Source organism: Anopheles nili, chromosome 3 (assembly GCF_943737925.1).
Source record: "Anopheles nili chromosome 3, idAnoNiliSN_F5_01, whole genome shotgun sequence".
Lineage (NCBI taxonomy): Eukaryota > Metazoa > Arthropoda > Insecta > Diptera > Culicidae > Anopheles > Anopheles nili.
In genome coordinates, this window is record NC_071292.1 from 55,727,672 (window position 1) to 55,860,474 (window position 132,803).

The 132,803-nt window shown below is 47.7% G+C and overlaps 10 protein-coding genes and 3 non-coding genes across 13 annotated transcripts; 8 read left to right on the plus strand and 5 right to left on the minus strand.

The window, feature by feature from the left end:
- Positions 1–6,786: 6,786 nt before the first annotated feature.
- Positions 6,787–6,859, minus strand: Trnak-cuu (transfer RNA lysine (anticodon CUU)). The gene has a single exon. It is a non-coding gene; the product is annotated as a tRNA-Lys (tRNA).
- A 33,287-nt stretch (positions 6,860–40,146) lies between these two features.
- Positions 40,147–40,219, plus strand: Trnaa-agc (transfer RNA alanine (anticodon AGC)). The gene has a single exon. It is a non-coding gene; the product is annotated as a tRNA-Ala (tRNA).
- A 14,382-nt stretch (positions 40,220–54,601) lies between these two features.
- Positions 54,602–56,446, plus strand: LOC128726472 (protein downstream neighbor of son homolog). Its single transcript, XM_053820286.1, has 2 exons — positions 54,602–54,819; positions 54,898–56,446. The coding sequence occupies exons 1-2, from the start codon at positions 54,602–54,604 to the stop codon at positions 56,444–56,446; spliced, it is 1,767 nt and encodes a 588-aa protein (XP_053676261.1).
- An 83-nt stretch (positions 56,447–56,529) lies between these two features.
- LOC128725576 (DNA-directed RNA polymerases I, II, and III subunit RPABC2) lies at positions 56,530–57,067 on the minus strand. The gene is made up of 2 exons (XM_053819330.1): positions 56,969–57,067; positions 56,530–56,904 (listed from the first exon to the last, which is right to left on the minus strand). The coding sequence occupies exons 1-2, from the start codon at positions 56,995–56,997 to the stop codon at positions 56,538–56,540; spliced, it is 396 nt and encodes a 131-aa protein (XP_053675305.1). The 5' UTR covers positions 56,998–57,067; the 3' UTR covers positions 56,530–56,537.
- A 172-nt stretch (positions 57,068–57,239) lies between these two features.
- LOC128726272 (ribosome biogenesis protein BMS1 homolog) lies at positions 57,240–60,914 on the plus strand. Its single transcript, XM_053820068.1, has 3 exons — positions 57,240–57,297; positions 57,363–60,625; positions 60,696–60,914. The coding sequence occupies exons 1-3, from the start codon at positions 57,240–57,242 to the stop codon at positions 60,912–60,914; spliced, it is 3,540 nt and encodes a 1,179-aa protein (XP_053676043.1).
- Positions 60,915–61,305: 391 nt separating this feature from the next.
- On the plus strand, positions 61,306–64,019 carry LOC128726631 (uncharacterized). Its single transcript, XM_053820448.1, has 6 exons — positions 61,306–61,328; positions 62,003–62,204; positions 62,274–62,530; positions 62,611–62,830; positions 62,918–63,049; positions 63,123–64,019. Exons 1-6 carry the CDS (start codon positions 61,306–61,308, stop codon positions 64,017–64,019), a joined length of 1,731 nt encoding a protein of 576 aa, XP_053676423.1.
- A 643-nt stretch (positions 64,020–64,662) lies between these two features.
- Positions 64,663–84,038, plus strand: LOC128722918 (probable serine/threonine-protein kinase tsuA). The gene is made up of 10 exons (XM_053816610.1): positions 64,663–65,506; positions 66,818–66,883; positions 80,251–80,359; positions 80,427–80,714; positions 81,142–81,225; positions 82,014–82,127; positions 82,410–82,499; positions 83,358–83,677; positions 83,747–83,840; positions 83,919–84,038. Exons 1-10 carry the CDS (start codon positions 65,427–65,429, stop codon positions 84,027–84,029), a joined length of 1,356 nt encoding a protein of 451 aa, XP_053672585.1. The 5' UTR covers positions 64,663–65,426; the 3' UTR covers positions 84,030–84,038.
- A 2,648-nt stretch (positions 84,039–86,686) lies between these two features.
- On the minus strand, positions 86,687–92,377 carry LOC128724647 (uncharacterized). Its single transcript, XM_053818370.1, has 4 exons — positions 92,372–92,377; positions 90,363–90,610; positions 89,192–89,322; positions 86,687–88,674 (listed from the first exon to the last, which is right to left on the minus strand). Exons 1-4 carry the CDS (start codon positions 92,375–92,377, stop codon positions 88,418–88,420), a joined length of 642 nt encoding a protein of 213 aa, XP_053674345.1. The 3' UTR covers positions 86,687–88,417.
- A 2,902-nt stretch (positions 92,378–95,279) lies between these two features.
- On the plus strand, positions 95,280–108,307 carry LOC128723386 (glutamate decarboxylase). Its single transcript, XM_053817119.1, has 6 exons — positions 95,280–95,343; positions 99,973–100,212; positions 103,318–103,886; positions 104,010–104,077; positions 106,794–106,872; positions 107,789–108,307. Exons 1-6 carry the CDS (start codon positions 95,280–95,282, stop codon positions 108,305–108,307), a joined length of 1,539 nt encoding a protein of 512 aa, XP_053673094.1.
- On the plus strand, positions 99,643–99,715 carry Trnaa-agc (transfer RNA alanine (anticodon AGC)). Its single transcript has one exon. It is a non-coding gene; the product is annotated as a tRNA-Ala (tRNA).
- Positions 108,308–111,487: 3,180 nt separating the features above from the next.
- On the minus strand, positions 111,488–113,209 carry LOC128723018 (fumarylacetoacetase). Its single transcript, XM_053816720.1, has 4 exons — positions 113,046–113,209; positions 112,887–112,970; positions 112,077–112,812; positions 111,488–111,929 (listed from the first exon to the last, which is right to left on the minus strand). Exons 1-4 carry the CDS (start codon positions 113,124–113,126, stop codon positions 111,583–111,585), a joined length of 1,248 nt encoding a protein of 415 aa, XP_053672695.1. The 5' UTR covers positions 113,127–113,209; the 3' UTR covers positions 111,488–111,582.
- A 475-nt stretch (positions 113,210–113,684) lies between these two features.
- LOC128724648 (probable methyltransferase TARBP1) lies at positions 113,685–118,228 on the minus strand. Its single transcript, XM_053818371.1, has 7 exons — positions 117,951–118,228; positions 116,788–117,368; positions 115,540–116,151; positions 114,392–115,419; positions 114,171–114,322; positions 113,926–114,096; positions 113,685–113,859 (listed from the first exon to the last, which is right to left on the minus strand). Exons 1-7 carry the CDS (start codon positions 118,226–118,228, stop codon positions 113,700–113,702), a joined length of 2,982 nt encoding a protein of 993 aa, XP_053674346.1. The 3' UTR covers positions 113,685–113,699.
- Positions 118,229–118,568: 340 nt separating this feature from the next.
- Positions 118,569–121,557, plus strand: LOC128725314 (N-alpha-acetyltransferase 35, NatC auxiliary subunit). The gene is made up of 10 exons (XM_053819048.1): positions 118,569–118,666; positions 118,727–118,872; positions 118,962–119,185; positions 119,254–119,488; positions 119,556–119,594; positions 119,658–119,778; positions 119,840–120,021; positions 120,094–120,288; positions 120,363–121,142; positions 121,242–121,557. Exons 1-10 carry the CDS (start codon positions 118,609–118,611, stop codon positions 121,383–121,385), a joined length of 2,124 nt encoding a protein of 707 aa, XP_053675023.1. The 5' UTR covers positions 118,569–118,608; the 3' UTR covers positions 121,386–121,557.
- The last annotated feature ends 11,246 nt before the right edge of the window (positions 121,558–132,803 follow it).

The following is a 132,803-nucleotide window of genomic DNA, read 5'->3' on the forward strand; positions in this document are numbered from 1 at the left end:
CTTCAACCCTACCCCACGATGCACTTGCACTTGCAAATCGTTCGGGCGAGGGGTGTCCGGTCCGAGACAATAGTGGGAATCGGTTAATTGCAATTTTATTATTCTGCACATTCCATCAGGTGGTCCGCGGCGAAGGGTCATTTTTAACATGGGCTCAAAAGTGTTCGTTTGAGTCATTGTTCAGGTGGTGTAATGCGCCGTTTTTTTTCTTGCTCTTCTCTGGGGCATTTGTTCAGAAACCCATCGCTTATATCATGAAGGCACCCTTCAAGATGTTTGCACGTTTTCTTCCGCCCAGGGTATGACCTTCTGGGTCTCCAGCAACTGCGGTCATTTGGATGCAGAAAATAGTGCGCTTCTACGACGCTAGGATATGACGCTGCTCGAGAAACGCTGCCAAGTTGCAAGTTTTCCGAGTAGAAAACTTATCAATTTCCCACTCCAAACGGGTGCCAAAAACAACAGCTTACCAGATGAACAGAAGGAGAGGTCTATAGACACGCCACGGGAAAGCTCATCCGGGTTGGCTCCTGAACGAGATAAACAGCAGTGTCCTCGGCAAAAAGTTTCGCCACATATTTTGCGGACAAAACTGCGCATGTGGTGTTTCTGGTGGCAACGCCACGAACGCAAAGGACAGCCCGATGGTTCGCGTGAGCTTTTCCGCGATAGTGGCATGAAATTAACACAACACAATGCGTTTCGCTTCCCTTGCAGCAAAATAACTCAAAGCGATGAACGACCGACCAAAGGCACCCAAGGTTGTCGCTGAAATGGCCAATAAAACGCACAAAAATGCCTCCGTTCGCAGGTGCATTATCTCTTAAAATGTGATCTATCATACCGTGCCCGCGAGGAGCCGAATCGACCATTGCTAACCCAACGAAAACCCAACCACGGGGAGTACTAATGCCGGCTGACTTTAACGGTGCATGATCAGCGTGATTTTATGGCATGCATTTAAAGAAATGACACTTACGAGCGGCATGAGCCTCGCCGGACGGTAGGCGTACATCTTCGCGGCTTTGAACAGCTGACCACGGAGCGGCTTAATTAAATCACCGCCTACACAATGGTGCGTTAAAAGCGCTGCACTTGTGGCATTTCCGCCGTACGGCGAATAAAGACGGTTTGTTTTGCGAGCAAACGCCCGAACGAACGCCCAGCGCCAGCTAACGAAGCTCAATGAGCCGTGCCGTGGTTCCAGCGTGGCGCGTCTTTTCCAAAGGCACATTTTCCGACCCCCGAAACATGTGCCAGCTTGTGTTTTTTGTTCATTTTACGAGCCAAAAGCGCGACGGAGCCACTCGAAAGGAAGGAAAGGAGAAAACGCATCTTTGCCATCCACGACGAATCTGCGGCCAGTGAAAAACTGCATCACCACCCTCTAGGGAGGCAAACAACGAAGGGGTGAAAATAACGACCAACTCCCACACACACACACACACACACACACACACACACACACACACACACACACAAGTGCAAGGGAAGAAAGACGTGTAATAAAAAATATATAAAACTATTTAAAATTTTTACTTGAGCGCTCAAGCGCGGAAACAAAATGGCTCTATAGAAAAATCGTGCTGCACGGGCGTCCCGGGTGATGATCGTTCGCCACCCTCTCAGCCAGAGTTGGTGAAGCAGGTAGGTGGGTGGGAAAAGGGGGGGGGGCGGGAGTGGGTGGGTGGTGCAGGAGAAAATAACAAAACAAATGCACGCAACATAGTTTACAACATTGCGGTGTCGTGCGGCGTTTTGTGTCCATCGGTGGTGCCATTGTTTCGCGTGTACGTGTGTACGTTCACGCTCGCGAAGTGTTGTTCTGGTGGCCATCCACCCTCCCCCCCACCCATCTCCACTCCGTGGGCTCATCCACCCCCCCTCCGGAGAGGTCGATTTTCATTGCCTTTTGTCGACGCCCGCTCGCTTCCGGCCCGCTTCCCAGCTCAAAAACACCCCACCGAGGGTTTCGTTGTGTGGGTGGGTGGAAAAGCTGCATCGCAAAGGGGGTGTCAAGGGGTGAGAGGTGGAAAAAGACACCACGAAACCGAGCGGCCATAATATTTTCCTTTATTTGCGCTGCACATTACTGTTATTGTTTTCATTACCCGGCTCGAGAGATGGGCAGCCTCGGATGGCTTCGAGGCTGCAGAAGAGGCTATGCACCAGCTGGGGGTGGTGCATTTCCTGCACACGACGAATTAATTTCCCGCGGCCACAGTCCCGTCACCTGGGGAAGGCTCATGGCTTGAGAGATGCACCTGCAACTACGCTAAATTCGCGGCCCTTCGGTGGTGCGTATCGAGATGCACCGGAGCCTGCCGTGCGAGTGCATCGAGTGGTGCATCGAGTGGTGCAGCAGGGTGTGATTGGTGGCCTTCGCGATGCCCTGATTGCGCCAATAAAAGCGTGCGGTGCAGTGGGCCAGGACGGTCGCATTTAAGCCACGATCGCGATCGTTCACCGAAACAAAATGTTGAGACCCTGCTGCGTTGAGGCTTCATTTCGAGGTGCGCCAAATGAAGGCTGTAAAGGTCCGATGGATCCATAAACAGCTGGGTAAAATGTTGAACTCTCGGCTCAAGTGACAATGGGGTGTTTATTGATGATGCATAACGACATTATCAAGTTTATCGAATAAGGAATATCGTCTATCGAAACAAGAGTTAAAAATAATGCACAAATTCGATTAGGTTTCCTCATTACATGCTGCTAATGTACTTCATTTCAAATCACCTGTTCCATTATCAGGAAGTAGGTTATCTCGTAAAATTCTCCCCAATCGAGTAAACGGAACTACCAAAAGTTCCATATCTTACAACGATGAGAGCGCACTATAAGATCCGACCAATTAAGGCGCCGTGTCCTCGACCTACCGGTTAATGAACGTTACGAACAGGTGAACTGAGCCACACACGACCCGAAAACCCTCCCTCCAAGAAGCAGCTTAAAGCAAACATTTCCCCCCGTGCATTCCAGTGACGACCAGAAAATACCCCGTTCTGCCTGCGGTAAAAAGGGCCCGCAAGCAAGGACCTCAACGAAACAGCGGGAATTAAACACAACACGACAGACCGACCAGCGGTGTCATTAGCCTCGCGTACGGAAGGACCATCGAAACGCACGGCGCGGATGATAAGCGAAAGGATCCCTTCTTTTTTTGTCTCCTTCCGCTGTGCGATGACCTCGCTGACCGAAACCGGATCGGAAGCGGAGGACACACACGTGCGCGCAAGGATAACGAAAAGGTCCTTTTTTTGCAGCCGTCCCGGCGAGGTCCCAGCGCAGTCGACCGAACCGAGCGGCAGGTGCAAAATTCTTCCACTTCCCTACGGTTTCGGCCCGTCCCGGTGCGTAATATATTTTTTAATTAATAATGATACGGTTTGCCGTCGCCGCCGTTCTGGCTTTTCAGCCAAGGTGCCAATTGCCGGCACCGAACGATGAGTGGCGAGTGAGAGTGACTTTAATAAATGGCTTTGTCCGGGGGTTCGTCTTTCCGCGTTGGTCCCCGTGATCGAGAGATTACGATCGCCGCAGCTAAATGGCCCCCAGCGTCCGAGAGCGAGAGAGGGTTTGTTGCGTTTTTTTTTTTCGTTGTTGTTTCCGAATGTGTACGGCTTCACCGGTCAGGGCAGATTGATATGGCTCCCTCGATGGCTCATTGGGCTCCCTGCGTGGTGCCCCCTTTCGGAACGGGTCGGCGAACCGGAACGAACGCAAGGACGGCCACGGAAATGCGCCCGACGGCGCAGATCGGCGCAATTGCTGATCGATATCACACTGGAAAAGTAGCGTGGCGCGATCGTGATCTCTCGTCCTCGAAACAAACGAACCTTGAACGGTCGTTAGGGTTGCCGTTGTGGGTCCCGCGAGGGCACCACTGGCAAAACAAATGGCGCACGGAACGACTGGAAAACAGTGCGCTTAATCTAAGTGAGAGCTCGAAATGGGCTGACGGGGAACGGATAATGAGCGGTCTCGTGGTTGTGTTTTAGGTTTGGAGTGCTTTCTTTAAAAACTCTTCAAATCCCACCGGGACATTTTGAAGGGAGCCATTCCGGGGCTTAACTTACATTAACGTTGAACCTTCGAGCCATTCCTTTTGCACGGCAGCGATGGCCCGTTAAACAAACGGTCCCCTTTTTAAAGACTGCGTTTCTGCAAATTGTAGCTCCGCAATGTTGTCACGTTCCACCCGTTCCAAACGAACGCAGGGCAGAATGTCCGTTGACAACCTGCGAACCTTCGACAGTGGCGTCATCATCGGAACCAACGCACCGGTCCTTGTCAACAACCCGTTAGGGGCGCAAAACTTTCCCAAAGTTGGATTAGACGAATCTTTTCATCCTTCGCCCGCGCCCGGTCGCCCTTTTGAAACTGGTAACTGGAATGCAAATGTATCCCTTCGCCTCGGCAAACAACATTCCACGGTGGTAAAGTGGGTTTCTTTTTTTGCTTTAAGATCCTTAAGAGGAAGCAAAAGTAGGATCCTTGGGTGGCAAAAAAAATATACCTCTTCAATACACAACTTCCAGACGCCTTTCGGTGTCACTTCACACCGTTCGTTTCCGTTGTTGCGTGCGATTTTTTTCCTCTTTCCAATGCAAGGCAAGACTTTTTACTTAGCCGCTTTTGGTGGCAGTTGACGAAAAAAGAACAGCCACACCTCCGACCCAGCTGAGAAGCCGTCAGTCAACGATCATTCCGTCCCGATTTCTGATGCTGAAGTTGATAAAGCGTTCCTGAGCAAACACTCAGCTCGGGAAGGACCAACCCTCGGCAACGATTCGGGTTTTGTCAGGGTGCGGGATTTAATTCTTCTTGAATGGGTTTGCTTGAGGTGCATTTTTTGGTGAATTTTTAGCCTTTCATTGCTTACGCTTACAGCGCTTCAAGCGGGCCTTTTTTTCTGTTGGTTTGAGCAAACGCATTATTTTTGGCATGGGTGCCTTTCAATGCAGAGTGGAAATTGTGTTTGTTTTTCAAAACAAGATCAACCCGTTGTCAAATTTTGACGGTACCTTCAAACTACATCTTTACGCCATAAACAAAACGGTCAATTTACTGCACAAACATTCTGAAACTCAAGAAATCAGCATGGATTTGGAGCGAGAGTTATAAACATATAACGGACATGACCTTTCGTCCAACTATATTTACACTATCAAGTAGGCTTGGACGGTTGTTTCTATGGAAACGCTTCGCCGCTGGAATCGAGTGCTGCATTTTCCATCTCCCTTCGCGGTGCGGTGATAACATTTCCTCCTTTTACCACTGCGGCCACATTACTTTCCGCTGCGCCCATAAAGCTACTATTTTTATTTCCCCTCCAAAATGTATCCGCAATGTTCTGGTTTTATGTTTATGTCTTAATTTGTCTCGAAACCCAGCCTACCGAGATGCATCGCAAACGCGAGCAGGTCTTCGGTGGGTCCGCAGCACCGGACCCAGCCGGCACCAGCGGGCCCGGCAGACAATTGCTCATTTCATATTTCCATTTTTACTGTAAATTAAAAAAAGAGGTTAAACGACGCTTTTACGGCCGTGTGTGAAATGCTTCTCACGCCGGGTGGTTACGGCGCAAGGGCCAACGTGGCAGGGAAAAATCGTAAAGCCCGCCAGGCACTTTTTCGGGCGCCCAAACAAGCCACTCACTCCCCCTGTCGAACCCGTGCCCGTATAGGGCAAATAAAAATCAAATTAGAAGGATAATATTCCGCTCGTAAAGCAAACTCGGAAAGCCACGCTCAGGGCTGCCGCTTAACGGCGCTCGGGGGAACTGGCGCAGCTAAAATCCGAAGCAACGACAACAAAAAAAACCACACCCGTACTTTGGCGTAATCTCCCAAAAAATACTTCGATACGGCCGTGGCCACGGGTTGGGCGCTGCATACGATTGACGCACTTGCGCCATCGACGTGCTGCCGATTGCCAACAAACCCGAGCGGGAAGTGGGACCGTCGCGAGAGATTAATAAAAATTTTATATTTTACGATCAAACTCGATCGTAAAAGTGCGCCAATCTGTCGGCGCGCCGGGCACGCAGCGGAAAGCCCAAATCTGTAACCGCAGCCGTAAACCGGGCGGTCGGCATAAATTGTATCCCATGGCAGAAGGAATAAGCACAAATTAATTAATACCACGCGGGTCCGAGGTGCTATAAGGCACCCTGAAATGATCCTAAATGGTTTTGCTACGGGAAAATCCCCAGCCGGTGAAAAACATTTCCGCACAATCGTTCGGAACGGCCAAGGACAAACTCGCGACCGCAATCGGGGGGGGTTTGCTAATCTTCTCGAGAGCTTTTTATGTGCGCCACATTCATAAAACTACCCTTCTTCTCGCCGCTGTAACCACGCTGCTGATAGTTTCTAATTCAATAAAGATAACGGCATAAATTTTGAGCTAATTTATTGGCCAACGCCTGCTACGAATCCTTGCGATTTTGTGAGGCTGTCGAGCGGAAACTTTTCCGTATCATTTTCCGGGCAGCGATTGAACAAGCGACGACCGATTCGAAAAGAATCCGATGGGGGGGGGGATTGGGTCGATAAATAATAATAAACTAGCGAGCCAGTCTACTGGCAGGCTCATAAATCTTCTGGTGGGGGTTTTGTTGGCGAAACGAAGCGAAGTTTTCGCAGCATTCCATTCCGCAAGGATGCCAACAAACGCGTCTAGCTATGACGTAATTGATTCCTTAAAATAAAAATACCAGGACATCATGTTTTTTTGTCTTCTTACCCAAAGGTACAATAAAAGAAGAAGAACTATATCCGTCGCCCAACGTGGGGCTCGAACCCACGACCCTGAGATTAAGAGTCTCATGCTCTACCGACTGAGCTAGCCGGGCTGGTTGACGTCCTGACCCCAACGAGTGCGTTTCCACGGCAACCACACCAAGCATGCCACCTTTGACATGGCCACCTTGAGCTGCCATCGCCATCCATTTCGTTTAATTAAAGCGCACTTGTAAAGCGATCCCGAAATACCTCCGGCTTCCGTGCGGCTTGATAATAATGGAAATTTGCATCACATCCTCCACGGGCCGGCCCTCACCGGTTGATGTATGACATCTGATTTTTCATCGTGATAAAAATGAAACATTACACTCACCGCAGCCAATTACAGGTGGCCGTGGAGCATGGTGGCGCGTTTATTAAAAACCTCGTAGGAAATCTTGAAAAATATCATGATCTTTGCGGCCGGTGTGCCGGTGCGACGTTGCGTGCGTAAGAGCCATCAAGATAGAGAGCCGAGGCTCGAAGCCGCTAAGTTATATTTACCAAAGGTCTAATGCCTAGTGTAAGTGTTATTTAAATTTCTCCCGCCATCTCCGTGCGCTTGCACGCCTTCCGCACCGAGAGGAAATCTCTAGCCCACCGCTCGCTTGAAGGGGATCCCGCTCGTTATCTTAGGCGCACCGTTATCGTGGAGTGTGTTAAGCCCCCACCAAGTGGATAAAAACCCTCCAAAACGCCTACTTCGACTAAGCAGCAGCAGCAGCAGCCCTCGACCGAACCGGCGGGCTGTCAAAGCTGTCAAAGAAAAATGAGACCAACCGTCATTAACCGCAGCAGCACCGAAACACTCCAACGGCTTCGGCCGAATTAATTATCGCCATCGCGCAAGGACTTTGTGAAGATAAAACGCATCCACGCCGGCAAGCTACGGCGTTCTCGAGCATCCTTACCGGTGCAAATGATCTCGCATCGAGTAGCGGTAAGCGCCGGAACTCCGAGCTGCATACATTTTCTCGCGTGCATTCGCTCGGCCACCGATGCCACCCGGCTGGTCGGTTGCTTATCGGTCGCACGTTTCGATGATCATTAATGTAATGGTATGTACATGTAATCCGCGCGCCCGGAGCCTCCCCTTGTTGCGCCGTAACCGGTACCGGTCGACTTGTGATGGCGCAAGACGGCACGAGTTTATGCTCCGTGCATTAACAGAATCCTGTCCGCGTCGGAAGGGGCCTTCAACTCGCCACTTCAACGCATTAACCTCCGGGGGGAGGGGGGCTCGGGGTTGATGGATGAAAGGACGAGTTGGCGAACGGAGGTGGGGGGGGATTCTACCAGGAAGAAAGGACCTCACCGGAAAGGGATGTACGGATTGTGAGGATGAACGTGAAGAACCAGAAAAAAAACAAGACACACTCCGAACAGGACACTGCCGCACGATGGGAAACGAAAATCCAAAAGGATGATGTAAAAAAAAACCCGCTCACACCCACGCACAGTGAGAGAAACAGCTTCGATGCAATAAAATTTCATGAATTATTCAGCAGTGAGAGGATATTTATTTTTCTTTGTCAGGACACAAACACCAGCGAAGGTGCCGCCCGGAGTGAGTGAGTGTATGAGTGGCAGGGGGAGGGGAGCTTTCGGTCGAATGGATGGGGCTCCACATCCCGCTCAACTCATTCGCAACCGGAAAGTGGTTTTCCGGGAAGGAAAAATCGGCAAGCTTACTACCGGCCAATGGGACCTAAGGAGGGCGATGATTCGGGTCTCACGGATAAGGAACGACAAGGACACCCGAGATAGCCACCCCCGAAAGAACGATCACCGCCCCGGGTTTACTCAGGCTCCAGAAGGAGAATGATGGCCAATGACGGCGACGACGGCGATGATGATGATGATGATGATGATGTGATAATGCTGTGTTGATGTTGGCCCGGGATTCACTTAAGAAAATGGGATGGCGCCCTTCTCTCGCAGCTCCGGCCCAGCTTGTTAACGGTCAGTTGAAGTTGGTTCCGATCATAAATCATATCCATTATATCCTTCGAATCATCCGTCCCTCCCCACCCACCCACCCACTTGCCAGGAGATCCTTCGGCAAGCGAAATAGAGCGTGACGGTCGATATATCCTTGGGGGCAGATATCCTGTCAAACGATCTGCCGTTACATCATGTTAAAATCGCTCCCGCTCGGATGGATTCAGATGAGCGGAAAAATCATTATGCAAATGCATCCAACAACGAAACGACGGGACACTAGCACGGTGCAAAAACAGCACGCGGAAAAACGACGAAAGCAAGCGAAAAAAAAGTAAAGTAACGACCAGCCGTTAGTCGCTCCTTCGAGAAGTGTCCTCAATCTCCTCCCAGCCTGGCTAACGGCTCATTGGTCGCGTCCGAAACGTCCTGTTGCCACAGGAGCACACATTTTTCTTTTCCACCCGGAAGCGCTCGCATCGAGTTGACGTGCATTTGCTTTTAAATAACCACCGGCACCGGGCGACATAATTCTAATTGCATCGTCAACTCGGCGTGGCAGGTTTTATGCTTTGCGAAACCAAAAACAACAAGAAAAAAGAGACCGGAACCGGCTCCGCAGAATCGTGGACAGCAGGCGGAACGAAGGCACACAGTAATGAATTACGGGAACAACATGTTTGAATGCGCCGGCCAGGAAATTCGTGGTCGTACGCGAGGAGCAACAGTAAGGAACGTGTAAGGATGCGAGTGAGCCAGCGAGGGCGTAAAAGGAAGCAAAGAAGAAAAAAAAAGCAAACAAGGAAGAATCTGTCTTTTTAAGGGGGTGAGTGAGCTGCAAAATGGACAAACATACACCAAAAAAAACACTGTCTCAAACAACATTAAAAAATGGTGAAACCGGAAGGAAATTTTCATCATCCAAATATACTCGTTGCATAAATTTATCATAATTTAAAATGCTTTTTTTCCTGCGAGCGGTGAGATTGAAAAAATCCCTCATACCCCATAGCTGGGGTGCACACCACCGAATGTGTGTGTGTGTCTATTTCCAGTCTGGAAGGAAAACCCCGGAAGTGGTACTCCATTGCCAAAGTCAACAAGACAGAACAACACCGGCAACAAATGAATGAAAAAAATAGAGTACACTTTGTGCGCCATCGTAAACAACTTGGCAATGCTGTTTCATTTTATTTGCGGTAGGTTTATTCCGTTGGCTCAGTTCACCCTTTTAGTTTATTTCGGACGTCCACCTGGACTTCCTTTTGCAATTTCCCGCTCCTGCGCGACGTTTTTGGGTGGGACATTTTTTGGAGGATTTCTGAACCGCCATGAATAAAACACAATCATCGAGACATGCACAACGGCGGTGTTTGTTTGCTGAACCTTGTGTTATCAGGTAAGTGAATGTCGAAAATGTCTACAAAAAATAATTCAAGACGAAGCAAAATTGCATCAAATTCTGCTATAACATCCTCAAAGAGATATATTATGATAAAACATAATAATCTTTACCACACGTATAGTTTATATGGGACATTTCTGCTTTGGCTTTTCTTGAATGAATGTACTTGATACATATTTCTTTCTAGGCACACAAAGTTCAGCAACCTTGACATTGGTTCTTAAGGGACTCTGAATACAAAATAAGTAGGTTGCAAAAAAAGCCCACCCTCCAACTTTCACCTTCGCCGATAAACGCCGTCGCATCGTTAATAAAAGTCCTCGGTAACGTCCCACAGAGCATTGCCTTAGAAAATGGTATCTGCTTTAATGTACATCCTCAGCCTTGGCCGTACTGAACCGACCAAGCCACTCTCCCACTACAGTTCCCCCACGACAACACACACACACACACACACAAACCACAGTCTGTGCGCAGGAAAATTGAATATTTTAATAATTTAGGACGGAATAAAATTACAATCATTATTATTATTTCGCCCTGCACTTGAAGCCACGGTCTTGTCTGGGTTCTTTTGTCGCTTGCGAAACGCTGGACTGGGCTGGACGGGAAGGCAGGCCCAAAATCGCACACCGGAGTTGGTTTTTGGCAAGATGAGATCTGAAGCACCATGCGTCTTTGGCAAGCATATTGTTCGGCAGCAATATTAAACGATTTCATTAAACGTGGCGTTGTTCGCCTATTACTATTTTTCCTTTTCCCCAATCAAACAACCACAAAAAGGCAGCCGGTTTTTTTTGGTGGCAAGTCAAAGGGCCACCACGGCAGGATGTGAAACAACAGCAAAACATTCCTGTACGTCCTAATGGACAGCATATAATAATACTACACCACCTACCGGGCTCGAGCGAATGCCCTGCCCGCCGGTAGTGCGATTTTATCGTGGTGTGAATTTGTGAGTTGATAATACCGATCTGCCCGAGCAGGGGAACGCTTATTTCCTAATTTACATGCCTAATTAATCCACCGGTCAACCGAGAAGCGCCCCACCTGAAGTCGGCCAGCGCGGAAAAGGATTACAAGTGCCCAGAATTTCGGCTCCACGTCCGGTGAGTGATATCGCCGCGGTTCGACATAAATCAAACGAAACGAAATATTTTGTTGCCACCGATTCTAATCGAGAGTCCAAAAGACGGAGGAAAGGTGGCCCTCTTTTTTTAACGAAAGGTTCTCGCGAGACATGGCTTTCATTTGGCCACACGCAACAGCAATCACCACCGGGTGGGAGCTCGGTCTTCATTTCCTGCCGGGAAGGGATGGTAATGAAAAGCGATCAAACGCGCGTGATAAGGCCCGAGTTGCAGGTGGTGAGCTTTTCCACGCCTGAAGGCAACTGCTCCTTATACGCCACAACGGAAAACACACAACAGAAAAAAAAACACATTGAAACCGATTCGAATGCCCTCCCTTCCTCCGCTGGGACAAGAGTAATTGGCCAGAGAAACAGCTTCATTACATTCTAATGAACGGAATGCTCGAGAAAACATTTCTTTTGACCCACTCGGGCACCTGCTCCGGAGGCATTCGCTGCGAGCGTTGCGCAGTTAAACGTTAAGCCGCGAATAAAAATCGCTCAAATAATTCGCAACGCGCAAACGCGCACAGATTATGCAACCGGTGCGATAAATTTATAACAAGCGTAACAAGCAGAATTTCCTAATAATACCTTCTCACGGGCTCTCACGCGCGCAAACCAATATCGCTTTCGCGTGGCCGCCGCTCGTTAGCCGCGCTTTTTGGGCCGTCCAATTTCGAACCGTCCCACCGATCGCTGAAATATGTCGGAGCGCAAATTTGATTTATATGCCCATCGAAAAAATGGATTTTCTTGTTGTTTTGGGGTGAGAGTTGCATACTTTCTGTTGACGTATTCTCCGAGACTGCGGCCATCACAAAACTGTGGTTACCATGGTGACGGGTTTTTTTTTCGAGCGACACTTTGGCGATTACTGCCCAAGAAATGCATCACAGCACTCCTTGACATGCACGATGTCAATGGCGATGCGCTGGCGGGTCGTAAGTCACACCAATATTGCCATCCAACGGCTTGACGACGGCGTAAATTAGCGCAACATACTTGCATTCAAAACGGGCACAAAGCCAACACGCCGCACCAGTTCGTTCCGCGAAGACACGCACAAATGCAGGTCCCGTTACGGTGCAAACATAAATTCTGCCCGTCCACCTACAGGAGTTGCGGAGTGGGCTTTTCTTTTTACGCACTCCCCTTTTCAACGAAGGCTGAAAAATGGCTTATAATTCTTAATAAAATTAATTTCATAAAACAAGCAATTATGCGAATGCGCACAAGCACTATAAACGAGACTAATAACACGCAAATATTGATTTGAAGAGCTGTAATTCTTTTGATTACCACTGCGGCACATGTAAAAAGGAGGTTTGCCTGCAATAGCGTGTGTATGTGTCGCATTTGCGTCCCCAAATGCGTGTCCCCTGCAGCGATACCGTTAGCGTCTTTCACTGTCATTGTCATTTGCTTTTTTTTTGCATGCTCATGCTCCATCCACACCATCTATTCTGCGTGCCTGCGCTTGAGCCCTCGCTTTCTGTAACAGTTTAATGCTCCACTAATTGTACCGCCGGGGCCGGGCGGCAGCAATTTGCATGCGTGAAATGTTGCGCGCGTTGCAGCGAGATCACCCCGCAGCGCCCTTTCCCGGGGCCCCTTCCACCCATCGATCATCAGCCGATCATCATCGTACGCGTTCGCGCGTTGCACTTCATCAAAAGACTTCAATTTGCCGGGGCGCGTCTGCGCTCGCTATGCTGCGGTGCATTTTAAGCATTAACGAGCGCTCTCGACTGTTGCCAGCACAGCTTGTCTGGTGCAAGGGCCGCGGCGCAAGCAAGGGTGCGCAGTTAATGCTAAACATTTGCTATCATAATTATTTGCAATTATAACAGAACACCCTCCGGAAGGCTCGGCCCTGCGATCTTGATTGGCAGGATGCAGCCTACGCATGCATACGACATGGCTGCGAGCTGCTCCGAAAATCGCTTATCAGTGACGAATGGGTTTTCCTACCCAATGCGCCCACCTGAAGCCCTGTTGCTGAGAGAGAGAGAAAGAGAGAAAAAAATTCACACAACGTGCCACGAAAAAAATTAAAACACGCCAGCAGAGATCTTAGCGCTCATTAGCCGCGAGAAAAGCAAAACCTCCCCTTGGGTAATGGCGCTTGCTCAAACATCCTCAAAACACATGTTTCCAGCCGTGTTGTGACGTGCATTGCGTGCCTTACGGGCGTGCGTACGCGCGTGTGGGTGCATCGGGCCAATTTTCCGCCCAACACGGTGCTGATTATGACTATATTACCGGGCCCCGGGTGTATGTGCCGCTTTTTTTTTTTTGTGTGGTCCGTACGCGATGCGTCTAACCTTGGATTCGACGAGTGGTCCCGGGGTGTGAAATGCCGGCTTGCAGGATGCCTGCACCGGTGCGATTCCGCGGAAAACATCCGGCCCCGAGTGGGGTTTCGCAGTTTCGCTCCGGCATGCACGACGACGACCGTACAACGCCGTTTACAAATCGCGCAAGACGAACCACGGAGCACGGTTGATGGAACCGGCGAGTGAAATCGTTTCCGGAGAAAATTACCATTCCTGTTCGGTTGTAACAATTTGCACACTAAACAATCGCCGATTTGTTGAAGAGGCGCATCAGCGGGGTTACAGACACAAGGGATCAATAGGAGAAAGAGTGAAAAAAAGAGAGACGTTCACAAGCTTGTTGCAACGATCGCATTCCGAAAAGCTATTAGTAATCGCAAATTGCCTATGATGTTTCGCTTCCAACCCGTATTCTGACGCAGCTTATGTCATCCAGGACAACAGTAGCCATTGCTTTTCAAATCACCTCTACGGCGCTTCATCTAGAATGCGTTGGCTGTCATTCGTATCAAGGGGGCTCGTCTATTTGATGGGCTAAAATGACAGCCAGCGCAAATGCGTGACAGCATTTAATTGCACCCGTGCCACTTGCGCGGGTCTCATTTTTCCCATGCTTTCCCAGCTTCGAAAGCCTTCCCATAGCCTCACGCACGCACGCCATCGAGTAAAAAGTCTCCCCCTCGCGTAAATCATGCGGCCCGCGAGGCTCGAAGAGATGCCCATAAAATACGGTTTCGCGAGCTGCCAGGCGTCAGGTGGGGCTTTTTATTGGGCTTGGTGGTTAATCAATTTCAGCGGGTTTTCTGCGCTGCGAGGACACCGAGGATGGGACCGTTCAGGGCGCGCGTAAATCTCGAGTCACCTGAGGTTCGTTAAAAAAAAGCTGTGGGATGTTTCTTGAGCACAAGGGCAGAGACTTGACCAATTTGCCAAAAAGCACCCTCCCCCGTAAAGCTAGCGGAAAGGTGCGCACCGACAGGCCTGGAGCGGGGGACATAAACATCCCATTTTAATGGCCCACTAAATACACAATTCTTAGCCAGCCACTGCTCCGTCGGGCTACCGTTTCGCGAGATCGCCTAGAAGCGGAAAGCGACGTGTGCGCTTTTTGCTTCGTTGCTCCTTTTTGTTTGCCTTTTTGTTTGAGTGACGATCTACGTTCGAATTGTTGCTTTTTCGAAGTTTTCTTTTTAAGTGCGGTGGTGCGCTCACATTCGGTGCTCCTGCTTGATGGGGGGTGGGGTTGGGGGAGGCGGTTTACGGCTTCACTGTGCATAAATTGTCAAATTATGTGAAATGAATACTAATCCCGTAGCTCAGTGGTCTTGCGCGCGATCGACGGCGCGCAGGAACGTCGAAACGTCGGAGTGATTCGTAAACTGTAGCGCACTCGAGCCGTCACGTGGAAGTCCCAGCAAACGGTACCGACACGTGTGTGTATGTGTGTGCATGTCCCCGGAGACGGGACGTGTCCGCATTCTTGGCGCTTGACCGATGAGCTGAACGCCGTACCTGATCTGGCCGGTGGCATACCGAAAGGCAAAAAAAAAGGAATTTGGATAGTTTTTAGAATGGGTTTCAAAGCAAACAACCCTCCTCAACGTTGATTAGCTTGATGTCATAAATCGTGCACTTTTTGTGGTGCAATTGCACACAAACTAGGGCCTGTACAAACACTCAATGGCTTTCCGAAAAGCAAAAAAAATGGCTTTCCACCATAGCGCCATTGAGGGCATTTATTTCTCAAACTCACGAGACATTCTTCGCTCGAAAACACCGATCGAATCGGCCGTCCCCCGGGGCGTTGGGTTCTGAAATTCACACGTTCCACCGTAACGGCACAAGACCCGGTTGGTTGGTCCTTCGAGTCAACCGGACGCCCTTCAAACGTCCATCCAGGGTGCATACACTTTTTCCAGCTCGCTTCCGTTGCGGGACCGCAGAAGAAGGCTGCAAGCAAGCGAGCAAGCAAAAAAAAGCACGACCCCCATCCGGTTGGCACGTTCGTGCACGAACGGCAGCCTCGTGACGAACATGACGCCGTCCGCGGAGGCGTAACCACGAAATTGGCAATGAAAATGCAACAGCCATCGGTATGAATTGCATACCGATTTTCCGCCTGGCGTGCAGTTCGATTGCACTTTTGCATGTCGGTAAACACTTTCGGCGGACGGCGAGGGTTGTTTGGATTGGCTTTGGGTGGGATTTTTTTTTGTTGCTGTTGCTGTTTTTCATCCTAACTCCATTTTGAAACGAGGCTAGAGCACACACACACACTGGAAAAAAGCGCCACAATCCAGAACGAACGTTTACCGTTCCCATTTTCCATTAAATAAAGCACGGGTGGCGGAGAAAAAGGGCGCCAAAGCGTGAGAATAAATGGCGTTTCTTGGGAATGCACTTAAGAGAAAAAAAAACGGAGGTCGATATTGGCCCTTTCGCCTGTGTCAATAACTCGCTCGCTTATTACGCTAAATAGGAAATCCCCCACGCCCTGGATGATTATGATTATCCCTCCGATAGGGAGCTACCTTGATGAAGCCGTTGGAAGGTTACAGTACATTTCGCTTTGCAAGCGTAATTACACCTTGATTGATCGTCTTTGCACTTGGTGGGTGAAAATTTCGCTCGCTTTCCATCGGGCGCAATTAAAACGTCATTAATATCATCATCATCATCATCGTTTCCAACACGTGCGCTACATTGTTGCGCAAATAAATCAGCTCATCTCTCGGAAAGGGCCTTCTGCAACGTCGTGGCATTTCTCGTTTCGCGTTTCGGGCTGCTGAAGCATATCGCCCGGATTCGACTGCGTGCTGATAGCGCTGGCCCTCAGCTTCAAGCTTCAGCTTCAAGCTCTCTCACACACGTGGGCCACCTGGCGCGCAAATGCGTGAATATTCTAGCTCCCACTCGATCGGGTGGAGCATTAATTAAGGATTAAATGATCTGAGAAATAATTGAGATACCTTTTGGATTTGGAGAGAAAAAAAATAAGGGAAAACTCGCTCGCCCATTCGAGGCAGTTTGCGTTTTGTGGTTTGATTTCATTAGAACGCTTCCGGACCGGCGGCGTTCTGTTCCGCGTTCTGCGCGCGCGTTAGCAACACTGACCACAACCACCGTGGCTGAGAAGAACGTCCTGCGGACGGGGAGAGTGGGCTTACAATTTCTTTAATTAAATAGTCACCTTGGATAGGCAGGAGAAGCTAACCACGAGCGCTAGCGCCGTGTGCGCTTACCATTCGTTTCCGGCACGGTCCCAAAACAAAAACGGCCCTCCGCTCGCACTGGTTAATGAACCAGAATTGAAATAATGGAAACAGAAAATTTGGAAGATATTCCACTTCACATTTTCACATACTTTTCCAGGGATGGGGGGAGACCTTCGCAAACACACGGCCTCATTGGGTGCTCGCGTTTTGCTCCACCGGTGGGCTCGCGCATTCCATTAGCACATGATTATGCTTTCTTCTAATCTTCCGCCCTTTAGAACAAGCGCACCTTTCACCGGCACATTCACACTTTCCGGATGGTTCTCTGCTGGGTTTGGTGAATTCATTAGGGGCCATTTTTGGTTTTTTTTTCTTTTGGCGGGAGCTTTAGTTTAAATTCGAGCAACCAGATTCGAGCCAGAATGGGTGAATATTTATCCATTTCCGTGCTCTCTATCGTCACGGTTCGGTGCAGTTCGACATCGGTTCGATCGCCCACGGGCTTATCTGGGTGAAGCCTAAACGTAGCTTAGTACCTTCGCATGATAGCCGGATGGGAACGATGGGTTAATTTTTCATACATTTTCAGCATAACCCCTAGCAGGAAGACTTACGATAGCTGGTCTTTTGGTGTGTACCGTTTCTAAGATGTTTTCCATCAGTTTTCCTTTTTTCATTCCTCGTTGAATTGTACGATCACACCGCTCATCGATTACCGCCCCAATTGAAAGCCCCACAGTCCTATCGGTGTCCCGCATTGGCATCCGATGCGGTCACCATCTCGGCTATCTCGCTCGGACACTCGACCAACTGCGCACACTCCGCACAAAGGTTTCGAGAGAACGCCAGACACACGGCACACCCCGAGAGCTGCCGCAAAATCGATGAGCTGACCCGCCGCCGCAAACAGATAAATAATTTATGAAAATTACCATCGATGAATTGTAGATAGTGCCATATCGGTGGCGGTGTTCGGGAATGCCCAGAACAAAAACACCCACCGGTCGTGGCATAAAAAGTGTGTCAAACTTTTAATTTCCACACGCAACCGGCAGATAAACATGGCTTCTCGGGACCCAAAGCCTTTGGACGCTCCGGAACTTCCGAGGTCAGCCCCAGATAGTGGAGAGAAATATCTCGCGCCGAGAGAACTGGGTGCTTTCTTTTTTGCTGCTGCTGCTGCTTTTTCCTCTTCTTGTGCTTCGTCCTCATCCTCCAGGTCGTCCTGGAACTGGCGGAGCTTGCGAGCTTGCGAGCGGAATCGTTGGAGCTGTTCGATTGGATGCTGTTCGGGGGCTTGGGAATGCGCATATGCAATTCCTTCGACAAATCGCGCCAGTCCATCTCGAAGGCGTGGAGTACCTGTTGCGTGAAGGATGTCACCACCAAAACTACCAGCGAGAGAGAGAGAGTATGCTCGAGAGCGAAGTGCCAGTAGTTTGGTTCGGTTTTCGGTTCGAGGAGTGAATTTAACAAAAAAACCGTCAGGAAACTATGGAAAGTGTCTCTCGATGAAAGCGGGGGTTGCGTGAAAAAAAAGGTGGAGCTTTACTGTGCTGGCACTAGTTCTGTCTCTATTTTTCGCGCCTCTCGTCGGTCGGGAAAACCACGGGTCGGGTAACATCCCGAAACGACGAACCGTGGCATCTTCGGTAACTATTCCAACAATTTTTTTTTTTGGGTCAATACAAACGAAACACTAACGACGTTTTTGGTGATGGAAAAGATGAGGACACTTTCATTTTTGGACCCCTTAAAAAACGTCGTTTGCGATAACACGAACGGCTGGCCCCGGGCGGGATTATGTTCATAACTTTGCGGTTTTATTTACGATTTATTTCACCTCGGGTCACCTGGGGGAAGGTGAAAATTCACGCCCGAGACGTGCCAGCATAAGTCCGGAACCATCACGGGACATGGCTTCGCGGTTCCGCACAGCACTCGTTGGGCTCGTTGTGTTTTACGGGGCATTAATTTTTTTTACACTCTCTCTCTCTCACTGTGGCTTTTCATTTGACTTTCCGGAAAAATTTCATAATTCCACGCTTACCCACGAGTGGCCGAGGGAAAGCGCCTCAGCCCTAATCCTAATATTAATCGACGCCATCGCGGTCTCGAAAGAAGCGAAAGCCCCCCTAGGTTTGGGGCTGGAATCGGTCGTCGGCCGCAAGTGCGTGGCATAAATTATGTAATTAACAAACTATAAACTTAAAGAACGAAACACCACATCACTCTCGCGGAGGAAAAGCGAGTGGAAATAAAACTGTTGGCCGATCTCACCGCGCCAAGGTACACTTTTATGGCCCACCGTCATAATCCGCCATTGGCGGCTGCTGTTGATCGCGAGCTCGCGCTCGTAAAATGTCGTGTTTAAAAAGGGTTTAGTCACTATTTACTCACTCGCGCCGAGGCGCACACCGGTCATTACCAGCGTGGTTTAAGTGCCTTTCGGAGCGGGCGACGAGGGAAGTCTTGCTTTTCCTTATTTTTTCCACCACTGGTGGGTCATTCGTTAGGCGATTTGTTCTCGCACGAGAATCTGCCGGGAAAACCGGGCGTCCTCGAGCGTTAAGCTCGCGTATCGGCACGAAAATCTTGCGCCATTTCTTCTTGGGCCAGGCAGTTTTTTTTCTTGTTGTTGTTTCGGGCTTATAATTGCGTTTCCGTCGAGTTACGAGCGACGATCGCGCGGCTCTACACGAGGCTAATTTGTCGAAACCACCACCGTTGGTTGGGAGTTTTTCGCTTCCTTTTCGAGGACTCACGAGAGGATTAGATCGTGGTAAAACAACACCCGGATGTTGTTAGTTGCTCCATCAATCCTGCTTTCGGGCTCGTAAAAAGCACCCCTCGAGAGCTGTAAATGACGTCCCGAATAAGCCTTCCCGGGTGGGGATTAGTTTTACAATAACATACATTCGCCGGCCATTCCTTAAAGGCAACAAGGCATGACACGCTTGTGCCAAATATGTATGTATATATATATTTACAGGACAACTTTACAACGTCGCAATCGCATCTAAACATCTCAATAATCCCGCCAAGTAGAACTAATGGCCCTCATCTTTTTTTGAACCCATTGAATAATGCAGCTCGGCGCAGGCAAGCTGATGGATGTTTCGAAAAACTTCCCGAAAACAGCGTCTAGATGCTCCAAGTTGCAGGGGTGAGTTTTTTTTGTTGTTGCTTTCAAGAATTTTAAAAGCTCCAAACTGCACCAAACCTTCTTCCAAGGGGTGAGTTTGGTGCACACGTGGTGCTTCCCACGAAAAACCAGCATAGCATCCCTTTTTGTGTGATGCCACCGTTTTCGTGCTTTTGTGGCAGAAAGAGATAAGACTTGTGTGCGACCTCTGTGGACGCGGCGGTGGTTCGCCGGAGATAGTTTTGCCAGCCTCCGGAAAACTTTACATCACCGGCGCATCGTGCCACTGCTGGCTCTGACAAGCCTTGGCAGCTTTCGAACTCTTTCTCGCTCGCTCACTCTCCCAGCCACAGGGAAGCGTCTTTCAAACTCTCAGTTTTCCTCGCTTTCGTGCTTTTCTTGAGCCCACACCCCGGAGCCTCTTTTTTGTCCGCTTTTTGTTCATCTTCGCTAATCTCAGTGCCACCCGCCGCTGGACCAGACTGCCCAGGAGCAACCACGGGACGGCTACCTAGCTTGCTCTCCTTTTCACCACCGGCCGAGGGTACTCTCGCTCTCACCACCGAGCCGGACGTTGGCTGGCCAATCGAAGGTAGTGCGTTCCAGCGCACCGTATATCGCGAGTTGTAGGCGTTCCGAAAAGCACCCAGACGCGACCATCATCAATGCAGGGTTTGTGGCGCTTTTCCTAGCGAGGGTTGATAACACTTTCCATGATTTAAACACGCTCCTGAGCCTACCTCACAAGGCAACACACTTTTGGAAGGGTTTCTCTCCGAATCATCCCTTAGAAAGCAACCCCCAATGGCTGCTGGTTGACGAACCCTGCATCGCAGCGCGCCGATGCACGGAAAAAAGGCGTGGTTGGCGAAACTTCAGCTTGGACGATTTGCGCTGCACAAACAAGCAGGCGCCCGCTTCTTTACAACCCCACACACGGGGGTGGTTTGATGCGCCCTTTAGCGCAGACAAACAAGCTCGTGTTCCGGTGAGTTATACGCCTTTCCAAGGCAACATTGACATGGTTTCTCGTCAAGCACACGGGCTCGGGTTCGCTCTTTTACTCCGCCAGGGCTTTTCCCAAAGCCCAACTCCTACGCCACGTGATCCCGGTGCAATAGCGCTGGTTTCCCGTGACACGCTGCAGCAGCTGCACTCGCGATAACAAATAAGGAATGCACCGCTCCCTCGGCTGGCTTCCGGTTCTGGCTCTGCCGTTCGACGGACGTAGGGGCCGGAAAAACAAAGCACCCAACTTCCGTTCGCGTTCCACCGAGCACGCTTTTGTCCTGTTTTAATTTCATAATTTATTACAATCTTAACAGGTCGTAATTAAAATGATAATGATATCCTTGAAAGCGGACCGAAACTTTCTCGTTCGTCTTTGCTTCCGCGGAATGGGTCCCTTTTTTCTTAAGAGGCTGTTGTTGTCGAAAGAGAATGCAACGTGGGAAGTAAATAAATAGAAGAATAAAGTTTTATTGACGACTTGCTGCGCAGAAGCGGCATAAAAAACCTCATCAAATAAAATAGCTTTATCTGTCATCTGTGAAACATTAACACCAGGCCATTCAAACTGCTTTCCTGGGGTTGATCTTGAGTTGAAGTTTAGAAATCGGAAAAAATTACCAACAAACAGAGACACAGCATGTCTCGCTAATGCATGTTTAAAACCCAAACGTAATTTCTACCACTCACGTTACGTGAAGAAAAATCAAACTCCAGCATACTGCCATGAAAATTATCCCTCGTTACAGGCTCACCTGTCGGTTGATGAACTGTTTGCGGAGTTGTATCATCCGGCGTTCTCGGCACCCAGCGCAACATAACCCCGCCGTACACCGCAAAACAACTTTGACTTTCACGCAAACGGGATCCCCGCCCCCTCAGCCCAGGGAAACCCGGGCGCCACGTCCCATCCCAGGCATCCTTGCTGATCCTCAAAAAATAAACATCTTAATGAAACATCAGGTGACTGCGTCTCCGAAGATTACCATAATTAACACGAAAACCGAAAATAAAACAAACTCATTAGAATGCAAATGACTTAAGCTTTTCGAAACCGAATCGCAAAGCTATACGCGCTGAAACCGATGCCCGGGTGGGTCGGAATTTCGGTGGTTTCCTGTCCACCCCCACTACCACTCCCGGGGAACCACATTTCCCAATTACCGTCGGTTGGCGGGATGTGTGATTCCGGTGGTTCTACGGTCCTTATCATCGCCGTGACGCCACCTAATCTTTGCACCTCGAGAGTTCGAAGATCATGCGACCCACACCGAAAAAAAAACGTGCGACCCTGGCCCGACTGAAAGGCTCGCTGTAAAAAGTGAGGCCAGCAAGTGCGTCACACTTCCTGAAACCGACACCGAGAGAGAGAGAGCGGCTGCAGTTGATACCCCGTGGGGGGAAAGGTCCTCCGAGAAGGACACGGGACCATTTTATGCAGATGCCCATTTCACTCGAGAGCGAGCGCCCGGGGCCGGGTTTTATCCCCATTTTCCCACGGGCTAATTCACCGGCACCGGGATCATCCGCCCGCTGGGGTGTGGGCCTGTCATCATCATCATCATCACCATCAGCAGCAGCAGTATCCTTCCGTGGTCCCGAACCGTGCGTGTGTCGTCCATTGCCGGGAGTGGCTTTTTCCTGGCTGTCCAACCGCACGGCCACTCCGTCACAGTTCGAAAATTTTAATTAAACTTCTCCGAAATTGTGACACCAAATATAATTAAAATCATCACAACTTCCACTCGCCGGTGGAGCGCTCAAAATGAACTGAAACGGGCACGCAGCACGAGGCACTTGGAATCGGGCACGAAAAAGGACATTAATCCGTTGCAGCGAAAGCTTTCCATCCGGGGCTGTGTCACACGCTACGGTTGCTTTATTGCACTCATGGCAATCGGCTCAACTGGGAAGCTAGTGGGCAGCAACTTTATCGTTCCACCGCTGCCCAATGGGAAATTGGTTTAACCCCATAGCGGGGAGTTCCATCTGGATGAAGGAAAAAAAAATCCCACCATCCCACTTGAAATGGTATGCATATTTCTTGCCAACCAGCCCGAATACTTTCTCGCAAACTCGACAAACTCGAAGGCTTAGCTCACGCGTAACCCCTTTCGGTATTTGCTGCCCCTTTTCGAGTAGCGCAATTTCCGTTTTTAGGGGGCGACCGGGAGTTGGTTTCGGAGTCGGGTAATTAGAGTGAATCAAATTCAATTTTAAAGTTTGCATTTACATAACCTCAAACAGTTCTCGTCGTCCGTCCGGTTGGTGGTGGAAAGTGTTACAGTTCTCGTGGGAATGACAAACTTCTTCGCGCGAGCTACACGAGATGATAAAAGCTACGATCCTTTGGCAAAAGTCCCATCCCCGCCACTAAGCCTTTAGAAGATACAATTCCACCTAATCCGAACCCATTAGCAACGACGAATTACGCCAATAGATATTCTGATTGATCGAACAATAGCTCACGAAAGTTTCCGTAACTTCTTACCGAGCTTAACTTTTCGCCCGTTGGCCACGCGTTCCCAGTTCCAGATAACGAACGCCTCCCGGGTGGTTATTATTGCCCAATATATCCCTCCGCAAAATGATGATACCTTTGTTCATCGCCTTACGAAAGTTCCGCGATGGATCCGCTCGGGGGATGATCGCTTTAACGAGATTAATCAACTAATTTGTTAGGCGAAGGAGAAAGTTCTACAAAACAAGGGCAAGGCAACTCGCAACTGGAACGGTTTCTTCAAACACAAGCCATTGGAGGAGGCTTCCAAATAACGCATTTTCGTTTGTGAATATTAGAATTTCAAAAGAATTTAAATGCTATCGCTCCGAAGCTGGTGGGCTTCGAAGAAGGTAGCCGCTCGTTATTCGATTACGGAAAACTCCGGTCAGTGGAATTGTGGTGCCGGAGTACCTTTCCGGCAATATTTCGTACTTTGCCCGCAATAATTCCGTGATTTACGATATTTATTCGAACGAATTGCAACCTATTTCATGGCTGCATACTTAAGTAGCAAACCGGCCTCAACGGTGAACTTTCTCCTTAAAAGAAATCACTCCGCAACGCAACGGCAAAATCGAAGAACGTTTTTCCCAAAAGCCCGAAGAATACGTTTTCAATGTATGCCCCTCGGCAATGAAAAGCCAATCAATCACGTCCACAATCGGATGCTGCTGTCCCAATTTGTGTCCACGTTTTATGACCCCTCTCAAGTGACCCAAGCCGCAAGAATTATCACCCGATTCACTCGAGCAATTAATTAATTGACTAATTTTCAACAGCACTCGAGCAGAAATCACGGCGACAGATCTCGAGTACCCAAGCCCGAGCGCAAGTGGTAAAGTGTCATTGCAAACATGTCCCAGTTCCGTGTGGGTTCCGCTCTAATGTGGGTGAGCCGTAAATTACACCACTGAATTGCGCCACCACAACTGTCACATTCCATTAAATCACTCTCGAACCGCTCTCCGTCCAATCAAGGATAAAAGCCCTTTTCATCGCGCGGCCGAAGCGTACGGGAACCCGTGCTCCCTACCGAGCCTGTCCCGTGACGTGGACAATAGTTTTAATGGACACTTCCCTCGAGCCCGGGTGGTAGTTTCGAAACGGAAGTCACCCTTCACGGGCAGGGTGGCTTCGGGCGCATCTTCCTTGCTACGGACCCCGATGTAAAACACCGCAAATTAATAGCCTTTTTACCGAGGCTCACTTTGTCAAATTTGACGCTGATCGTGGACCGTTTGCGAGGTTTTCCACACGGGTTTTCCTTCGGCCAGTTTGATGACCGGCAGGGACCTGTTCGCAACTCGCACTGCGAGGGATGGAAGCTGCCACTCATTTACGATAGTCGTGAAACATGTGTAAAGCGAACAGAATGATGATAGGGCACTTACGCAAAGCGGTCAAGCGCGATCCCATCTCGTTCAATTTATCTGCTTTCAGCCGTAATGAAATGGATGATGCACGTTTATCGGAAAAGGGGCCTCCGAACGGTGTGGGGGAACGGTTGGGAACGATGAGGTGGCAATAAAAAAAAAGCGATGCGGAAATGTATTTTAGCCCCTAAAAATGCAACGCAATGACAACGAGCCTGCATTTCGTTTTGGTTCTTGTAAGACGCGCCTTGCAAGCGAGATTCTTTACCTTTACCTTCAAAAACTCCCCGGAACACAACCTCCGGGAAAATGACAAGGCCAAGCCCGTGCTTTAAACATCGCTTCGCGATAATTTTCGCTTAAACAAACGACCCACCACCGTGGCCGCTGAGTCCTTTGCGTGGTCGCTGTGTCCTTTATAGACACCGATAAAAGCCACTTAAAGTGCCATTACCGCGTGGCACTTTTTCGTCGGGGAAAAAACCTCCCGCAATCTAACTTTAAAACAGCATTACGGTGCTTTGATCGGTGCTCCCCGTGGACGGGAAGTGTGTGATTTTTCCCTTGGAAAACCGGACCACCGGCGGGAAAAAGGATCCTCTCGCACGGAATCAACACTCACCTAAAAACAGCTCGTTACCATTTCACTTAAAACTCCTCAAAGGGACAGCGAAGTTGGGAGGGTGGGCTAGGGGGGGGGGATAAACAGGGGCGTGGGGGGTGGACTCGACAGGGTGGTCGGAGTCGGACAGAAATTACGGCTAAGAGAAGGAAAATCTCGCACGACAAATCCCTGGGCCTGGCGCAGCGGGTTCCTGGAGCCGAAATTAGCATATTTCAAATTAGAAAAATTCATCACCAAATTCATTAAATCATCTTTCCTTTCTTTGGCCGCCTGTTTCTTTGTCTCCGGGTGGGAGGGATGAACAAGAAGAAGAAGAATAAGAAGAAACCCGGTGTGGGTGTGCCAGAACCGCAATTCGGGATAGCTCGCTTCCCACGGCTTAGGGAGCAGCGGGATTTTTTTTTGTCTCTTCTCAACTTGCACCCACCCATCCAGGCAGCAACCCGCTCGGCCACAGGATCCAGCCAGCACGGGAAAGTTGGGGCGCTTGGACGGAAAAACTTCCAACCAATCATTCGCCTCGGTGGGGATTTCGCCTAACGCCCGGACACGCGGGTTATCCCGCGGCTAGTTCATAAGTTAGTGAAGTCCTTTTGCCGGCGGCCAGCTTGCGGTGCTTTTTTTTGCGGTGCCTTCTTCTACTGGCTGGAGTTTGTCGTCTCTCCCCCCTGTGCTGCCCGTGGGATTATTTGCGCACTTTCCTTGGGACGGCCCAAAGACCGGCCGAAGAGTTACGGATCTGCGGTGCGCCTTATCCCGGTTTGCACGTTTCGAACACGAGCCCCGGGGGCCAATTTGGCCGCGATGGCGATGCTAACGTAATAAAGAAGGCTTGCCTTGCAGGCGGCTAATATATCACGACGGTGTCCTTGGCGGTGGAAGAAAACACCGCAAACACGGAAAATGGCGAATTATGTAATTGTTTTTTTTTTAGCCACGGCACGTCCTGCTCGCGCGTGTGGTCGGTGGAAAATTGCGATTTTGCCGCCGTCACGAGCAGCTGTTACGCGTTGGAGTCAGGCACATGGCACTGCCCTTTGGTGGGAGATAAGACGCGATCTTAAAGGTGAACGTGTCGTGGCGAGGAATACCATCCCAATCTGCTTAAAAAAACACACAAAAAGGAGCCATTTAAACTCATCAAATGCACACACCCACTCGTCTCAATTTGTGCTAATGCAAATAAATCCGCACCAATCCTGACCAGTGGCTCGCTAATGCATCACGTGCTGGTGTAGCGCCAATAGCGTGGCAAATTACGGTACCCCATTTGCTATTCATTCGGTGCTGCTTTCGCCTGCCACGGATTCGTATCATAACCGTGGCGAAGCGGTCGGAAATGTCTCTGGGCGCTCAAGGATGCGAAAAACAACGAATGAATGAAAAAAACTGAACCCGATTTCTCACAATCATCCGATCCGCAAAGCGGAGTAATTTATCATCTCAATCCTGCCTCGATTCGTCAGCGGTCGATCCTTTTTTCCGGTCCGTCCACTGAGAACGCCACTCCGATCTCAGATCGAATCCAACCGAAACGATTGCCGGCTAATGATCTTTTGATATCCTTGCGAAACATGTAATACATAATAAATCTATCAAATAATTCCGCCATGAGGCGCCGGAACCGCGCACGCACGCGTCTGTTTGTGTGTGTTTTTTTGCCGTTGTATTTTGTGACTTTTTTTCCACCGTTTGTTTCTCCGCCCGGGGTCATCGCGAGCCACCGAGGATGACGCCGGTATCGCCGATTGCAAATGCCCGATTGCGGCACACGCCGGCCATCATGTTCCGCACAGTCCCGTCAGTCATCATTTTTATTATTTTCCCATTAAGACGTTGCATTTGTCGGCACGTCACTCGGACGTGGTTTCGTGCGCATGGACTGGGCAGTGGGCAAAAAATAAACAGCCAAACAACGGGCTATTCCAGCCATCCCGTAACCGCGTGGAAAAGGGAAATGATTATCCTGCGTCGCTTATGATGGAATACAGCGTGGCCTCAAATATTACTCCATCATTCGCAACGGCGTCGGTGTCATTGCGGGGCGTGGATATTTCTTCTTTTTTTTTCGTTTGTTACCGAAGCCTCCCCTTGGATAACGATCGGTCTTCATCAGGGGCACGATGAGATGGCAATGAGCCGGAGAAATGATGGTCAGCAAAATAAATCGATGGGATTCCGTTGTGATCATTGACCATCAATTATGGCATAGATTATGGATCATTTTTTCGCAATAGAAATACACATTTTTTAACAGGGATGTTTCCCCCTTTTCGTGCGGACAAATAACGAGCAGAAAAATCCCTACCGCTAAATCGCTTCAAGTTATTCATTTTAAAATAAATCCAAGCACTTTTCGTCATCAGCAAGCACTACTTCTGACATCCCCTTCAACTGTTGACTTCTCGAGGGCAAGTGGTTGAATTAAAAAAAAATCTCTCTTCAGAGCCCGCCATCACGCCACAGAACGCGGCCCTTGCGGTCGGTGGCATTGCGGTGGTTCGCGATATTTCCCAACCGCCCTTTCCGCCTGCCTGACTTTCTGCCGCCTGGCTTGACGTCTCAATCTCACGCTAATTAATTAAACTCGTTTGAAAGTTCCCACGTCATCGTCATCGCCGTGTCAGTGACAGCGTTTTTCTCCGGGTTCGCTTTCCACCGGGGCATTTTCAGCAAAAGGGTAGCAGACGCTGATAGTGCACTAAGAGCGTGAAAGAGAGAGAGAAAGAGTGCTAGAACGGGAGCCCTTTTGGCAGGGCCAACTCGATCGAAATTGCTTCGCGCGGGATGGTAAATATTTTGACATTTCACCATTGTGTTCGGCGAGCTGTCAGGAGCGAACACGCGCGGCCCTTTTGAGGCCGGGGTGGTTTTTCCCGCGGAACTCCCGTTTTGCACCGAAAGGTACGAACCAGCGAACCGACTAACACGCCGGCACAAATCCGTCCATTCGGGCACGGTGAAGCGTAAAGCGTGTTCGTCGTCCTCGAGTCCTCGCGCGTAAGCATCCTCCACGTGTGACAGATAACAATGCGCGATTTTGTTCGTCGTGCGCGAGAAAAACGCACATTAGGCCCCCGGGAGGTGACACAGCGCTCCGGCGGCTCTGTACCCGGGCCCCTTTCTGCGGCTACGCATCAGTTACACCGCAATACGCAAGGGCAACACGCGGCCACCCCTATGGTGATTTTTTTATCGATACGCTCTAACAATCGAGCGGCTGTCCGCGTGCGCCCATTGTTGGGCCAATTGCCACCTCCTGGGACTCGGTGGCTAAGAAAACGAGGCCGTCGTCGACCGGGCGATTCGGTTGGTGAGCAGTTTTCACACTTTTCGCGGGCGTTTCCCGTCGGCGGCCTCAGCAAAGCCCCTTTTTGATTTTTCGAAACGGCCCCGACCGTACGGTAATGGCTGGTGGTGTGTTGGTTGTTTCAATAATTTTTATCATTCACTCCGCTGGCGCGTGCTCTATTTATTTGCAGTCGCACCAGCGGCGTTTCTTCCGGGCGCGTGTTTTATGGGCTTCTGTGAGGGGTTTTTCCGGTCCCGGGCGAATCGTCGTGACATTAATCTCACTCGTTGGTGGGCAAACAATCTCGGCGGGTGACTCCCGTGGGGTGGGAGTGATCGAGATTTTATTTATATTTTGTGCCCTCGTAATGATTGGCAAAAGAAAAACCTTCAATAAGGCCCGCGTTAATGAATGCCCCAATTAGGGCGCTGATTCGGGCCCCAGAGCACAAGGAGCTGACTTTTGTTCAAGGATCAAATGTTTGTAAGTGTTTTCTTCGTTGAAGAAAGGGCCTCCGAGTCATGGCATACTGCGACAAAAAGCGCACATCACAAGCATAACGCGCGCGCCATATTTCAAGTGCAGTGCGCGTGAACTCCCAAGCGCCCAAGACAAGGCGTTATTCCCAGCCCTAGGCGCTTGTGTTAGGCGCGGAATAGTGTTTTTCACCAACTATTCGCCAGCCTGTCTTGCGTCCTGCAACGACGAACGGTTTTTATCACCACGCGCCAAGCCAAGGGCCACCCATCAACGGCATGCTTCCGGAGACGATTTATTCTGTCTGAATCATTTTCATTTAGTCATGGTGACATCGCCAACGGTGCCAAAAATGGATGGAAGGAAAGCAAGCAAAAAAAATCCGCACCCAAATGCCCTTGGTGCCGGAACGAAAGCGAGCGTGACTTAATCTTGATACAATTCTACTTGAACCGTTGCGGAATGGCGGATTTTTTTTTGTTGTTGCTGTTGACCAGCTTGGCATCCGCCAGGCAATCATTTATCCACACCATTATGCCGCCATTGCGCCACTTTGCGATGAGACAGTACAATTTTCGCGCGTGGCTCACCTCGGGGTGATCGGGGCCGTCGGTTTCCCGGGACCGACGTCGGACCGGATGTTTATCTTCAGTTTTACGCGAATTCACCGCGGCTCATCCATCGCGGCACCACGTCGGTGTGGCCGGGCCGCGCGTTGATAAATGGTGCGCGCCGCCAAAAAGGACCTCCCCCTCCTGGAAGCACCCCCTTTTGCGAGGCACACAGAAGTCCTTGCGTGAGTCAACGAGCGCGAACGCGCGTACGAAGGGCATCGCGATTTAATCGTGTGAAAAATGTAATCTTTCACGAGCTGGATAAACATTTGCTTTGGTCGCAATAGACGGTTGTTGTTTTGCTATTTTCCAACCCCGAGGAACGTCCTGCGTCCTGATGGGTCGCATACGGGCAGTTTTCTTCCTACCAAACGCGTACGTTCGTTGGGCGTAACATGGTGGGCATGTTTTATATCGCATTCAGGTTCGGGGGCTTGGTTTTTTTTTGCTCTTCTTCACTGTCGATTCCGCTTATCTGCACCGGTCAACACCGGGACCTGCTCGTCTGTGACCCGAGTTTCGGGATTGGCAAGGGAAAGCACCATCCTTTAAACTTCCTGCCGCCACTCGGGGCCAGTAATCGAAGAAGAAAACCCCTTTTTTATTGCATCCTTTGCTACGCTTTATTGACATTAGCTTGATCGATGGAGCGAATTAGAAAGTACACACGCGGGGCTCGTCCAGCGTGCCGGATAAGTGTGGAAAATGTTCTCCTCTCGTCAGCGGGCAGAAAACTAGCCCAATCCTCGGGTTCAACCCTTCCCGGGGGTTATTTTGGGTGCCACGCGGGGTGAGGGATTTAATTTAAAATCATCCGCTACGGTTGTACGGTGCCGCAGGGGTCAAACGGGAGGGTCAAATGGAAGACGAAAAAATCGAGGGAAAAAGGGATCCGATCAACCCATCATCCAATCGATGGGAACCGTTATGGGCTACTTTTTTTTACAACTATCCGCTATAAGCGACCGCTCGAGGGATGAACTGCGAAGGCTTGCGTTCGAGCAAATTGATAATGGTTCGAATTTTCATCACATTTTTTCTTCACCGAGAAGAAAGGTGCAAACATTTAGTCAAGTTTCATCGCTATTGTGAGTATTATACTAGTATGGTGGTACAAAATGGTTCAGCGTTCTTTCGAACGGTTTCCTTTGTTGATGCTTGAAATAAAAACAGCCATTTTTTATTGTGATATGATCCTTCGCAGGACACCTCCCGTGGAGTGAACGGCCACTTTGAACACACGTGAAGCCACTACAAACACCGGTCCAAAGCACCCGGCGGGAAGGAAATACTTTCATAACGTCTTAAGTAAAAGTCATTTCCCAATCCCGGTCTCACCCCAGGCTCCGAGCGGCGGCGATCTGACTTTATACACTTCCCTCACCCCGAGGGTTATCCCGGATGGCGGATTCGTTTTTTTCGTTTCTTCTTTCTCACTTTTTTTTATTTGCTAACTTCCCCCGCTTTTCATCCAACCCCGCAGATCGTCCGATGAATCGTTGACTCGGGAAAACGCACCGGTACGTCGCATAAAGCCTGGATAAAAACCGAAGGGGTCATCGCTTACGAGTATATGAACCCATCAACCCCTGTTTATTATGTTCATTTATCTGTTTATGCTTTCCGCACAAAAAGGATGCCTTCCCGGTGTGCCCGCGTCCTGTTACAACCCCCGTCGGTTTCTCCTATTCGGGATTTTTTTTCCTTTCCTAAATACATGTTTCATTTTTCCCTCGCAACAACTCGCCATCGTCGGAACGGCGTAACAGTTTAAAAACACATTCCGGCTTTCGCGAGTGACAGGGTGCTTCTTCAGGGTGTTGTTGGGTCGGGAAAACCCCTCGCTTTTAGTTCGCTTTTCATCCACGACCAAACCACGTGCACAAAGCGCCGGGAAAACCACATCAAATTAGTCAAATTGAAATATTCCAATAAAACTTCCTGATTAACTGTTTAATTTGATTGCATCCACTATCGTGACAGGACGCAGGACGATCGAAACAGGCTACGTTTACTTCTTCCCCTACGGTTGCTACGATTGGCAATAGTGTTTGCGATGTGTTTTGGCCGTTTTTTTTTTTTTGCTATCGCATCCTTTTCCATTTGCGCTAGCGTTCATTTTCGTGACATCGTCACCGGTGGAGATTGTGAATCTGTCCGTTACAGCCGGTGCCATCGCACTGTCATGACACAGACGAGCCACCGAAGTGTGCTGCTCCATTTGGAACTGACAAGTGAGCCCGATGAACTGAAAGTCCGGCCACCGGCACACCACAATCCCACACGCCGACGACGAGCCAAATGTGCCAAAAGTTCTAATTTGTTGCGGCATGTTGTCACCGATTCGTTTCGGTTTCAGGTTTTGCGCCGCCGGCAGCCCACGAATCCGAAAGGAAAAAGGGTTCACGTCGGCGGGCTCGTCGTCGCAAGCTGCGTGTGTGTGTGTGTGTGTGTGTGTGTGAGCTGTGGGCTGTGGCTTTCCCTTCGAGTGGGACTTTGAATTCCTAATGAAAACCGAAATCGAGCGACGGACGGAATCCTGCCGAGGGGAAAACCGTGCAACCGGATCGACCGATTGCGGCAGCATCTGGGACGGCATCCGACCGGGTGGTTTCGGGTTTGGACAAATCGGAGTCACTTGTCATTCGATAATGGACTGCTAATTGGGCGACGGTGGTTCTACGGTCGGTGTGCCGGAGGGGATTTTAGGGACTAGTTTGCATGCATATTTGTGGCTTGGAGCGATCAGAAGGGACGTCTGCTAAATGGCGTTTGATTTCGTTCTCTTCGATCGAATCGAAGACTGTGACGGCAGTTAAAACACAAAGCTATTGAAACGAACAATGGAAGAAATGCTGCAAACGATCCATTGCGTTGGTTGAGGTGTATGGTTAGACAATAAATATCATGAAACTGATCTACTTGATTGGTAGAAAATAGATCAATATTTTTCAATATAACAAAAGTTATGATCAAACCAATCTACCCAATTTTGCTCCTCCCAATAAAGGACCTTCAACAGCTCTATCAGAACTTTTTAAAAAAGATTGTTGAAAAATCTTGATAAGATACTGAACTTTATCTCCAATCGGCTCATTGGCTCTCTTTAACAGTATAAGCTGGAAACCCTCGATAAAATATTGATCTTTGTCTCCGAACGATCGAAAATCAAACGGTCGGATGGTTTTTTTTTCGGCACCCAAACGAGGTGGTGATGGGAAAAGTGTATCCCCTTAAAGGCAACAGGATTCGTGCAAATGAAAGACACATTGCCCAGCGTACGCCAGCGATAAAAAGACAGAAAAAAAGCCCACTAGAAGCAACAGCATCGTGAGTTTGCCCAAAAGCGCGCCCCGCAGAAGCAGCTGGCATAGAGTGCGTGGGAGAGAAAGAAAGAGAGAAAAAAGTGCTGCCAAAATGCAGAATTTGCATAATTTCTTAACGCACGACTGGCGCAATTCTGTCACCATGATCCTGCCCCGTACGGATCCTTGCGTCACCAGGCCACCCCCGCGGGGAGGGACACCTGCTGTTTGAGCTTATTTTTAAATCGACGACAACGGACGGACAAAAAAGCAATAAATTTGTTTGAAAAACCGTCCGCGGGACCGCAACGGTTTCGGCCGGATGTTGGTCCACTCGTTGGCCGTCCGTTTGGATGGCCCGGCCATCAACGCCCCCGCACTGTGGAAAAGGACGAATTGAAAGGTCCTCCCGAAAGTTGGCTCGCCTTTTGTCTGGCAAGACAAAACCCAACCAAACCCTAACGCGGGGGCGTAGCGAAGGCCGTGCTCCAGGCGCTTGCGGCGCAATATTTAAAGAGCCGTGGAGGAGGATTTTTTTTTCGCTCTCCTGTATTTAGACTCACCCCGCGCTAGGTTTCCGTCGGTTTTCACAAAATCAATGCATTATTAGCATATTTAATTGAAATAACGAAATCCAAGACACTTTAAGGGAAAATGAAAAATCGTGCAAACAAGGAAAGCCAACCGCGGGTTCACGTTGTGGGGCGCGAAAGCGAAAGGACGAGGACGTGGCCCTGGGGCAGGGGGTGTTTTTCTACGCGGACGAAAAAAGGGTGCGCTTCCGAGCCCGCAGCGGTGACCGAAAACCTTTCAATCAAGCGTACAAATCGCTGACAAAGCGGTATCGAAACGAACGGAACAAGCGGATTTCTATTCAAATCCAGCACACCAGAACAAGGTCCAAACCAACGCGGTTGGCAAAGGTTGCCTCAGACGGAACTGAAGCAGACAAAATTCGTCCTGCGACAGGGTTTTTCGAGTGAAGATCAGTAATTTTACCAACCAGAGGAAGGTATTTCAATTTTCATATTTGTGATTTTGTTCTGCGGTTTTACAAGCATTGAAACGTTTGCTTAGTGTTCCAAGAGGAATGCAAGAAATAAAAATTCAGACTAGTTTAGTTAAACAATGATGCAAATTCATAAATTAACGAGCATTTCCGGGAGATCATTTGAGTTCTAGTTTCGCTTGATTTGAGGATTTTAGTTTCTATTTTGTGGTTTTGTAGTTTTTGGGACTTTAGGCATTGCATACATAAATAAATAACTCTCGGACAATTTCATGCAACACTTTAAGTAAACGAAAAACTATTTTGTTCTTCAATGTTCATGTCTCCACCATATATCTATAAGACACTCCAACTCTGGTATAAAAATTCTAACACCTTTTCGCCCGAAACCACGCTCAAACACCGACAGCAAGCATTTAAAATCCCCCTGCCAGTGTTCCTCGGCCGGAGGACGTCCACGCCGACAGATTATTATCAATTTTCCGCCAATTTGAAACTCTGAATATGTCTCGTCAGTGGGCGCAAAAACCCCTTTTTCGCCGACAGTGCCACACGCAGGTCACACGGACGGGCTTCGTAGCGCATTCTACGCTCGAGGGCGCACTTTGAATACCGTTGCAGGAAAATCCGACTACGACGCTGCCGGTCTTCGATTGGGGTTGGAAAATTCTGTACAAATTTCGCGGACCACCGCCGAAGGGGCACCTGGATGTGCTGTGGAACGCGATTCCGTGTAGCGTAAAAATTATTAATATATTCTAATCGACTCCTCGACGAGCGCCCTTTGATGTGGATATGCGTCACAAGGGTGCTTGATGAGCAGCAACAACAAGAACAAGAAGCAAAAAACACACTGCGAACAACATTTTAAACGAATCATAAGCGTGTGGCGCGTTTTTTTTTTCTTCATTCTAGCAAAACAACCCCCACAACAACGACGGCGACAATTCGCTTTACGCTCGCGCCGGCCATCCGTGGGCGGTTCTATCGAGTGCCCATCGTTGTCAACGAGGGTTTCACAAACGCCACCCCCACTTGGGCCCAAGGGGTGATTAATTTCACTCATTATCCAACGCCGTCGCCCGATCTCGCTTCGGTCCGGTGCTTCAGCTAAGTGCTCGCTCTCGAGTTCGCGGCCCATCCAATGCTCAGGGGTCGGCTCATTATTTCGCCCCCAGCGCCCTACATGATTAGAGCGAATCGACGCCATCGGGGGCGCACTGGCCTCGAATGCAGCAATTATTCGTTTCGTCACCAGCAGCAGCATTATCATCGTCATCGGCGTCGTTGTCGCCGTCGACGGTTTTTTTTTTCTCGAGATGCCGAGAGCGAAGTGCACACTTCCGCCGAGTGTCTCATTAGATGGAGGGCTCGAGTGCGCCGAACCATTATGATTTCTCCATCTTGATTTTTCGTCGCTCGCGGGGTGGTTGTTTTTTTTTTTGCTTTCATCTATTCGTTCCACCGTGTCCATCGGCGTTCGGTACAAAATGGTTTCCCACCTCCCAGCGGGCCCATTAACTTTGATTTCGAACGAGAGAAAACAGCGGCTGCAGAAGCAGCGAAGAAAAAAACGCACACAAGAAGCCCCATAAGCTCGCTCCGCGCTTCATTTACTGCTTTCATTTGTGGAAAAGCGGCCGTGCACTTTGTGCACACGAAGCATAAAGCGCGGTTCCGATGGAATCGGCTCATCGGGGCCGTTTTTTGTGTGCTTCAAACAGGGTTGCTTTTACGGCGATACTTCACCGATCGAAGTAGGCGTGGATTTAATTTTCTCTTCGGATCAAACAGTAACGGCTCAAAAAAAATGGGAGCCGGGAAAACCCAGAAGACACACGTTGGAAGTCCATTCCGTTAATTAGACGCGTTCGGTCGAGCGCAAATTTTGGCGTCCTCGTGGCCGTAGACGCTTTTTGAGTGTTTTAAAGGGGCGCTAAAGCGACGAAAAATTTTAGTACACTTTTTTTTAACGAAAAAAAAAACAAATTCGGCGCCATTTTAACGAGAAAGGCCATTCGATACAATTCCCTCTTTTTTCCTGACAGGGGGGATTTTCTTCCCTTCAAACGGTTCCGATCGTTTCCCCTGCTCATCGGGTCCTTTACCGTGTCACGATATTAATGAAATAAATTCATGGGAAATGTATGCTCCACAGAATCCAATCAATCTCCCTTAATAGATGGATTGCGGTTTCCATTTCTTCCCCCATCCTTGTGAAGAGCGAGAGAGGGAGAGAGCAAACGAACACGAAAAAAAAGCCTCTACCAGATCGTGTGTATAAGTATGTATGTTTCTTCTTGATTTCTATCACTAACCAGCACCCAACCACCACCGGTTTCCGGCCCGTTAGGGGCTTCGTTTTATTATCCTAGAAAATGAAAACGATAGATAAATTGGATTCTGTGCGGCAACCGGCACCCAGATACGGGAGCCGCGATGGAAGAAAAGCATCTTGCAAACGCTCCCACCCGACGGGGGCGAAGATAACGAACGATTTCAGAATTGATAGCGATAGCGAGTGGCCAAAGGCGAAGGAAAGGACGTCAGGATGGGACGGTATGTTCCTACGTGCGTCCAGGGGATCCTTACTGGGGGGGTTGGGTTTGCATCGCTGTTTTTTTCCCTCTCTCTCTCTCTCTCTCTCTCTCTCTCTCTTATCTCATTCCCAACCTTTCGATAAATAACAAGCGCTCGATCGAACGGGGATCGGCCGCGGCTACACGAAATCGGTCCCGCTCAAGTGGCGGGTTTTATGTTGGTTTTCAATTCGTTTTTTTAAATATAAATGCAGATTAACCCGGGAAATGTGTTTCGCCAGCGCTAGCGCTTAAGCAGCACGGCTCTCGAGTCTAGAATCGAAGGGCTAAGGAGCACTGCTTATATGAACGTGACCGGGGTGGGTGGCAAATTTGACTTTCCCACCCACCTGACAGGTAACGCCCGAGACGGGAGCTCGTGTGGCTCGGGGACGTTTTTCCAATTCCACCGAAATTATTCGTGTAGAAAAGTGAAAACGAAAAAAAAGAAGCGCATGCTGATTTCCCTACACCCACATGGGTGGGTGTGAAGCGGTAGCCTGAATTTGAAAGTTTATTTACTCAGCTTTCGGTGTACATGCGGATAACTGTGCCAAAACCACTCATACACACACACCCACGCCGGTGGGCGACCAATTTCAATACATCATTATTCCGCCCGATCGGCGGCAGCATAATGAAACTTCTGATGAGCCCGCCCTCCGATCGTTTGAAGGTGCCGCATTTTGAGTAGCCCGCGATGCCACAACCCCCGAGGATACGACATGTGCAAAAAGGGCCGCGACCTGATATCGTGTGCCTTCTTGGCGAGGCACAAACTTACCACCTTGGTACGCTTGCCGCTCCGGTACGCTTGATCGAGCATTTTTCCCACCTTCACTCGACCCCGGTGGGGGTGGTGGCACATTTTTCCTGCATGTTGGGTTTTCTTTCTTTTGCTTGCCCTCAAACCACATTACACCCCGTCACAGGGCTCAGACAAATTGCGCACCTTCACCACGCGCCCGCCGGCTGGAAGGTTGGACATTTGCAATCTAAATCATTGTTTGGTCCGCCACACACGCTGCAGCACGCTGGTAAATATTCCTCTCTTATATATATATCGTTTTTTTTTTCCTTCCCATGTTCGCCCTCCTTATGATTTACATATTATTGAACCGCGCGAAGATGACACACGTCCCACCGGTGTTTGCGTGTGCCCTTGCCCACACACACGGAAGCAGGCTGGTGCACGAGATCAAACGGGCGCGTTTGCAACCGGCACCGGCTCGAGAAGAGCCACAAGCGCGTTTGAAGATGCTCCCGTGCCGATGCCGACGGTTCTTTGCATGACGCCGTCACACTCGGACCGTGGTGGTGGAAAAAACAAAACTGTACCCGGTGGCAATTATCATATTGGTGGAAGGAAATTGATGGGAAACTCCACTCACAACAAGGGGAGGAAGCAAAAGCGCACTTGCGGCTGGGCATGATTTACTTGATGCAATAGGCGCCATTACACACGATAAAGAACGAACCATATTAAAAGAGAATTATGTTCAACGCATCTTTAATCAAGTATTACAGTTAACGCACCTGGGTGCGTGTTCGCGCTTCGAAGCCCGCGTAAAGGGCCACCGCACCTCTTAAAGGCTCATCCTCCCTTATCAGCTTCTAATGATGCACACGTTTTAGCTACATTTCATTATCATAAGCTACATTTCATTATCATAAGTCCGTTCGGGCCGTTGCATAACATTCTCAACCACCCCCACGGCACCTTGCAGCATATGGTGGCGAAGCCGGTGGTACTTCTGCTTCCCGTGGCCGGGTTCTAACCCGCAAGATCGCCGGCACGGATGAAAGAAAGGAGCACATTAATTTATGCCAGATGTATACGGTGTTGTCCACGCCCGTGGCCCCGGTGGTGCACTTAAACGATTCGCCTGTAGAACTGTCTGTATTTTTTGTGTGCCTGTACTCTTTTATCCCTCCTTGTGAGGTGTTTGTGTCTAGCACTAGTACAGGTTTCTTATGTTTGAGTTTTCCAGGCACCCGGTTGTGGGGAAATTTCGAAGACTTTTCCGCAGTCTTATCTGGCGCATTTCGAATGGACTTGTTTGTGCAAATAAAGAATGCGACTGGCAGTTGGACTAGGCCACGAACAGTGAGACTTTAAGAGGATTTTTGGGTGAAAATTATGTGGGAAAACCACCGTGTTTTCCACCACCGGGATTAAAAGTAAAATTGCAAACCCTTTAGAATGTTCTTTTCAAGGGAAAAAAACACAAAAATTCACTTTAATTATGTCCCATCAGGAGCAGGTCCTTTAACGATTTGATTCACTGTGCAGATGGCGCTCTTCCTGCGAACACACAACAAGGACACGCGCTGCAAAGGATGCATGCATAAGCTGGTACGAATATTTATTCCCTACATACGTTTCGTGATACCGACACAACCGACGTACTACACTTCCGGCTTGACTCTATTTAAAAACAACCCCCAAACCCGTGCCCGGCTGGTGAACCCTGGGCGAAAAACCTGTGAAGTCTGCTAATGACTTTAGCATCATGTCAGCTCCCATTAGCTCTCCCCACGTCACACTCTCCCGAATCCCTTCGCTTCCCACCGGGTGCGGGTTGCCATTATCTCGATTTTTTTTGCTTCCTCGTGTGCTCCCTGATTCTTGGGGTTTAATTTTAATTATTCCTCACTGCTCATTTGCAAATCCCACGTCCCTGGGTGGTCCGAGTGCAGCGGTAAAGATGTACTACGACGGCTCTGGCGTACCTGCAAGCGCCGGTCAACGAACAGCCGGAAACCGGAAGGCCCCATGTCCGCCCGGAATCCTTCGGAACAGGGGGGGGGGGGGGGGCTTATTTATTGCACCGCCAGGAACGCGGCCCGGAAATGTTCGGAAGGCCGAAAACAAACCCGATACCATCTTGCAGGGCATCGCAGGCCGATTAGTGTAAGCGAAATTTGTTGCTCATTTGTTGGTTTTTGTCAGCCACCGCCATCGAGACGGTATTGTTGCGTAGCGTTATCTTGGCGCGAATTAATGCCGGCCGTTTAGTGAAACGAGCCGCCTTTACGGCAGAACGCCAACGATACGATCGAAATAGTTTAATAACGTGTGTACGTTTACGATCCGCGCTACCTTCGTGGCCGCTTCTTGTGCGAGAGTGGGCTACAGTGACCAGCTTCGTGGGGTTAAAAATACGCTCAAAAGTGACCACGAACGTGCCCCACCAAAGCCAATCTGACCCAAACCAGTTCAGGTGGGGCAGAATTAAAAATAGATATTGAGAGCACGCGCCACCGCGGGCCGTTCATGTTGCGTACGACATTTCGCGGCGATAAACCGTGGCGACTTTCACCTCTGGACGGGCTGTTGTCCGCATGGTAAAGGAATTCAGCGATGTAACGACTGCAACATGATTGAAATAACCAGGGGATGTAGCTCAGATGGTAGAGCGCTCGCTTAGCATGTGAGAGGTACCGGGATCGATACCCGGCATCTCCAATCAAAGGACAGTAGAAGAGGATCCTTCTCTTTTATAAGATCCTCGATCATATTTTACGTGTGTAGCTGTCAATTTAAATATCATGTTTGCGCTGTCAAATGACCTTCAAACCACAGCCTGCTTCAATGACTAGGAAAATCATGGCACACTTTGTGGCTTTGAATTGCCGCAAAGATCCTTCCGAGAGTAACATCGGGGGTGTTAACAAAAGAAGGAAAATATTGTCCTATCATTATGAATGACTGCCGCCCTGCCATCGTCATCATCATCATTGCGCACCAGTCGCTGCGGATAAACATCAAAACCGAAACTCATGGCGTCTTTCAGCGCCACCAGCAGGGCAGTTTGAGGCTACCCACCGACAAATCATTTTATCATGTCGACGTCGTATGAGCATCCCAAGAAAAATAGACAGTGACACTAACAAACTTTGGTTGCCGTTCGTCGGAATGAACATCCTCTGGCGGCGAGCGTTCCGGCGAAGACTGTCTGCCCGTGATGGGAACGATAAAAAAGTCCTCCTTGTTGCGGTCTTGTGCGTTATTTTCCCGCCCAACGGGGGTGGATGTTTGATTTCCGTTTTTTTTTGCTTGTTGTTGATGCTTCGCCCACTGCCCTTCGTCATAAGTGGCGCGCGAGGGCGTGCGATGGCTTACGGGGGGCAACATCAATTTACGCCACAAACGATTTATCTCCCACCGGGACAGACGCGAACACATGAAACAGAAGCAACGCGACGTTCCCTCTGTTTTAGCGGTGGATCTGGTTTTGATCTCGCACTCCTCTTCCACCCGAAAAAAAAAACACCATATCGACCTCGTCATCTTCGGTGTAATCCTCGGGATTGAGGGGGTGCGAATCTTGGATGGTGACCGACGTCGACGGGATGAGCTTTGATTTATTTTCTATTGACCACCGTGAGCGCCATTACTGTCATAAAAATACAATTTTCCGAACCGGTGATGCCGAGGGGCCGACGAGCTGAGGGCCGGCTTATGATGTGTCAATGACTTTGACTTGCTTTCTGGAAACAAAACGGCAATGGCAAAAAAAAATACCACAGACACACCGAACGGTGGGAAGGTACCGAATGTGAGCAGGACATCTGGAAGGAGCCACGGTTCCCGATGTTGCCAATCTCAGACAGGCCCCAGCCCTGTCGCTGCCGGGCGACATGGCGACAAGACATCTTTTTAACCGACCTCGGCGGAAAATGCGCAACCTTCCCGGGGGCCCGGGTTGGACATAAAAATCATCCCCCTGCCGGTTGGGGCGTTGTCAGATGTGTCAGCTTCCTTTATTGACACCGCATATAATCGGTCATGTTCTGGCTCGAGTCCCTCGGGATGCGGAGGGAAGATCCTTGTACGGTTCATTAAACTTTTGTCATGTAAACTGTCGCTCGCAAAGGCGAAGACGCGTGACGTTCGGAGTGGTTTGATCTAGTGGATTGATGTTGCGAAAAAAAAACTGTAAGCCCCAGCATATGGAGATTTCGCGAATGATGGGTTAAATGATGGGTCACATAATTTGCATGTTGGGATATAATTTTAAACATGTTCCCATTTTTAGAGACAAATAGTTGAGCTAAGTTTCTTGGTTTTCGCATCTAATAGAAGCCATTTTCCACAGCCACAGCCTGTTAGGCTAAGATCGAATTGTTTTCCCTACCACAAAAACCACCCCCACACGCCTGGTGGAAAAACTCCCGCAGCATAAAACATTTCACGCCCAACTGACGCCCGTGTACAAACACAAACACATCAGACCAAAGGGTGGTTGGGGAGAAAATATCAATCGGGGAAAATCCATCGACCGCTCGGCTCGGGGCGCAAATCGAGCCTCCCACCGAATTGATGGATCAGTTACCAGGCATGGAAGGATACTCGCGTCGTACGCAAATGCTGCCGCAAACATCGAATTCCACCCACATACACACACGCGCGCTCGCGCGCGGGTCCATCGTGCGTAACATAAACCGAATCATTTACGCACCACTTCGAACCACGCTGGCGGTATTCAAAAGCCGCGCGCGTGTGGTCCCGTTACAACGAAGCTGGAAAACCTGGCTCCCTGGGTCGGGAAATCGGTGGGAAAATGGGCGAAAATTCGCAGCAAACACATTTCACACATCGCCGGGCATTCGGGGTCGGGTGAAGTTCGCGAGGCACACGCGCGGCAGCCGAGGTGGAAATAAAAACATATCCATTTTCCACATCATAATTCAAAATCGAGACCCCGGCCCGGGCGCAGCGCTGTGCCGGGTGTTTGTGCGATTGATATTAGCAATTCATCGGTGCAAAATGCTAAAGAAACAATATTAGAATTCGGCGCGTACGTGCATATACTTTCTCGCATGCCGGTGGAAATAAGCAAGAACACACTCGCAGCACAAATTAGAGGTCCCGGGTAGCCCGGGCAGCTAATCGAAGCGGTTCGCCTGCGGTTGTAATTATTTCGACTTGATTGAGCGTAAAATTTAGAAACAATCGCATGCGAGAACTGCCGACAGCATTCCCGGGCGTGTACTGGGAACGATGAAAAATCGTCCTCCCCGGACGCTGTTGTGGGACGGTTTTTCCGGCGGCTTGTCGCGTTCGGTTGGGCAAATCACCCAGCCTACTGGGTGAATATTAAGTTGATCCCGTGAAGTCTTCGAACGGGTTGGAGGCGATGCCTTCTGGTGCAGTCTCATTCGATGGGCTGTTATTTCAAACAACAATACGTGCCGAATGTTGTTGCCTAAAATGCCTAGAAGTCATTGCAAGCCAGTTGCTTTTGAGATTAACTGTACAAGGACCGTGATTTGTAATAAAAACCATCAGAAAATTCTTGCATTATTTTGACAGAATTTCTCTAGATCGAAAACGGCTTGCTGCGATTTTTTTAACCAAAAGCGACCATATAACTCCACCGAAAAGAATCGGCCCCTTTTGTCATGCGCATCGAAGGCTCGTGGACTTAATTCTCACCTGTCAGCAGGCATTCTTGGCCGTTGCGGTGAATCCTTAAGCCGATGGGAAGTTTGTTCGAATTTTAAATGAGCTGTGGCGGAGATGGGTATTAATTTAATTTCTGCTTTTCACCGCAGCCCTGGATCCGGGTCCGACAGGGCGCAAGTAATCGATCGTTCCAAGGGCTCATTTGCATGGGTCATTTAAAAAGGCTGCTTGAATGCCCAGGTTTAAAGCACTGGCAAATTACTGAAAACCGGAAACCATTCGGAACTCATTCTAAGCCACCTTAGGTAATCCCAATCACAGCTTGTTCGCACAAGATGTTTACATTTGACGAAAGTTTAGCTTCTTAAAAAAAAGTCAAAAAAGCTTCGTCAGGAAAGCGTAGCATCACGGCACCATCTTGTGGATGAATTTGAACGGCACAAAAAGATATTGCAGCACTTAGGAGAAGAAACGGGCACTTGGGGTAGCATTCTGGAACATCTACTTTGCACCAAGCTTCCAATAATTACATTACGAGATTGGGAGGAACACGCGTCGATTGATGCCGACCCTAATTATGACGATTTAATTTCGTTCCTACATCGTCGTACCCGTGTGTTAGAAACGTTGTTAGTAAACAACCGTCAGAAATCGCAGGGTAATGACCCAAGTTACTCACGGTGAAGTGATACGTACTTACCTGATGAACGATATTGCGACATTTTACAAGGCCACCGCTGAACGTGACGACACCGGTAGATATGTTGTTCGTCTCCCATAACAGCCCGACTTCGGCGAAAAGCTCGGTCTGTCCAGATCTCAAGCCATTCGTCGCTTTGAGCTGCTTGAGCGCAGATTGGAACGCGCACCCAGCACTTCGAGAGGCTTACCAAGCATGCATGAAGGAGTATTTGGAACTGGGACACATGTCTCCTATAAGCACTGAATGTGACGATACAGCTGCTTATTATTTACCGCATCATACGGTTTTTAAGGCGTCAAGTACCACAACTAAGGTAAGAGTCGTATTTGATGGTTCGGCCAAAACGTCGACTGGTTTCTCGCTGAAAGAAACATTACGAGTTGGACCTATAGTTCAGGATGAACTCATCGACATCATCTTACGTTTTCGAATTCATAAAGTCGCTGTCGTACCTGATATCGCATCACTTCGAAGTCTGAAATGGATGTGCTGTGTTTCGAGTCGACGCCAACAATTAATAACACCCACCTCACCATGCGGTACATATTGTCAAACATTGCTTGAATGTTTGTTCCACTTGGATTGATCGCTCCATCATTCGCGCGAAATTGCAGGAGTTGTGGCTTCAGAAAACTGGATGGGATGATCCGGTCCCAGCACACATCTGTTGCAAATGGAAATCGGTTACTGACGACTGGCAAGATTTGGCTGACTTCAAAAGCGAGAGGTATGTGCTCTTACCTAACTCCAAAGTACAAATTCATACATTTGCAGATGCATCGGAGAATGCATATGGTGCCTGTATTTACGCGCGTTGTGAAGACCAGCAAGTACGAGTCACTCTGCTCGCGTCGAAATCCCGGGTGGCCCCACTGAAACGTATCAAATTGCCGAGATTAGAACTTTGCGCTGCCGTGTTAAACAAGCCATGAGGACCGACGAAACCGAATCGTTTTTCTGGTCGGATTCTACGGTAACTTTAAACTGGATTGCGTCTCCCCCGAACAAGCTTGCACAGCTTCCTTATCAATTTAAACATCCCATCGTGCTCCCCAAGAACCATAAGCTAGCCCATCTCGTCGCGCTGCACTTTCATGAAAAGCTTATGCATGGCGGAGGAATTGCTTCCGCTGCATACGGACAGACCCGCCAGTGATGCAACAACAAACTGGTCAACTCATATATGAACGCATATGCTGATATGCTGAGTCGACTACGCCGGCCCATTTTATCTTAAACCAACTCACAATAGAGCTGCTGCCGCTAAATGCTACTTGTGTGTGTTCGTATGTTTTGCAACCAAGGCAATTCATCTGGAGCTTGTTGGCGATCTCACCACTGCCGGATTCTTAGCCGCATTACATGGTTTCTCATCCCGTCGCGGATTACCATCGGATATACATTCCGATAACGGAAAAAAACTTTGAAAGTGCTGCAAATGAACTAAATGAGCTGTTTAAAATGTTTCAGAACGAGCAACAACAAAACACAATTACATCTCACTGTGCCGACATGGGAATAACTTGGCACTTTACACCACCTAAGGCCCCACACTTCGGTGAATTATGGAAAGCAGCGGTGAAGACTGCCAAAAGACACCTGTTACAAGCAGCTAGCCAGTTCTAGGCTTTCTTACGAAGGTTACAGCACCATTCTGCAGTAGATAGAAGCGGCAATGAACTCACGTCCTTTATTGCCGCTAACGCATGACCCCAATGATTTGGAGGGCGCTTACACCTGCGCACTTCTTAATCGGCACATCAATGCACGCTGTTCCCATCCCTGAAAACACTCGCTTGAAGGTATACACTTTGGACGAATAACAGAGCTGGCAATTACGTGTTCAACGCTTCTGGAAGCATTGGGCAACCGAGTATCTACAGGAAACGCAGAAAAAAAACAGGATAGTGACACGTAGTGAAATAGTACCTGGCAGAATGGTGATCCTTGTGGACGATTCGCTTCCCATCACCAAATGGACACTTGCGCGCATCATCGCGCGTGTGATAAAATTAAAAACGGCCCGTCCAATTACTAAAATATGTTTACTTCCCTGCACCAAGAAATCAGCTTAGTAGCACGTGCAGTTTATCTTGATGACGTTCTGTCATGGGCGGGGGGAGTATGTTCGCACAAGATGTTTACATTTGACGTAAGTTATGCTTCGTCAAGTAAATGTTCGCAAGTGTTTATACTTGGTGAAAATTCAGTTTCGTCAGGTAAATATTGAGTTACCTCTCGCGTGAGTGGCACTCACGATTTATGTATAAATAAGAGATAATTAAAGGGACTCATCGCTCTTGCCTTTCTGAATTCAAGCAGCGATATTAGTAACTATTTTAAATTGATCCAAAATCTACCACGATTGTGTTCACAGCTATTAAGCATACACAATCGCCTTGTAGCTTAAGATAAATAAACAGCGCTGATAAAGTCAACCCTAAAATGAGCAATTAACAAGCGCCATGCTGCAGTCGTTTGCTGCACACATTTCAATTATTTAGAGCAAAAAGATCCGCTGAAAGATAGCAACATCATTCAACGGTCCGAGAGCAAACGGCCGGAATTGCAGTTGCGAAATTGCGCCATCGATCCTTGAGCGGTCCTGCAACCGATCTGGCTCGCATGGTCACGAGCCCATTAGTAGGACGCAAAGACCGAGTGCCACCGGACGGCAAGAAAAACAATCCACCAGCGGCGATTCTGATCCACTTCAGTGCCCTGTTCCAAGTCCGACCGATGGCAAAGATTTATCTCCCGGCGCAACTAACCCGTGGCAGGAAATTTATGTCCACTGCGATCACCCGCACTGAGCTGGGCCCGAGTTCGGAGGGAAGATTTATTTAGCCACCCGAACTCGGGGTGGACGAAACAAACAAAAAAAAGAAACAAAACAAGGACGAACCAAAAGAAATAACACCGCAACTGTGGCTGTGGCCGATATGGCGGCCCGGTTTATGGCCGGTGGCATTTAGAAATGTTTTCCCCAGTTTTTCTTCCACCCCTCCCCCCCCCCCCCCACGACGGCCCAAGACGGCCAGCCACCGGGCGAGACAAAGGAAAACCCGCCGAATGCTAGTGAGTTTATTTAACAACTCGTCCACAAGATTAAAACCCCCTTCGGTTCGCCATTTTGCGCGCGGTCAACCCCGCGGGGGTGGAAACTTATTCCAGGCGTACACACGCGCACTTGTGTGTGTGTGTGTGTCTTTCTGGTTTTTTTTTCGGGTTTTGTTCGCCATCCAATTGTTGTTTTCCCGGGATGCGCATTCGCAACCTGCGGTGGGATGTTTATTTTTATTTATTTATTTTTTGCCCACCCGAACGGGTGCGGGATTTTCCGAGTGTGTTGTGTGTGTGTGTGTTTTTGTGTTCAACTTTGCTCCTTTCCTCCTGTTATGATGCTTCCGACCACTGGATAAACCATGCTTAACGCTCCTAAATTCGTCCCGCCGAAGTCCACCGGACGCCTAGGGAGGAAAATTTATACACCCAAGCCCCCGGAACCGGAAAGCGCACTGTCTTGAGCAGCGTGGAAAGTGTCGCAGGAGAGCTGGTAGAAGTAGCAGCAGCAGCAGCAGCAAAAGAAAAAAAACAATCCCATATGATCCCGACTAAATAAAAAAGACACAGTAAAGAAATAGAAAAAGAAGTCCTTCTCCCTCCCTTGACCGTTGTATCCTTGGCGTGCGTGACAGGACACCGGCACCGACCACTCATAAACAAACAAAGCATTCGTGTGGTGTCTTCGTGGGCACTCGAGTTCGCCGCAGGAAAGGCGCCTCTTGCGAAAACGGGCTTGCGGGAAATCATCACTCAGCGGGAGATCGGTCAGCGGGTTCACGGGGGATGCGATGAGGCGATGAGGGTGAGCCGGAAAAAGTTCGACCATTGTGGGTGGGTGAGTGGGTTGTTTTTTGTTTTCTTTCTTTCGCTCGCATCCCCCTCATATGACGCGAAGGGTAAGAAAAGCGCGCAAGGCAAGATCCGGATCCATTTCCGGTCCGGTGGTGAAGAACGAGAGCCAAACGGAACGTAAAAGGAGCGCCCTTTTGGGGGGGGGGGGGATGGGTGGAAAAGAACGCAAACATTTTTCCACCCAACAACCACTCGTAAGGCGTGGGGAAGGAGGTTACGGCTGGCCAGCTTCGGTTTGTCGGGTTGGTCCGAAGGAGCGTCCGTAGCGAAGAAGTCGAAGTAAAAAACAAGGATCCCTTTCCAGGGAGCAGGAATCGTAATGGGATGGAAATAAAAACTAGGAAATAATAAAATTCCCAGGACTCCCCCGAGGAAACGCTTCAGGGTGGACGGTGGCCTCCTTTGGAGTCCAATCAAGCGCAACCGTATGTGTGTGTGTGTGTCGGTGAGTGAGTGAGCGGGGGAGTAGAATCGCACAAGGACCACCGGCCGCAGGATACGGAAAGGCCACAGGCGCGAGGAACCGTCATAACCGCGGCGAGAAGTAACGAAAGCGCTCAAGCGGTCAAGCTTAACGGATGTGTTGGGAGAGCAATGCGCTCTCCCACACACCCACCCACTCACTTCCCTTACCACACTTTGTACGACCCGCATCAAACTGGCCATTGGCTTCGTCCTAGCGACCACACCCCATTTTTGCCGACGCGAAAAAGGTGAAGAAAAGCGATCCACGTGCGCCACGAGCTGCCGGGGAACGCCCGCTATCTGGTTCACTCTCGCCCACACCGAAAACGGGCAACCCCCAGGACAACAGCGGTCCTTGCGCAACATCCTGCCGGGCGCTAGTTTTTCCCGACCGCTAGTGGCCGGGGACCACGGTGGCCATAAATTTTCCCATTTTCATCACGCACATTATATCCAACTATCACCGTTACGAGCGTCCCCGGACCGTGGGTGTCCTGGCCAGGAGGCTGCCGAGGTCCTCGCGGGTGAGGTGGGTGAGTTCCTCCCTTTCGTCCGCCCGTTCATCGCATGCCCGAACCGGATGCTGGCCGAATTTGTCCTCTCCTTCAGCTCGTACCGTTTTCGATCGCTATTTGTCTCTTGCACGCTCGTGAAAGGACTTTTTTGCAGCAAAGAAACGGTTGCATCGAGCCAAGCGAAGCAATTTCTTAGGTGCCAGGACGAGCCAGTACGACCGGCGGGGAACGTCCGAAGGCTAGCTGGTGTGTGGAGGGCTTCACTTTAATCTTCGAAAAAGGTAATCAACTACAGGGCAGCTCTCCAAAATGGCGGCAGATAAATGGGAACAAAGTGTCCACTCACCATTCTCACCAGCCACACTCCGCTTGTCCGCGTTCTCAGCTTTTGTGGATCGTTGGGAAGACGGCAAAAAAACGCCACACAGCCCGTTTGTTTATTGGAATTGTTTCACATAAAAACAATGGCTGGTGAGCGGGGCATTGCGCAAATGCATGCATCTTGCGTCACCGTCCGGGTCGGAAAGGACATTGGTGTCCTCGCCTGTGGACGGCAGGACAAAGACGGTGGAAAAGTACAACCAAAAAAAAACACTATTTCTCTTGCCCTATACCAGCCACGAAAAACAAACACGATCGTATAAAGCAGCGCAAATGGGCGCTCGAGTATTCTGCCAGGATGGGGTGGTCTAAGAAACTTCAACTATTAGCAGGAGAACAATGGTTGCCATGGTGAAGTGCAATGCACGTCTGATGAAGGCGAATGGCTGGTGGCAATATATTTCGCTTAATCGCTTGAGAGTGGGGGGAAAATTTCACCCACTCGGGAATGATCTTGGAACGATTGCAGGTTTTAGCTCTTTTTCTTTCTCTTAAATTGCACTTCCACCGGCAATGGCAATCGGCCATTTTCCGTTTCTTATTTGCAGTTGGAGCAATTCTTAAAACGCTTCCTCCCACGCACCACACCCTCAACACCCAAGGGGCCCTCGTAAGGAGTCCCCTTTCCAGTCGTAAAGTTTCAAGGAACAACAAACACCGGTCGCTCGTTTCATTACGCTCGAATGTCACCGGTAATCACTGGTTCATCGAACGTAAATCAACCCGCTCGGAAACCTTCGCTTGCGACTCCTGCCGGCATCGGGCCTGACGTCGTTGGCCTGCTCTGGCCAGGATAATTGGCTAATGTCTCGACCTCCATCCGGCCGTGGCCTTTTTCGGGGCCGGTCGTTTGAGGTGTTTTTCTTTGCAGGTCCATTTCCCGCGAGCTGCTATTTTGTATTTACGATCGAAAACTATTTATTATTCATTTATTAGTAGGCCCTAACTTTTCCCAGGCCCTGCCACCCGCACGCCTCCTGGCCGGTGTGTGCGTGAGGGTGTGTTTATTTTCTCACACCTTCCGGAGGACGCCGGTTCGGGAAGCAACCAAAGAAGCCAATTTCCCTGCCCAAGAGAAGGAGGAGGAAGGGGGAGAAGCGGTGGTTTTGGAGAAAGTGAGAGCATACATAAATTATGCAAATTTAATTACTCTATTTCGTTGCCCTTTTTTTCGGGATCGCCACTTCCGCCACCGCCGGGGAAATGGCTTCCTTTCGCAGGTGACGAATGAGGAATTAAGCTATCGGGCGAGTCCGTCGTGGGCAGAAAGCGCGAACCAAAACCCAAACCCCTGGCCGATAGTGGCGAGTGGCCGGATAGTGGATCTTTGCCGGTATTGATGGACGAACGAAACCCGAAAGAGCTGTTGACAGTATAATGGTGCCTTTCGCGCGGCTTGCGTAGGAATGCTCACCTTGTGCACCTTTCGAATTTCCCGCCAAACGAGATGGTATGTGTGTATGTGTGTGCTTTTTGCCATTTAGAGGAACATTTTCCATCGACAGTGATATCCATCGCGGGCTCATTTCCGGCCGGTACGATGCAGAGAAATAACGCTGAAGCATGGCCTCCGGTGTTTGATTAGATGAGCCCTTGCTTCGTGGGTAGGCCCTTTCCGACCGAAACACCCCCCCCCCCCCATTCCACCTGAACCACCATCGTCATCGAACTGACCCCACGAATCATAACACCGGTCCGGGAATCGCCGGCGTTTTTACGTGTGCGACCGCCCATAATCATAGACCACCGGGGAAAAACCTTCGGGGGGTGAGTTCGGGCATAAAACGAAACCACCGGTACCATTAATCCGGCCCACGCGCTGCGTATGTCGTGCGTATCCAGCCCGGTTCATAATTTCGGCCAGCTTTTTCACCGACCGCACCGGTTGTACATATTTTGACGAGGAGCCGGATGGGGAGTCCACAAAACCCATCATTAACCTCGGAAAAGGTGGAAAAGGGTGAACAACACCCACACACGCGCAAGAACGCAAGCGAAACTGGTGCACCAAAAACCCTTGCGCGATGAGGAAATGGTGGGGTAGATTTCCCGGGGGGTGAAACCGTGCCGCAGGTACAGAAAGCGGAGGCGTAGGTTAGGCCACTTTCCCGCTTTTCCTATGAGCTAATGACGGTGTGGCTACGCACCGCCTTTCAACCCTAGCGGCCGGTCAGCGATCCACCCACTCGTAATGAAAAGAAACATGGCTTTCTGGCCCCAAAGAAAGAAAAAAAAAAACAGTGAAGTAATTTCCTACCCCATCGATGGAGCCGTACATCAACCGGGGATAGGAAAAAGAAGCCTTTCATCCCATCGCCATCAAGGGTGCAACTCGCTCTTAAACGTGATGATTAGATTTAATTGGATAACAGATAGTGTTTGCGCCGCGAGCTCCAAGGCGCCCTCCGGAACTCTGGTTGGATTTTAAACATTTTCTTATAAATAATTTATCACGATTTTCCCGAGGTGTTAACTGACCCGTCTACGTGAGTCGGAAAATTTTGGCCGCTCGAAACCGAGGTAACGGAAAAATGTCCAGTTTCGTTTCGTGAGGAAAACCCAAGCGTGCGTTCGAGAGCGATCATAGCAACCCACGTGAGGGAATAGGAGAGAGATAGAAAGAAGCACACATATGATCCCGTGCTCTTTCTCGCTCTTTTTCGCACTGTCAAAGGAAAACGAAAAAAAAGGACCGTAAAATACTTTTCCCTTCGCAGTCTAGACGCGTTTACGGAGAAGATTGATCAGCGTGTGGTAAAAAGGTGATTTTGATGGATCGTCTGCGTCGTGCGAATAAACCGTTGCAAGAAAAAAAAAAACCGTCCAGGTTCAGGTGGTCCTGGAGGTTCTTGAGATCCTGTCAACAACGTCTCGCCTGGATGAATGGCGCCCATTGCGGTCGCTTTGCAAATTGAGTGAAACATTTCGCACGATCGGTGGCGCGACAAAATGGATTATTTAAATGCATCCATCCGAGGGGTGTGCGCGAGTGAACGAAGATAAACGGACGCTGCTTGAAATAAGAAACAAAAAAAACGCACTCAAATGACGCACAATAGTAGAATTATTCATTCAATTACTACGCCACAACCCGGCGCTGCAGACCAAACAAAAAACGAACTCGATGTTGTCAACGATGTAACAAAGCCACAACTACGAGAGCCCGATCAGAGATATACCTATCGCTAGCTTGCCATCTACCAGCGGCGAACTCCGGCCCCGGGAGGAAGCCACCAAACCGACAAAGTGGCAACATTTGTAGCTCGAACTGTCGCTTCTCGCAACCGATGCCCCCCATTATCGAGGGCGTTAAAGTGACACGGATTGAAACATATTCGTTAGCGTGCTGCGACAGGCCCCTCGCAAGAGGTAAGAGCAAAAAAGCCCGCACAACAAGCGCGCTAAGCCCGGAAGATGTTGCCAGGATTCGGTTTGACACCGTGTTGGTGTAAAGAAGAAAAAAACGAGCAGAAATGGAGACATCGCGCTGCGACATCCTAAAGCCGGGAAATCAGACAGCAAAATCAGCAAGCAAATAAATAAAATTTAAAGCTTTTTCATTCGGTGCTAGCGCGTTACCAGCGGCATTTGACGCGCTGGAAGTGGGCAAAATCGTCACGGTTTCGCGACTCTGACCCTTCGGAGGCGAGGGTTTTCGCCACCACCGTGCCACGGCTGCCAGGAAAAAGCAACAAACTGTCCAAACAGGACTAAGACGCCGCGTCCTAGCAGCACCAGGCGAAGGCTGTGCTAGACGTCAGCGACAAAGGGCGTAGGGACGCGGCAAAAAATGGCAAACACCGCCAGGAAACAACCCGTAAGTGAGAGGAAAAACTTCCATTTCCTAAGCGTATTCAAATTTTATGCAGATCCAATACGATTTAGAAACATACTTTAAGTATTTTCTATCTTTAGTCTCGCTCCGCGTTGCATCCCTGAGCGGCTGGAAAGGGCCCGACCGGGTCCACTCCCCGGGTGGTTGGCCGTAGAATGTTCTCACGATTTCTTTCCGCTGCGCCCTGCGCCACGGAAAACGCAGGAAAAACGCCGTGTCCGGAGAGTCACTGCCGCGGCATCCTTTCGGAATTTCCTTCGCTCCACTCACCTGCGTTGATGAACTTTTTGCGTTGAAGTAAAAATCAACCGCGCGCCCCTCAATCAGACAGGATACGATGCGCGTTCAAAAGGGGGTTAAATAAACTCCAAATGAAGACATTGATGTACGCAGGGATTTTTTGTCAGCCACTGCTTTAGCGCTATCGGGACAGCATCGGGACAGCAGGACTACCCGAATCGGGATTCATTCTGCTGCGAGTGATGCAGGCACAAGACCTTAATACCATAATAGCTTTATCTTTTCGCCGACAAAATCCCACCATGCCCGGGTAGAGTGAGAAACTATGAATTCTGCATTAGATCCTTCCCGAGCTAAATATAAGGATGCAGAAACACTCAAATCCATTTTATCGATGCCCAAATCCAAAATAAAATAATCTGGAGTACATATTCGTTACAGAAAAAACTTGCTGAATAAAAAAAACTTTGCCCGATTGGAGAATGTGTGCCACTTTGCAATTTATTAAATAACATCTTTCGCCTAGAATTATGAAGATTTTTTTAAAGTAGAAAACTTCTATTAGTTCATTACTTAAACTGTGCATAACATAAATTAAATAAGTATAAATCTCAACAAAAATCCATGTGGATTGACGTAGCGTCCTCTGTTGTGAATCGTTGGTACTTTGTCGACGATATGATACTGCTATCTAGTGTAAATAACTACAAATTGGCCAGTTGTTACGCATAATATATATGGTTATATATTTGAAAAGATTTTTGTTTTAAATAAAAGACTGCAGAGTAAGTGCGTAATATATGTTAGCTAATATATCTTTACCCTTTAACGAAGCTCCTTCGCATTCCTACGAAGTATTCAAGCTTCTATACTAAACATTACGAATGCGAGCCAAACTGGCGTTTAAAGGTTTGTTTACTATCCATTTGAAATTATAACTGAAATACGCTGAAAAACTGAATTTATTAACATCAATATGTATTTAATGGGTATCCCTTGGATTTATACAATCTATTTTAGAGGGCTTAGCTACATTTTACACTCATCATGCCTGTTCAAAAACAGAATCTTTACTGTTTACAAACTATTGCCGTTTGGGGTACATACGCCAGCTGACGCGTCATTATGACACCGAGCATGTACGTCCTTTTTCGTGGAGGGAATCGTTCGTGAAAAAACTAGTTATTTTGATTAGGAAATGTATGTTTTCCTTCTCCACAATAGATGAAACTCTCAATGCGTGATAATATCTGCAACGCGTGTTATTTCTTCTCGTGTAACTTACTCTTTCTCTATCTAAATAAATAGAAGAAATTATAGCAAAGCATTAAAAAGAAGATAAGGGCTGAAATCGATACCAGTTCAAGCGGAAAACCCTAACGATGAGTACAAATGAAGGTCTTTTGTCTAATCCATCGCAATGGAAACGACCCGAGGAAATCCTGAAAATGCAACGTCTCAAGAGAAAACAGAGAGCGTTGCAGGATCGCATAAATAATCAAACAAAAAGTGCCAGTGGGTCTACGTCGAACCAAGCAAGTGATGATCCAATCGCGAACCGTTTTGAAGCCGGAACGAAGAGAAAGAACCCTTTCTCAAGGTATTGTAAACCACCACATGCTTTTGCCAATAGCCACCATTATTATATGTATACCTGTTTCGTGTTTTGTATTCGTAGCAACGTGGAAAGCTCTGCTAAACGGCAAAAAGAGGCTCAATCAAGTGATCTTAGTAACGGCGATCAATCAATATTTGATCTGTTGAACAAAACGCAAGCACCAACTGTGCCCCAGCTTGAGGCACCGGTGGTAAAACCAGTGCTTGAGCAACGATTTTTGCAATATTATTGTCCAGTTGAAGCGGCGCTGTCCGAGAAGGAAGTGGAGGAGCCTCCAACAACCAGCAAAGTTGTCCCGATTCATTGGAGCATTAAGAACAAGTTGCGAATCATCTGCCGGACACCTTTACCTGGCACAAATTTGAAAACAAACCAAGAAGCCAGCGGTCTCACTTCGTTCGTACGTTGCATCGATACAAAAGAATCCTCTACAGGACTGGACATATCGCCAGGTGCTCGATTCTATCAAGCCACACTTTACTGGCAGCACCCGTACCTGCCGTGGTACACATTGTTCCCTAGAAACTCGAGAAACAACAACTCACAGGCGCCGCTGCATGAATCTGTTCGAGAAGTTTTAGCGAAGGAATGGAATACGAGCTTTCGAAACTTGTTCCAGCTGGTCCGGGCGCGCCAATGTCCGTACTTTTATCTTTGTGCCAATTCGTTTACAGTGCTTTTCCGTGCCGCTGGCATAGGCGGTAGAGTCGACACTCACGCGCTCCTTACGCCAACTACGCGAGGAATGCGAGCTGCCTTAAAGCAAGAGGAGATTGAATTCACAATGCCACTAAAGAAAGTATCGACAATAACTCAAGAGTCGTTGAATCGTTCGGCGGAGTCGGGCATTGGAAACAGCAGCTTTTCCAATTCATCCGAGGAGCAATCGCAAGCGACTTCCACTGAAGAGACGGCTGACCGTTCATTAGGCGCGGAGGATGATGATGACGACGATGACGATATGAGTAGCGAACAGTGGCTCGAAAGTCTTGGAGTGGATGCGGCCGAAATCCGCAAAATTAGCGAAAATCAGAGGAAAAAGCAACACCAGCGCGAATGTGGATCTGATTATAGCGACCAGTCGCTGGTGCTCATCGAAGGCCCCGAGTGTCAAGCATTTTTTAATTTCCTCCTCAATGCAAAAAGCACCATTGCAAAGGTAGGACGGTTGGCGTGGATTCCGCCGACTCTTTTAGCGCCGGTGTCCTTTGTAGGGGCCGCCCTTCGGACATTGCAAACGCGGTCTAGCAAAATACGTATGGATGGAGAAGATTACTACAGCACTGAACTGCAGGGCGTCATCCTACCGCACATTCTGCCCTACTTAACCGATCTTCTGTGCGAAAGTACGGACAACTATAGTGTCACACTTGCGACCGTGCCCAGTACGGCAGCGCTATGCGAAGCTTCGCAAAAACTCGTCAACGATGCGGACAAGGAGAATGATGCTAACGCCCTGGCAGCTCCCGTGTTTGGCAAAGAGAACCTTTCCGACTGTGGCGTTAATATGCGCATCGTGGAGCACATGTGCCGCGTTACTAAGGACTCAGTTTTTGATGCGGAACGTCTGTTGTACAGCAAAGAGGCGGGTGGATTTTCCTGGAGCTAGACGCTTCAGCTAGGCTTTTTTCTGATTAAACGAATATTTACTTTAGTAAAAGACGGTTGTGTATTCACTCTTTCCAAGGTTACATGCTATCTTAGTGGTCGATTATAATTAGTTCATCTATGCTCCAATCCTCGTAAGATGAGTCCGGCAGGTACCGACGAATGATGATGGGAATCTTGCGTTGTTTCAACTCTTTCATTGCAATCTGCAGTGGATCAGTTTCTCCCTCAAGTTCAACCATGATGGGGGCGCACATGGCGATCTGCAGGGCACGTGTTCCGAGCACACGTGCTCGTTCGTATTTTGTCATATATTTTGTGGTGATGCGCTTGTTTTTCGGCACTCCGCCACCAGCTTGACCGGGATTGATGATTTCTATGTTGTCTCCATCTTCCTCCTGGTTCAGCTCGTCAATGTTGTCATCTTCCTCGACATCATCGAAGTCATCCCCGCCGACACTAAAGGGCAAGCAGATTCTCATAAGGCAAATGCTCGTATTAGAATGTAATTCAATTCACTTACTCGTCGTGATCGTAATCACCCTCATCCATTGTAGAATTTCAACAAAACTTTATTAAAACTTTCGTGAAAATGCGCACCGCACCAATCGCACGCTCTAGCCAAACACTTTTTGACGTTGTTGTCATTAAAGAGCATTCACCTAGCTGTCACGTTGGCCAAATGTCAACAAACACATGTCAAAGAGGCATGCGGCATGGTCGGTTCAATTGCGTTGGAGTCGTTTTATTGAAATATTTGTTTAGTTAAGCGTATATTATCATAAAATCCAATAATGGCAGACAAAAGTGACCCTAGTGAAGCGAAGAAGGGCCATAAAAAACGGCATTCTGGTATGTATGATCTCTTGCAGGCATTTTGAAAATCAGCTCAATCTTGATCTTGGTGTTTCGTACAGGTGTTAAGGCGGACAAGAAGAATGCCAAAAACAAACCAACTGATCGTACGAAAAATCCCAAGGCTTTCGCAATCACTAAGGCTCGCTCGGCTGAGAAGCGTTTCAGGCGAAAGGAAGACATCATCACCAAGAAACAACATATTCCCATTGTCGACAAAACCCCGGAAGAACCCCCGCCAGTCTTGATTGCGGTGGTCGGACCACCGAAGGTCGGCAAAACAACGTTGATTATGAATTTAATCAAAAATTTCACCAAAACAAACGTTACAAAAATTAACGGGCCAATTACGGTGGTTACGTCGAAGAAGCGGCGAATTACCCTGGTCGAATGTAACAATGACATCAACAGCATGATCGACATTGCCAAGTGTGCCGATCTGGTGCTGCTGTTGGTTGATGCTAGCTTTGGGTTCGAAATGGAAATATTTGAATTCCTCAACATCTGCCAGGTGCATGGTATGCCAAAGATCATGGGCATTCTAAACCATCTGGACATGATCAAGAGCGCGAAGGCACTCAAAATGCAGAAGAAAGTACTGAAGCACCGTTTCTGGACCGAGGTGTATGATGGAGCGAAGTTGTTCTACCTTTCGGGTTTGATACACGGCGAATACCTGAAAAATGAAATAAGAAATTTGGGCCGGTTCATATCGGTTATGAAATTCCGTCCGCTCACGTGGCGCGGCGCTCACAGCTACATCATAGCCGACCGCATGGAAGATATAACAAATGTGGAGAAAATTCGTCTAAACGCTAAGTGCGATCGCGATGTCGTCCTGTACGGATACGTTCGGGGTGTTCCATTGAAAAAGGAAAATATGATACACATCGCAGGGTTGGGGGATTTGTCAATCGACGAACTAAGCACCTTGCCCGACCCTTGTCCGCTGCCGTCGAGAGAAAAGAAGCGGAACTTAATGGAGAAAGAACGGCTTCTTTACGCTCCAATGTCTGGTGTTGGCGGTATCGTGTACGATAAGGATGCCGTATACATCGAACTGCAAGGGTCGCATAGCCACAAAAAAGGCGCTAAAAATACCGAACAGCAACAAATTGTGGATTCATTAACGGAGAAGAAAGAGACGTTCGATGTCACTATCGATAACCAAGAGTTCCGTCTATTTAGTGATGGAGCCGTGATAAAGTCATCAGATTTCGTGGATAATGCACGAAAGATGGATGATGCTTCCGACAACGAGAGTGATGATGACGATGAAGATCATGATGAAGCCGATGAAGATGATGATGATTCGGGCTTGGAAGATTCCGAGGACGAAGCTGAAGAAACGGGAAAAGGTGCCCGTTTGGGATGGATACCGGAAGAAGGCGATGAGGATGACGAGGATGAAGATGGTGATGAAGAAGAGGACAATGACGAAGAAGAAGATGATGATGATGAAGACATGAACGATATCAACACTCTAGGAAAGCAACGTTCGAGCGGATATCTCTCGTCGGATGACGAACAAACCACGGCCAGTGGAAACACTATGGCGTGGAAGGAAGGCCTTGCGGCAAGAGCCCGAACGGATTATCTGAATCGTTTGGCTTCAAACAAAAATCTGATGAAGATTGTGTATGGAGTATTTAGCAAATTTCACAAACGCCAGCAAGAAAAAGCCACTGCAGAAGAGGATGCTGAAGATGAGGAAGATGAATTGCTGGGAGGAATATTTAAAAGCGTTTCGCAGAGACAAACAGACTTGCAAAAGAAGAAGTCAGTTCAGGACGTGGACGAATGCTGCTTTTTCGAAGAGTACGGTGATGGAATCCGCGACTGGACTGCAAACGACAACAAGGACCTCATTCGAAATTGTTTCGTGACGGGCAAGTGGAAAGCATCGGAGGATGCTGAGGAACTGTTGAAGCTGGACGATATGAGTGATGGAGACAGTGAAATTTTCGGAGACTTTGAAGATCTCGAAACGGGTGAAAAACACGTGGCGTCCAAGGGATCCAGCAAACAATCCACAGAAGCCGGGGAGCAAAGCGACGAAGATGAAGGTGGCAAGCATGAACCCAAGTCCGTCAAACGGAAGGTAACGAGAGTGGAAGAGAAAAATATGTCCCGATCTGAGCTGATGGCAAAGAAGATGAAGCTGAAGGCAAAATTCGACTCAGAGTACGACAATCCGGAAAAGGATGATCAACATATCGAGGGCGATCATCAGTACTATGAAATGCTAAAAGCGGACGCGCTACGCCAGTCTGAGCTCAACAAAAAGGAGTTTTCCAACCTGGATGAAGATGTGCGGCTCAATATTGAGGGTCATCGAGCAGGCTTGTACGTGCGGATGAACTTTAAGAATGTTTCCTCTGAGTTTGTAGAACACTTTGATCCTGCGTATCCTGTACTGATTGGCGGGTTAAACATGGTCGAAGAGAACGTTGGTTACGTAAACTGCAAGGTGAAGAAACACCGGTGGTACAAGAAAACACTCAAAACGGGCGATCCGCTTATCATATCACTTGGTTGGAGACGGTTCCAAACCATTCCAATATACGCCAAGGTGGAAGACGACTTTAAGCATCGCTTCCTGAAGTACACTCCTAACCACGTGACCTGCAGCATGAGCTTCTGGGGACCAATTACGCCACAAAACACGGGTCTGCTGGCAATCCAGTCGGTTGCGTACGATCAGAAGGAAGTACGCAGGCTAGGTTTCCGCGTAGCGGCCACCGGAGCAGTCAGCGAATCGGACAAGACCGTGAATATAATGAAAAAGCTTAAGCTTATAGGAACACCGGATAGAATATACCAAAAAACCGCCTTCATTAAAGGTATGTTCAACTCCGCTCTCGAAGTGGCAAAGTTCGAAGGTGCAAAGATTCGAACTGTTTCCGGCATTCGCGGTCAAATTAAAAAAGCCATGCCCCCGGGAGGCTCATTTCGCGCAACGTTTGAAGATCGAATTAAATTGGGCGACATCGTATTTTGCCGGACATGGTTCAAAGTTCCCGTGCCGAAGTTCTACGCCCCCGTTACTAATTTGCTGCTCGCCCCGGAAAAGAAAACTCAATGGATTGGCATGAAAACTCTGGGCCAATTGAAGCGTGAAAAGAACATTCAGTTCGAACCGAAGGAAGACAGCACGTACAAAAAGATCGTGCGTGAAAAGCTGGCCTTCCGACCACTGGTAATACCGAAAAGTCTTCAAAGAGCGCTTCCTTACAAGGACAAGCCAAAACTTGGACCGGTGAATCCGAAGAAATCATTCGAAAGCGAGCGGGTGGCGGTGGTACTTTCACCGCATGAACAAAAAGTGAGTTGACTGAAAAATTAATGTGCTACTTATAGGTGTATATTATATTTACAATCATTGTATATTTCAGGTGGCAAAAATGATGAGTATGATAAAAACCAACTACAAGACGAAAAAAATCAAGCAACAGCGCATGGTAAAGGAGCGGTCCAAAAAATACAAGAAACAGCTGTTAAATGAAAATTTCAAAAAGCTACAACGTCAGAAGGATTTAAAGAAGAAGGTGTTTAAAGCGATCAGCAAAATGGATACGAAAAACGAAGAAAAAATGAAAGGGGGAAAGAAGTGATCGCAATATTTAAGTGAAATAAAGCAAATTTTATTGTTGAAAACTAATAAATTGCCTGTTTGAGCTCTTTACGATTAATATTAAATTTTCCAGAGATCCAAATAAAAACATGTTTTCGAAAAAAGCAAGCTTTCGAACACTGCATTTATGGCGCCATTCGCAATGGAAGCACGTTGCCATGGAGTCGACGCAAACAAACAGGCCTTGCCAAACAGCTGAATTTTCTCACTACTATTCACTTTCCCTTTAAGATTTAGCAGAAGTAGACGTGCACAAGTGCTGCATCGTCCTGGTGTTTTTATATATATTTTATTCACCACTGAAGTTATTTACACGCAATAGATTTGCATTGTGTTTAGAAAGAGCCGGTTCAAATTGTGTGTGACCAAGAATGTCGACGGCGTTACGTTCCTCGTGAGTATTTTGAATAAGGCTACATAGCGGCGTATTTGAAATCGAAGAAAGTCGTAAAGCCATGTAACAAAACAGGCATCGCGGGGATTTAGTTCGCCGTGTGCATCATATTCCTCGCGTTACATATCAGGTGGATATTGTACTAAGTATTGCCCATCGAAGGGTGAAAGGTAAAACGTCGTAGTGTCTAGGAAAATTCACTACTCATCATTCTATTCACGAGCATTTATCCTTTCAACCAGTAACTACGAGGATAACCTTAAGGAAAGGGAGCTGATTTCGTCATTCATTCCACCCATTCTCCCGAAAACAACAAACCGCTGTGCATTTCGCTTCACTTTACCTTTTCCTTAGTTACGGAAACATTTCCATTCGCACGTAGTCACCCCTTACGACCGTTCTTTTGCCGAAGAAAGCAACCGCTCTGTTGAACGAACGGCACAACTTGTTGGCAGGTGCAACTGATTGGGGTCGTTTTATTTATCAAAGTAAACATTGCCTTGGTCAGTTGCGCCGGTGTTTCCGCCATCGTAATTTATTCTGTTACCTTAGTCTCTTTTTTGTAACTTGTAGCCTTTTCGGCTTTTTCCACACTTTCACTATAAGCTTTTCAAAGATACTATACGCACTATACGCACGGAAAATAAATACCAATTACTTATTACCATCGACAGATTTTCTATGCAGAGTATGGAAAGTCTTTATACGAATAACAGCTCAAAGTTTTCTGCGCTTCATCGTCGCAAGGCCGCTTCTAGGCAACCAGCGATCGTGATCAACTCCAACAGCGATGTACGACACCGGGTAATGTCGGCACGCATGCTGCGTCTCAAGCAACTACAAAATCAGCTTGAGGTGGCGAATCTTCACATTGCGGTATGATATCATCATAAAAGCTAGTTTAGACAAGGTTTGGTTTAAACGAAATCATTCCTCTGCTTGCAGGAACTGACAAAGGATAATCGGTATCTAAAAGCTTTGCAGAAACGCCAGGACTCTGCCCTGTCAAAGTACGAAAACTCGAATGCAGAGCTCCCTAAGCTTTTACATTCGCATGCGGAGGAGGTTCGCACGTGGCAAACTAAATATCGCAATCTCCAGAATCAATACAAGGAATTAGACAAGAAATTAAAGACTAAAGATTCGCATATACTAACGATAACTGACCAAAATAAGCACTTAATGCAGCTTAATAAAGATAAGTATGTTCGTTTGAGTTTGAGTTGTGCGCTTTTGGATACCATTTTTTGAATGTATTTCATTATTGTTTCTATCTCCGTAGGCATTTGGAAGAACGCGAAAGACTGGCAGATAGGGTACGGTATTTAGAAAACAGGCTCATGGAAAAAGACAACGATGCCAAATTACTTGCCAGAAGGCTTCAGTTGGAAACGAAAAACTTCAAAGCTCAAATGCAACAAGAAGTTCTAAAGCAACGTGAAATGGCACAAAAAGTAGAACGATCGCATCAGGAAATCAATCGATTGAATTCGGTGATTGAGGTAATTTGCAATTCGCTTCCTTGAAACAGGAGAAATGGTGCTAAATTTTCATGGAAAATAATTTAATTCCTTTCAATGCACCTGCAGATATATGAGAAGCGTACACCATCAACATTGCTTAAAAATAGTAGCTTTCTGTTGAAAACCTCAAAACCGTCATCCGGACAACAGCAGCAAATTGTACGATATACTAACGGTACTCCTAAACCAACTTTTCCGGTAAGAAACTACGATAACTATGCTAGGACAAGTAATGATCACACAATATTTTGTCTTTTGGTTTTATTTTTAGAATTTTTCTGAGCCCTCACCAGTCACAAATTTGGACATGAGTCCAAAAACAAAAACCATTCATGACGGTGAAGGAGATAATAATTCACCCATACCAAGTCCCAGAACTTTGATTCCCATTTCTCCTCACGAGCACACGCCACCTGCGCCTCAGAATTCGTCAAAGTCCAGAAAGAAGCACTCAAAAAAGCCTAAGTTAGAAATGCAGGATGATGGTAACTCGAACGAAAATTTGAATGGCCATCAGTACGATGAGGGAATGTGTTCTGAGTTTAATCAGTACGCGTTGGAGCAGGAAGCAGAATTCGACAAGGCTATCGCGTCGGAAATATTTCGCTTACAAACCGAAATGACTTCTACTGAGGGATCAAAATTGCTGAAAAACCGAACCATCAAGCAATACAGTGCAACTACTGAGACATCTTACGAGGATGATTACGAAACTGATCAATCGCCAGAGAAAAGTGTTGACCATCTTGCTAAGATCTTCGAACACAAGGCCCATATCAACGAAATCGAAGGACAATTCCTGGAGTTGACCTCCTCGGCAACGACAAACGGATATTCTCCAGAAAAGGATGGCATAAAAGTCCGTGGTTTAAAGAAACGGTCCCCAAACACGTATGAGCTAAACGATTCGGATTCTGTTGATAGCGGCAGTCGCACTTCTGCGACTAAAGAATTGGAAGCAATGAAGCAAGAAATGCATCACAGCATGCTGAAGAAAGAAGCTTTGCTTGATTCGTTTTGCGATGAATTGCACAGCAAGGACCTAGCCAAATCGCATCTTAATCGTCCCAAAATGGACAATACAAAGAGAACTCACATCGATCCGAAGAAAAAACAAAACTTATTAGAAGTACTCAAAGCAATCGATGGTGATAGTTTTGAAAAGTGAAATGCACAAGAACGAGCATAGCAAAGGCTTGAAAAATTTTAAAAAATACTGAAGTTTGCCTAACAGCCACAATCCTATTGTATGGTGAACACACCTGGGTCAGTGTATACACATATTTTTTTAATAAAATGTATCTTTGTACTTGATCCCGCCATCTGATTTGAGATTTGAGATAAATTTAAATCTGTCAAGTTTGATGAAAATGGTGAAAATGTGGAAAAGCCCTTTAAGGGCCTTTGGCGGGGCGTGCTTGGGCCAAATCAACAGATGGCGCCACTGTGAATCCACATCGTCACGTGTAGACAGTGCAGTGTCTACTCGAATTATTTGATAATCTTTTAATATAATTTGAACTTTTAATGATAAATTAAATGTTTTTTCTTAACGCTAAAACAGAGCATTGTAAATGAATAGGAATAATTATGCACCAGTAACCGCGGCAGATTGGGAATTTACGATGAAATGTCAAGTTCCATGACATGGATTGTCAAAGTGGATAAAGGGACGGGTGCATTGTTTTCTTCTACGTTGACCGTCGCGGACGTACGTTTGCGCGTGCTGCTGATTTCTCTCGCCGCCGCAGATTCCGTTGGCTGCGAGGGTGTTGTTATTTTCGTTAAAACAACAGCAGCAAGTTTCGTGTTCCGTTCCGAAACCGTGCCCGGTAGTTCCATCCCCCAGTGCAGTTGTGCGTCTAGCAGTTTCGCGGTGTTATCTCGACGCTTAAGGTGATGGTGCCTTCTTGCGAAAGGTTTCCCAGCTCGCAAACCTCCTCCTCGTTGTGCAATAACTCCTCGGAATCGAACCGTGGCGTCTGAGGATGTGGCGCCGTGCCTTGTGATACAAATGTGCACAGCATTGACACATCGTTGGCGATATCGTTGGTGCCGTGATTAGATGATTTCATCAGAAAAGCGGACCTTCCTCTAGTCGCCCACACCGAAGGTCTTCCACCAAAAAAAAAAAAAACAAGCAAAAAAGCAGTTTCAGTTGCAGGTGCGGTGCGCTGCTGAAAAGGCTCACGTAGGGTAGTGAATTAACCTGCTGTTTCGTTCGATTCTACTGCACGCGGGAAGAAAGAAACAGCCAGAAATTTGCAAAGTCAATATCCTTTTAGCGTTGGTGTGAAGTGTCTGCAAACCCGTTGCGTATATCCTAACACGTTTCCCTTGCCGTGCGCGCGTACGCCTGGAGCGTTGTGTTCGTAAGCAAGTGCACAAAAAGGACACCTTTAGCGGGCACCCATCGAATGCGTGTCTCCAAAGTGTCATCACGGTAGCGTATCAGGTTGGGCGTTTCGAATCGATCGTGTACTTATACGTGCTTTGACCAGCCAAGCATTCCCAGGGAAGCTGGTTGCGCCCCATTCGACGTAGGAAACCGCGAAATTGTTTACCCTTTATTACCATGGCGCGGCTCACGGAGGAAATGGTGATTGCCCGATCGAAGCAATCCGATCTAGCCGCCATCAAGAAGCTGAACTGCTGGTAAGTGCATTGTGATTTGTTTACAATTCTACGCTCCCGCTGCGTGACCCGAGCCTTTCCCCAAGGAAAGGTCCACGAGAGACGATTTGTGAGTCGTCTTAACGCTAACTCGAGCGCCTGATAGGTGAAAAGACATCAAACGAAGCGAAATTAGGCAGAAGGCCCATCAGAAGGCCCCACCACGGTACCGTTACGATACGGCGAGAGCAACCGCGGAAAAAAAACCGGGAAGAATACACCCCACTAGAAAAGGCCGCGTATCCCCAACACAACACACAACACAAATACTGATAATCTCATGGGAAGTTCATTAGTCGCGGGCATGGATGGGCGGCGGGCGCGAGCCGTTGCCATTCGCAACAGATGTACGCCGGCCCTTTCCTTTTTCTTTCTCCCTTTTCTCTCACCCGGTTGGCGCTAGAAGAGATAGCGATCAAGGAATGCAACGGGTTTTTCTTCATGCTTCCCCACCCGTGTGCTCCCCCGTTCGGTTGTTGGAGCTAGAAGCGAAATGATCTTTAAAACATGATGATGTTTGATGATGTTGATTGCTTCAAGAGAGGCTCAAGAACTCGCGTTCATATGCTGCAGCAGCTTTGGGAGCTTTGTCACCAGAAGATCACGCGATCCTCGCCGGCGATCGTAGGTGTTTAATGGCTTAATCGATCGTAAAATCAAAGACAGGGTTGATGAAAAAATGACTTGTTTTTTTTCTCGTCTTGTTGTCCTCTTGAGAGCAGTATCTGCTAAACAGTGAAAACGAACCATGTCCATCTCGAGAATCAAAATGGCCGCTGAGGGGGATTTTCGTATGTGGAGAGTTTTCCGTAATCTCGTACACGGATTGACCGGTTTTCTTCGAAGTCCGTTACCCAACAGCCTATGGACCCAACAGCAGGAGATAAAATGGCATGGAACATGCTCGTGATTTTATTTATTCTCTTAATCCTCAGCAGACTAATGTGATTACGGCTCCTTTTTTAAGGATACTACAATTAAATAAAATTTAGTGTATACACATGTGATTGTTGAACAATTAATATGCGTAGTCAATTCCGACGATCGGTTCCAGTTGTTATCGCTTCGATGAATTGCGTAAACACATTTTTGGTACATCTGCAACTGCTTATCAGTAACGCCACTTCATCAGTACATGCGTTTTATCTAGTGATAGTCCCTCCGCAGAACGCGCCGTCTTCATTATCTAAAGACTTTCTTTTGCGCCCATAGAGTGGGTGGTTATCAGTAAGGCCAGATCCATGCTTTAAATCACACACTAACCTTATCGTTTTCTTCCTTTTCATTCCACAGGGGCAGCGAGCTGAGTGACGTTTCCATCATTAGACGCATGCGTGGTGTGGAAGTGCTTGCCTTCAGGTAGGTACCGGTTTTGGGGCCACTGGACATTCGACAATCGCCCCAAGGTGGTGCAATTCACACGCGGGACAGTTTATTTTACTCCAGGCGTGAACCTACGACACTGTATGGCGTGTCGCTCTTTCAAAGGGCCAATTTTTTTCAACAATCCATATCCGAGTGTAGGCGCAATCCAAACGAAACACGCTAGCTCCTCGAACTCACCCTCTAGGTCGCGATAAAGTCCTCGCACCAGCGAAACCGAGTCACGCAACTGGGTGGTTTTGTTGTTCTTCTTCTCGACGCCGAAGCCTACGCGGCCGAAGCCAGCTAGCACGGTATCTTGCGGTTCAGAGCATTAAATCCGTGCATATCGCTAGCGGGCGAGGACGAAGTTTACTGCATAGTTTTTGTTTAACGCCTCGCTGGTTTGCTCCAACCAGCGCGGATCAAGTTGATGAATTAAATTAAGCCAAGAGAGTTTAATCAGAGGCACTTGTGGGGCCCTAAGAAAAGACACGAAACTATTTCGCACGCAGCGCTGGCTGACGTGTTTGGAATCGGGTTTTTTTGTCTTCTCTCCTGCAAATGGTTCTTTACCTCATGCAGGACGGGTGCAGTCGACGAACGCGGTGGTGGGTGAACAATGGGGCAGTTAAGTTTCCAAGTGCACGGTGCTAATGCGCTTCCGTGCTCTTATGCGTACATTGCGCTAATCAGGCTAAAATGGTTTCACATGCGGGATGTGATGGATAATGGCACCCCAATTAAGGGCACCTTCTTCGTGGGACACTCCTTAATTCGTTAGGTACACTTGCTAACCAGTGCAAACTATCCTTTGTTAGTATTAATATTCCCGTTTGTTGGTTGGCGCGATGCACCCCAAGGTAAATTGCAAATTGCTATTAGACATGTTGCTAATCCTGTTGTCTATTGAATGAAGTTAATGGATGCCTTACCGGATCGGGCGTAATTATTCAACCCCACAAAAGGACCCATGACATCATGTTCGAGTGGGCATTAAAATCAGTTCAAAAACACTCGAAAAGAGACTAAAAGGGGGCTTGTACACGCGGTATACGTTAAATGAATCATCGAAAAATTACTTGAATTTAATGAACTCCCGCTCGCGAATATCCCGCGACCGTCAATCCGTTGTCGGCTGTGTGTCCAACACTGACAGGTTCGTTGGCTAGTTTATTTTGGGCGGAACACCTCCAAACCTGTGAGCAATCCATACAAGGTGGGCTTCCATTGCCGGGCGGAGGCTGAAAGGTAACCGTCCACGCGAAGGCTTTGCGTGGTGGTCAGCACTTGCATGGAGATCGTACTTCTCCCACGGTTGGTTGCCCAAAATTCGCCCATAAGCAATAACAAAACTCTATTTGTGCAGCAGCAGCACCAGCTGGGCCTCCCAGCCAGTTGACTTACCTACGTACTTTCGCTGCAAAACGCGATCGATCGCGTGGTCCTCCGTCGATGATCTCACCGTAGGAGTGCGTGGAGCGAGGTTTTGGGGTGAGAATAGTACACCGCAGGAGCGCGAAGGTGATGCTTTTTTTTAGCAGAACCACCCTTTTTGGGGTGGTACCCGGTGTGGTATAGTGCACCATCATCGTCAGTGGCACAGTCGCTCGTCATCGCGGAATCGTGGTGATGTCATCACACTCTTCCCGCAGTTATGCAAACGTCCACAGTGTTCCCTAGTGCGGAGAGCACGAGAATTGCAAAGCCTCTCGTGTAAATTGCTTCCGGCCCGGGGACAACTTTCACTTCCACGCCCGTTTGCGGGTTGATGTTTTGTATTTGGTTTTATAATTAAAGAAAAAAATGCAACCACTGCCCTTCTGAGCTGCCCAGACAGAGACAGATGCAATAAAAGGGTCGTGTGGTTTTTGTTTCAATTACTAGTTATGTTTTTTTTTTGCGCAATACGAACGAACGGTACACTGGAGACGGCATTAGAAGTTGTGTTTGATGAGCAAACATAAATGCCGGTACGCGGATGCTGAATGTTGGCCTTCCAATCCAACGGCAAGCACGTTCGCTTGAGGTCAGCATCGTAAAATGTGAAGTTTTTAATTTAATCGTAATTATGCTGAACGGCCAGTCGGCGTACGGCATGTAAAACACCCGAACTCCGTTTGGGATTTAATCGATTTTCTCGTTTAACGCATGTTGCGGACCTTTCCGAGGCGGGAGAGTACGCCTTTTTCGATCAATAAACTACGTCCAAGGGAAGCTTCTTTCGGGGTTTGTTATTTTTTTTTTGGTTTTCGTTAGTTGCGCCAAACCCATTGGTCCCGGTTTTCCATGTGAGAAGCTGCCCGTTCTTCGGAACGCGAAAGGGTGACTGTCAAACCGTGTGCACCATACTGCTGGCATTTGCCGCCCTAATGGTGCCATCGTTTGTCAACCGTCCGCAACCGATGGTTCGGCGGAATGTTAAGCAAGAGGTCTCTGCAGCAGCTCTCACCGGTTGGGCATGCTTTCGCCATCGGTAGGAGAAAAAAGCGTAGCAAAAAAGCACGGGCTTCCCAAAAATTAGGCACAATTAAAGCTGATGATTTCTGCTCCTCGCGCTTTTTGTGGTGCCCAACCGGATGGGAGCCCATTTGTTCTGAGATTTCGCCCGTGAAACGGAAGAAAGCAGGAAAACGCACAACCACACCCGTGGAGGGGGCTCGGGAAAATTGAAAATTAGCATTACTATGCGCCACAAATCACCCCGGCGAGCGTGAGGCGAATTGAAACCAAGGCCAAACTTTTTCGTGTGGGGAGTTTATTTACACACGATATTGACATAAATTCGCTACGGTCGGCGTTCGGGAATGAAGTAGGGAAAACGCCACCTAAGGGCACTGTAATTTGCTGACCGATAAACTCGTGAAAAGGGCGGGTGTGTGTGTGTGTGTGTCCACACGTAATCGTAATTAAGGTTACTTGGGTAATGGGACTCGCCAGTCAGCCAGCTGAGCTAAGCCAACGGGCTTTGGAAGGAAGCCTGTGGAAAATGTTTCGTTGGCTTTTATTGTCCGCTGCTCCCGGTTGTCTTTGGAACCGTTGATTTAGTGCGGCGCGTTTGCCTTCGAAAGAGAGAAAAAAAGGAACTGTTTGGTACCAGAAAATCTAACTCATTACCGCTTTGCTGTGGGCTGCCAACGCCACAGAAGCGACCGGCGCGCGAGCTTTTCGCTATCGTTTTCCTTCGATCGGGAAGATGACGCCGAGAAACACATTCCATTTTCCTTTTCATCGCCGCGCTATAGTGCGCTCCGTTTTGGCGTTGTGTGGCTATCGTGAATAAGAAACGAAGAATGGAGCCACGAATGGAAAGTATGTTGCTGCAAGAAACGAATAAAAACAGCATGCAAAACAAAACAACAACATAGTCATAGGCTGATGCTGCTGCTGCTGCTAGCGCCTGCCATCGAGTTTCTTCTTATGCTGCACGGTCTGCGTTTTGCGTTTCGTTTCGTCCACAATTCCGGCCCCTACCGCGGGTGTAATGCGCCAGAAATCAGATGCATATGCATCGAGATGCATCATATGTGCGTTGTGGTGGAGTGAGGCACCATTTATTCATCGGGCGCAACGTTTTGTAGTTTAAATGCAGCGAAAATTGCATTATTGTTGCGCCTCCCGCCCGTGGATACGAAAGGAGTCTTTTCTAAAGGGGTTTTTTTTGTTTTTTTTTGTTTTACTTTCTTTCGCCTTTGCCTTCCCAACGGGAAGCACCTCGTGCGTATCGAGAGAGCGCTGCGAATGAAGAACGTATATCGTTGGGTTGGACTGGACACCATCTGGGTTTCCATTGGTGGTCTACCCGACTGGGTCTGTCTCGTGTGTTGTGTGTACTTTGAAGCGTTACGTTACGCTTTGATAGGTGGTGCCGGTTGCGATAAAATTGAAGCGAAACAAAAATGATATCAGTCTCCGGCTGCCACCGGTGGCAAGAAGCGTTGATAATGATAATTGCGGACTACGAAACGAGTACCGCATTGGAGGTTTTACGTCGGTAGAGAAGCAGAATGTCGCTCGGTTTGGTTGTGGTTTTGAATCAACCCCTTTTGGGAGGTGTAAGAATGTGGAAACTTGGGAACACCGAAGGGCGAAAGGAGATAAAGAAGGGAGAGAAAGAATGGCACTTTTGTCGTTAATTAGTGGAGGCAAACATAATTGATGAGCAGAGGCAGGCGTGCAAGTGATAAGAGTGTATATTTGATCAGTCGGTGTAGCAATTCGTGAGCCAAGCAGTCGGTTAGACGTTGTTGATTATGATGAATTAACGCTCGGCATCCATTTCTGAAGGGTTATTTTCTGTTGCGAGCTGATGAAAAACTCCCTATAAGTTCTGTTGTAGATGCGAATGATATTAATCGTTAGTGTTGTTAATTAAATTCATCGCTAATTTCCGAGGGGTTTGTGGGCAATTGAAGATGAGCTTATGATATCGCGCAAATGTCAGTTATTTCGCATGCCTACGGCACGAAGAAACCTACAAAAGTTAATCACACCCTTGCGGATGTATCTACGATCGTAAGCCACATTTATTTCACGTCGTTAATGATATTGTTCGGCTTTTCATCTGCGTGGTGTTTTTCTCCTTCCTTAAGTAGATGCTTGCTTGAATTCACCAAGCCGCGTGTGGGTTTCGGGAAGCGCCTTCACCCAACTGTTTGCAATTACCTGGCGTACGTTCCACCCAGCCATGAATAAATGAATAGAAAAATCACCATTGAAATACGAACCGCGATTACCATCATCGCCGATTGCCGGCCGGCTGTTATGTTGGCCAGGCCAGGACCAGAGCACGTTCGCCAACTACGCCTCTGGCTGGCGGTGGCTCTTAATAGGCCTCGCAAGTGTCTCATTCGAGTGTATTTTGCTTCAAGGTAGACCGGGAGGTTTGGCTTTTCGAGTCTCAAGAAGACAGTGAAAGTGCTGTGTGCGACTCACCCGGTATCGTTCCTTCTTCAACCACGCACGCAACCGGCTTCAATGCCTCGAAGGAAACCTTTTTTACTTTTATTGAACCTGGCTTTAGTTTGGATTCCGTTGCCGCGTGGTTTTCGGTCCGTTGGAAGCGATCCACCGGTCTTACCGGTCGTACGAGAATGACTCAACAGTCAACCACTTCGTCACCTTTACGCGATGGAACATTTATCGAGCGCCTAGTGAGGGGGGAGATACTGAAGTCCTCCTTGACGTTGGGCGACACCCACGCAGCTACGCAAATATATGCTGGCATTGTGACAAGCGATCGGCAGGCGGCGATTCCGGTTCTGAGGATGGAGGCAACCTTGATTTTGAAACCGACGTTGCAGCGCGCGTGCGTTCGTGCTTAACATCGTTACCTTTTTTGGAACGGACTGGGAGGCTGGCCCAACTTCTCGCTGAGAAACTCTCCCGGTTTGGTGGTGCTATGCGGAACAGGTTTTCCTCCACGGTAACCGGTGTGGCGGTGGGCAGTTTATTTTTTGACGAAAGATTGCCACCAGAGCGTTCTTCGCGGTTGGTTGAGTGTTATCTTCTTGTGGCCGGTTTAGGTGGCAGCATAAATGGCACCATTTTAAGCTCGAACACAGTTGGTCAACAAATCTGAATTTTGTTTCGCTTGCGTGTAAAAAAACACGCAATCTTCTGGCGTTTTTGGATGGAGCTGCAAGTACACAAAGGTGACAAGCATTAGCGCAGTTTCAGTGGGGCAAAATGGTACCGCTTGCTGTTAGGCGGCCCGTTTAACAATGGCTTATATGCTTTTTTTTGCTGTTTTGGCCAGCCATCAGTCACAATGTGATCGTAAAAATAAACTCCCATTATTTGGTAATCCCCACAAAAAGTAGCAGAAATAATTTAGAAAAGAGAAGAGCAAAAAAAAAACCGACGAAACAATTCAATTGCGAAACGGCCAGACACGGGCATAAAATTGGTGAGGCCTCTAGACGTAGTGGCAAAACAGCGCCTCGGACCTGCCGTGGTTGGTGTCGATTGCATTAGATACATTATGCACGCTAGAAACTTCGGCTTCTACCGGCGCGTTTTCGATGGATGGGCCGGTTTAGCTTATTTCCCCTGCGAAAGATCGGTAGTAATTCAATTTGTTTCACCAAACATTTGACACCGGTCTGTGGCGCGCGGTTCCGGCGGCTCGTTACGTCCCCGCACGTCGGCGTGAGCAGTTAATTAGAGGCTGTTGCAAGAGACACACGAAAAAAAAAACAACGCGAAAGAAACCCCCCGACGGAACGAGGCGAAACATGAACGAAACCGTGGGACAGTTAACAAGCAATTCACAGTTCATTCAAGAAACGGAAATAGACTCCTCGCATGCATGCGCCGTGAGTGTCTGAGGAGGTTCGCTTGGTGGAATGAAGCATGGTCAATGAAACGTACCAGACAGAAAGCCACCCCATTCAGTGGCTACTTCATTCCCCTTCGATCAATCAAGTGGTGTAAACATTCCGGTGATCATAAGAAGTATTCGCAAAATTTTTGCTGCCGAAGCTCCCCAGGGGCGTTTACGGGCGAGTGTTACGCGCGATCGAACTTGATCGCGTTTTTTTTTCTAACTTTTGCCCACACCATGCTGATGATCGCGAGTGTTTCATTTTGCGACGCAATGAAGGGGTAGCCCTAGTGGAATTACTAATCCAAGACATCGATTCCGATGTCGATCCTCGTCATTCGGTCGGGTTTAGTGTAGCGTGCTGGGGAATATACACTGGCGGCCTTGAATGCACCAAACCACCCACCCTCCCGGTACGTGGTACATATAAAATGAGCTTAGCGCTGGTGTAGGAGTATGTTTATTTCCGCACGTGAGGAGGATTTATCACAACGCGCTGGCGGAAGCGGCTTCGTTTCATTCGCTAGTTTATTGCTGTACACGCTACGGTCATGTAAATGCGAGGTTGTGCAAAGTAGATGTCGGTACGACGGCTTACCTTGCGTTTCGATACCATGCGATATCGATCCGGCACCGATGATGAAGGTAAATTCCGATCGAAACGGATTCGTTTCCTGGAAGCGAAGGGTTGAGATTCTTGTGCCATGCTCCAATTGATTCGCTTTGGAATGATTTCTGTTTTCATTCACTCGCTTTGCGATCGAAGGTGTTGAGGGAAATTTTTCCTTTATGCCCGCAATTAGTCTCCTTCCGTTGAGACGGGAAAAATCCGGTGATCGATGATGAATAGAGGTGGGTCGAATCAATGAGAATGACTTTGCGGTCCTCGAGGCTCGTGGGCTCTGTGGAGCCGAGCGTCGTGAAAAGGTGATAAGTTTCGCTGACAAATGTTCACGTACGTTCGGCTTATCATTTCGTTTTGCCTCAATCATCAATCACTGTCGCCGTGTGGCCGAAAGGACCGCTGCACAATCCACAACGCGGTGGCTTATACGATCGAAGGATTACCGAAGGAAAACGCACCAACGCCTCATTACCCTTATTGCAACGTTTGTTCGCGACCGGCGGTGAACGAGGACGACGCTTCAGGATAACGCTGGAACCGCTGGTCACAAAGTGCCACGCACTCGAATGACAGGAAAATATTGATTTAACTAATGAATTATGAATATCAAATTAAGGGTACTTACGGGGCTGTTATCGATTTTTCACGTTTCCCAGAACACCGTCACCTGGCATCGAATGGGTTTGGGTTGGGTGAAAAAAAACCCCGATATAGCATTCTTGAATGAAAATGGAAGGTAGTAACAAAACTACGTCGCTCAACACGCGCACCCACACCGACTAAGCACAAACATAATTATCTGATAAAGGCAACCACACGAACAAAAAGGACATAGCATGCGAGAGAACTGTGTCATTCCTGTGGCAGCGCAACGAGCACAGCTGGCAATTAAAACCGGCGTTCGCTTTTCGTCGTTGTAACCTGACCGGCTTGGAGTTTATATCTCTTTGGTCCTCACCCGGGAAGCATTCCTGATACTTAAAGAATGTCCTATTCTCTTCACCTAGCCCCGCGAACCCTTCAATTGAGCGAGGAATATGGCGTGCCGTGTCACTGACCTCCGGATGGTGACTTTTCCGTTTAGTGCCTTCCCCTGCCGGGTACTTGGCCACTTTCGAGCTTGAATTTTTATTATTTGGCTAACCCTGAGGTGAAACTAGTTCGCCACACTACCGATGCGTGGACGAGGCTCGTACATAAGGGTCCCGTGATTTAGTGGGTGTTTACGTTCCAAATAGTGCAAACATACAATTACTGGTGGTGTTGGAACCGGCGCGTTGGCTGAAGGTCGTTCGTGTTCGTGTGGGGTGTGTGCATGCAACCACCTCACGCCTTTCTGTTGACCGGAATTGGAAGCTCCAAAAAAGTAAGGCAGAGCTCTGTTTCTTTTTCTTCTTATGTCGCGGGTTCTTCGATGGGTGTTTCCTCGGCTTGGGAGTGGGCTTCTTTGCGATGGCTCAGGGTCGTTGGCTGCTCGATGTGGGCTAATCGAATGCACGCCGTTTTGTTAACAGCTGGTATGGTAATTCTGTAACCCTTTCCATTTGTGGATTCATTCGATTTCTCGGATGTAGTTCCCTCCACAAGGAGCAGACAGGTCCCCATCGAAGGGTGAGCATTAAGGGTTTCATTAAGCTTCCGTTTGGGTGATTTCGTTCTTTTTCCCGCACTTTCCAATACATTTCCCTTCCTAATGGCGATAGAATAAGGCGTCGAGTTGAGCTTGAGTTGCCTTACTAACGAATTTTCAATATGTACTATGATTTGAGAGCCCCTTTTAGATCGTATCGTTAAACATATCGACTATTTCCTATCAGCGATTGCGCCCTTCGAAGAAAACGGAAACCCATGAAGCATGAAAACACAGTCAGTTGGAGAGCAGTTTCACCTCACTCGAATAAAACGTTCGAAGAAACTGCATTTGAAGCTCCAGTGCATCGGTGGGCCATAAAGATCATCAGCGTACTAACCTACGATACACATAAAATATTGACAGCAACAGTAGAAACATAAAACTCCCTCCCGCGTGTGGCTTCAATTCGCCTCTCTCTCTCGGCTGGCGGCCCGGCACTGTTGGAAATGTATGCCATGCATAATTTATTCGCCGACCGAAAAAAGACCAATAAAAATGTAAAACAAAACTATGCTGTGAAGCGGCTGGATAAACACATGATGCCGCCGACGACTACCCGGCTGTCGGCGGGAGATCTGGTCCTGCATGAGAGCACAACGACGGGAATGGGATCCGGAACAGACGGAACTGCATCGTGCATGATGCACATGATGCCCGTGGGTTGGGAAATTGCACTCTCCGGAAATCAACCGTATTGACAACATAACTCCCAGGCGCAGTTGAGCGCACGGTGCCGAGTATGGGGAAAAATTCTAACTGTTGCAACGCCACAACCAGAACGACGACAACGACAGAAAGCTCCATAACGTGGTGAAGCGTTTAATAAACAAATACCATGTTGGTGGCACAATTACGGGGCCCTTTTGGTGCGCCCATGGCTAACCCAGGAGACCAGAGATCGTAGCGATAAATTTCTAATAGACCAAATAATGATGCTGCCCATTATTGCTCTCTCGCTGTGTGCTGGTCGTAAATAACCTCAGCACGCTTGTAGCGCGAGGCCGTCTCGGTCCCGGAGCCCGACTAATGCCGGCGAAACGGGAACCATGCCATAGTTCTTCGTGCCTTGTCAGCAGGGAACGCGCTGCCAACCGTTTGTCATCGCCGGTGTCTGCTTCCGGTTTGCCATTTTGGGGAAAAAAAAACCCCACCCAGGCTGGGAGCGGCCAGCCCGTTTGGGAGGCCCGGCTGGTTGCGAAGACCCCTAAGGTAGAATGCATAATGATCGTCGTGAAAGTGCTCGCCATTATGGCCTTTTTTGTAAAGTAATCAGTTCTGCGCGCCGGCTAATGGAACCAAAATTAATGCTGCCCCGGAAGAGCACACGCTCCTTCGAGGCTAGTTTATTTTCTATCAGATGTTTTCTAATCGGTACCGTTTAACGGCACAAGAGCGTGTAATTGAAAGCGTGATTCGATGTCTTCGGCTCATGATTGATATGATGATAGACGAATTGTGGTGATCGATTGTACGCCAACGCTGCGTGGCACATTAATTCACTACAGTTTGCCAGTACGCCACGCAACGGGGAAAGTACAAATCAATGCACGCGTTATGATTAAGTTGGTTTTTGTTACGAAATCTATCGGAGGTCCTCTATTACATGTCGATTGCAACAAAGTTGTTTTAATTGCCAACCCGAAACGGGACGTGAGATGATGTGGAAATGAACACAACCAAGAAGCTGAAGCTTAAGAGAGAAACTAGTTTTATTGGGCAGGCTTGTGGGGGCGGAATTATTCACGACCGCGAACGATCGATGATTACTTTCTATTTCTCCTGTCTTTCGCGTTGAATTACCAGCTGTACTTGATCACGAGCTGGTTGCGATTATGAAATAGCTGTCTTAAAGGCCCGTAAAGGGTGTCTTCGAAAACAAGCGTCTTGTGGGGTGTTATTATGGGGGTTGTATTGTAAAACTAAACCGACCCTTATATAGCGCCATATCAATGGAAAATTGTAGTTGAAATGACCTAAAGCTTTAACGAAAGCTCTCACTTTTCAGGCCGATCAACAATCGATTCGCAGCATAAATAATAGAGTTTGACGTCGTGAAGCACTATGAATCGGCTTGTCTAGATGTGATCAGTAGGACGTAAAGTCTAACGTAAATTAATTACATGTCAATCCTTTCATGCTCGAAGTATCGAAGGAAAAAGCCGGCTCCCCAGAGCGACAGCACGAACTGGTAACATTTCCCAACATTTCCGGGTGTGGTAAATCGGCGTGTCGTCGTCGTCTCGTCGTCTCGGCTTAAAGGGCCAAACCCAATTATGCTGCGCCATGAACCGATGAAGTTCGATTGCTTCGTTCGAGCCTGGTGAGGTGTGAGGTTTTGCTCTGAGCGAGTTAAGCTCTCCACCGGGCCCCAGGAAGTTGCTGTCGTTGCCAGTTCGGTTGCGCAACAGTTTTACGGTCCATTGACCTGGGGTAAGAAGGAGGCTCGTTCGCGCCTAGACCACGGTCGGTTGAAAGTTTCTGGGGGCGTTCAAGAACGTCTAACTTTCCAAAACCACAGCTATTTAGTGGTCTATCACTTCCAGTGGCAGAGCACTTCGTGGGAAGTCGACACAGTTCAATGACCGGTTGGAACTTTACAAGCGGTTTGTTGGGTTGGGTTATGGGTGGCGTGCAAAACTCGATCGAACCGTCAGATTACATCTGATCGATCACCGCAGATCGATGGTTTGGGGTTCACCTTTTAAGGTTATATCACATGCCATTGTGATCGCAATTCCATGATCGTTTCGAGTAGTCCCATTCCGAAGCAATCGAAAAACCAGGCGCAGAAGCTAAAGCTGTAAGCTGCCTCTGAATCAGCGATAGGCCGGATACGATCGTCTTGAGCTGATAGTATTGAACCGGACTATTTGAACGCGCCCGTAAAGCTTTCGATGATAAATCTTATTTTTCTGCCATTGCTTTTCTTTTGGTGTTTTCTCCGTTGCAGTTCGCTCACGTCCCGTTGCCACGCATTTTACATTATATTGGTGATATTAAACGAAACGGTTATATCGATCGCACGTAGTTTGGTGGGTGGCGAGATTTTGATTGCAATCGTTTGTGCGATCGCAAAAGAAATAAATCTCCTATGGCAGCGTTGCTTCCGTAAACGAGTTGAGCTAAATTTTGTGAACAAATGTTTCCGTAAATAAGTGAAAAATATTCGATGAAACACCTTCAACCTTCTATGCTTTGAATGGATGTTTCCCAACTCAAGGAGCCTCCTTTCGGTGAAAATAGAGCCATTTTATCTTCGTTAAAAGACCTGCTCTACACTTCGCGGTTGTGGTTGCTTCCGCCGTGATGGAGAAGGGCTTACTTTCTCTTCGTTTATCATCCGGTAGACCCCGAATGCTTCTAATGGTGATCAATCACCCGCGGGAAACTGCTCCATCGATCGCGCGAACGATCCCAAATGTGGGTACGGTTTCGAAATATGCTTAACCCTTCCGCTAAACATGGAGTTCCTGCTTCCTTTCAACGCCATGATTAGGGTCTCAAACCGGCGTAGACCCTTGGTTGAAACTGAGATGGAAAGCGAACATTATTATAAGCGCCCTTTTCCCGAGCGAGAGCACAAGGTATGGCCAGCTCAGATAACTAAGATGCCTCTCATTTCCTTCGCTGGGGAGGTGATGGTGAGGTCTTATTTTTCAACCCTTAAGGCGCTCGAGCTCGGGGGCAAACTAATTGATTTCCAAAGGGCCCGCGTGCGGTTCCTTTGTTTTGAATGAATGCCGAAGATGCACGCTGAGTGGATAGGAAGATGGCTTGGTGAAAATGGGCCTGCTAAATTGGTGCCTTCCCGGTAACCAGTCGCAATTGGAGTCGTAACGGGAACTACTTTGTCGAGCGGATAACAAGTGCTGGAAAAAGCTGGAAGTAAGACGCAATGGAAATGATTGGCGCATTTCCTTTGTTAATCACTGTTGAGGAGGATTTCAACAATTTCCCATACTTCTTCTTAAGTGTTTCAGCTGTAGGGGTTCAGAAACTTTTACAATTTATTTTTATTGACTCAAGGTTTGCTCTCAGCAACAAATGGCGCACTTAATCGTTTTTTGACTTCTCAAAGCCTTGACTCTTTAATGGCAATACAGCTTATTATCTCTCCGGTGTCTTCTCACATAAGTTAACGAACAATTGAGCTTCCCATTTCTTCCGTCGTATTCGATAACCTTCAAATCCGATCCGCTGAAGATGAAAAGCGATGCTTCCATTGCGGACAAAAGCGTGCCGCCGGATTATCGTGGGTGTGAATCACCATTAAACTTGAGGGAATTCTTCTTCCTTTATCCAGTGGTATGACGACCGTGAAAAACCACGTGCCACATGAAGACGCGTCAGCCATTACCATCGTCGTCATCATCATCATAACGCATTCGCTTTGCCCTGTGGCACGGTGCGGGTGGCTGCTTGTTGCGTTGATCATGAATTATGCAAAAAAAAATGCAAACTGTGACCACTGTTGGACTTCTCGCTGACTGGGTGTCGTCTTTGAATTCCAAGGCGCAGACAAAGACGCCCGGATACGTTGAACGGAGCGTTTCATTTCGATTAAAAGAAAGAAAGCCAGCGGTCGTTGTCGTCACGCAGATGACCATTTTCGATGGCTGGTGTGCTCGTTGGTTTTTGTGGAAAAATGCCCTTGCTCCGGTTTTTATTTGGCCACTTCCGTTGGCGCCGCACCAACGGATAGTAACTTTGGCCCACTTTTGGCACGTTTAAGCTGGCTAGTAATTATTGGCGCCCGTTTGCTCTCCCCCATTCCATTCCAGTGTTAATCGAATAAGTACACTAGCGGATTTCGAAAACTGTATAAATCTCCAGGAGTTGTACCTCAGGAAGAACAATCTTACCGACATCGATGAGCTAGTTTATCTCCAGGTAAGCGACCGATTCTGGCGGTCGAAGAACCGGCTGATAGCTTACGAGTCGACACGTTCCGTTGCAGAACCTTCCCAAGCTGAAATTCCTTTGGCTGGAGGAGAACCCGCTGGTGGAGAATGCCGGACCAAGCTACCGGCAGATAGTGCTGCGAGCGCTGCCAAACCTTATGAAGCTGGACAACGTCGAAGTGACGCCGGAGGAAGTCAACGAAGCGATGCGAGCGCCGGTCGCTCAACCGCAGCGGCACGAGGTGTACGAAAATCCGTCACCACCGCCGCAACAACATCAACCCCCGGTTCAGCAACAGCAGCAGCAGCAGCAACAGTACCGTCAGCAAAGCCCAGTTATCGAGGTTGGTAGAGGGAGATGATCTGGGCACGATCGCGCAGAAGTTGTGCGAGCTAACACGGCCCGAAAATGGGCTAACTAAAAATCGCGATATTCTAATCTCCGGTTGGAACGATCGTCGCATCATTCGCATGTGCATTCTCTTTCCGTAACGTCACTAAATTATGTCTCTATATATCTCTTCTTTGTGTGTCTGTTTCATGTTTCTTTCATGCCACTAACCACCGATCTCGATCATCATGTCGCCGTAACTTGCCTTCCCATACGCCGCGCGTGTATGTGTTGTGTTGTGTGACTTATTTCCTCCATGCATGTTTCGCCCGCCCGGCCGTGTCTTTCGTCCGTTTGTTTCTTTTCCCAACCCAAAACCGAAACTAACCGTCCCGTCATGTGCTACTAAACACGAAACGAAACGCATAAAACACGTCCAGCAGCAGATGAGTCCGGAAAATACGGAATCCGAGTGCATCAGTGATCCCGCGGATCGTGCCTCGATCCCATCCTCACCATTGCAGGTAATAAAATGCACCACCGAATTGCACAAATTTGTTTTTTCCCCCCCTCGAGGCACTGGGGATAGCGGTTTTATTTCTCCTTCGAGTCCTTGTACGCTCCGTGCAATCCGGGAGCAGCGAATCTGACCCAATCACGAATGTATCCTGTTTGCAATTTTTCTCACCCGTGTTGGGTCGGCTTTTGCACACCTTGTTTCCTCACTGTTCCGTTTCCTCAAGCACACACACACTTGCCTGTAGACTCGCCCAGGGGTATCCTGTATCCTTTGGCTGCTTTATGCCGGTCGCCACTGCACTCGAATGCACCCGTTGGGAGGGAACCTCGTTTATGGAGCTGTAAATTCAGCGAGTTTATGTAGTGCCCATTGTGCTGGGTTTTGCACGTCCTTACGGCGAAGCTATAGCACCATTCTTGCATAATAACTTCATCCATTCGAGGCATTCGTTTGGTCGTCTGTAGAGCTTCTTCACTTCACTTTTTGTTGGTTCTAGTCCCACCCTACGCTGCTACCTGTTGCATGTGCGCTCTATCATGAGTTTCATTTAGTCGGATGTGTTTTGTTTTTTGTTTAGTATGTTTCACCTTCATTCCCCGGTGTTACGATTTATCGTTTGTCATACTTCCATTACTCTTCTGAACACCTTTATGTTTTTGGTTTAATTTATACTCCTTCCATAACTTTCCGTATTATAGTTTTATACCTGTTCAGGGTATACCTCACAGTCCTATTTTTTTATTTCTTCTTATTATTTGCTCTTGTTCGAACCTTGCTTCCTTCTTTTTGCAGCGAAGTCCTCCGAACAGGGACTGTTACTCACCACCGACACAATCACAGAATCCGCATGCTTCTGCGCACTACAACACGAGCAACAATTCCCGCGGTTCCTACCAGCAGTACGATGTAAGGAATATGCTTGTTATCCTTCTTTTTTGATTCGGGATCATGGTTGTCTTTCGCCTTTTTCCCAATGGGGTTTGTTGGTGGGGTTTTCAAGAGATGTAATATTCCACATACATAACGTAATAGGTAGCAAATCCACCGTGCTAATGTGCTCTATTTCTTCATTCCGGCTTGCGGATCAATCTTTTTCGCTAATCGTCAACCCGTGCACCACGCCTACATCTTCGACACCGTGAATAAAATAACCTACCATCATCCTGCACATCACCTTCACTGTAATAGAGATCACCGGGCTCGGACCAGGACAGCCCGGTGTCGGGTTACCGAGAACGGGTTCCGATTGCACCCAGCATGTCGACGCACTCGATGAAGGTGAGCATACACAACTGCCCTTTGCTGATGGTTCGCTGGCGGGGCGGCAGTAGCGTAATTGAAACTCGCGCAATAGATTCCCTGCTATCGATCACTTTCAATTGATCGGGAGAGGAGCCACAGGAAAATGGCATTTAACTCTCTCGGCAGGCGGAAAGCCCCTTCGGAGGAAGGACTCGGAATGGTTCGGCACGGTTCAGTACGCACACGTGTACATCATCGTGGTTCCGTCAGCTGTAATTAGCTGCATTTATACCACACCGAGAAAGTGCATCATCGCGCAGAATACTGATGAGGCGATGGGGTGGCGATGGTGGGCAAGAACTCGTTGCCCTTTAATTGGCCGGCCGGTGGAAAAGGAAAACTTGCTCTACGATCGAAAGGTTCGCGTATGCGAGCGATGTGAAGTGATCCATCCTAGCTGGGATGCGCTGCCCGCGGAACGGTGCAGCGAAAGCGATTTAAAATAAACATTATGTTAGCGTTTTGTTTCCTAACTTGTACATAGGTTTTCTTTCCGGTTCGCACTAACGATGGTAGACGCGTCGATGGTGGACCGTAAAATTAAAGAGCACTCTCACCCGCTTCGTTAATGTTTCGATAGTAGATTGCTTGGTAGTGGCGATCACTGGCGCATATTTAATGGATGACCTATGAGGAAGAGTTTTGTAATATGACGTAGGGTATGATAAATGGATGAGGGTGTTATTGGAATTTGTAGAGCGAACGTTGGAGCGCTGAAACGTCCATAGCCAAGGAGCTTTTTCGAAAGGGACACCGATAAGCTTCTGGTGCTTTTTTGTTCATTTCGAACCTTAGCTAATCCTACCGTGTTGGTACCGATTTCACCTTCGACAGGAGTATTACCAGTCAGATTACCAGCGGCAGAATCCTCCCGCCCACTACCGGCACAGCCAGATGGATCTGACTGAGTGGGACGAAACATCCCCGGGTGGGCACCAGAACAACAACAACAATGGCGGACAAAACTCGTCCAACAATCATCAACAGCAACAGGGGCAGCAACATGGCCAGTCGCACTATCAGCAGAACCGGCGAAGCATCGCCGGCAGTACAGTGAACGAGCGCGAACTGTATCAGTATCGGAATGGCAACGGCAAAGGGCCAGATTCACGGGACGAATGGGAGGATGTCGATCGACGCCGGAATGAGAATAGGTACTAGCGAACGAATACGGTACTGGAGTTCAGGTTCGGATCTAACATTCGGTGTTCAATTCCTTCTAGGAGATCCGATTCCCGGTTCAACGATAGTGCGAGTGTCATCTCGAATGCTCTGCTGAACCATTTCGCTGGCGTTCACCGAAGGCCCGTTAGTAGGGTGTGTTACCAACGAAAATAGCTCCATCTTGGGATGTACTAACGAGCCTTGTCCATGGTTTTTTTTGCTTTATTTTAGAACTCAAATCTACTGTCGGCTACCCTCTGCCTGGTGAAGGAACTCGACTATCCCAGCCTGGAGGTTGTGGAACATGCGGTACGATGCCGCATCGACGAGTTGGCCGAATAGGCCTTTACCGTTCTTCAGTTCGTTTGCTTATGTGTCAGTAGAATGAGCTTCTGTGCAACTTCTCCTGAGAAGAGGTTATATATTCGCTATCCGATTTTAACGTACCTTTTTTTGGCTTAACCTTTACCGGCACGGGTGGACAACTCCACCCAAATGCATGTACGAAGAAAGATCGTTTGGGCGAGAGATTTTTTTCTTCGCTTTCGTTTGGGTCAAAATTTACTTCGTTCGAAAGGGCTCGCTTGAAGGTTGGTTCTGTTACTACGTCGCATACTAAATGCGACCTCTCGAGGACTGACGCGCGGATGAAAGCAAACAAGGGCGGGCGTTTAGTGAAATAACGATAGAAATAGACTTTCCACGTCACTTTTCCGCACCATTTGTTGCAAGCGTTTAAACAACCCACTATCCCTGGAACATATTTAACCAGCCTTCCTTCGAAGCGTTTTCTCCCGTTTCTCTCGTCAACATGTTCTCAAAGCAATATCGCAATAGGTTATCAGAAGCGACAGATCAGATGGTAGGAAGGTTTCCTAGTTCGCATATTCCAATCAGTCCGCCGTAGGGGTGAAAAAAATAGACTAAAAACCCCCGTTTCCAATTTAAGAAAAAAATATGAACACGTCTCCTCATGGTCAGAGAGGGTGGATGAATTAAAAATACAATAACTTAAACTAATATTTGTGATTCGGGAAAAGGAAACACAGGAACATTTTTCGAGTACGCATGCCCCCGAAAAAGGGCGTTTGTGGGAGTGTGTGGGGTTTTGTGTTTTTGTACGAGTATACCCAGAGTAGGAAAAAAAGACTTAATATAACATAAACGAGAAACAATATAACTTGTAGCAGGTGAGAACTTACTAGCGGATTGTGTCGCCGGGAACCAACGAGGGTGTGAACGAGTGAATGAGCTGAAGGAGCATGGTACCACTATTTGCCAATATAGACGGGATAGTAGAATATAGCTGTAAACCATTAGCGGCAACCACTCGAACCGTAGTAGATGTCTTATAAAATTTAACAAAACTAATCGCAATAGGTAGACGAGACTGTATCGTCGGTAAACAAAAAAGCTGCGTGAACAATTTTCAAATCATGGAATGCAAATGATGCTCTGCGTGAACAGAGATGTCCAACACTCCCTCGTTTCCGGTTGTTACTTAAGTTTTGTAGCTTATCATCGATTTAACAGACACCGCAAACGCGATAAAGAATGCTTTAGCTTGTTGCCTTCCTTAAGTTAGTTGTCTGCGTGGAATGAAAGCGAGGAATGAGTTAGGAAATGGGATAGGGAAAGGATTTTTATAGGTAGGAAAAGATAGGAAGGAACGTAGAAAGTGTGCGGAACTGCATTTTATTGGATCGAATCACCGAACCAGAGAATTAACCCGGTTCGAGGTGTAAACGATGGTATTCTTCTCCACCGTCTCAGCCACCTGCAGTTGCTAGTGCCCAGTTGTGACATTAAAAGCAGATTCCCTTTCGTGGCAGTACAAATTTTGTTAGCAAAGCACAGAACACCCCGCAAAGCTGTCTATACATACAGAGAGTCACTTGCGTCTAGCGTTAGGGATGTTAATTTACTTGTTTCGCTACCAAGTAGTCCAGTAAGAAGAGCACGAGTGCGACGGGGCCGCAGGATAACGTGGAGCTCGTCAGACATTGACTGGGGTTGATGGTGGCATTGTACGACCGTCCCTCCCTTCCGTCCTGTGGCCATTGAGTGCAATCAGTATCGCTGTCGGATGTAAGAACCGGATGTCCATAGAATGGAGAATTTTTTATATATACAAGCATACACACGAGAAAATCAAACATGAATTAGTTGTGTTCATGTTGAGTTGCCTGAGCTATAGCATTCGGCAGAGTGCTTTATGAAACGCGTTTAAGTTGGTTTTCAGACAGGGCGTGCTTGGGATTTTAGTTATAAGTGCCGTTTAACATAAGGAGATGGGAAACAAGGGATCGGGAAGACCAGCAAACAAGGTCTGAGACAAGAGAAACACATTAATTTAATTAAAAAAATGAAACTTGTGTAACATATACTATTAATAAACATACTAATAGAATAACAAATCAAACAAACGGCTTCCCTGGGATTATGGCCTTTATTCAAGAAAGAACTGAGGTGGGAATGTATTCCAAACATTAAATAATTATTAGATAACTTACCTTTGAGAATGTGCTATAAGATTTAGCATAAATTCAATAGCCTTTGGTCGCCGTTATATTTATTTTGCCTACATCGATCCAGCATAGCGTAGCATAATAGTTATTTGCATACAAGCTTGTGTCCAACTTGCATGCTACCATCTTGTAAAAGTATCGTACAATTTCGATGCTCATGTAACTAAATGCACTCTAATGATGGAAAATGAGCCATCCACATGTGAATTATTGAACTACGGGTTCAAATTTGAATGTCCTTTCGTCCTTGAATGTACGTTAGATTACTAGTTTCAGTGCAGTTAATTTTTAACATTTTTTACGGTTAGATTTCCCGTTTTTAAAAGGATATATGTGAAAACATTTCCTTTTCAAATTTCTATGCCTTTTGGTCCTTTCTTGAATATCGGAAAAATTTTTTATTTTTCGAAAGGATTAAGTCTACACCACAGCGAAAGATTTATAAGTCAGCCAGTAATAACCAATAATATCTCGGGTTTGTTGGCGATATATCAATGTACACCTTTATTCAGACATAGCATACATCAACATCAGTTAAGGAACGCCGACCACGTGGCGATTACACATTTATATAGGCTTAAAATTTGCAGACACCGAAGCCTTATATGCTATCGTACACCGAGTTGTTCGGCAATCCGCCCGTGGATCAATCGAGCGAAATCGGCACCCTGCAGAGATGTCAAGTCTGTAAACTGTCTGATGAGAACGATCGAGATGGGGTTGCATAGGTGATTATATCATTGTGTTAAGCTTCTTCATGCAACCAGGTCCTACCGCAAATCTGACGACCGAACAAAGCGCAAACAGTTTACGAACAATACGCGTAACACTTATGAATGTCGCCCCGCCGGCTTAGTGCTTTATATCAGCACCAGGAAACAGGGAAACATGTACAACATTTAGATATCAGTTAAAGCGCCGTTATGCTTGGTTGTTGTGTCGGTTTAATTTAGTTATATTTGTAAGGGTATTCTAATTTTCGCTTCACCTCCCGCACACGCGTGCTCCTTCCAAATAGTTTATTTGGTATTTATTGTCTTTCACAGCATTTTGCAATTCTGTCGTTGCTTGCTTCGAATTTGGGAAAAGAATCGTCAGAATCTTTCTTATATGAACCGTCGCCAATGATTCCGCCATGATGATGATGAGATGAACTGATGCGATGAAGTTCCAATCGCTTGGTTTGCTTGCAACGAAATCCAACGAAGGATCTCGCTAACCGAACGCTTTTGAGCAGGGATGGTGGATTTGGGAATTGGGAAGATGGGAGATTTTGATTAGCTGGAAGGGAGGATTTTTGAGACAGCGCTCAACTGATGATTAACTATTCTTAAAAGTACGCAAAACCCCACCGCACACAGCGCACCTGAAACGCGGGTCCGTAAGAGAATTAATCCTAAACAAATTGACACATGGAAGGGTAGTCAAACGTCAACCCGTGGAACCGGATTAGGGTTCGCACGGGTGTTTCGTTTTTGCATTAGCTATTTCCGGTGCCGGGACCTCAGCCATCGTAGTCCTTGCGAATGGGGAAAAGAAGAAAAAACCTTTTATGGACCTTTGTTCCATTTTCCCTGCCACCAGGACACGCGATCGCGGAAGCCCCCTAGTGGCAGCCGGAAGGGACTAAACATTTGAACGCAAAAGCCTAACTAGATCAAGACATACGCTAGGTAACTGTTGGCAAACTGTGCTACGTTGCTATTGGCTAGCCCTCGACGCCTTTTTTCTGCCGTCTTTTCGACAAAGCATCCTACGATTTCTCCATGGCAACCGCGGCTGCCTGCGAGTTTGTCATTCTCACCTTCGATTTGGAAGCACTCTGAGTGATATTTGTCATTGTGAATGTTTGACCGATGGCCGCGCAAACGGTTCCTTATCCTACTCTCTTAAAATCCTACCCTTCAAACTCATGGCAGATCGCACGCAAGGAACCAAAACTGAACTGTGCGGACGCGGACTGGCGATCACTCGTGCAGTACCGCGTGGCCGCGCGATATGTAACGATAAAATTTGCATCCCTCCACCACGCTTTCGAGGCCATCGTATTTTTCGTATTCAGGAAGAAAAGAACATGCTATTTGTACTGCGTAGGAAGGTTGCTTGTGTTTATGCCGTCTCTCTTGCTCGTGGCACCCATCTGTCGGTCCAAAATCATAGACGAAACCATAAGCGAATCAGGGTGAGATGCCTCGCACGTCCTTAGAAGAACGGAGGCAAATCACAATTGCACAGCGTCCCGCCGTCGCCCATCTTGCAGAACACCGAACAGAGCTCGTCCCAGTTCGGCGTCGTCGTTTCGATGGGCTCCAACGCCCCGAAGATGCCCTGGCCCGTTCCGTCACAACTGCTGCATCCGCTCAGCTGGATGTTGACCACCTGGCAGAACGCCTGACAGATGAGGTGCTGGTTGAACTGCGCCTTGGGTTTGTAAGCTTTGCAGTTACATTTTGATACACCTGGTTGAGAGAAAAAAAAGAAGGAAGAAGAACACGCAAACATGAGATTAAGATTCCAAAGATATCGGGTGTGGAGGTCTTGCGCAGTCTCCCTAAAACGACGAGCCTTTTTTCGCAATCTATGACGTTATAGGGCGATATCGGCCACCCCAAAAGGCGACTTATCCGCGATCCGGAGCGAGAGAAATGGGGCGAAACGGGCAATCGAATAAAACCCACATCATTATCGTTAAGCTTGGGGGGATTTAGATACCAGCCCGCCGGGAGTGTCTTTCCGAACTCTAAAGTTCAATATCGAGCAGAAGCTGCCGTAGATTATGCAGCCTAATTAAACGAACCCCGATCGACTCATACACTTATCGGTTGATTTATGGCCGGCCGTGTGGCCAACGTCATTGGAGTGACCTTTCGACCCATGGTCTTATAGGCAAGAATGCGCCTTTATGCATTGAGCGAAAGCAGTCGGGGTTTGTTTGCAATTGGTTTTAATCGGGACGTTTGAATCTGCTCAACTTACCCAAACCGTTGCCACACAGCGAAGGACACACACCGTCCAGCGTGTCCTTGTCCACCGGGAGCGTGCTCGAGTCGGTAGTGGAATCGGTGCGCAGCCATATTGACCCGCAGGTGGGGCCGCCCAGCCCTGCACTGTTCGAAGAAGAGAAAAGAAAATGGCGGAATTAGTCAAACCGCAATATCTCCCGAAATGATAATGACATGAGCACGTTGACATTGATCTCAGTTACATTCAGCGCAAAACTATTTGGTGGTCACTGTGTCAATAAATATAGCGGTGTCATTGGCGCCTGATAATGGTCTACGCTACGCTATAATGGCTAGCTACGAGGATGTGCTGCAACATGCAAGGTACGGGGAAGGCTGTACACGTCTTAGTAGCCCGGAATCGTCGTTTGGCACAGACGAACGCGACCGTTTATGGTTGACGGCCGGTAGCGATGGCAATTGCGACTGATTGCCGTTCAATTTGTAGACGATAACAAACGCTTGCAGATTGAAAAAAGGCATAAACATGTGATACGAAAAGTTCCTTGAAGGGAGCAAGCACATTGGCTGATGAAATCTTCAACACGCGTGTCACAGCGCTTGGAAAATTAGCATGTTAATGTGCGGTACCGAATGGATGGAAAACCCCGTCGGCGCTTCAGAGTTGAGAAGCCATTAAAAACTTATCATAATTGATGTCACTTAAATCAATTTCATTCGAGTAATCCCATTCACACACTCAATAGCAATCTGTATCATGTCACAAAAGCGAATCAGATTGAATTTGAAACGATCAATCATCTCCAGGCATTCCTTGGCATGACCATTTTCTGCGCCACTTCACGCACTTGCTGTAATGGTGGAGAGTGTTATCTAATATGGCAGATTTTCCGCACACAAATGTCGACACATACACAAACACACGCACCACATGGAAAAGGCCCCTAGTGGCCTTCGGCACCTCGAAAATGTTCACCAACTTTTCCCATCAACACCAACTCTTCGCTTAGCGAACGCCGCTCATTGCGGGTATCTTCGTCCAGAATCATTTACGCTCCACTTCCTGGTCACTATTCACTGTCCATGCCCAGACCAAACGTCGGAGGACGAACTTTGGCTCGGTCCCGGCCATCCCTGGGGGTAATTTGTGCCACTCTACCCCAAAAAGTGCTCACACTACTCACCTGCAGAGCTGTTGGCAGGCCAGCTTCCAATTCACAACTACGCTTTTTCCAGCGTTACCGTCCGTTATAGTGCCGTCGACCGGAGGCTGCTGCTGGGTATTATCCTTCGGTGGACCGACGGAGATGGGCAGTGCGTCCGGATCCTGCGCATTGGCCGCACCCGGCAGGAGCTGGTCTGTGTGGGCATGCGTTGCTGCCAGCAGGAGCAGAAGCTCCAATCCCAGCACGCTACAGAAGGTCACCGCTGGCTGAAACGGGGAAAAGGATACCGGCGCTGTAGTCAACGATTGGGCGTGGATAATTTAATTCAATTAACCAGGACACTCGGGGAAACCCGTGCCTATGTACAAGCGTTCACTGGTGACTGGAAAGAACAATGGAAGGATGGATGGATGGATGGACAGTTGGACGGGTGAATGTTGATAGTTTTGCAACAAGGAAAGATCACCTCATTGCTCTTTAAATATGGGACCAGTTGGGCGTAGGTAAATGTTTGAACAGTTCTGCTAATAATATGCTGCACGAATGACAACTGAATATTGAGATAACTATAGTAAAAGAGCTGGATGTTTACAGGTTTATATGTAATGAACAACAGGATGGATAAATGGACGAGTGAAGGTTGATGCTTTTGTAATGGAAACTCATTGCTCTTTAAATAGGGAAACAGTAGCGCATTGGTAAATATTTGTCCAGATCTGCTAGTTCAATGACAAACGACATCAAAATGTAGAGCAAAATCCTGGAGCCATGCTAGATAGCAGTACAATATTGATCTTTCATGGTAGGTTTCTGTAGTACTTATAACCGTTGAAAAAAATACTCTACAAAAGTTATAAATACTCAAAGTTTTAAGAGGCTTACACGAGAGCAGCTGTCGTACTGGGAAAGCACATGAGTCTAAAGGTTCATAACAGAATTATACAGGCTTATTTTAAAAGTTTACAGCCTCAAGTAATATTATGAAAAGGGAAAATATAGTACAGAAATCTGATTTCCCAAAACTGGTGATGTTTTTGTGAAAAGTTTGTGAAAAACCATGCCGAATATCTGAACAATCTGCTTCAGTATAATACTAGATAGCTATTAAGAGACTATTTTTATAGTGCATAGAAAAGTAAATAAAATGTTGATAATATTATGAAGCTAGTTTGTGCTACAGCTTAAGGCCAAAGCCAATGAACTGGAGTACGATTTGGTTGGATTGAGCTCAACAGCTTTTCCACCTCGTACCTCGAAATCGGACCGATATTGTTGCTCCTGGGAGCCTGTGCATATTTTCACCTTTCCACGGTTGGCAACATTTGCCGGTAAAAACCGAATGAATTTGCAGCCAAACAACTCATCTATGTGGAAATCCCGGTTCTTGATTGGGTAGGTAAGTTTGTTATTCGTGCTGGTTCACGGCTCGGTGATTCGGAAACTAAATGATCTCTTTTCTTTGCTTGCATTTTCTCGTGGCAGAAGCTGTTCTGAATGGGAATAAAATGTATGATTATTTAACCAAAGATTGCCACGAGCTGTGCTGTTTTCGACTGTAGAGACAAAGGGAAAACTTTGGGCAAGACATTCACGGCGCATGCTTTCAATTATTGGTGGCCCGTTAGACGTCCTTTGTTTGCTCACGGTACTCGGTTCGGTTGGATAATGACACCGTTTTGCATGATATAAGATTGTCACTAGAGTCGATCTTAAAGCATATTCCCGACGGTGATTTAAAGCCACGGTTTAAGAACCACTCGAACCATTCCAATCGACCCAAATTGGAAGATTTTCCACCACTTTCTGAGTCCAATCAATCAAGTAGGCGCTGGATTTGCTTCTACACGAAAGATACATGCTTTGTTAGCAGCTCGGAGACTGCTCGAATTCCACTGCTCATTGATACAACACGAAATAACGCGCAATTTCACGAGAACAGGATTTCCGATGCTGATGGTACAAATAAGATGCAATTTGGTGGGAAATTCCACAAGCATATTCCTTCCACTCCAACACGATGCACTTACTTTCATGTTAGTTCATAAGACGCTCAAACGACGGTAGTGTGTTGAGACAAATCAAAAGTTTACTCGTTGCAGTCGCTAACTTAATTCACCCGTCGATAAAAAAAAACCTTCCCGTACGACCGATCGGTCACGTCGTTTGACACTGACCGTGCCACCTCAGGTGGAGCCGATTTTTGTACCAGTGTTCCGTATCGCGGATTACTACGGTTCCGTTGATTGGCTTATCAAAACCCGTCGCCGATAATGCGTCTGTCGGAGGCTTCGGTATCGATCTGACGAGTGGGATCAATTATCGCCCACCGATATGAGGCACCTACGCCGATTATCTACCCCGAAGCCCTGTCCTAGGCCGGAACTCGCGGCGCAACTTGAGAGCCAACCATATGGCATATGGAAGGTTACCGTCGATGGCCAGAGTACCGACGCACGGCATTTGAAAACGCCGCGTTGTTTGCTCCATGTGGCGTTGCGGAAGCTTTCTTATCACCCGGGCAGCCAGGGAGAAGCTTTCAGAGTACTTACCTAGCACAATATTTGTCGTATCAATAAATCTGGGCCGGGCAGGCGAAATCCCTTCGCGTTGGCCCTCGTAATGGTAGTAATTGCCGGCCACTCGAAAGGGCGTGTAGGCGATCTTGGGGGCTGTGTTATAACAAGTACAAAATATATTACCTAAAGCTTGTTTTGTTACAACATCTCAAGGGAGCACATTAGTTGCTTGAAACATTGTGTCACAAAGGCACTGGCTCGATTTCTGGTGTACTCTTAATACGCTAATTTGATGTTCAATTAGAGTAGAAACTTATTTTATCTGCACCCAACCAAACGTCTGTCGTTAGTGTTATAGTTATCGATTTTGCATTATCTACCCGCTGCGGTCGCGATATCGTTGTTATGAAACAAGCACCACTAGTGCACTTGCGTCATCGATATCATCGCGGGATGCATTTGCTTACTTTTTTATGGTTTTACAGCGTTGCGTTCGTCACTCGCGGGTGGGATTCGCAGCCTGGAGGTGCCGCTTATCGCTAGCGTCTGGTGGTGAATTAACTATTTTAAAAGCCACTCGCTGTCAGCTGGCGCACTAACTGCTGCTTGTGACAGTTTTTATGAGACACGTCCAAGCGGTGGGTTAATTTGACGCCGGATTAAGAGCTGGATAAAGCTGGATACGATGGGACGCAAAAGGACACGCTGTGCGTATTAAATTGTAATGTAAGTTTGTTGCGAGCTTTGGTAAAACTTTCGACAAATTTCTAATTACAAACAGGATTAAGTGAATTGTGTTACAACCCTTTTCAAACGGGGCGAATTCATGGCAATTTAAAACAGTAAAACTTTCCTGTAATGCTACTTTCTGCCCTGCGGCCTGTAGATTGCACTTTTAAGGAGCTTCAGCTCACTCACCCGTTTGTCGTCCTGACCAATAAGGTGTATCTCTCCTGCTCTCTCTCTCTGACGTCATTGAACAGTTAGAGTTTTTGGTCAACTCTGCGTAAATCCGGCCCCAATTCTCCATCACCAGAAGCCATTTTACATTCGGCAGATGTGGTCGAAAAAGCTAACCGCTCAAAAACGGTCCATTTGCGTACGCCCGAAATGTTGTCATCGTTTTTGTGGTGTCCTCTCTTTTTTTTATGTTGCTCCCACTCAACATTGAACTACTCGCCTAGCTGCCTTCCCAGGAAAAGGGGTTGGTTGCCGGAAGGGACCGTTTTGCATAAAATGTCCTTCACAAACCGGTGCCAAAAACACCTGCAGGCGTTTGATGCGAAGGCCCTTTGGCAGCGATTTGTAGCGGCTCCATTCGGAGCAAAGTGGACTTATTTATTATTTATTCCCGCCACTCGCATGTAACGCATTTCACTTTTTTATTCTCCTTTCGGTGCTCCCAAACGCCACCACAAGGATGGCGTGTTGGCGTGTTTGAGATCGGCCGGAATCCTTGGATTTCGATGCCAACCGAGGCCCGGGCCAGAAGCCATCCAGCAATCCCACGCAAATTCCCCCACAATCCAACCACCCATGGCTGCGTGGGTTGCCTCCAGGATGTACATAAAATATTCACTTTCCCCAGTCGCACGCACACAACGAAATAGCCGATCCTGTCCGCTGCGTCGGTGTAGCTCCGCCTTATCCATGATGGCGGCCGGTGTGCTCCAGCAAAGGACGATTCGCCCTCACGGAACGATGACGTAATCCTTGCCGCACACTCGCAACCAGGAGCGCTGTGTGGGAGTACGGTGTCGTTCGAGAATCGGACCAGCAGGACACGGGACCGGGCTCCAATCGTCGTCGTCGTCGTGATCGTTGTCGGGAGCAGCAGAATTGTTCTGCTCGACGTTGGCATCCCCAGGCAGGCGTCACAGCTCGTGAGAACGTCGGACAGTACGGTTTTGTTTCGAGATCAGTTCTGGTCCGTCCGGATACAGTGCAGGGAACGGTGCGTGCAGCCAGTGCAGAGGTATTTGTGCGTGCAGTCAGTGTCCGCGAACGGCAGGAATTGAGCCTCCCAGCAAAGTCCGTCTGCCCAGCCAGCGAGCCAGCCAGCTAGGGGTCAGCTAGGGGTTATTTCCATTTACCATCGCCCAAACGCATCCACGTCCGGCTTCCGTCGTTGGGATAGCGAATCGGTCAGTGCTTTGGAGAGCAGTTACGTAATCGCTGCAATTCGGAGAAGCTCCGGTCGGTTGTGCTACAAAAGCTATAAAGCATAGTATTTGCAAAGCGAAACATCGTTTCGTAACCTCAGTCAGAGCACTAGTTTCAGTCCAGGAAACGCTATCACAAGGTAAGGTACTTATACATGTGTTTCCTCTAGTTCGATTACTCTCATTAGCGTAAAATCCAAGCGTCTAGTAATGACCGTCTTGCGTTCTTGCCTCATTCACAGAAACTCGACAGAAAAATGACGTCGATAAACGTGGATAAGTACAAGCTGTCCGACCGTACGGCAAAGCTCACGGCGAAAGGTAAGTGTGCACGTGTTACATAACACATTATTGCGCAATGTTAATGGGTGGTGCTTAAAAGGGATGATTTTTCACCACCAACAAGCAGTGGCTAAGATGAAACTAAAAGCAGGAAAAACTGTGAAAATGTAGAAAAAATAGCTAAAAGTTATGCAGATAATTTGCAAAAAGTGTGCGAAATTAAGAAGCTAAAATATTTCGCATTGAGAACATCATTAAAACAGCCTGCTTAGATCAAAATGGCGTAGCCCTGCCAACGGGGAAGACCCGACTATCGTTGGAAACCTTCTTTATAGTCATCCTGCTATAATTGAGAATCGTTAGGAGGAAAAAAAGAAGCCTCTTGCGATGGTCTTGGCTCTGCCTCGAGGTAAAGATCACCCATTAATTTCATCGCCCCTGCAACATTCCGTTAAATGACCTTCATTAGGGCACCAAGCGGGTAACAAAGTACGCCATTTGTACACCATTCAGAACCTCGGGTGTGAGATGCCCCCGGGGAGGGACGATGGTACTTTTTTGGAGCCAAAAATTGTACGGAATGCTGCGCAGGATCATGCGCCATGCCAACCATCGCCGTAAGCTGGTTTGGAATTGGATTCGGAAATGGGCATGCCGATGTCAATACCGAAAATTCTCCAGCCCTTGCCTTGGGTGCACATAAAACACCGTTCCTGCCCATATACATAGCTCCATTTCGTCACTGTAAATAAGGTTCGATACAAAAACTAACGAAATTGGAGCAGCTTTTGGTCGATTTTTTTGGGACATTTTTTTTTTTGTAGAAAGTAGTGAATCAGGATATTCGATTCGCTGCTCCATTGACGTCATCGGATGGCTATGCTTAGGGAATGTTCTTATTTTTTCGGCCTCCTGCGATGTTGCATAACATGCCATCATGGCGTACGATGCGCATGAGCCCTTTGGGTCCGTCTCGGTTTTGTAAACACGACCACACGCATCAGAATTGTGCTTCAGAATGGTCAGAGCAGTTACGTCAGAACGTGACGAACGGTTAATGCTATTAAAAGGATATTCTTTGCATTTCGAACAAAACCTCAAATATTCTAACCATAGGCTGAAGCACAAATACTACTATCGAATGAAGAATAAAAAAGAAATATGAACAAGGCAGTTACAAAAATTGATTAGGCTATTTGAATTTATCATTTATCGTAAAATTGTTCTATAACTTAAAAAATGTTCTTTAATCTTTATGTAGGCATTTGCTCCTTTCTTTCTTCTGACTTTCTGTTCCTGCATATGAACGTTTCGCTAGCGCCAAACAATTACACTGTCACAAAGTTCTGACGCACCTCATGTGCCACAAGTGTTACTTCCGTCCCATCATGTACAGATTGCGCCTCAGCAATATGTTTGCGATGCATTAAAACGTGTACTGAGGGTGAGGAAAATCCTCCCTTTTTTTCCGTCAGCACAAGCACCGGAGGGTTATATCTCACAGTGGTACACCAAAAAAGGCAAAGCACGTGAGTCGTCGGTGAGGGATACAAGTTTGCGCCACAAAAAGACCCCTTTCAGGATCGGTTTGATTATTTTGCGCTAGGAGGGGATATATTTGGGATGAGTTTCAACATTTTGCAGCCAAAACCGGTCTTTTTTGTCACTGAAAGCGGGACCCCATTATACAGTCCGAGGCATTGTGGGCGAACGCAAAATGCGATGGAAAAGTTTTCCTCGATGAAAAAACCCAGCGAAGGAATTTGAAGAATGTTGTCGTTTATTAAATTCTCTTCGTTCTTCCGCCTATTCTCTCGCTTTTGGACGTCCCTAAACGTAAACGGAACAAACGTTCGACATTCCTCCGCAACTGGGCAGGGGCAAGAAAAATAGTTTTCCTTCCCTTGCGTTTCGCACCGAGCATTTCAGCTGCAGCAGGGAACTAAACGACGCCCTTCGGATAGCGGGTGGGTTTGGTTTTCCCGGACGCGAGGGTCGAACCGCGCCGTGTCACTTCCGATGGGACGCCAAATATTTGGCTACGATATAAAACCGATTATCTACACTTTAACGGATCGTTAGTTGCAGACATAATTGAAATCACTCGTGCGCGACAACCAAGAGGCGGTCGGGTTTGCTTTTTTCCCGGCCCGGGAATGCCGAATGCGCACCGACCTGTCAGGAAAATGCAGGCCACGCATTATGCTATTGTGCCAAAAACCAAGAGGACGCTGCTACCAAGAAACGGCAGCGGTTCGGAACGATCTCGATTGCTTCCGGTTGTGACAGCTTCTTGGGAAAAGTGGACCACATCTTTCATGTTTGCTTCGTGCGACCGCTCATCTGAAGGACGTGCTATCAAGCCGATGTTCGTAGAAACAGCACGAAAGATGAAGTACAACGATAAGGCATCTTTTTTGATGAATAAAAATATGTTTCTTTATCTAGTATCTGGAGAACAAACGAGAAGGAATGGAATGCAAGGCCACCCGAGGCAGAATGAGAGTCTCTAAATCCTTCCTTTTTTTTCTTCAAAAACCAATTTTAGAGTACAAAAGAAACGAAAAGTTTGTGGTTGCTGAGGCGAAAGGCATCGATGGAAAGGTGAAAATAAATTTATCATATCGAACATAATCCCCCAAGTTATGATAACGGCGAGCCGAATGTGATCCTTTTGTTCGACGAGCACGGGAAAATGTTACCAAAAAAGGACGCTTTTCCGCAGGACAATGGAGAGCGCGCGGTGGAATTCGTGGCCGTTCCTTACCACGGGTCATGGCAAGGTTATCGTTCATTCGTTCTCGTTCTCGTGATCCTTCGTTCTCTGGTGCCAATCGTGAAACAACGCTTTTCGCAGTCACCCGGCAGTGCCTGCCTGGGGGAGAAAATCAATTTCCTATTCATTCGCCATCGGATTAGGCCCATGATGGATAGATAGATTGGCCTCCCAACCCAACCGTGCAGCTGATCGCACCGACGCGGAGTCTATAAAAACCGTTTTTCACCATTTTCCCGGGTGGGCCTTTCGGAAGCCGAGGGACATCACCTGTCAATACGGTTCATTTTTTATCTAATCCTCCGCCGGCGTGAACGTAACCCGGGTGGGCGGTGATGGGTCCCTAGGGGTGATCCTTCGTTGTGGCCGTGGTCGAGTACAGCTTAAAGAGGATGATGGGTTTACGATAGCCCTTTGGCATTGCTTCACTTCTCCACCCAGCAACTCGATGTGTCCAAATCCTTTCCAGCCATGCTTAACCCGAAGGGAAGCGGCGGCAGCTACACATATACCTCTAGCAAAACCTTAATTAAAACGATGCCAACGCTAATTGCTCAAATGAAACACATTCTTCCATCCGTTTGGGGCCCCGTGCTGGCTCGCTGAATTCCCAGCGCGTTGTTTAGCATTGATAGACGAAAATGGGGAAATAAATAGCTTCAACATGTCACGAGGGGTGACCGAGCGCTTGTCTGCCGAGGGGAACGGAATGTAGGATCTTTAATATCAAAATCCCTTCGAAGGGTGAATTGTTGCACTGCCGATGTCGTTCACTCGCTCAGCGTCTCGCAGCGTGATGTCGAGGGCACGAAAAAGACAATCCACTCAGACGAACACCACCGAGAGGGTGCTTGTCGAAACACAAGGGGTTGCGATTCCGCGCGCCGTTTGCAAGGACTACGTTCAGGACTCACACATCTTGAGGGTAAGACGGGATTGGTGGTGCTTTTATTGCGCAAATAATTGCTAATTGGGGATTTTTTGAAAATAGTTTTTTAAAGCCACTCAAAGAAAATTGTTTTTCTTATTTACGATCATTGCGTTGGGATTTATGCACGGATTATGGGACAGTATTACTTGAGAGAAATATGGAATGTCATTTTTTGAATGCAATCTTGACACACTACGCCATCTAGTAGGCCGCGTGGCACGGTACAAGCGCAGAAAAAGCTGTATCGACAGAATTTAGCTCGCACAAACTTTATGCTTGTCGTACGGGCACGCCCCACCATCGAAAAGGTGGTATTTTGAGGCAGAAAACAGTGTCGCTATTTATATCTCTCGCGCCACCGCCCCGAAAGGTGGTGGACACCGTGCCTTTCACTGGCGTAGCATGGCTCGCGACAATCGCGCGAACTGTTGACTAGGCGATTGCGGGGCCTCGATCGCTGCAAGTATGCTGCCGTAAACAAAGGTGGAAGGGATACCGCCGCTGGGCGCGATAGGCGGTGGCTAATCGGATCAGGTAATTGTAACCAGTTCACGTCGGACAGGCCACGGCGTTCGAAAAAGTTTGCCAAACGCAGCAATTTCACGAGACGGTGATAGGGAATATACAACCAGGGGATGTAGCTCAGATGGTAGAGCGCTCGCTTAGCATGTGAGAGGTACCGGGATCGATACCCGGCATCTCCAAGAAAGGATCTTTTTTAAATTTCCATAGGATGTGCGAGAAACAGGTGATATAATACATGGAATATATAGAAACAATAGCTATAATATACTCGAAACAATAACAAAATTGTGTAAGGAAAGACGATAAGCGCGCACAACAATATGTGTTTATACAATAACAAAATGACGTTAACTGAAGATTTTTACATGCATTTTTATTTTCCATAATATCCATTGATAATTTTCCAACCACATTTCATTTCTTGCATCCTTTTTAGACATTATTCCGGTCGTTCAGTCATCGGATTCAGCTGAGACGCGCGAATTTCTTAACAAAATCGCCGAGCTGTTGGTCGACTATGTCAACATCCAGAATGACCGGAAGGAGAAGATCCTCGATTTCCACCACCCGGAGGACATGAAAAAGCTGCTCTCGCTGGACATCCCTGAAGAGGCTGTCACCCTGCAACAGCTGGTGAAGGACTGCGCCATGACGCTGAAGTATCAAGTGAAGACAGGTACGTGTAAGGGAAGCGAAAAGGGCACCATTAAATCTGAACTGGCTTTGGGAAATTGCTCAGCAAAACGGAACAGCGAAGTAAAAAAAAAACGACGCCGTCCTGTTGGTTTTCCGAAAATGGGCATACCGTGCCAAAAGTGGCACCGTGATGCGGGTTTCGGGTCCGGCTTGAAATGGGAAAATAACCGGAAACAGACGTATATCCGGATCAACATCAAACCGAGCTGTTTTTCCCGAGCGCGAAGGGGCTCGGGAAATCTGGGAGTCTGGCAACAAATGCGTCCTAAATTGGGATGTTGTGCGATTTATTTAGACACGAGCGAGCGTCCGATGCCTAATGCATTATGAAGGGGAGCAACCCACTGGGAAATGGTGGAACAGCTTGGGCCGTCTTACAAGTGTCGTAACGCACGTTGATTGAATACAGGCCGTGATGTTGGGACGCTAAAACCGAAGGAATAAGCCTTCTTTTGAGAGGAAAAATCATTTATCAAACCGATACCTTCCGGCCGTTGGGAAGGTGTTCAGAACGATGCTACAATTTAGCTATGCCTACAGCAAACTTTCTCATTAGTACGGCCATTTAGAAGCAATTAACTTCACCTAGGGCCACGATCGTTAGGATGTGCTCGTCGCTCTTCAGTGGAGTCCTTTTTCTCTTCTTGTCGCGATTTTTAGGACGTTTTCTTTGCCTCTCCTGATGGAACGCATCCACCGGATATTACCTACCTTATCTCGCTGGTGCTGGTAGCACTTTTTTCATATCTCGTCACTCCTTCGGGAGCTTCCTGTCATAACCGCTCGCTTACGGTGAGATAAGATCCTTTCACTATCGAATGAAAGGGCGCACGCGAATGTTTGCGGATGAAATTCGACACCCTCGCCCTCGAGTGGGCATAAATCTTACCACAAGAGTCATAATCGGGTTGATTTCTTTTTGCCACCTCCAGTGGGATGGGAAATGAAAACAGCCCCAATCACCCTAGAGCTACGGGGTTGAAGATTGCTAAAAGATTTCGCCACTGTCGTTACCGTGGCAACCATCCTGGTGGCGTTTTTCGTTCAGAGATAGAGCATGACCACTATTTTAACCCACGGATGGAAGAGTTTTAGCATATTTTTTTTCGTCTATTTTCCTCGGCCGAAAATAAACGTTGCCTTCTCTTTAGAAGGGAAATTCCATGATTTCTCATTCTCTGGGCCACTGCCACCGTTCGTCACCGTCAAAAGGCACTTTTCACAGCACTGGCACGTGACCGAGATTAGATCAATAAACAGCAATAAATAGCGGGGAAAACGCCGGCCAACATTTCCTGCCGTCGACCGGACGGCTAGAAACAAGGGGACAAGGACCCTTCGCACCGCGCACGTGGTAGCGCAAGTCAGGCGGCAGGTTAGCGCAAGCGATGCGTATGACGAGAATGTCAGCCACAGTAGGCGCTGCTGGCCTGGCAAGTGAAATATGTTAATGTACGATGAATGAGGATTTAATTTTGGGTGGATGTAGTTTTTTTAAAGCAACCCCATAGCATCCTTCCGTCGTGTGAGAGGACGATGATGGACGAGTGTGAGGCGTAGAGCCGCTGCCTAGAGGCGCTTGGTAGCAGATTGAATGTATTTTATTACCACCTAATTCTATTATGCTTGAGCCGCAGGCAGAGCAGAGGTGGGATTAGAAGCGCCACTAAGGACAAAGGAAATTCCTTGCGCCGGGGACGGCTTTTGAAAATTTGAAAGGCTCCTCAGCTGGAGGGCTATGGAAATCAATTGCCGTGTTTATTGTGGCGGTGTGATTGATTGCGGTTTTTTGTTATCACCTCAAAAGCACTCCAAAGCATTAATTAATGTCGAGTGAAACGTGTTGGGTATGTATTAGAGAAGTTGAAGTTGAGAATGATAGCACTCGTGGGTATTATGCAAATACTAGCTTGTAAATTCTTCATCAAGAATATGGTACATATGGAGTTTCTGGTTGCATAAGCGAATGGGTTTCTGGAATTCTGATATCGTATGCTTGTCCATCCAAAACCACAGCAAACATGGCTCAATTTTGTAAGGCTCATGCTCAATCGATACGTACAATTGAATTACAAGTCCCTCGCAGCAGGACGCTGGGAACCACAATCGGCCACAATGTTGCGCCCTTTCCGGTACCGGAAGTGTCGGAATGGCACCCTCTTTTTGGCTAACGCAGCGGAAGAAGACAGAGACGGCAAATTGAAAGAGAGACCGATCAATTGCCCGCCTTGATTCGCCTGTGCCCATTCGATTCGGCTCAATAGAATAGTAATCAGGACCGCAGGATCCCTCCGGACGTTGCATTCGCAAATCGTATCTCGGTAATTGAATCGAACGCTGCTCGGTGTCGTGCCGCGGTCGGAATCGTGATCCAAGGATGTCCTTGCGTTGTAATCCAACAACCACCGATTCTCCTGCACCTCTCTTCGTTAGCCACCGACACGCGAAGTGGCCACTTTTTCCCCCATCGGGAAAACATCGACGTGATTGTTGACATTCTTCCGGAGGCACTGCCTATTGTTATCTGCACACCTAATGCAACCTCCAGATTAGCCCTTTTTGGTTTGAACGCAAGACCCTAACGTCAGGCGCGTAGTGAGAATTTAATCCTTTTCGCAAACAAATAAACAGACGCCTTCCCTTCTTTTTCGCCACCGAGAGGCTCTTCTCTCGGTTGCAGCATCTGCTTTCCGTCCGATAGTGGTTGAGTGAGATTTACATAAGCCTTCCCTGACGAGCGGTGGCGAATCGCTCCGTCAGCCCTTACATCCAGCGTTCCATCAGGCCTTCGATTGGGAGCTCATTTCGTCCACTGGCGGGTTGGATTATTACGCAACATTTAGCACGAAAAGTGATTGTTTCGAGACACGATGCATTTGCCCTAGAACATGAAGGCTACGGGCAGATCCGAACCACATATCCCAGGCAAGCGACTCTACTCCCATAATTAATGATGCAGATTAAAGCCTTAAAGCCCGGGATTTCTCTGGCGGTGGTGATGGATTGTGATACCGGGACGGGATCGAATTGGAATGGCTCTATTAAAGCCTCATGCTAACCCCGCTTTTTTTCTTCGGCTTTTCAGGACATCCCCACTTCTTCAATCAGCTGTCGTGCGGTCTGGACGTGGTTTCGATGGCCGGCGAGTGGCTCACGGCGACTGCCAACACCAACATGTTCACGTACGAAATCGCGCCCGTTTTCATCCTGATGGAGAACGTCGTGCTGTCGAAGATGCGCAAGATCATCGGTTGGGACGGTGGTGACTCGATCCTGGCGCCCGGTGGTTCCATCTCGAACCTGTACGCCTTCCTGGCCGCCCGGCACAAGATGTTCCCGAACTACAAGGAACACGGAGCGCGTGCCTTACCGGGCGAACTGGTTATGTTCACGTCGGACCAATGCCACTACTCGGTGAAGTCCTGCGCCGCCGTCTGTGGGCTTGGCACGGACAACTGCGTGATGGTGCCGTCTGACGAGCATGGGCGTCTCATCCCGACCGAGCTCGAGCGGTTGATCCTGGAGCGAAAGGCTCGTGGACAGATTCCGTTCTTCGTGAATGCGACCGCCGGTACGACCGTGCTGGGAGCGTTCGATCCGATCAATACCATCGCGGACATCTGCCAGAAGTACAACTGCTGGTTCCACGTTGATGTGAGTGTTGATGAAACAAAACGCAGCTCTATGTTTAGCTTTTTAGGAGATATTTTTTAATGCATTGAGTTATGGTATTACAATGATTTTACATGCGTGTTTTTTCTGCGAATTTTCCGACAGGCTGCTTGGGGTGGTGGACTTCTGCTGTCGACGAAATACCGCCATCCTCGCTTCACCGGCATCGAAAGGTATGTAGACAAAGGGCATATCCGTTTCCACCCGCGAATCCTAGCCATCCATTTGACCCTTCGTGGGGGGTTGTAGAAATCGATTCCACCGGTGTCGAGGCCGACCGACCAGCATAACAGCGTCCCCGTCAAGAGCTGCAATTACGAAAACAACGCGCTTTAATCTGCATCCTTGCGCACAATGAACGCCCGGCTGGAGTTAAACAATCGACGGGAAGGGCGCTTTTCCGGGCAAAGAGACGAAGAAATCGCAATCCGGAACCTCGTCTCAGCTGCCTCAGCCTTGTGGCCCGTTCGAAGGTTATTGTGACGGAGAGGAGACTTTAATCACTCACTCGACTGTCAAAATGCCGTCGGTGGCCTTTTTTCTTTCTTTCGACGACCCGCTTCGTGAGACGCACCATGTGCGTCCAGGAACATTGTCTGTCAAACATAGCGCCGGGTCGAACAGGTTCAGCATCCGGCATTGGGACATGAATCCGCATTCAAAGCAGATTCGACTGCCGTCGCTTGAGAGCAATTTTTCCATGCCCATGCCCCGGGATGCCGGAATAATCACACGCGGGCGGTTATTTTACCCTTGGGTTGGTTTCTTTGTGATATTTTTTCTTTAAAGAATTCTTTCGACATTGAAAACACGCACAAAACTAACACAAGCCGGCAGGGACACGCTCGCCGAGGTAGCGAGATTAAAATTCCGAACCGTGAAAAGTCAGGAAGTTGGTGCGTCCTCGTGATGGGTGCGCCTGGTCACAACTGGCAACATCCGGTGGAAGTGCCTCAGCCGTCCTTGCCGTTTCCCTGGAATGCTTATTGATTTCCGTTCATCCGTTCAGGGGGTGAAACGGAACGGTGGCTGCTGTAACTAATTGTTACGAAATTAAATTCCTGCAATCGTACAGCCGTGCTGGGGTTTAGGGTGTGTAACAGCTTGCAAAACATGTGCATCTGATGGCGATGTACTTTTTACTTTGCTGTAGTTTCGAGCCAAACTAGCTGTAGAGAGAATATTAGAGACTTTTGAAAATGAAATTACTGTCGTTTCACAGCAAAGGCGTACAATCTCTGATTTGTTCTAAGTGGATATTTTAAAATACAACCACAAGGAACATGAGCAGACAATAATTCCTAAAAGCATGCCTTCCACTTTTCGCAATTAATCACATTTAAAAAAAATCCTCCAAAGTCAATCAACACTTTTAACTAAATCTGTCCAATCATTAACATTACCGCAAACGCAGAGTGGCAATGTCACCACCGACGGTGCTGATCGTTGGTTTGGAACACGCGCCAGCACACCATCATTAGCCTAAAAGCTTTTCGAGATTGGCACAAAAACCCCTCGGATTCAAACTGCAGCCTCACAGCGGGTTTGTGCGGTGAAAGCGATGGTAGAAAGTTGAAACTGAGAATGAATCGTAATTTTATGATAATCCATCTGGTTGGTGCACCACAGCGACCGGCACTTTGTGGGAGCGGTTTCCCGATTTTGAGGGCTCAAGCAATTGAGAAACAATTAGCAAATAGTGCGTTTTGTGGCAGAAAAAAGCGTTTAAATTGACGGTTTTTTTTCTCACCAAAAATACGCGTGGGATTTACTTTATTTCATTTCATCATAATGGATGATCATCCGGTAAAGCTGGATTTTAATTAATAGAAGCGCAACGGTACGGCTTCAAATGGTTCAATGCTAAAGAATTTCATTTGGCAGCCTCTCGGTAGCATGGTAGGGAAAGCAGGAAAAATTATGGTCATACCATTCGCGTGCCATAATAGTGCATATATCTCTTGCAAAGAAATGAATGTTTGCATTACATTTTTGAGTAAGAAAAAAAAATGCTCCCTAGAAACTAATTTTACAGCCTTTCTGCTTCCATGGGCATTATCTGAATAGCTCAGCAGGATTATGCACTGCCAACAGAACCCGTCAGTTATAAGGGGAATCTGTGCCGAGCATTTAGGTAGAATGTGGCTCCAGCCAACCGTGTGAGACGTGTCCGACTAGTTTAATACCTGTCAGGACATTCGGTGCACCTGTGCTTCCGTTTCGATGGCGGTCAGATGAGTTGTGAGAATGCACTCAGATGTGACCGGTTGGGACGAGGATTACGGACAGATTAAAGTTTAATTACTCAGCCCATGGGAAGCATATTTTATCATGTGCCTACAGCGAGCCTTCGGAGGCCATAGAATAGACAGAGTAACTGAAAACGTCACAGTTTTTGGGATTCATGTTTAGTTTGATTCATTTGAATTAAATTAGAGAAGGTAATCAAAACATTTCCTTATATTATGGCCCTTTCGAGGCGTCAAACAATTCAATTGATTTAGGCTTATGCCACCGCAAGAAAAATAAAAGATTAGAGCGACTTCCACGCTGTGCAAACACCGATAAGGAACCGATTCTGAAACCGCATTGGCATGCAAATTCGGAGCCATTCTCTTCAACTGCGGCCATCAGCAGCCAGCTCATAAAAAAGTGGCCTGCGTTGTGTACATAAAATTAATTCTTAAACACTCCTCTGGGTGTTGCGTGCGGTGGTTTAGGATGCTGGGGTGAATTTGTCACCACCCGATGTGCCTTGTAGGCCGGTGTAGGGGAAGCCCAGTACGGCACCCCTTTATTTTCTCCTCGGCCTCGGAAAGGGCACTGAGCCCGTCCACCCCTGTGTCGAAGTGTACACGTACATTTACTTCTTTTTTTCCGTACTTCCAGATGCGACTCGATCACATGGAACCCTCATAAGCTGATGGGCGCTTTGCTGCAGTGTTCGACGATTCACTTCAAGGAGGATGTAAGTAGAGGGCCGTTACATTGGCAGTGATTGAAATATTTTCTTACAAGCGTTGGTGTATCCTCGAGCGAGGTTGTTGGGAGTGTTTTTGGCAGGATGATGCGCTCGTAAATCAGGCGCGTTTAATTTGGCGCAATACGTTACCCATCGTTATGACGCGCGCAATGTGGCATAAATGTGCTGCGCTTATGAGTATCAGCGCGCACACACACAACAGAAAACTACAGGAACAACAGTTTTCTATCGTTTTTACTTTGTGCTGGACTAAGGTTTTTTGTTTCCCAATTGTTTTCTTGATATAGCAAATTCCATGCTAGGAGAACCAGACGCTTCTTCCGTTGGAACGATTGAATGGTGAAAGTTTAGTCGCGTAATCCTTAAATCCTTGGCCTCCTCCGCGGTCCTACCGACCCTTGGTACAGCGCCATCGATGAACACATTTGCGTTCGGTGTTCGCAAATTGATGAACCATGTTCCGGTTGCTCGGAGGATAAAGTTTGTCCGCTGGAAGTTATTTGCTTTGCGATTGATTACCACCCTGCGGAACATTGCGGAGCAAGCGCCCGGTGGTTCTGATGCCAGATGTGTCGGTTTCCACGCCGCATGTTGCTTTGATGAAGGAAGTTTTAAATTTAGAACAAAACAGCCTACTGTGGCATCAAGAGAAGAGAAGAAAAGTAAATGATAGACGATGGTAACAAATGGTAAAAATTGAAAGAAAAAGAATCCATGAGCTATTCGTTGCACGCGTAAAACGTGCCACCGATGGCAGAATTTATTTGTGCCAACGATTGATTACATAACATAGAGGTACTTGCAGTTTTTATGATGGATGATAAGCGAACAGAGAAGTTTATTGCACAAGCACGTTGAATGAGTGAGGGCTTAAGCACGCTTCAACGCCGTTTTCTTGCAGGGCCTCCTGATCAGTTGCAACCAGATGTCGGCCGAGTACTTGTTCATGACGGACAAGCTGTACGACATTAGCTACGATACCGGTGACAAGGTAATCCAATGCGGGCGGCATAACGACGTCTTCAAGCTGTGGCTTCAGTGGCGCTCTAAGGGCACGGAGGGTTTCAGCAAGCACATGGACCATCTGATGGAGCTGGCCGAGTACGAGGTGAAGCGCATCCGGCAGCAGTCGGATAAGTTCCATCTGATCATGGAGCCGGAGTGCGTCAACGTGTCGTTCTGGTACATTCCGAAACGTCTGCGAGGTGTCCCACACGATGCCAAAAAGGAGCAAGAGCTGGGCAAGATCTGCCCGATCATCAAGTCGCGCATGATGCAGTCTGGCACGCTTATGGTGGGCTACCAACCGGACGATCGTCGTCCGAACTTCTTCCGCTCGATCATCTCATCAGTCGCCGTCACGGAGGCGGACGTCGATTTCATGCTGAACGAAATCGACCGCCTCGGACAGGATCTGTAAGCAGTCACAACCAATCAACCCCCCACGTCGGTGGGAAAATGTTTCCACTCGAAAAGTACGCGAGTAAATTGTTCACGCAGGCTACGATGTCCTGTAGCAAGGCTCCGTTTGCACGGAACCGATCACGATCCTGTGACGGTTTGGCCAACGGTGGCCGACATTTTAAATCGAAATCAACCAATGAGTATCAGTTGTGAAGACATATCAATATCTTCAACTAAATGTTGTGTTTTGGCAGCCAAATCTAACGGAACCCATACAAAACCAATATGCTTTATTTACGCAAACGTCTGTGAAATTTTTGGTGCAATGTTTCGCGACATTGCGCATTGTTTTAGTCTATATCTGTTAAGCCACAGTATCTTACAAAGAGTTTCGGTTGTAGTTAATCATGTCAAAGACATATCACTTTCGTTAGTGTCGCGTGGATGCATCGCGATTCCACGTGGATGCATTTATCTTTCCCGCGGTGGTCAGCACCCAGACGTTGAGTTTAGTGTTTGTTGTTTGCAGTCTCTAGCCCGGAATAGTCCCGGGAGGGGTCTTGAGTTTAGTTTCGGCAAATTATAAGAAACAAAAACACAAACTATTTACTATACCTTGACTGTTGAATCCCTGCCATGATGCAACGGGAGAAAAAAAAATATATATACAAGCAAAGAAACGCACACACAAAAAAAACGATACAAACGCTAGAGAGATATATATACAATTATATATACAACCACAGTATATACACGAATTACCACTCACGCAATACCATCCGGAGGGACATCCTTCCCTAGTCATCTGCCCTTTTGCCCTTTGGAGCCCGTGTGGACAAGCGAATGTCCACCGAAGGTCCGTGTTTTGTTGATTATTTGTTCTGCAGACATCTTTCATCCCTAGCATCTCGGTGTCACTAAGCCGAACACGATGTACCTTATAAAAATTGCATTCACTGCATCGTTGAGTCAAACATTGGCAACGGAAGACACTCGGAATCCACTCAAATGCATTTGAACAAACTAACCTTCTGGGTCTATGTGTAGTGTCGCAATAAGAGAACGGTGGTAGGATCTCGCATCCCAGAAGCACAATCCTACCAACGCACTGGGAAACGGCGGTATCCACTCCGGAATGCATTTATTAGGCATCTAGCGCCCGGTAGCTTCTGGATTTGAATGTGCTCCATCTTGCTTTCTGTTTTCTTCCGTTAACAGTAATGCGCGATCGCTGGTTAGTTCTTTTTTTTTTAGCATTCCCAGTTTCCGTTCGCCTCCGGACGCAGCAGTTCGTAGCAGTGTAACAATGTGTAAATATTAGGCTTTTAGGTACGTTAACGCTTAATGTCTCCTACCGTGGAAGGAAAAGCAAACAAATCCCAACCGAGGAAAACTCCCCACGGTGTAAGATGGGCAGGGAGTGTGGGCGTGAGAGGAGTGTGTGAATGTGAAGATAAACCAATATCGAGCCAACACAGCCCTGTGTAGTAGTACCCTGACTGAGAATGTTATCGCCACGCGAATATTGTTGAGAGCTGTGCAAAGTACGTAGTTTCGGGATTGTGTCCCATGATAAGATAGGCAAAATTGCTGTTTTGTGTGGGGGATGATGTAGTACGCGATGGAGACGGTTATTAGGTATGTCAGAGTCTAGAAAAAAAAACGGAAAAGCCAATGTGGACGAGTGAGACGAGCGACGGTATGGGACTAGAGCACGTTTCAGTTCTACCGCAACCTTCGGTTATGCTTAGTTTCGTGAGAAAATGTTTGCCCATAGGTTTAACGGGTAGTTTTTGAGCGTTTTCGTTTTGCAAACCATTTAAGCTTATGCTTTTCGTTTTGACCGCGCCAAAGAGTTCCAAATCAACGCAAGCATTTACGTGGTGTTGTGTGAGGCCAGCGTGCTCATAAGCGCGCGGCCCAGCGTAGGTTATATATTGTACTTAGTAGTTTAAACTTTAAACCGCCAAACTCGTACACGAACGCAGGCGGACATGATTTTAGTGGACTTCTAATTTTAGGGGCGGATCCGCCCATAGAACCTCCTTCCGGGAGGTGGCGAGCTAGACGAAGAAGAAGAATCAGCAGGAGCAGAAGCAAACAGTAAAAACAACGCAAAACAAAACGACAAAATCACAAAGTCTTCCTTCAAATGAAATGTTAATTAATCAACGATTCGCGCTCACTCTCAGATACGCTCGTTTGCTGACGGTGGGGTGATGGTGGACGCGGACGGATTTGCGGGGGTGGTAACACCTCGCTGCACCCGCCGCACCACCCAACGAAGCCCACCCCATCGTGCTGTCTGTATATTTCATCTCGAAAGTGATGTGAATCGTTTATGTAATGTAATGTGACAGAACGTTAAAGAAAAACACGCATACGCAAAAAAAAATTAGAAGAGAAAATCATGAAGCAAAAAAAAAATACAATCATATATTATTGTACCAAACACGAAAACACGTTAACCAAGCCCGGTATGCAGAGCGCCCGTCGGTGCGCACGGAGGCAAAGTGAGAGCCACAGCAAATGGGGCCCCCCGGTACCCAAACGGCTGCATACACGGGGTTGCATTAGTTCGCTTCAGTTGCACGGATGCATCGTACGCATTATAATCCGCATGTAGCGCGCACAAAGTCACCTATACCACCACCTGTAGCCCACAGTGCCCACGGTGTGGGCGTTTATTGGCTTAACAGCTAATCAGATCCGTAACAAATGGCAAAACTTATCTTTCCTGTGCATTTCCGCTGTCCATGCTGCCGGATTTGCCACGTGGTGGAGTGCCACGTGGTTGAGCGCCACGTGGTTAAGCGCCACGTGTTTCGGCAAAGCCCACCATAGGCATGCGAAAAGGATCCAAAAATTCAGCAGCACACAGTTCACAGATATTACAAACCAAACATAGAGAGAATGAGAGGCGACCGTAAAAGCAGAGCAAAGCAAACATTAAACGAATCCCTTACCTAGATGTTATGTGTTGTTGAAACGAAATAAAAAAAAATAAAAAGGAGCATGTAGACGGAGCGAGAAAGGACAAGAAGGCAACCCGCTACGTGCAAAGTGTCGATCTGGTGTAGCACGGATATGCATGCATTAATAAAGGCGTATAATATCTATTGGAAATCGTAGCTGGAAAAACGGGCGGCAGTTTGTGTGAGTTTTATTTAAACGTGGTTTTTATTTTCAAAGGGAAACGTCGAAATTAAAAAGCGTTGCAACAGTAAACGGAAGGATTGAGTATATTTTCAAACGCATCGCTTCACCTTCGGAATCGCATATCGCGTGGGTTTATTCGAACGGTGTAGCCGGAAGCACGACACCGGTGCAGGATCCGAACCCGATCCGCAACCCATCGGTGCTGCAATGCCCGCGGATGACCACCTCGTCGTTGTCCTGCAGAAACTTGCGCGATTCGCCACCACTCAGTGGAACCTGTTTCGTGCCCTTCCAGCTCAGCTCCAGCATCGAGCCGAATGAATCGGACGCATCGCCACTGATCGTACCGGATGCCATCAGATCGCCCGGCTTCAGGTTGCACCCGGTAACAGTGTGATGTGCGATCTGCTGCAGCGCCGTCCAGTACAAGTTTCGGTAGTTCGATCGACAGACCGTCGTTGCTACGCCCGTTGCTTTGGCTGGTGGCAAACAAACAAACAAGAAGGATGGAATGTTACAAACGTATTCAAATGCACGACCCGGCGTCGTGGAGCGTCGAAAACAGGTTTCACTTTCGTTGCTCGCTAGAAACGAGAACCGGATTTGGACCAGAGAACGCGACTTACGCTTGATGTCGACCTCGAGCTTGATGTCGAAGTTAAACTTCTGCTCGTGCTGCAGGTACGGGAAGGGTTTAGGATCCTGCGGGAAGTTGTCCACCAGGAACGGTTCCAGTGCAGCAACGGGTACGACCCACGGTGAGATGGTAGTACCAAGGTTTTTCGCCGTGAACGGTCCCAACGGAACGTACTCCCATTTCTGTATGTCCCGAGCGCTCCAGTCGTTCATGAGCACGAAGCCAAAGACGCGCTTTGCTGCGTCACCAACGGACACGCGATCTCCCAGCGCGGTCGGTGGTCCTCCGACGAAGAACGCCATTTCCAGCTCGAAATCGAACAGCCGGCAGGGTCCAAAAACAGGATCAGCTCCATCAACCGGCAGCGTTTGACCGTACGGACGCGTAATCGGTGTACCGGACACAACGACCGAGCTGGCACGTCCGTGATACCCCACCGGCAGGTGCTTCCAGTTGGGCATAAGCGCGTTCTCTTTGCCACGGAACATCACACCCACGTTGGTGGCGTGATGGATCGACGAGTAGAAATCGGTGTAATCGCCGATGTTGGCCGGCAGGTGCATCTTGGCATCGGTCTGGGCGACTAGCGCACGAGTCTGCAATCCTGCGTCCTTGTGAAGCGGCGATCCCTCCAGCAGCAGTTCCTTAGTGACGCGTCGGACCTCTGACCACGCCTCACACCCCAAGGACATTAAGTCATTCAGCACGGTGGCCCTCAAGGCGGCCTGGCGATGGTGGTGAAATAACACATTACCCGAATGTTCGGCGTTCGTTTTGGGGTGCTTGTGCAAATACTTACGCGCACATTTTCCGGATAAAACTCCACCACCGACGAAAGATCGAGGATTTTTTCACCAATCGCTACTCCAACGCGGGCAGTCGGCTGAAGGAGGACGAGAAATAGGCGTTAGTGGCATACCGTCGAAGAGTGTTCAACTCGTTGGAATACGGTTCTTACGTTTGCATCAGTGCTGAAGACTCCATACGGAAGGTTTTCGAGCGGAAAATCACTTCCCTGCGGCACGGGAACGAACGACATGGTGATGGAAGTGTGCTGCTTCGGCGGGAAGAAGAACGGAACGTGGACACAAACCACAGCGAGAAGCGTCGTTAACCACGAGCGGACGGCAATGATCTGTTGCTGTTCGCGATAGCGTTCTCGGTAGATAACTAACCATCGAATTCCGCCGGGTCCGGTTATGGAGTCAACTGGCAATGACGGCGACGACGCAACTTGTTTACGTCCAGTTCCCACCACCACAATGCAGGGGTGTCTTTTTTCTAATGCTCTCTCGATTGTGGTTTTCTAATGCTCTCTCGAATGTGTTTTTCTAATGCTCTCTCTCCAATGTGTTGTTGGTGCCGGTAGGCCGCATGGGAACAGATCGCGGCGCAACCATGCGTGGAGGAGATAAGCTCATTTGCATTCTCGTTTGGGGGGCTCGATCTGCGTTCTTTTTTAATGTAAAATACATTCCCGTATCCATGGTAAAACGATATAAAACCTTTATTATACATCTATGTTCCGATCATAGTTTTTTTTCTCAATATTCTACTTCTTAAACATAGAAGATTTCAACTTCTTTGATTCGTCAACTAGCATTTTGTTACACTAAGCGAGGGTCTTGACGAGATGTTGCTTGGCATACTCCCACATGAAAATGGCACCGGTTACATGAACGTTCAGCGAACGAACCACACCAAATTGTGGAATTTCTCCGATTAAATCCAGATGCCGGATAATTTCGGCTGGAAGGCCGTTTTTCTCGTGTCTGTAAAACGAAATGGTAAAGAAGTCAGCAACAAATGCCACGAGATTATAACAGTCCGTTACATACCCCAACACAAGAATGCACTTTTTGGGAAACTGCATCTGCTCTATCGGCTTGCTGCCGGTCGTCTGTTCCGCTCCTACTATCGCATAGCCTTTGCTTTTCATTTCTTCCAGGTACTCTATAATCTTGTGCGTTTTTAGTTCTCCCACATTGAGCCACTTCTCGGCGGTCATGCTGCGTGGGGAGAATCAAGCGAAAAACGATGCGTCAGAGACTTTGCAAAATGTCCTGAAATGCCAGTTACATACCTCAGTGCTTGAAATTCCTTATTGTCAATATCTTGTAGCGAATTAATTACAAATTGCTTTACAGCAAATATTTCACACGTCCTTGCTAGACCACCAAGATTGGGGGCACGATTTACCAAGCTGGCGACTACGATCAATCCTTCAGTGGAATCCTGCAAGGTGAAAGAAACAAATTGTATGCTTTTAGTACAACCTACCACACTGCACTCCTTTCCACATACCATCTTTTTGGCGCACAAATGTTCCGGCAAACCAAGCAACATGTCTTGTGCCGGCTCCAAATTCTTCAGCGGTACTATTTTTCGTTGCACGAAATCGGCACCACCGAAGGATTCAGCCAGGAAGCAATTTACGCGCTTCTCCGCGCGCAGTTCGTCGAATTCGAGGGCTTGTCCAAGGTTACTCTCAGCAAGGCCAAGCGTTTGGTAGCAATCCTTCAGAGTGGCTGTTCCGACGACATCCTCCACTGGCGCGGCGGACACCCTCGGGATGTTATGGAACACGTTCTCCAACGTCAACAGATTAGCGTAATCAAACACGCTGTTGAAGCGAAAATCTTTCATGCACTTTTCAATGTTGCGTTCGACGTTCCCCTGCCGAAGGTAGCTGTTAACAGCGGCGTAAATCTCTCTGAACGGTCCAGCATCGATCGGTTGGGTGGAGAATTTTGCGATCAGTTTCTTGATCGTAATTTGGGCGTACAGACGGGTGGAGAAATTTTGAGCCATAGTCCAGGGAAGCAACAGATAGATGTACTGCTCATCCAGGGAATTCGTCTGACAACACCGCAACCAGAGTATCACAAACACCGACTGTATGCCGGATACTTTCACCTTTTCGTTTCGAAGCGAGTTTGCAATCGTAAGTGTATCGATCGAGCTATCCGCTACGATCAATTCGATCAGATAGTTGATGTTCGGTTGGTTTGTTTCATATAGCATTACTTCCAACAGAGGATAAGGTTTGCTGCCAGTCAGTTTCAGCACCACACACAAAGCCTGCACGATGCGAAGCTTCTGCCGATGGGTTATGGAATCTGCATAGTAACGTTCCTTGGCTTTCGTGATTTGCGCAAAGCGTTCAATGAGCATTCGTTCTAGTTTGAGTAAAAACAGTGCCGCATCAGGCTGATCAGGAGCCTTGGCGATTTTGTACAGATACTGCACGCATAGGACTCGAACACGTGCATCTGCCTGGCCAATGTAACGAGGATGATGTTTGAATCTGGAAAATGGATATGGTTGTAATGGTTGTTCAACTTTTACATGCATTCAAAACTTACCCAACTTCCAAACCACTTTGCTCGATAATTTCATTTTCCACCCTAAGCAGGTAAAAGCAAAAACAAATAGTAAATAAACTAATCCATATTTTTCATCTTCCAACACATACTTTTGATCTCGTTTCTGTACATCGCCAAAAATCATTCCCTGCAGCAGCACTTTTCCGAAGCTACCCCAGTTTAGAATTATTTCAACAGGAAGCTGAAAGACAGTTTCAAACACAATGTTTGCCAAACCGTAGATAGTGCTGGCTTGTTCGAGAAACATTGCCACGTATTCCGACACTCGTCCGTGTATTGTTGCTGATTCACGATCGACAGATTCCGCCATTCGGATGTAAGGTTGCAGTAGCATTTCGATGAAACTTTTTATAAGTTTCATGAAATGGTCTGATTTTCGGTAGCTTAAAATTTCCTCGTAACATCTGTCCGCTACTTTCATACGATACTCATCGGACAGAAGGGTTTTATCAGTGTGCAAGATCTCGATCACTAATGTAAGTACATCAACATTTCCAACATCAAGCAGACTGAGGAGCTTGGACCAATCATTTAGCGATGAAAACGAGGGTTCGTGTTCTGGCCTTGCTAGGCAGTAGTACAGATAGATACCAGCAACCATTGTATAAACCTCGTCAATTGATGGAGTAGTCACTGACTGAAATCTTTGAAAGTTGTCGCTTAGATCATTGATGGAGACTGATTTGAAAAACAAGCGGCCCAAATCTTTATCGTTCGCAGATGATAGTAAAAAGTGTGTCATTTGAATTGTCTGTACTGCGGCAGTCTGATTATAGTCGAAACAAACTAAACGAGATGATACGTGTTTGTACATAAATGACAATAATTCATTGTATGCATCGAACCGTTTGCTTTCTTCGTTTGCTCGTAGTAGAAGACAGATTTCTCGAAGCATTTCAAATATATCTGGTTTAATTGGTATGCTTGTATCGATCGCTTTTGTTATAATGCCTGTCGCAAAGCTGCTAGCTTTTGCAATTTCGTCCATACAGCTGGGTGGTATTTCGGGAAGCAGGTTCAAAATCTTCATATAAACTGGCAGATTGCAGTGAGCCAGCTTTTCTAGCTGCCGCTGTTGTTCTTGTAGATCGGCCCTTAAAATACGTCTCACCAGAAGCTCTTTTATGAAAAAGGCGTCTTTTACAGAGACTTTCGGCAAATAAATTTCTAATGCTTCCTGAGTTATGGCATCATAGAATGTCAGCCCAGATTCGTCCTGGAAATTCTCCAGTGAAATTGAAAATACTTTCGAAAGTATTTCCACTTCGTTAACCGTAATTAGCAATAGTTTAGAGATTTCGGTCTTTTTCGAACGAGTTGCAACACGAGATATAGTTTTCAGTATTAGCATACTCGTGATATATCTTAGCGAAATGTTCTTCACCTTTTGGCACATCTTAACACAATTTGTAAGCGATTTCAGTGGTAATACCAGACCTTCTTTACCGGCATCTTGTGCGCTTACGCGATCGTGTATAACGATAGAAATGCAATAGTAGGGTATTGAGTTCCAGCTTATCTCTGGAATAGTGTTTAGCAAAAAAGACAAAGCTTCCGGTGTGCTGTAATAACTACTAAGGCTTACAACTTTGTCTGCTGTGTTATCAAAAGTAGCTGAACGATTGAAAGTTTCTAGAAATTGCTTTTCTAGATTTACTTCCGTGCCATCGAAGGAACGATCCTTTATATAGTGTTCCAAGCCGAAGTTGATGACTCGGACGTTTTCGTGACGGAACATCATTCGTAGCAACGTATTCTTCCATATCATATGCAGAGGTTTTACTTTTTCTAACAATTCAAGGGCCGGTAGGATGAGATGGGCTTGTGATTCATTCAAGGCTTCCGCAATCGTTATGAAGGATTGCCAGGCGTTAGTAAGGCGTTCCGATTGAGTTCTATCTCGGGACCAGTTGAAATACTGACCCACTACATCATGATCGCTATGTTTTGCATAGCTGATAGCATACTGTATGGTGGAAAGTGCTTCTTTACGACACACTGCATCACTCAACGTAAGACTATCGATAATGATTGACCAGATTTGATCGCATTGAAGCGTCCGTACTAATTCTGCATTTTGGTTATTCTTACGAACCAGAGTTTCTATCAACTGATACAGCATAAATATCTTATTTTCTATTACCACTTTGGGATCTTGCACCAGCAGTTGCCATTTATGGAATAGTGTAGAATCAAACTCTACCATTGTTTGCAGACAGGCTAGGGCCTTCATTCGTATCATGCTCGAGTCGCATGAAAGCCGGCGAATCATTTTTTCTCCATACAAAGTATCAAAAATGGATATCAACTCGGTGTTTTCTTTACCTAGAATGAGGAACGTTCTCAGTACATCGTAGTATAAAGGTAATTCGTGCCATTCGCTATCAAACGTTGCGACGAACGAGTCCAGCTGTTTTCGTATGAAGTCTATGTCTTTGCCGTTGAGTACCATTAATGTTAGTGCACTTAATATCCACCTGAAAGTATCACTATCCGATTGCAGCTGCAAATAGTTCATATTAATTATGGAGATGATATCTTTCAGGCTCAGTTGTCGTTCTTCCAGCATTGTGCCGGGTAGTTTCCCACGTTGTTTCATAAGTAACACGTATACCAATGCTTCAAGCGATGATTTGCGTAGATTTTGGACATTCTGCAGGAATACGTTTGGGTTTAAAGTAAATTGGATCACTTCTTCGTAGATATCAGTACGGATTGAGCATAAATCTTGAACAAACTTCGTTTTGTATCCCATTTTCGGAATGTTTTGCTTACACACAGAAACTACCGGTTGCTTGTTGTTTACATTAATGACAGGTTAAAATGCTTTTTGAAGGCTAAAATGTAAACAAAGAGAGCTGTCAAAAGGTGCTGTAAAAATTAGCCTTCACTGTTGGCAAGGGATGACAGCAGAGTGAATTTGTGCAAAACATAAACAACACATTGCGGAAACAAATGATGCAGGAAAAGCAAGAATCCGTGCGACAGTCTCAAAGGTAGTGCTCGTGGTTCGTTGAGAATTGTTCAAAACGTGTAAAAATGTATTATTTCTGCACCACTTCCAGATTCTCCGACGACGACAAAATGGATACAGCACAGCTACGCTCCGAGGAGGATGTAAGAAGTGGTGTACAAATGGGTCCTTCCGATGATTGGAACAACATTACAGCAGATTTTTTCGACTGCGTCAAAGGTTAGATGGTGCTCTTGATTGTTGTCTACCCAGGCGTAACATAATCGTTCTTGCTCTCAGATCTCAAGCTTGGGGAACTGGTACACGATTCTACCTTCGGTTTGATGGAAGCGATGTCCGCAATCGAAATGATGGATCCGAAAATGGATGCTGGAATGAGTTGCAATAGAGAAACAACTCCACTGACTTTCGATACGGCGGTGGAGGTGAGTGTAGGATAAATATGATAATGATCCGATACGCTTATCGAAAGCACTAAGCCCAAGTATACGCATATGTTGCTTCTATTTTGCAGACCGATCAGATCAAGCTCAACAATTTGCTCGCCAAAGAATCGATCGGCATTATCGATGCGGTGTACTCATGTATGGTTTCCTGGCTAGAAGGCCATTCGATGGCCCAAACGGTGCTAACTTGTCTGTACTTGCATAAACCGAACAAAATTGAGTGTAAAACGATGAGATCGTTTTCGATAGCCATTCAGAAAATCATCAACCTGATTCGCAATTTCACTCTCAGGTGCGTATGTCTTTTTACATGTGGGGTATTTTCCCAACAGCTCACGACGTCATTCCTCTTTTCTTCAGAGCCAATGTGTACGAGGAAGAAGACTTTCAACACAGTTCGTTCGACTACAACCTGAGCGCAGATGTTACGGAAACAAAAGCGATGAACATGCTGAAGGTTGCCGAAGAAGACCTCATCAAAAAGACCAAAGATTCTGAGGACGAACGAGAAAAGGAAGAGATTCAGGCGCTTTTAGCGAGGGTTCGTTTTACGCGCCTGTTTTTGATGGGTCTTGTAGGATTGTATCCACTAAAGGTAACATTTACGCACACGTGTGACCAGGACGCTCCTTTTTACAGTGTTTGTTCGTTCGTACTTACAGCAAGGACCATCCTGGCAGCACGGGCTAGAAGTTGCAGCGGTAAGTATGCTTTACCGTAAGCTCGCACCGCAATGTATTGACTTTTGATCAACCCCTTTACAGCAATCGTCCGTTTTGCCGAAAAACGAAATGATTGAAATAGTAAAATCACTAAACGGGGCGCTGGAGTTGGCACTGTCGATAGAGAAAACGATCGATTTCGGAACTCAGCCCGAGGAGGGATGTAAGATCGATTTCTAACTTTGGCCGCGATATAATCGCAACTAATGTATGGCTATTCACAGCGGATGCACCGAATCCGATGGGATTTTCGATGATGGTCAACCAGCGCTTCCTTCCGCCGACCTTTCCTCGGAGCACAAAAATCAAGGATCGCCATTTGAGCATTCAGTATTTGGTGGAGTTGATACAGCGCATAAAACATGCGTGCAAAATCATCAACTGCACCAACTTTCACGCGGCGTTGGTAAGTTTTTCGTTTTCTGCACTGCTTCTGTACAAATTGTCATAATAATTTGCATTTTTTTTTTGGTTTTAGAATTTTTTGATGGATTTTAGCAAAAAGTTTGGCCCCTGTCTGCTATCCCGAAGCATACCGCAGACACTGTACTTCCCCACCGGTCCCATGGTGTTCGGGGTAAAGCCTCTTACAGAGGTCCTTAAAGAGTCAGTGAAGGCTTTCATCGCTCCCCCAGCGTTGCGTCCGGATAACTCGCTTTACAGCAATCCATTCGTAAGCATTTGCGACAGCAAACGAAACGACACACCATTTGTTAACCTTTGTCACGCTCTTCTCGTCCCCGACAGGCAGTTAATTGCGTGAATTCATTCTTCGAATACAACGAGCAAACATTCTACACGCTGTTCGCCATCTGCGGATACAATCGTGCACGGCAACGTGATCGACTTGGCATGATAATGGTGAACTTTGCCCATCTGCAGGACGAAGCGGAACGCGTCGACGTGTACCTGCATTCGCTGTCGCCAAAAAGCGAAAATTCGCACCATCTCGCGTGCTTCGGCACGTGGGTTTTCTATCACTGTTTGCGCGCGATGTCGCTCTATCTGCTGGCAGGACTCGAGCTGGAGCTGTACAGTGTGCACGAGTATCTGTACATCTTCTGGTACCTGTATCAGTACCTGTTCAGTTGGATCGTGTCCGCGCTGACGCGTGCGGAAACGTTTCTCGCTGAGCAGGAGTATACGGCCGATCAGAAGGCGGCCAAATCGAACCAGAAGAAACCGAAGGCGAAGAAACGCAAACCCAAAACGGACGCGAAAGAGATTCTGTTCAACGAGGCGATGCAGACGCTGTGCGGCGGGTACTATAAGGCATTGGCCGGGTTTATCAAGGAGGATCGCATCCCGGAACCGCTGCCCATGTTCGATAACGAGCAGGTGCGTTTCGAGCATCGTTTTTCACCGTTTGCGACCCTTTCGACGCCACCGCCGATGCCGTACAGTGAGTTTAAGCAGATGAAGATGTTTATGTTGCAATCGCCTGCGACCGAGCTGTATGCGGCGGCCGCGAAACACTTCCACGAGGCACGAACGCTGCTCGAAACGTTCCCAAATCCCGATGAAGAGGTTTGTTTGGATGTCTCGTTAACGATCGAGTCCGGTTGGCCTGTATTTTTTTTAATAATTCTTGTCTTTCTCTTGCCATGTACGCGCTCCTGTCGACAGTGGAACGATATCGTGAAGGTGGCCAAAATGAATTTCGTCATGATGAACCTGTTGGCCAGCGGACACAGCAGACAGTCAAAGTTACCGCCCGAGTTTGACTTTTCCTGCCACCGGTACTTCCCGATAATCAAGCAGCGTAAGTAATCCGGTGTACTTAACGTGTCGTGAAGGGGCCGCAATTTATGTGGGCGCACAATGCATTCACATGCGGCCACAAACTCATTTTATAATTTATTTCATTTATAAGACGTACCGAGCGTATGGTAGATGGCTGCAAAACGGGGCAGAGCAATAAACTGTTTCCTTGTGAGGGACACAAAAACGCGTGGTTTTTCTGTCTAATGCATGTTTATTTTTCATCGTCTTCCATTCCGTAATCTTGCCCTTATCGGATTTATCTGCAGCACAGATACTTCGGTCGGAAACACAGAAGTTACTAGGCGCTCTACCCAGCAGGCCTGCATGCGGACCGAAATCGGAAACGTCGTATTTTTTTAGAGTCCCGAAAAAATTTTAAGCAAAATAAAACGAAAGAAAATCTCATTAGAGTAAGAAATTTTGTCGCCCAACGATTTAAAATCAAGAAATAATTCAATTGGTGAAACATTCCAAACTTGAAACATTTCAGAAAACGCTTAAAGCGCCATCTGTTGCGCAGTTTTGAAAACAATACAGCGTCATCTATTGAGTGCTAGGTGAACTAAAAATTTTAATTTTCATTAGCGCCATCTGTTGGTCGCGCGGTAAAGCTTTAGAAAACTAGTAGCATGCTCTCCTGTTACTTTTCCGCGAAAAATCTAAAACCAGCTAAAAATTTTGCTCTCCAGTCCGTAAAAAAATCACTTTTTCTAGAGCATGGGCAGTTTTTGTGTGCTCTTATTTTTATATTATCTACGATGCACGTAGCTTATTTTTCGCTTTGAAGGAGCATGTTCTTTGCAAATATTAAATATTTGGTATAATTATATATTAATTGGCCCAAAACCCTCAACACTGTGCAGACGTTAATTGACGAATGTTTTTAAAGCTCTCATTAAGATCGAACGATCGTCCTTGAGGATCGTTTCAAACGAAACATATAATTTCAGAAAGTATTCTGCCCTTTTTACTATTGTGTATCGTTTTTTCCAATACTGCCAGGTTACAAGGCTACATAAAACGATTACAAGGATCCACGAGGATCAACTCACAACCCTTTCCTTTCGCCAACAACCGTTGCATTTGAGTAAAAAGGCTTTATTTGGCTTTCCTAAACATTTTATACGTGTTTCACGCACTTACTACCTTCGTCGTGCATCATTTACGCATTTAAAACGAAGAAATAACGTCATTTAAATATGCGCCCGAATCGTTTTCTGGCGTTCACGATTGATAACGCCCCAAAATCGGGACGCGATCGTAAAACTATCCACCCAGGTAGCGATTGCTAATATCTGCACTCTCCACTTAAATACCCCAAATAGGTCAAACGAGCAAGGGCTTCCATGTGAAAGGAAAACGCCCAAATGCCACGACGAGGCATAATTCAATCAATCCCGAATTCGATCCCCTCTCGCTAGCGCAGGTTTATGGGTGAAACTTTCCCATCCCATGCCGCATTCGATGGATCATTTTATTAGCCATCAGATGGGCTGCGAGATCTGAGCCGGGCCCGAATGGGGCTGGGGAAATATGTCCGTATCGCTGTCGTAAAATTGCCTCCCGTTATTGGGCACAGCAGAACTCGGTCTAATAGTCCGGGACAGACGATCGGGTGAACTTTAGCCCAGCATTCCAGCAGGACCGCTCAACGACATATGCCAGTCTTGTGCGGTTTCGCTGGCATCGTACACGACTGTAATCGGTTTCATTTTATGGCCATTATTAGTGCTGGCGCACTCCAACCTTGCGCCAATCATTTCCCGGAGGGAAGCTCGCCAGCTTTGGGATTAGTTTTCCGTAAATGAAACTGCACCGCACAGCGGGCTTGTTCTCGCGAAATGCTAATACTATTGATGGGGTATTAGCCTGCGAGTAATTTAACTCTCCCAAAGCGGAAGACCAATCGATCATTGATCGCCTTCGAAAGGGGGTGTTCGAATGTTAACTTCTGAAAGGGGAGTTGTATAAATTACTACCTTTATTCTGGATGATTGTCCATAAAAGAGAGAGAGAGAGAGCACAATCGCATGGAGGACTTTTAAGTAATTTAACTTTCACTTGCGACATTCTCCCCCCCAGTGAACGCTACAACAGTTCACTCACTCATCGGAGCAAGTGTCAATTGTTCCACGTGGTTCTTCAAAAAACAATCGTTGGCTGGTTGCATCGTGTCCTCACGTCGTACATTTAGTATCGCTATTTTCGTCGCAGGCCGTTCGTAAATCTTACTGGCGGTTTGTACCGTGACTCGTCTAACCTGTCCGTCGCGTGCTCGCACTACCGAAACGACTCGTCCCTTTGGCCAGGTATTGCGTGGGAGGCGATTCCGTCTGCGATCACCACGATGTCTCCATCCTTGATCAAGGGGTGTCGGACGAGTCCATGTCGGCGTTCTGTTGTGCGGCGCCCCACGTCCTCAGCACGGCGGATGTCGTGTCATCAAATGCGGTTGTCGCCTTGCTTCCGAGTAGCAGATCGTTCGGTGTTATTGGCAGGTCCTGTTCGTCATCGATCGTACAGGTAGGTCAATGGTCTCGAATTTACCACCATCTCAATCTCCGTCAACGTTGTTTTTAGGACCTCATCTGCTAGTATTCGGGGTAGATCTATCTGTGCAAGGACCCGTTTCACAGACTGCACTAGTCGCTCCCAACAGCCGCCGAAATGTGGTGCTCCTGGTGGGTTGAAGGTAACCACCTAAGCTCCGGACTACTGAAAACCATCAACACAGCATTATCATCGACCGTAGAGGCCGCGTTCAGTTCACGTGCTGCTCCTACGAAGTTAGTCCCTCGGTCACTGACTATTTCCCTAGGGCTTCCTCGTCTCGCGATGAATCGGCGAATTGCTAAAATGCAATCCAAATACGAATTTCGAATCCACCACATGCGTGATCATATCTGACTTGTTCTGCCAGTGTCAGTGCCTCTTCTTCTGTTTCAACGCTGGCCAGCATGTCATCTACGTAATGCTCATACTTTATACAGGTTACGGCTCGCGGAAATTGGTCGCTGAACTTATCGGCGTTTAAAATTTTTATGTAGTGCGCACTACTCGGAGAACAGGCCCCACCGAATGTCACCACCGTGACCACGAATACTGCCGGTTGTTTGTTAGAATTTTCCGGTCACTCCCAGAAAAACATCTGGCTTCTTTGGTCCTGTTTCCTCATCTGGACTTGCGAGAACATCTCTCTGATGTCACCGCTAACGGCCACGCGGTATTCACGAATTTTGTACAGGACAGCGATCAGTCCTACTAATTGGTCTGGCCCCGTTAGCAGGAATGAATTCAGGCTTACACCGTTTGCCTTAGCAGCCGCGTCGAACACCATACGAATTTTACCGGGTTTATTCGGGTTCAATACAGGGAAAATTGGTAAGTACCAGTCGTTTGGTGTTGTCTCCTGTAGTTCAGTATTTGTCATGCGACGTATGTAACCCTTCCTTTCGTAATCGAGCATTTTGTCGGTTATGGACTTGGCTAATATCGGATCTCTTTCCATTCTCCTCTTTAAGCACGTATGACGTCTGAGAGCCATCTCCTTACTCGAGGGAAGCTGAACTTCATCATATTACCATAACAAGCCGGTTTCGTAACGTCCGCTTGTGAAGGATTTCACTGGCAGTCCCTTCAAATAACTGCATGCTTCGGTTAATTGTTCCATCGACAGTGATTGTGTCGGGAGTGATAAGTTTCGTAGTGTGATATGCCAGTGATAGTTCGTGGGTTATTGCGTCCTTGTGCACTTCTGAAATGCGTAAAGACACGCGTAAGGAATCCGCTTCGGTTCTAGTCGTGTTTCCGGTTCACCGTAGGCAAAAAGGATGTGGTGTGCCCTGTATTCCTAGTTCGTTAATCAACCCGCGATCAACGAATGTGAATGATGTGAACGAATGTGTGTGAGGCAGTGTCGATCTACCGACTGTGTGAATTTGTGGCTGTTGCTGTCGTTGTCGTGCAGAAGTGCATTGTGTATGGTCGTGCATCCATCCTTCCCGCGTGGAGATTGTATGTAGCATCCGCTTTTGTGCCATGCAAGACACTTCTGGCCCACTCTAAGCGCGTTGTAGGCGGTAGTTTGGCGGTGAGTTCCTTTAACAGAGCCACGTTGCACATGTAGTCGGGTATGCCAGAAACGCGAATTGTTGCGCACATATTCCGAACTGCGATCGCGAATGCAGCTAGCGTTTCGAATCTGTCCACTCGGGGCGCTGGCAAGGCTTTCACTTTCTCTATAGCTGTGTCCAGGATGAGTTCCGGTCTTCCGAATTGCGTGCGGAGGGATGACATCACTTCGGCGAGTCCGGAGGACAGTAACAATAAATGTTCTACTGACTCAAGCGCTGGTCTGCCCTTAATGCGCATTGAAGGCGTAGCAAATTTTCTTCGTCACTATATCCGCAGATCGCCGTGGAGTTTTCAAAGTTGGAAATGAACATAGGCCACTGCCTTACTTCCCCAGAAAAGATGGGTAAATCCCGCTTGGCAACCTTTCTGGCGGCAATTTGGCTTTCACTTAGTCGGGTGGCGCCAAAGCTGCCATTACCGTGGGTCTGCCTGGGCAGCGGATGAATCGGACGATGACCGTGGGTCTGCCTGAGCGATTCATCCGCTGCCCTGCGCCACGCAATGTATTCGTAATAATGTATTCGCAATGTATTCGTAACAACAATCGAGTGGAGGACTTTTAAGTAATTTAAATTTCACTTGCGACAGGGGCCGATTTAAATGTACAAAAACTTCCCGACGTGGTGAGTTTCAAACCCCAGCCACGGAATCCTTCCGACAACTCACCTCATCTTTGTCCTGTGCTTCCAAGGACCTCCCGATGGAAGCCTTGGCCACCCGAAAGCCTAAAATGGCTCCCGAGGCAAATGTACCACATGGTTCCGACGGGGTTTTTCGCTTGTTTCGGGAGGGCTGCTGATTGGCGATAATATGTGCGGCTAAACAGGATAATATCACTTTCGGCGAATGGTGAAGCGCGAAAGTTTCGGCACGCAACGAAAAGTTGCACTTTGCGATAAAACCGCGTAATTGTCGGTTAAGTGGAGTTTGTTGCAACTTCGATTCGATGTCTTTTGAGGCGATGAGGCTTTATGGCGTGTGGCACTTATGCGTGCGAGTGAATTGAGGGGGGGAGCATTATCCTTCGAATACACGCACTTTGCGTAATCGGTTTTGGGTGGGAGAGAGAGGATGAGCAAAAAAAAGAAAGAAAACAAACCTAAGGGTAAGTGTGTAATTTTGTGGCGACACTTCAAACAAACAAGGAAGGATGTTAACGCACGTCCGTAAGTTAACCGCATGGGCTGAATATTATCCTGCACGCTTCAATGGCACCATTTCAATCAACTATTCACAAATAATGCAAATTTCTCACCTGTCAAAGGCATAATTCGTGAAGCTTAACAAGCTCCATTGTCATCACCATAGCAACACAATGCGACCACCGTCGGGCTCCTTGGATGGTCCTTTTTTGGACAGGCGATGGCACCAGTCACAAAGACCGGATCGATTATGCAATCCCACCACCAGCTGAAGCATGTAACGAAACTCATTAAAGCTGATTGGGTGACGTTTGGAGGTGAGCAACGCAAAAGCTCACCCGGTTTGCAAAGCGAGTGCAGGTAAATTAGATTCCAATAGCGTTTCGTTGTCACGCGTTCGGTGAAAGCCTCACGGTGAGGCTGGATCGTTCGATTGGTCGGTCATTTCCACGTTGTCCTGGACGCGGTTTGGGACCGTCCAAAAACCCAGACAACCAGATGGGAAGACCCGCTGGCTGGGAGGGCCCATTTCCATGGAGTTTCCCAACCAGGGATGGGGTTTTATGGCCATCGACCGTGTCGTGCCTTTACAGCGCACCGGCAAGGATGGATTTATGATGATAAATTAATTAGACTTGTTACGTGACACCGGCCGCGGTGCGTTTTCACCACAACCATGCCAACGTTTTGTAATGGAGGCGTGAAAAAGCGACTGTGAAGTTACGGAAAAGAAAAGAAAAAAAACAGAAAGGAAAATGTCCCCATCGTGGCCATGTGGACAGACGCTGTTCGATTCGCACGGCATGAACGTTGATGTCCGTTGGCCAACGATTCAGACCGGTGAGTTTCAATCCTTTCAGCGGCACGATGTGTAATCGATTCTGGGACGGGAAAACAGGGATGGCAACCGTGGCGTCCATAAATCTGTTTCGTAAAACCAAGCGACCGTATCGGGACCCACTGGCCGTGGTTTTGTCGCGAGCAAATCAACGAAACCCCTGGCCAAATTGGACGGCGGTTGCAATCCTGGGAGGCAATTAATTTGCGCGTGCAACCGAACCCGAACTGCGTTTGTAATTACGACTAAACGGGATATCCTACGGCTCATTAACGGGCCAAATTGTTCCGGTCCAGATACGCCGCTGGTACGGCTGCGTCCTTCCTTTTTTTCGTGGGTCTGGTTCGTGAGTCCTTTCGGATGGTCACGATTTCAATTTACGACCCCTCGGTGAGGTGTCGGATGCAACGCCTGACCGTACCACACAGGTTCGGTTTCGGAGGTTTTTGCATTCAATTTCGAGCCAACGCTGAGGACATCTCACCCAAAAACGGTCTCTGTTGCATCTGTTGCAAGGTTGCGCAAACTATCGGAAGCCCGGTAATGGGATTTGTTTGCTGCAAATGGTCACCTTCGCTCATCAGGAAAGGGATTGTTGAAGAGCTTTTACCTTCGAAATTTCCACTGGCTTACAATTTGTCCTTTTTTTTTAAAGAAAAATCTAGCTTAGCATCAAACTTTCCCTGTGACGATTTGAAACACGCTAACCCAAAGCCCCACCACAAAGGGACTCAAGTTTGTAATTAGATCGGCAAAACAAGTCCCATTAAGGGCGGCGGATGAGCTAAGCGCAGCGCCAACATTGTTGCAATTAAACTCCGCCGAGATAAATGCAACGCAAACAAAGTTAAAGCCCATCGCATCGCTGGCGGTGGCTCCCACGAGAAACCTTACGACGGTTAGCGACCACAGGTGGCCTCCAGGACACACACCCACCCACACGTGTACGCGCCACCGCAAGGCAACTTTACGATCCACGCGCCAGGACACCCTGCGCCAAAAGTGGCAAATGTCAGTTCCCATATGTTAGCCGTCTCGCCTCGATGTATGGGTGCACTGAATTAGTTTAGATCTAATTGTGATGCAAATGCCGAATGTCCTGCGGTGGTACAGGGTTGGGGGTTGCACCACGCAAGGACTCACTTCCGGGTTCTGCTCGGGAGACAACAAAGTGGCCCTAACGTCCACAAACAACCACCATCCCGGGGGTTTCCTTTTCCGGCGACCGAAGGGAAAATGGACGAAATCGGTGCGCTGAACGCTGACTGCGAGTGACTGCGACTTTACCGAACCTTGCACGCGTGGATCCTGGCGTGAGGTGCTTTTTGTTCGCTTTATGCTGGTTGCTGGTGCTGGTTTACCACACATGCACACACATGCACACACGCTCCACCAAGCTAACCACCCAGCCAGCTAGTCAGCTATTTTATGCAAATATTTACCCGCTTCCGGTGGCAATCGAATCTCGGTGGAGGCTGCGTTGAGCAGGGGCATGTGCGCAAAAAGGGTACACATGAAGAAGAAGCTTTCAATTGCTGTTATTACGCGTAGCTGGCCGGCTGTGCGGTCGCGGCGAAAGGACTCCAAGGGCTGGGCAATGGTGCCCTGGCTGCCCCAAATCGTTACGTAAATCGAATTATTATCATTATCTGATAAAGCGTTTAGCTATTGACACATACCGGTACGGTGCTCCGTATGGCGTCCTGTGGTATGTGTGCACGGTGTGTGTGTGTGTGTGGAATCGATCGAAAAGGGCAACCGCGCATAGGGCATCGGGAGATAAATGCATAATTTGAGGGACATCCCTGGGACGGTCCTGGCCGAGTGAGTGCAGAATTTTGGATTTGCAAAAGGATAACGCACAACCACGGCTGTAGATAACTATATTTTACCGACAAATGATGGACACAATCGCAAAACTCCCGCGTATTACCTCGTTTAATTTCACGCCGTTTTTTTTTCTGCCGTTGCAAAGGACCGCATCGTGAATGTCCTGAACGCTTCGGTTTAAAAAAGGAGGTTCGGTTAAAACCAGGTCAGTGCGAAAGCTCGCTTCAATAGGTAAAAGAAAGAAAACTCCCAGCACATTACCCTACATACCTTGAGCTCGAGTTTGGACGCTTTTCACCCTCACGTGCTCACGGATATCGATCGATGAGACTCAAAGACTCAGAGACGCCCTCATCTTTGTAGGGGGCGGAATGCATCCCGAGGGGGAGGAAAACGCACACTCGTGCCACATTGACAGGACACGTAGTAATTAGTCCCGTTGTCGTTAGTTACCTTTTCAAATCGGGCTGCTACGATGGGAGCCGCACGCGCGTTCGGAAGGACTTCGTTTGATGCTTTGACTTTGACGTCGTCATCCTGCATGGTGGTGGGCCAAACATCTCGGCCCCTCCCCCCCTTGAAATCAAATCATTACCGAGCACACGTGGTTGGGCGCAGGGCGGTGTAGTGCCCTCCGTTTGGGTCCTTTTCTTGAGGTAACTCAATAGTGGCCTCGCAAGACCTCTGGGGGCATCTGGGGGGAGAGTGCAAGGCACACACCACCGACACACGGGACGGGCGGGATATAAATTGCAATTAGTGTAGATGTCTGATTGCGCGTACCACTAATGCGATTAGGTGCACGACAGTAACGATCGACATGCATATCAGGTATCATCTAGCGAAGGGTTTCGTCAACAGGGCAGGAGAGGTCCTGTGCACCATTAGCAAGCGAAAAAAGGGGGGGGTGAGAGACCGGAAGCGGGTCGCGAAGGGGATATGAGTTCATCCGGTGTGCTTCTGCATGTGTGTGAAGCGGTTGCTTTAAGACTGCTGCTTTGCTACGTCTTTCTGAAGGTTTAAAGGCATGATTCTATAAGGAGGAGGACGTTTTAAAGCCCCACCCACACACACACACACACACAACCGGTTTGGTTTGATAAAGCTCGAAAGCGTGCGTTGCAGCAGTGTGAAGGAACCGTAAAATTACAACATGAAACGGTGCAACGAGAGCCGGTGTAACAAGAGCACGCCGATGAAGCATAAGCCGGTGACGTTTTTGCACGCGCGTACGTCAGCGCGTTAACAAAAGCCACGGTCAGGTCGGTGGCGAGGTGAGCAAACAACAACGCGTTCGCAGGAAGCTGGCCGGGGGTCTAATGGCACACCGGAAGCGCCGGTACACACATGCATAATCTTGCACGGCGAATGTTAAATAAATATTGCACGGAAATAAATTACAAGTACACAAGCGCGCGTATTGTAGCGTAGAATTTCGTTGTCCCTGCAGTGACATAAAATAAGCGCCGTCCGTTGTTGTTGGAAGGTGAGTGAAGCTACTCCATAATCACTCCGTTTGCTTCCGGTGCTGCTGGAGGAAACGAGGGGGGAACGAAAGAAGGATGAGAAGAAGAAGAAGAGAAAAGCCAGCACAAAAAACGGACGCCGTCACCGGGTGTGTGGATGCGTCTTGAGAAAAAGGACTCCTCGCCGGTACGCTTTTTTGCACTCTTTCGTCCATTTTTAATGCCACACGAGTGTTTGCGGAGCTATTTTTGCCTCGATTCCGTCGCCGGGTTTCGAGCTGCTGCACGAAGATGCTGCAACGGCTTCGATTTTTTTCTCCTTCTCTTTGGTTGTAATGCTTTCTACTCGCTACAAACTGTTTTGTTTCGTTTGCCAGCAAAACGCAGCTCGTAGCTGACTTGTGGTGGCGTGGTGGAACCGCGACAGCGAGGGTGTGTTTGGTCGTATATTAAACGGAAGGCTCTGCGTAGCGCCTCCAGAGCCTGACTGCGTGCTTCGAGGACCAGCGGGGCCCTGGTTTCGTTGTATTATCCGCCTTACGGCATCCTTCGGGTGGCCGGTTTGCAGATGTTTCTTCCTTTTACGCCTCGACACCAGCGCGCACGGGCACGGTGATGTACACATCAGTTAATGCTGCACGCCGGTTTTTATGACTGTAGCACAATAATATTAAATTAAAGTAGCGCGGCATAAAGTATGCAAAAGAGCGCAGCTTCGATTGTACGTCTTTCGCGTGCCTCGTGGGGGCGCCTTTGTCGTGGAAGTGCTGCGAAGGAACGTACGGTAAGTCACACCGTTCGTTTATGCGAGAGAAGCTCTCTTTGCCCAGGCCCGGTGGGATTAGGGTGGATTTTTTGGGCATTAAAAATTTGCGTCGCGATGATGGTGTGGTGCACCGAAAAGAAGAGGTAAGTTTTGTTTATTGTTATTTAGAGCTTTGATATTAACAGCCGGTGGGATTATGTAAGGAAATTATCTGCAACAATGTAAGCGACTAAGTCACCCCGTCGGGCGCACGATGGAGGCGCATGGTTGTTTGTAAAAGTGTGTAACATTGATAAGTGCAACTCACAATCGCTGGCATATGCAATGCTTTTTCAAGTTTTACAAACATAAACACCTTCTAGATGTTTTGTAACAGTCTGTTACAATATATCGACTACATTTAGCGCGTCCTATTGTTTGTTGAATTGAAGCATGTTTGCTCGACCATCAACGCATAGCATCAATATCAAAATCGTTTTAAAATTAGTATGTAAACGATCTTTTCTCGAGTACATCGGTAAAAAGTAGGAGCTGTCCATAGTCAAAGGTAGACGTGAAAGCAAAAGTAGATATGGTAGAGAAGTGCGAGATAACTAAAACAAAACATAGTGCAAGATAGAAAGTACATGACAGCAAAAAACTCTCATATCATTATTCACTTCGATGCATCGGCCACGCTTATCATATACGAAGGGAGAGCGTATCATGCAGCGGAAGTCATCAGAGCCGTTGTGGGATTTGTGTTTCGAGCGGCGAATGTACGAGCGGCTTAAGTCCTCGTTGCAAGTTGCATGCGTCCCTTTGGTCACGTCAATTCTTGAGCATTTTTTGCGCGTCTGCAGGGTGAGTGCTGGCCTTTCTGAGCCATTTTGTGGTTGCTTCCTTTGTCCGTACGAGCGAAACCGGGCCTTAGGGCAACATTCTTTGGCGACGCTCCTTTAAACGTATCCATCTGACCGGTACGTGTTTGAATTTATCCGCGATCGGGCTGCGAAAAACGGATGAGCCCTTGGGCAATCCTCACACTCGCGGTCCACCCAGGACCCGGTATTACGCTCTCTAACGAGAACGTCAACCAGATTCGGCAGTCACTGGAACCAAAGGATCGCTGAGCCCACCCCCACGGGCAGAATGTCATTTCGTACCCACATCCCAGGCGTCCGCAATATGGCTTGTTTCAAAATTTGAATCCCGTCCTTCCGGCAGACACATCCGCTTGAATCATTCAACCACACCTGAGCCGTACCG

What these genes read in the sequence shown, in the direction of transcription:
- LOC128726472 (XM_053820286.1), top strand. Translation starts at nt 54,602, where the DNA reads ATGAGTACAAATGAAGGTCTTTTGTCTAATCCATCGCAATGGAAACGA. An exon ending in AGAAAGAACCCTTTCTCAAG is followed by an intron (nt 54,820 to 54,897) that starts GTATTGTAAACC and finishes TTGTATTCGTAG; the next exon opens with CAACGTGGAAAGCTCTGCTA.
- LOC128725576 (XM_053819330.1), bottom strand. Translation starts at nt 56,997, where the DNA reads ATGGATGAGGGTGATTACGATCACGACGA. An exon ending in GGTGATTACGATCACGACGA is followed by an intron (nt 56,905 to 56,968) that starts GTAAGTGAATTG and finishes CTTGCCCTTTAG; the next exon opens with TGTCGGCGGGGATGACTTCG.
- LOC128726272 (XM_053820068.1), top strand. Translation starts at nt 57,240, where the DNA reads ATGGCAGACAAAAGTGACCCTAGTGAAGCGAAGAAGGGCCATAAAAAA. An exon ending in CCATAAAAAACGGCATTCTG is followed by an intron (nt 57,298 to 57,362) that starts GTATGTATGATC and finishes TGTTTCGTACAG; the next exon opens with GTGTTAAGGCGGACAAGAAG. An exon ending in TTTCACCGCATGAACAAAAA is followed by an intron (nt 60,626 to 60,695) that starts GTGAGTTGACTG and finishes TGTATATTTCAG; the next exon opens with GTGGCAAAAATGATGAGTAT.
- LOC128726631 (XM_053820448.1), top strand. Translation starts at nt 61,306, where the DNA reads ATGTCGACGGCGTTACGTTCCTC. An exon ending in ATGCAGCTTAATAAAGATAA is followed by an intron (nt 62,531 to 62,610) that starts GTATGTTCGTTT and finishes CTATCTCCGTAG; the next exon opens with GCATTTGGAAGAACGCGAAA. An exon ending in CTCCTAAACCAACTTTTCCG is followed by an intron (nt 63,050 to 63,122) that starts GTAAGAAACTAC and finishes TTTTATTTTTAG; the next exon opens with AATTTTTCTGAGCCCTCACC.
- LOC128722918 (XM_053816610.1), top strand. Translation starts at nt 65,427, where the DNA reads ATGGCGCGGCTCACGGAGGAAATGGTGATTGCCCGATCGAAGCAATCC. An exon ending in ATGAGCTAGTTTATCTCCAG is followed by an intron (nt 80,360 to 80,426) that starts GTAAGCGACCGA and finishes GTTCCGTTGCAG; the next exon opens with AACCTTCCCAAGCTGAAATT. An exon ending in ACCGAAGGCCCGTTAGTAGG is followed by an intron (nt 83,841 to 83,918) that starts GTGTGTTACCAA and finishes GCTTTATTTTAG; the next exon opens with AACTCAAATCTACTGTCGGC.
- LOC128724647 (XM_053818370.1), bottom strand. An exon ending in GCCTGCCAACAGCTCTGCAG is followed by an intron (nt 89,323 to 90,362) that starts GTGAGTAGTGTG and finishes TTCTTCGAACAG; the next exon opens with TGCAGGGCTGGGCGGCCCCA. An exon ending in GCTGTGTGGCAACGGTTTGG is followed by an intron (nt 88,675 to 89,191) that starts GTAAGTTGAGCA and finishes TCTCTCAACCAG; the next exon opens with GTGTATCAAAATGTAACTGC.
- LOC128723386 (XM_053817119.1), top strand. Translation starts at nt 95,280, where the DNA reads ATGACGTCGATAAACGTGGATAAGTACAAGCTGTCCGACCGTACGGCA. An exon ending in ACTGCTGGTTCCACGTTGAT is followed by an intron (nt 103,887 to 104,009) that starts GTGAGTGTTGAT and finishes ATTTTCCGACAG; the next exon opens with GCTGCTTGGGGTGGTGGACT. An exon ending in CGCTTCACCGGCATCGAAAG is followed by an intron (nt 104,078 to 106,793) that starts GTATGTAGACAA and finishes CCGTACTTCCAG; the next exon opens with ATGCGACTCGATCACATGGA.
- LOC128723018 (XM_053816720.1), bottom strand. Translation starts at nt 113,126, where the DNA reads ATGTCGTTCGTTCCCGTGCCGCAGGGAAGTGATTTTCCGCTCGAAAAC. An exon ending in TCTTCAGCACTGATGCAAAC is followed by an intron (nt 112,971 to 113,045) that starts GTAAGAACCGTA and finishes GTCCTCCTTCAG; the next exon opens with CCGACTGCCCGCGTTGGAGT. An exon ending in TTTATCCGGAAAATGTGCGC is followed by an intron (nt 112,813 to 112,886) that starts GTAAGTATTTGC and finishes CACCATCGCCAG; the next exon opens with GCCGCCTTGAGGGCCACCGT.
- LOC128724648 (XM_053818371.1), bottom strand. Translation starts at nt 118,228, where the DNA reads ATGGGATACAAAACGAAGTTTGTTCAAGATTTATGCTCAATCCGTACT. An exon ending in TATATCTCGTGTTGCAACTC is followed by an intron (nt 116,152 to 116,787) that starts GTTCGAAAAAGA and finishes TTTTCAAATCAG; the next exon opens with TCTCCATCAATGATCTAAGC. An exon ending in ATTTGTGCGCCAAAAAGATG is followed by an intron (nt 114,323 to 114,391) that starts GTATGTGGAAAG and finishes TTCACCTTGCAG; the next exon opens with GATTCCACTGAAGGATTGAT.
- LOC128725314 (XM_053819048.1), top strand. Translation starts at nt 118,609, where the DNA reads ATGGGTCCTTCCGATGATTGGAACAACATTACAGCAGATTTTTTCGAC. An exon ending in CTTTCGATACGGCGGTGGAG is followed by an intron (nt 118,873 to 118,961) that starts GTGAGTGTAGGA and finishes TCTATTTTGCAG; the next exon opens with ACCGATCAGATCAAGCTCAA. An exon ending in ATTCGCAATTTCACTCTCAG is followed by an intron (nt 119,186 to 119,253) that starts GTGCGTATGTCT and finishes TCTTTTCTTCAG; the next exon opens with AGCCAATGTGTACGAGGAAG.